This window comes from Triturus cristatus, chromosome 7, assembly GCF_964204655.1.
Source record: "Triturus cristatus chromosome 7, aTriCri1.1, whole genome shotgun sequence".
NCBI classification, from domain to species: domain Eukaryota; kingdom Metazoa; phylum Chordata; class Amphibia; order Caudata; family Salamandridae; genus Triturus; species Triturus cristatus.
Genome location: NC_140590.1, coordinates 34406505 through 34550683, shown reverse-complemented (window position 1 = coordinate 34550683; position 144179 = coordinate 34406505). Strand labels below are relative to the sequence as shown.

The 144179-nt window shown below is 49.3% G+C and overlaps 1 protein-coding gene across 1 annotated transcript; it reads right to left on the bottom strand.

The window, feature by feature from the left end:
• Window positions 1-50356: 50356 nt before the first annotated feature.
• On the bottom strand, window positions 50357-112819 carry LOC146808741 (uncharacterized). Its single transcript, XM_085615558.1, has 4 exons — window positions 112451-112819; window positions 110260-110306; window positions 102337-102423; window positions 50357-53340 (listed from the first exon to the last, which is right to left on the bottom strand). Exons 1-4 carry the CDS (start codon window positions 112515-112517, stop codon window positions 53161-53163), a joined length of 381 nt encoding a protein of 126 aa, XP_085471684.1. The 5' UTR covers window positions 112518-112819; the 3' UTR covers window positions 50357-53160.
• Between the last annotated feature and the right edge of the window lie 31360 nt (window positions 112820-144179).

Below are 144179 nucleotides of genomic sequence, written 5' to 3'. Positions count from 1 at the left end.
AATTGTTTTCCTGTGAGGCTCCAAAAATAGGAGCATGAATGAAGATAAGCGTCCCCTTGTTTCATTTTCAGACGCGGGCGGTAGAGGTCAGAGGGCTGCTCCTCGAGGAGATTTGCTGTAGCTCAAGTAGATTTGCGGCTTATCGAGTAAATTTGCTGCAGCTCGAGTAGATTTGCTGTAGCTCAAGTAGATTTGCGGCTTCTCGAGTATATTTGCTGCAGCTCGGGTAGATGTGCTGCAGCTCGAGTAGACTTTTCTACTTGAGCGGCAGCAAAATCAATTAGAATGGGGGTTTGCTTTGCCGCACCGCATGGTGCCGTTCTCAATGATTTTTCAGCGTTATTTGCGTTACAAGTGCTAAATTGCAGCGAGAGCAGTGCGAGCAGGGCAAAATGTATATTTACCACCCGATGGATGAAACTCGTTGGAATCTTGTAGGGTTTTTATGTAACTCTGTCGGATTCTGCGTGTTCCGCCCACCCCTACTTGCATACCTGACTTAGAGTTTCATGTTTAACACTGCATATATGTACATACATAATGAAACCAACAAGACACTGCTGACTAAAACCCCTGGACAGGCTGAGTGGACAGTTAGGCACCAGTAGGGAGCGGGCAGGAGGCCTTTATGGAGACTGCACTGTGACGGACCCAGTCTAACCAACAATGCTCACCTATCTTTTGAGGTATACTGTTTTTGAAGGAACATTCTATTCAACCTGCAATCCTGATATAAAGTGGATTGCGACACAAGTCAGCGCTTTCCAAATTACGTCTATAGATATCTGAAAATTGTACTGCACCTGAACTCTCTGCTCTCAGCATAGCTGCTAAATTGATCATTCTGTCTCTTGCGATAATCACAATTCAAATCCAGATATTGAAACATAAAAATACACTTTACTAGAACAGGATAGTACATTTCAATTCATTAAAAATAACATAAAAACATCCATATCACTAGTAACAATTATTTCCTGACATCCCTCCTCTCTTAAAGTTCCCCACAATGAAAATAACTCATCCTCCCCTGAAACAGCCATCGCCCTTGTTCCTTCATAGCTCTTCCATTGCCTTCCACAATCACTCGCCCACGCCCACGGCCAACCTAACTCATAACAGCTCCAATCCACTTACCATTCGCCTACTCCAAGTCCCCAGATTGTCTGTTCCCTTACTCTGTGCACCGTACCCCCGATGGGTGGATACCTTCTCACCGCCCCCCCAACAGCTGACATTCAGAAAAACCCACAAGAAACCCTCATCTTGTTACCTGTGATGTTGTTGCAGCAGAGTCATTCATTCCACACACCTGCCCAAACCTCTCATAACATAAACATATGGTAAGCATCCTTGGACAAATGTACCCCAGACCCCCAGATTAATATTATCCTTCCACCTTCATGTTAGCATGTTGTAAAATATCACTGGCCGGTACCTCACAAAAACTCTCATTGCCCTGTTCAGCTTTTTTCTTGCTTTATGAATTGCTACTTGTTTATTAGCCCCTGTTATGTGGCTCCCTGGGAGAGACTCTGTCCATAACACAGATTTCCCCGCCCTTTGCCCTTTTTTCAATGTTAGATCTCCTTTCATCATCTTCAATACATTTAAACCTGAGAGCTGCACTATGTCATTTCCCCCTAAATGTATTATTTGCAGATCTGGACAATTTCTTCTTGAAACTAATGCAGTTGGTAAAGGCAGGCCTTTGTCCATTCAGTTCCACTCTTTCCAACCCACATCACCTCGTTGCCTGTCACTGGGCAATCCCTAAGGTAGTCCATATATCTGTTCTCCACATAGGCCAAAGTACAACATAAAATATGTGAACAACATATATACAACTGCCCAATACGTTGTTAATATCTCCTAATGTGTCATTCACAACATTTTGATTTGACAATCTTTTTTTAGTCCATGCTCTTCCAAACCTAACCTGGCTGCTCCAGACGCTGCTCCCCTCTCAATGAGCGTACCCCAAGCCTGCCCGGCGGAAAACCTACTTTTTCAAGGTATGCCTCAATACCTCTAAGTTAATAGTTGGTATCCTTCTAGCTGTTTCATAAAAATAAACCTTTATCGACTCGCACGTCAGGCCACAAAAGGGTCATATCTGCACTCTAGTCAAACCTTCAATATACTAAATCAAAAGGCAACGGATGACTCAATTTTGTTTAAGCTCCTTTCACCCTACTTGTGCAAACGAGGCAAAGAGTCAGCCATATTATAATTTGTGCGAACGAGACAAAGAGTCAGCCATATTATAATTTGTGAGAACAAGACAAAGAGTCAGCCATATTATAATTTGTGCGAACGAGACAAAAAGTCAGCCATATTATAATTTGTGGGAACAGCACAAAGAGTCAACCATATTATTGTTTGTGTGAACGAGACGAAGAGTCAGCCATATAATAATTTGTGTGAACGAGGCAGAGTCAGCCATATTATAATTTGTGCGAACGAGACAAAGAGTCAGCCATATTATTGTTTGTGTGAACGAGACGAAGAGTCAGCCATATAATAATTTGTGCGAACGAGGCAGAGTCAGCCATATTATAATTTGTGCGAACGAGACAAAGAGTCAGCCATATTATAATTTGTGCGAACGAGACAAAGAGTCAGCCATATTATAATTTGTGCGAACAGCACAAAGAGTCAACCATATTATTGTTTGTGCGAACGAGACGAAGAGTCAGCCATATAATAATTTGTGCGAACGAGGCAGAGTCAGCCATATTATAATATGTGCGAACGAGACAAAGAGTCAGCCATATTATTGTTTGTGTGAACGAGACAAAGAGTAAGCCATATTATAATTTCTGCGAACAAGACAAAGAGTCAGCCATATTATAATTTGTGCGAACGAGACAAAGAGTCAGCCATATTATAATTTGTGCGAACAGCACAAAGAGTCAACCATATTATTGTTTGTGCGAACGAGACGAAGAGTCAGCCATATAATAATTTGTGCGAACGAGGCAGAGTCAGCCATATTATAATTTGTGCGAACGAGACAAAGAGTCAGCCATATTATTGTTTGTGTGAACGAGACGAAGAGTCAGCCATATAATAATTTGTGCGAACAAGACAAAGAGTCAGCCATATTATAATTTGCGCGAACGAGACAAAGAGTCAGCCATATTATAATTTGTGCGAACAGCACAAAGAGTCAACCATATTATTGTTTGTGCGAACGAGACAAATAGAGTTAGCCATATAATAATTTGTGCGAACGAGGCAGTGTCAGCCATATTATAATTTGTGCGAACAAGACAAAGAGTCAGCCATATTAATGTTTGTGTGAACGAGACGAAGAGTCAGCCATATAATAATTTGTGCGAATGAGAAAAAGAGGCAGCCATATTATAATTTGTGCGAACGAGACAAAGAGTCAGCCATATTATAATTTGTGCGAACGAGACAAAGAGTCAGCCATATTATAATTTGTGCGAACAAGACAAAGAGTCAGCCATATTATAATTTGTGCGAACGAGACAAAGAGTCAGCCATATTATAATTTGTGCGAACAGCACAAAGAGTCAACCATATTATTGTTTGTGCGAACGAGACGAAGAGTCAGCCATATAATAATTTGTGCGAACGAGGCAGTCAGCCATATTATAATTTGTGCGAACAGCACAAAGAGTCAACCATATTATTGTTTGTGCGAACGAGACGAAGAGTCAGCCATATAATAATTTGTGCGAACGAGGCAGAGTCAGCCATATTATAATTTGTGCGAACGAGACAAAGAGTCAGCCATATTGTTGTTTGTGTGAACGAGATGAAGAGTCAGCCATATAATAATTTGTGCGAACGAGGCAGAGTCAGCCATATTATAATTTGTGCGAACGAGAGAAAGAGTCAGCCATATTATAATTTGTGCGAACGAGACAAAGAGTCAGCCATATTATAATTTGTGCGAACGAGACAAAGAGTCAACCATATTATTGTTTGTGCGAACGAGACGAAGAGTCAGCCATATAATAATTTGTGCGAACGAGGCAGAGTCAGCCATATTATAATTTGTGCGAACGAGACAAAGAGTCAACCATAATATTGTTTGTGCGAACGAGACGAAGAGTCAGCCATATAATAATTTGTGCGAACGAGGCAGAGTCAGCCATATTATAATTTGTGCGAACGAGACAAAAAGTCAACCATATTATTGTTTGTGCGAACGAGACAAAGAGTCAGCCATATTATAATTTGTGCGAACAGCACAAAGAGTCAACCATATTATTGTTTGTGCGAACGAGACGAAGAGTCAGCCATATAATAATTTGTGCGAACGAGGCAGAGTCAGCCATATTATAATTTGTGCGAACGAGACAAAGAGTCAGCCATATTGTTGTTTGTGTGAACGAGACGAAGAGTCAGCCATATAATAATTTGTGCGAACGAGGCAGAGTCAGCCATATTATAATTTGTGCGAACGAGACAAAGAGTCAGCCATATTATAATTTGTGCGAACGAGACAAAGAGTCAGCCATATTATAATTTGTGCGAACGAGACAAAGAGTCAACCATATTATTGTTTGTGCGAACGAGAGGAAGAGTCAGCCATATAATAATTTGTGCGAACGAGGCAGAGTCAGCCATATTATAATTTGTGCGAACGAGACAAAGAGTCAACCATAATATTGTTTGTGCGAACGAGACGAAGAGTCAGCCATATAATAATTTGTGCGAACGAGGCAGAGTCAGCCATATTATAATTTGTGCGAACGAGACAAAAAGTCAGCCATATTATTGTTTGTGTGAACGAGACAAAGAGTCAGCCATATTATTGTTTGTACGAACAGGACTAAGAGTGAGCCATATTATCGTTTGTATGAACGAGACAAAGAGTCAGCCACATTATTGTTTGTGTGAATGAGACCAAGAGTCAGCCATATTATTGTTTGTGCGAACGAGACAAAGAGTCAGCCATATTATTTTTTGTGCAAATGAGACAAAGAATTAGCCATATTATAATTTGTGGGAACGAGACAAAAAATCAGCCATAGGATTGTTTATACGAACAAGACTAAGAGTGAGCCATATTATCATTTTTGGGAATGAGACAACGAGTCAGCCACATTATTATTTGTACGAACAAGACAAAGAATCAGCCACATTATTGTTTGTGCGAACGAGACAAAGATTCAGCCACATTATTGTTTGTGCAAACGAGACAAAGAGTCAGCCACATTATTGTTTGTGCGAACAAGACAAAGTCAGCCACATTATTGTTTGTTTGACGTAGATTGGGGTGGATTGGATTGGGGTAGATTGACTTTGATGGAGTGGGGTGGATTGGAGTGGGTGGACTGGATAAGGGTAGATTGGATTGCAGTGGGGTTGATTGAAATGGGGTGAGGTGGATTGGATTGAGTTGGAGTGAGATGGAGAGTCAGCCATATTATAATTTGTGCGAACGAGACAAAGAGTCAGCCATATTATAATTTGTGCGAACGAGACAAAGAGTCAGCCATATTATAATTTGTGCGAACAGCACAAAGAGTCAACCATATTATTGTTTGTGCGAACTAGACGAAGAGTCAGCCATATAATAATTTGTGCGAACGAGGCAGAGTCAGCCATATTATAATATGAGCGAACGAGACAAAGAGTCAGCCATATTATTGTTTGTGTGAACGAGACAAAGAGTAAGCCATATTATAATTTGTGCGAACAAGACAAAGAGTCAGCCATATTATAATTTGTGCGAACGAGACAAAGAGTCAGCCATATTATAATTTGTGCGAACAGCACAAAGAGTCAACCATATTATTGTTTGTGCGAACGAGACGAAGAGTCAGCCATATAATAATGTGTGCGAACGAGGCAGAGTCAGCCATATTATAATTTGTGCGAACGAGACAAAGAGTCAGCCATATTATTGTTTGTGTGAACGAGACGAAGAGTCAGCCATATAATAATTTGTGACAACAAGACAAAGAGTCAGCCATATTATAATTTGTGCGAACGAGACAAAGAGTCAGCCATATTATAATTTGTGCGAACAGCACAAAGAGTCAACCATATTATTGTTTGTGCGAACGAGACAAATAGAGTCAGCCATATAATAATTTGTGCGAACGAGGCAGTGTCAGCCATATTATAATTTGTGCGAACGAGACAAAGAGTCAGCCATATTATTGTTTGTGTGAACGAGACGAAGAGTCAGCCATGTAATAATTTGTGCGAACGAGAAAAAGAGGCAGCCATATTATAATTTGTGCGAACAAGACAAAGAGTCAGCCATATTATAATTTGTGCGAACGAGACAAAGAGTCAGCCATATTATAATTTGTGTGAACAAGACAAAGAGTCAGCCATATTATAATTTGTGCGAACGAGACAAAGAGTCAGCCATATTATAATTTGTACGAACAGCACAAAGAGTCAGCCATATTGTTGTTTGTGTGAACGAGACGAAGAGTCAGCCATATAATAATTTGTGCGAACGAGGCAGAGTCAGCCATATAATAATTTGTGCGAACGAGGCAGTGTCAGCCATATTATAATTTGTGCGAACTAGACAAAGAGTCAGCCATATTATAATTTGTGAGAACAAGACAAAGAGTCAGCCATATTATAATTTGTGCGAACGAGACAAAAAGTCAGCCATATTATAATTTGTGGGAACAGCACAAAGAGTCAACCATATTATTGTTTGTGTGAACAAGACGAAGAGTCAGCCATATAATAATTTGTGTGAACGAGGCAGAGTCAGCCATATTATAATTTGTGCGAACGAGACAAAGAGTCAGCCATATTATTGTTTGTGTGAACGAGACGAAGAGTCAGCCATATAATAATTTGTGCGAACGAGGCAGAGTCAGCCATATTATAATTTGTGCGAACGAGACAAAGAGTCAGCCATATTATAATTTGTGCGAACGAGACAAAGAGTCAGCCATATTATAATTTGTGCGAACGAGACAAAGAGTCAGCCATATTATAATTTGTGCGAACAAGACAAAGAGTCAGCCATATTATAATTTGTGCGAACGAGACAAAGAGTCAGCCATATTATAATTTGTGCGAACAGCACAAAGAGTCAACCATATTATTGTTTGTGCGAACGAGACGAAGAGTCAGCCATATAATAATTTGTGCGAACAAGGCAGAGTCCGCCATATTATAATATGTGCGAACGAGACAAAGAGTCAGCCATATTATTGTTTGTGTGAACGAGACAAAGAGTAAGCCATATTATAATTTCTGCGTACAAGACAAAGAGTCAGCCATATTATAATTTGTGCGAACGAGACAAAGAGTCAGCCATATTATAATTTGTGCGAACAGCACAAAGAGTCAACCATATTATTGTTTGTGCGAACGAGACGAAGAGTCAGCCATATAATAATTTGTGCGAACGAGGCAGAGTCAGCCATATTATAATTTGTGCGAACGAGACAAAGAGTCAGCCATATTATTGTTTGTGTGAACGAGACGAAGAGTCAGCCATATAATAATTTGTGCGAACAAGACAAAGAGTCAGCCATATTATAATTTGTGCGAACGAGACAAAGAGTCAGCCATATTATAATTTGTGCGAACGAGACAAAGAGTCAGCCATATTATAATTTGTGCGAACAAGACAAAGAGTCAGCCATATTATAATTTGTGCGAACAGCACAAAGAGTCAACCATATTATTGTTTGTGCGAACGAGACGAAGAGTCAGCCAAATAATAATTTGTGCGAACGAGGCAGTCAGCCATATTATAATTTGTGCGAACAGCACAAAGAGTCAACCATATTATTGTTTGTGCGAACGAGACGAAGAGTCAGCCATATAATAATTTGTGCGAACGAGGCAGAGTCAGCCATATTATAATTTGTGCGAACGAGACAAAGAGTCAGCCATATTGTTGTTTGTGTGAACGAGACGAAGAGTCAGCCATATAATAATTTGTGCGAACGAGGCAGAGTCAGCCATATTATAATTTGTGCGAACGAGACAAAGAGTCAGCCATATTATAATTTGTGCGAACGAGACAAAGAGTCAGCCATATTATAATTTGTGCGAACAGCACAAAGAGTCAACCATATTATTGTTTGTGCGAACGAGACGAAGAGTCAGCCATATAATAATTTGTGCGAACGAGGCAGAGTCAGCCATATTATAATTTGTGCGAACGAGACAAAGAGTCAACCATATTATTGTTTGTGCGAACGAGACGAAGAGTCAGCCATATAATAATTTGTGCGAACGAGGCAGAGTCAGCCATATTATAATTTGTGCGAACGAGACAAAGAGTCAGCCATATTATTGTTTGTGTGAACGAGACAAAGAGTCAGCCATATTATTGCTTGTACGAACAGGACTAAGAGTGAGCCATATTATCGTTTGTATGAACGAGACAAAGAGTCAGCCACATTATTGTTTGTGTGAATGAGACCAAGAGTCAGCCATATTATTGTTTGTGCGAACGAGACCAAGAGTCAGCCGTATTATTTTTTGTGCAAATGAGACAAAGAATTAGCCATATTATAATTTGTGGGAACGAGACAAAAAATCAGCCATAGGATTGTTTATACGAACAAGACTAAGAGTGAGCCATATTATCATTTTTGGGAATGAGACAACGAGTCAGCCACATTATTATTTGTGCGAACAAGACAAAGAATCAGCCACATTATTGTTTATGCGAACGAGACAAAGATTCAGCCACATTATTGTTTGTGCGAACAAGACAAAGTCAGCCACATTATTGTTTGTTTGACGTAGATTGGGGTGGATTGGATTGGGGTAGATTGACTTTGATGGAGTGGGGTGGATTGGAGTGGGTGGACTGGATAAGGGTAGATTGGATTGCAGTGGGGTTGATTGAAATGGGGTGAGGTGGATTGGATTGAGTTGGAGTGAGATGGAGAGTCAGCCATATTATAATTTGTGCGAACGAGACAAAGAGGCAGCCATATTATAATTTGTGCGAACGAGACAAAGAGTCAGCCATATTATAATTTGTGCGAACAGCACAAAGAGTCAACCATATTATTGTTTGTGCGAACTAGACGAAGAGTCAGCCATATAATAATTTGTGCAAACGAGGCAGAGTCAGCCATATTATAATATGTGCGAACGAGACAAAGAGTCAGCCATATTATTGTTTGTGTGAACGAGACAAAGAGTAAGCCATATTATAATTTGTGCGAACAAGACAAAGAGTCAGCCATATTATAATTTGTGCGAACGAGACAAAGAGTCAGCCATATTATAATTTGTGCGAACAGCACAAAGAGTCAACCATATTATTGTTTGTGCGAACGAGACGAAGAGTCAGCAATATAATAATGTGTGCGAACGAGGCAGAGTCAGCCATATTATAATTTGTGCGAACGAGACAAAGAGTCAGCCATATTATTGTTTGTGTGAACGAGACGAAGAGTCAGCCATATAATATTTGTGCGAACAAGACAAAGAGTCAGCCATATTATAATTAGTGCGAACGAGACAAAGAGTCAGCCATATTATAATTTGTGCGAACAGCACAAAGAGTCAACCATATTATTGTTTGTGCGAACGAGACAAATAGAGTCAGCCATATAATAATTTGTGCGAACGAGGCAGTGTCAGCCATATTATAATTTGTGCGAACGAGACAAAGAGTCAGCCATATTATTGTTTGTGTGAACGAGACGAAGAGTCAGCCATGTAATAATTTGTGCGAACGAGAAAAAGAGGCAGCCATATTATAATTTGTGCGAACAAGACAAAGAGTCAGCCATATTATAATTTGTGCGAACGAGACAAAGAGTCAGCCATATTATAATTTGTGTGAACAAGACAAAGAGTCAGCCATATTATAATTTGTGCGAACGAGACAAAGAGTCAGCCATATTATAATTTGTACGAACAGCACAAAGAGTCAGCCATATTGTTGTTTGTGTGAACGAGACGAAGAGTCAGCCATATAATAATTTGTGCGAACGAGGCAGAGTCAGCCATATTATAATTTGTGCGAACGAGACAAAGAGTCAGCCATATTGTTATTGTGTGAACGAGACGAAGAGTCAGCCATATAATAATTTGTGCGAACGAGACAAAGAGTCAGCCATATTATAATTTGTGCGAACGAGACAAAGAGTCAGCCATATTATAATTTGTGCGAACAGCACAAAGAGTCAACCATATTATTGTTTGTGCGAACGAGACGAAGAGTCAGCCATATAATAATTTGTGCGAACGAGGCAGAGTCAGCCATATTATAATTTGTGCGAACGAGACAAAGAGTCAACCATATTATTGTTTGTGCGAACGAGATGAAGAGTCAGCCATATAATAATTTGTGCGAACGAGGCAGAGTCAGCCATATTATAATTTGTGCGAATGAGACAAAGAGTCAGCCATATTATTGTTTGTGTGAACGAGACAAAGAGTCAGCCATATTATTGTTTGTACGAACAGGGCTAAGAGTGATCCATATTATCGTTTGTATGAACGAGACAAAGAGTCAGCCACATTATTGTTTGTGTGAATGAGACCAAGAGTCAGCCATATTATTGTTTGTGCGAACGAGACAAAGAGTCAGCCATATTATAATTTGTGGGAACGAGACAAAAAATCAGCCATAGGATTGTTTATACGAACAAGACTAAGAGTGAGCCATATTATCATTTTTGGGAATGAGACAACGAGTCAGCCACATTATTATTTGTGCGAACAAGACAAAGAACCAGCCACATTATTGTTTGTGCGAACGAGACAAAGATTCAGCCACATTATTGTTTGTGCAAACGAGACAAAGAGTCAGCCACATTATGGTTTGTGCGAACAAGACAAAGTCAGCCACATTATTGTTTGTTTGACGTAGATTGGGGTGGATTGGATTGGGGTAGATTGACTTTGATGGAGTGGGGTGGATTGGAGTGGGTGGACTGGATAAGGGTAGATTGGATTGCAGTGGGGTTGATTGAAATGGGGTGAGGTGGATTGGATTGAGTTGGAGTGAGATGGATTAGATTATTTTGGGTGAGGTGGATTGGATTGGGGTGGGGTGGATTGGACCAGAGTAGGATGGTTTGGAGTGGAGTGAATAAGGGTGTAGAGGAGGGGGTGGATTGAACTGGACTGGAGGGGAGCGGAGGGGTGGGGTGGATTGGACTGGAGTGGGGTGGGGTGGATTTGAGGGGGTGGAATGGAGTGAGGTGGAAAGGAGTGGGGTGAATTGGAACCTGTGGATTAGACTGGCGTGGGTTGGATTGGAGTGGAGTATATTGCATTGCAGTGGGATAGATTGATTGGATTTGGGTGGAGTGGATTACAGTGGATTGGATTATAGTGGATTCGATTGGATTGCGGTAGGTTAACTGGATAATGTGGGGGATTTGATTGAGATGGATTGAATTGGATTGGAGTGGAGTTGGGGGTAGGTTAGATTTGGCTGGGTTGAGGTGGATTGGATTGTTGTGGGGTGGATTGTTGTGGGGTGGATTGTTGTGGGGTGGATTGAAGTAGAGTGGAGTGGGGGAGTGGAGTGGATTCGATTGGCGTGGCTTGGGGTAGATTGGAGTGGGGTTGGCTGGATTGGAGTGGAATAGATTGGATTGCAATGGGGTGGATTGGATTGAGGTGGATTGGATCAACGGGGTGGATTGGATTGGGGTGGACAGAATTGAGGTGGATTTGATTGGGGTGGGGTGGGGTGAACTGGATTGAAACGGGGTGGATTGGATTGGATTGGATTGGGGTGTGGCGGGGTTGGCTGGAGTGGATTGGAGTGGGGTAGGGGTGGATTGGAGTGGGGTATATTGGATTTGGCTGGATGTGGTGGATGGATTGGTGTGGGATGGATTGGATTGGATTAGGGTGGTGTGGAGTGGAGTGGTCTGGGGTAGATTTGAGTGGGACAGATAGTTTTGGATTGGAGTGGGGCACATTGGAATGGGGCGGATCATTTTGATTGGAGCGAGGCTGATTGTTTTGGATTGAGTGGGGCAGATTGTTTGGGATTGTTGTGGGGCAGATTTTGTGGGGCAGATTGGAGTGCAGAAGATTGTTTTGGATTGAAGTGGGGTGGATTGTGGTGGATTGGATTGGAGTTAGGTAGATGGAATTGGGGCGGGGCTGGGGTGGTAGGGTGGATTGGATTGGAGTGAGGTGTATTGGATTGGAGTAGATTGGATTGGGCTGAATTGGGGTGGATTAGATTGGTGGGGTGGATTGCATTGGACTGGGGTGGCGTGTGGTGGATTACAGTGGGGTGAATTGGGATGGAGTAGATGGATTAGGGTGAAGTGGATTGGATTGGAGTGGGGTGAATTGGAGTGGGCAGATTTTTTTGGATTGGAGTGGGGCAGACTGGAATGCAGCAGATTGAGTGGGGTAGATTTGAGTGGATTGGAGTAGGGCAGGTTGGAGTGAATTGGAGTGGGGCAGATTGCTTTGGATTGGAGCAGGGCAGATTGGATTGGGGCAGATTAGAGTGGAGCAGACTGTTTTGGATTGGAGTGTGGCTGACTGGAGTGGGGCGGATTGAGGTGGGGCAGACTGGAGTGGGGCATGTTGGAGTGGGCAGATTGTTTTGGATTGAAGTGAGGCAGATTGACATGGGATGGAGTGGAGTGTGCCAAATTGTTTTAGATTGGAGTGGGATGGATTGGAATGGGGCAGATTGTTTTGGATTAGAGTGGGACCGATTGTTTTGAATTGGGGTTAGATTGTTTGGAATGGGGCAGATTGTTTTGGATTAGAGTGGGGCAAATTGTTGTGGATTGGAGAGGGGCAGATTGTTTTGGATTGGAGTGAGATTGATTGGAATGGGGCAGATTGTTTTGGGTTGGAGTGGGGCAGATTGTTTTAGATTGGAGTGGAGCAGATTGTTTTGGATTGGAGTTGGGCAGATTGTGTTGGACTAGAGTGGGGCAGATTGTTTTGGATTGGAGTGAGATTGATTGGAATGGGGCAGATTGTTTTGGATTAGAGTGGGACAAATTGTTTTGGGTTGGAGTGGGGCAGATTGTTTTAGATTGGAGTAGGGCAGATTATTTTATATTGGAGTGGAGCAGATTGTTTTGGATTGGAGTGGGGCAGATTGTTGTGGGTTGGAGTAGGGCAGATTGGAGTGGGGCAGATTATTTTGTATTGGAGTGGGGTAGGTTGTTTTTGATTGAGTGGGGCAGATTGTTTTAGACTGGAGTAGGGCTGGTTATTTAAAATTGGAGTAGGGCAGATTGTTTTGGATTGGAGGGAGGCAGATTGTTTTGGATTGGAGTGGGGCAGATTGTTTTGAATTGAAGTGGGGCAGACTGGAGTGGGGTGGGTTGGGAATATTGGAGCGTTTCGTATTGAATTGGAGTGAGTGGTTTGAAATGGAGTGGAGTGAGGTAGATTGGATTGAGTGTGAAAATTGGTGGAGGGTGAGGTGGCATGGACAGTAGTGGGGCAGATTGGAGTGGGGTGGATTGGGGTGTACTGCACGATTAGGTGTAAAAGCATCATTTCAGAAATTACACTTAAGAAAGAAACAATGTTGCTTTGCAATAAAATAATCCTCATCTTTTGAGAACAGCGCCCATGAGCAAAAACAAGAGTGAAAAGCAAGAAAAGAAAACTTGGCAAAATAAAAGAAAGTTACCTATAGAAAAGTAATCTTTGCATTTATGTCCTGCTGGGCAGGTTTTTGCTGGTTACATGCCTTCTGTTTGCTGAAAATAAAAGTTAAACAGAGCAAAATAGTACCTCAATCACGTCTGGAGCAGAGGTCGGGCACTGATTAAGTTGAATCAATCAGTGCTTGGTCCTTGCTCCACAGAAAGGAACGGAAATTATGTTAGGTCTCCCTTGATGAATTACGAGGCTGTAAAGAAGAGTGCCACCCAAGCCAGCAAATGGTAAGCAATGGGCGGCTACAAGCCATTTGTGTTAAAATTGTCTCGCGGGCTCGACCCTAAAAAGTTAGGGGCTCATTTACAAGCCCCTTGCTCCACTTTTGCATAATTTTTAACATGGGAAAAGTGACGTACAGGTGGCGTAAGGGGCTTGCTAATAAGCCCCATAATATTTTAGTTGGTCCTTCAGTTTTATTCTGGAACAACAAGCTCTTTTGCCAGAACAAAACTTGCAAACACTCTCCTGAATTGTCCTGCCCAATAAATCAAAAGTCGTCTAATTAATGTGTCATTACTTCATCTAAATAATGTGTGCCCTGTCTTTTCACCTATTGTCGATTGTAAAAACAAGCTCAATGTCTCAAATAAAGTGCATGAGAAAGCATATCCAGTTGGTAGTACCCTAGCTACATAAATTGTGCCTTCACATTACATAGGAAGTGACGACAAGCATTGGCAAAGCCAATTGGTTTCACCTATGCAAAATCTATTGGCTTTGTCAATGTATTTTTAGACATGTTGCACAGCAGCTCAGCCTGCTTACAACATGGGTTAAAATAACATTTAAAAGTTCATATGACACGGCCAACATGGACCACATTCTATTGCCTTGTTCTTTAAGCCATGCTGCACAGCATCCAGTGCTGCTCTGCAATATCTCTAAGAAAACATTAAACATAGTGAAACAGCACTGGCATCAGCGCATTCTATTTGGTTTTGTTTAATGTTTTTTTGGTGGTGGATGGGAGGGTTAGAGATGGGGATATGGAGAACCGTGGGTGGGGGGCAGCAGCACAACTTTTTGACTATACTCTCAGCCTTACTGCTATAAAATGAGTCAAAAGACAAAGAGGCAGATTTATGACGACTGGCGCATCCCTGCAGATCAGCAGGGATGCGCCAGGTAAGATGCGTCACGCAAGTTTAACCTTGCACCACCACAGATGCACCGCATTTACTATGCGGCCCATCGTGGCGCAAGGATAAACAGATGCGTGTTGCATCTCCCGTCGGAATGGTGGCGCATTGATGGAGTCGTGTCGCTAGCGCTACACAACTCCAGCAGTGCTCGTGGCCTACCCATACATAACGTGGTGCGTCACGCCTTACACCTGCTTCAAGCAGGTGCAAGGTTTTGACGCATCGGAAAAGTGACTGAGTGGTATGTTGTAGATTTCACTCAGGCACTTTATCGAGGCTTTACAGCTCCGGAACGCCCCCCCCCCCTCCGAGCCGGAACACACACATTAAACCTGACGCAGGTTTCATGTGGCGCAGGGCTTTACAACATGATGCATCGCCCTAGATGCGTCACGTTGTAAATAGGGCGCAACGTGGCGCATGGTTTACGCCGCCGCTGCATCATAGAAGTGACGCAACAGTGGTGCAAAAGTGGCTCAAGGGGCTCGTAAATCTGCCCCAAATCATTTACAGCCGCCAAAAAATGGAGCAACTTGATTTTGCGTTATATGTATTGCTTACAGAAAATAAACTGCATTATTTTCCCTCCCTTTGGGCTACAGCACCATTTTGCACATTGGAAAAGGTTCTTATTTGGGTAAGCAGCAGGACAAGGAAACATTACGAGTGCCTGACCCCATTGTTATAGGGTATTGGCAGACTGTACACTGTGAAGGGCAGTAATTAATGGCAGTTTCCGAATTATGCTTTTTGACATGGTGTGACATTACTCATGCGATATGCAGCTAATTGTTCTTTTTCATTGCACACTTTTGTGCATCAACAAATACACTGCATGAAGGAAGCAGAAAGGCCAGATGACATAGATTTCAATGGTTTCAGGAAATTTTGCACCAATGTCAGCACAGTTCTGCACCCATTTGTTTTTATAAACCGATGAGACTCAAAGTACGGCCCGGGGGCCACACGCGGCCCCTCCTGATCCTTACATGGGGCACCCTGATCAACAGCAGCACTGGGCTGCTATTTACTCGACTTAGCAGTAACATTGAGGAAGAAGTTAAATAAACAGGCAGGCGTTTATTTAAAGTTTAATTAAAGTTAAAGAAAGGAAGTATATAGGTTATCCTGCACTTCCTAACTTTAGAACACCTTTATTTTTAAAGACATCTTGCAGCAAAAGTGTAAAATTATGATAAGGTCTCTTCAAAATTCAAAAGGTGTATCTCAAAAAAATGTAGAACCTTTTCAATCTAGTACATCACATTATATCAGTGCATTGTGAAGTATTTTATTTAATCAATAGTTTTGAAACATGAATTTACAGACATTCATTCTTCCCCCCACCCTGAACTATTTGAAGTAGGATGCAAGTCTGTTGTTAGGGGACTATTTGTCCTGGGTTCCTATTATACATGAAAAACAATATAGTTTATTAAATCAAACACAGGAGAATGTTTTGTACAATGCACATCCAGAAGCCATGTATTTCAATGTCCTTTTATATATGAGAATGAAGAAAAAGGATGGAAAGTGAAATTAAAGATTTGCCTTGGATCACACAGTTTGATAAAGTGGGGAAGCCGGGATTAATCCCAGGTTTTTTGGTTTCATGTTGTGCTATTTAGCCACTGGATCTATATGCCTTGCTTCCGCTATACCCACCTTACTGGGACCACCCCGCAAACCCCTGCCCCGACCGCCCCCCTGCTGGCATCAATGTGGCTTCGGTCACATCACAGAAAAAATCTTTTGGCCACTGGGAAAATGTTTGTGATTACCTATGGTATAGACTAACACGTTTAAAAAACAGCATTTGAAGAGACATCCCAGACTTTCCGCACTGGTTAGACACATTTTCCACTGGTCTATTCGTGCAAGTAAATAAGTGAAATTGTATCACACAAATGCCATCTAAATAGTTTGTCCCCAGCTGCCTAATGTGAGTGGTGTTATCTTTTGAAGTGTCAAATGTTGCGTGACAAAAGGTGACATTCTTCATCCTGTGATGAAGAGATTTTGGCATCTTCCCAAACGTGGACACATTCAGGTGTATCATGTTTCCTCAGCCTCTCTTTAGTCAGCCCAGAAAACATGCCCACAAAGACGTCAGGGGCCTCATTCATGAGGAATTGGAGTAGGGCAGCGCTGCAAATCTTCTTGCGGCGCTGCCCCATGCCAGTGTGAAAGGATAGAATGCTCCGTATTTAGGAAATATGGTGCATTCCTGTTCTTTCCCCCTGTGCTGGGGCACAATTGGCTGCCTAGCGCCATTGTAGGCACCCTTGGACCATGGTGCAAGAGTGCCTCCTTTGCAGGCAGGAATGTTTTTGTGTAGAAAGGGGCACCTTCCTGCACAGAAACAATCTTGAGAGGCGTTTTCCTAGAATGCATCCCACATGGAAAGAGGAAAAAACGAGGAGAAATAAAAACATTTCTCCTCATTAAGGGAGGCGTAAGGTTTTGTTACTGCCCCAGCTTTACATGATTAAGTAAATCTAGGGCAGCATCAGAATCCATGGGTTCTGCATGGAAAAAAAACCACCGCAACACCCGTGGCACACCCCCTTGACGCAGAATGAGGAAGCGCAGTGACTTGTCCTGCTTTGTCTTACTCCGTAGTCATGAGGACATGAAAAACCACACAGAGTGGCTTTGCGTCGTCTCGTAGAAATGATTGAGAGGCTTGCGCCGCCGGAGTGTCAAAAAAGTGACGCTCCGATGGCGCAAGCATCTCATAAATAAACCCAGCGCTCTAGAGGCATTGATGAGCATCAGATCCGTGCATTAATGTTGAAAGAAGAACGCATTATCGAAACCACCGCTTCCCTCAGCCCAGGACAGGTTTACAAAACACTTATGAATGTGTTGCACTAAAATAAGTTCTAACAGCTGTAATTAAGTTAAGGAGGAACTACAAGACAGTTTCAAGAAATACAAAGTAGTTATTAACTATGCAGAAATAAGTTCAGTCACAGGAGCTGCTGGAGATAAAGCGCCTAGAAGCAATTTGCCAACTTCTGCAAACAAAAATAAAACTTTTCAGAGCCCTTTGTGCAATCGTGAGACGCACAAAGATGGATATCTCAGCTGCTGTGCAAAATAATTACAGAAGTGGTTTAATGAAGGGATGACATTCCTAAAGTAACGTAAAAAATAATTTAGTAACTTGCCACAGCCACAGTCCGTTTCTGACGGCCTCCAGGTTATGATCTGGTTTTATTTCATGATGTAGTTATAGAAACGCAGCTTTGTCAATGTTTTTAAAGAAAGAAACAAGCACTATGATGCCTCCAACATTGATAGTGTCGCAGAGCTTTTTTTAACTTTAAGCCATGTTTTACGTCAGGCCACACTGCTGTGCACCATGTAGAACAAGCATTGGTAATGCATCGGTTTCGCCTATGTGAAGAATGAAGAGCTGTTTTCATTAATCATCGTCCCGGAGAAGGAAAAAGCTCTCTGACAGATAACACAGGAGTGGACAGGATGTGGCACAGCGGCCAGAACTGCTGACTCGAGAGCTGGGGATCCCGAGTCTGAGCGGTGCCGCAAAACATCCTGTGATTTTATGCAATTCACTTAATCTCTCCGGTGATAAATTGTTATATGAATATGCTGCAATAGTAAAAGGCAGACCCTTATGGAAACATAGGGGCAGATTTATGTTAAGTGGCGCATCCCTGCATATCAGCAGGGATGCGCCAATTATTATGCGCCACAGCTGCGCCACCATGGATGCGCCGCATTTATAATGCGGCGCACCATGGGGCAAAAACGGCACAGATGCGTGACGCATCTGTGCCGTAAAAGTGGCGCATTGCTGGAGTTGCGTCGCAAGCGCGACGCAGCTCCAGCAATGTTCTGGGGGGCCCTATCTGTACAATGCTGCGTCAATCCTTACGCCTGCTTCAGGCAGGCGCAGGGTTTTGACGCAGCATGGGCCTAAAAGTGACTGAGTGAAATCTTGTAGATTTCACTCAGCCACTTTTAGGAGGCGTTCCTGCGCCGGAACGCCCCCACCTGCCCTGGAACGCCTACATGTGGCGCAGGGCTTTACAACGTGACGCATCTCCCAGATGCGTCACGTTGTAAATACCCCGCACCATGGCGCAGGATTTGCGCCGCTGCTGCGTCACAAAAGTGACGCAACGGCGGCGCAAAAGTGGCGCAAGTGCAACATAAATCTGCCCCATAGTTCCACCAAAGCGAATGTTAAGAGTATTTTGGCAACAGGAAACTGATAAGAGAAGCAGAAGAGGAACAAGCATTGGAAAATGCAGGAAAATATGCTACAGTTCATAGAAATAGAGGAAAGGTAAATGCCACACACAGGAACCAATGAGAAGGCAGGAAAGAGAAGAGGCAGGATGTATGTCCCTTTTAAGGTGATATTAAAAACAATGGATTTCTAAAGCACAGCACAAGTGCTGTGCAGGCAAAACGTAAAAAACTGCGCGGAGGGATCGGAGGGGTCAAGCAACACAAGGGAGGAGGGTGGGAAACTGATCGGAGAGCAGGAGGAGGGAGTTTGTTTGAAACAACGGAAAGCAGGAGCTGACAAAGGGAGGGAGGGTGACACCATGGAAAGAGGGGAAGGAGGAGGCGGGGGAGGAAGAGAGCGGGGTGAGAACAGGAGGAGGATGGGGCAGCATGTAGGGGGTGTTTGAATCAACGGCCAGCGGGAGGTGACACAGGGTAGGGTGACATCACAGAGAATGGGGGTAGGCTGACACCACACTAACAGTATCCTTAATTCAAAATTTGGCAAATTTCCAGAGGCTCTGATGATACCATATTTATTGAACCGTATTTTGAATTATGATACAGGGTTGTGTGGAATGTATTTAGTGTAACTACCAATGCCTGGAGGTGACACGGTAAAGCCTAGAGTTTAAAAAACAAGATAACGCCTGTTCTGGATCCCGCTTGAAGTTTGCGCAGAGAGATGCTCCTACAGCAGCCATCTTGCAGCACCGACTCTGCAGGGCTGGCCCTACCTGTCGCCTCCAGCTGAAGCACAGCCTGCAGTCTGGTCAGTGAGTGTTGGGGTACCAGGCATGCTCTCAGGGCTGTGGGGTGTGCAGGTTCTCCCAGGGGACTGAGACGACTTTGTCAAAACAGTGAGGGTAGTTGTCATAAATGCTGAAGGATCCATATGGCAACAGCACGCTACAAACAGAGCCCAACTGGAAGGGGTGAAAATAAGCACAGCTAGCCCACACTTCTGGGGCAGCAACAGAGAGAGAGGATGTTTTGCTGTTCTCTACGCTACCCCATAAGAAATCCCACCCCAATGTGTTGTCTCTGTCTTGCCCACTGACTAATTTACCATTTCACTGGGTACATATTACATCAAAGGGAGTTCTGCTTGGTGGGGGAAGCAGATGTGGTGGATTGCCATGTTTCCCTATGCGGCATAAAACGGTTAGCTCAGTGGGTTAATATGTCAATTGCATGGATGTACACGTGTTCCCACAAAGATCTGACAGACTAGAGTGATAACGCTCCATACAACAGAAAGAACTGCAATGCAGCCTTGGGCACCATTTTTTTGGAATAACCCCCTGGAATTGTCAGGATTTCTTTGGGCAGGCCTTAACAAGAAAGTAAAAAAGAGTACCTGCTGACCAGTGGAAGGACACTGGCTACAGGAAGCTCTACTTGGTCCATGCTACGTGGCTGGAATGACGTCTAAAAACCCAGGAGGAAGCAGGAAGTGAGGCGGAGGAACTGACTAACAGGAAGCAAGGGAAATGAGAGCGATGTGGGAGCCAAACATTGGTAAGTTAAGGTAAGGAATGGGTAGCCTCAAAGCTTTTTTTTTTACAGGAGATTTCACAGGCACAGTGCAGGCGCTGTGCAGGCGAAACCAAAAACATCAGCCAGGGGCGCTGGTGTTACTCGAAATTCAGACTGCTTCCTTACCAGCCATAGTTACTAATTTGAAGGTAATCATCAGCCGCTGCATACATCACACTTGAGTCATCAGGTGATATAAAATCATTTACAGAATACACTTTGGACATTGACAACTGATGTATTAAGCAATATTCACCTTCAGCATTTTTGGGAATTACCCCCGAACGGGATACCGTTAGGGACTGTGACAGACATTTATAAAAGAGGCCCACAAGTCTTCCTTCCCTCACTTCTTTTTCCAATCTAACTTTTGCTATCTGTTTTATTTCTTCTACTGGTATCAAGTTGTCAGCCCATCTTCTTACACTAGGTCCTTGGTAGCCAAGTCAAAAACCCTTTGAAACTCCCCAAAACAATTATTTTAAAAATGCATTAACCAGCATTGCAACTTGTCACAATTAACCAAGGTAGGAGCTCTTTCGAAAAGGCAGTGTGTTAGACCTGGCATCTTTTGGCATGAGTTCCCCTGTATTTTTATTTCTGACCTCCTGTTTTTGACTGTGTGCTGCATTATGTTTTTGCCGGTTTTTGAACTCTGGATACTTTACCTGCTGACCAGTGCTAAAGTGAAAGTGCCCCTGTGTAAATTGTATTGGTGATTGGTTTATCGATGATTGGCATTTTTTGATTTACTAGTAACTCCCTAAGTGCACCAGGGATTCCCAGGGCCTGTTAATCAAATGCTTCTAGTGGACCTGCAGCACTTATTGTGCCACCTACACAAGTAGCACTCTAAACATCTCTCAGACACTGCGGAGCCTGTGTGTGCAGTTTTAAACTGGCAGCCATGTCGACCTGGAAGAGGACCCACTTGCCACATTCAAACCTTCCCTTTTATGACATGTATGACACCCCTAAGATAGGCCCAAGGTAGCCACATGCACAGGGTGCAGTGTATTTAAAAGGTAGGACATGTACTGTTGTGTTTTACATGCCCTAGTAGTGAAATACTGCTAATTTCATTGTCAATATTGCAAGGGCTATTTCTCCCAAAGAGTAACATGGGGATTGCTTTGAAATATCTTTTAGGTGTAATTTCACATTGGGAGATTTTAAGTTTGGGGTCTCTGAACTCACAATATAAAAATACATCTTTTGATAAGGTTGGTTTTTAAATTGCGTGTTTAAAAATGCCACTTTTACAGGTGGGCATTATCTTGCTTAACCATTCTGTGCCTCTGCCTGTCTGTAGAATACACGTCTGAGTTGGCTGACAGTTGGGCTCTTGTGCTTTCACTATAGACAGTCACACAAAGGAAGCTGAGGTGTGCTTGCATATCCTGATGGCCCATCACCAGGCTGATGGACCTTCCTGAGCTAGAGTGATGGGAGGAGTTGTCACTGACTCCTGAATAGGGCTGTGCCTGTCCTAACACAAAGCTGTCTCCACCCCCTGTAGTGTGCCTGGAGCCAGGTCAGGGAAAGGCAGGGGCTTGTGCACAACAAAGAATTTCCTTTGAAGTTTTCCTACTTCAACGGTAGAAAGGGGTATACGAACAGGACCTCTGACACCCCAAAATCAGAACACTTCTGGACTGCGGACATTCTGCCCAGAAGAAAACCAGGATGCTGTAGGAGGGGCTTCAGCTCTGCCTGTTGCTTTGCTGTGCTGGCCTGCTGCTTGCTCTTTCTGTCCCGGGAGTAAAAGGACTGGGCTTTGCTGAATACATCCTGCTTCCAAGATTCTCTAGGGCTTGTGCATGCTTGCCTCTTCTTAAGAATTCTAAGGGCCATCAAAGACATTACCTACCAGTGCCTGGGCTCTTCTGCTGAGAGCCCAAACTAGCCAAGTTGTGCCAAATCCAGTTCCTGGGCCCTTGGAAGTACAATCTGGTGATCAGAAGGAGAAAATCTACGCATTGACTCCCAGCGCCTGTTTTCTCGATGCATTGCTGTAGAAGATAGATGCATCACCACTGACTGCCCTGAAGCATGGTTTCTGATCGGCGCATCAACCATGGCTTTCACCGCAGGCCCCAATTCGCTATCACAGTGCGTCAGAAAATCACTGCAGGATGAGTCCCGAGCACCGCGTCACAGACATCTGTGACATCCGCTCTAACATCGATGCAGCACCGGATTGCGGCTGTGAAATCAATGCAGCACATGCTAAACAGTTGGAAAAGTGATGCAGCGCCTGCATCGCCACTGTTGCATCAATGCAGTGCATTTGGATTTTCGCCACATCGTCCCTGGGTGCCGATTCTTAATCAAACCTGCATCGCAGTAAGGAACCGAGGCTGCGTGTCTGGAAACCGATGCAACACCTCTCCTACCAGTAAGAAACCAATGCATACCTCCCCTGTGTAGTAAGGAACCAACACATCTCTTTGCTTTTCTAGCACCTCACCTCCCCTGCGCCTCACACCGCCTTTGATTTTTGACACATCTCAGGTACGTTGTGCTAAAAGAAATGCATCCATTGGTTTCTATGCTGTGGTGTAGCAAGGTCAGGTGGTACCCGGTGCAGGAAATCTTTTGTCACCCCCGCGTCGAGTTCAGGGGCGTTTTGTTGCGTTTGTTGACTGAACTAAAAAGTTTCAATACATACATATTTTTGCCATTTTGTCACCCCCCCTCAGTGATGACACCCGAGGTGCCTGCACCCACCGCACCCCCCTTTCTACGCTGCTGTTTCTATGAACTAAACTTGAATAATCTTTTGAAAGTAATATTTTAAATTATGTATGTTGGATTTTTAGAATCAATCTTTTTTTATTAAGTGATACACCTGCCAAATACACAGCTTGACTGCCTACATCCGTGGGCCGGCAGAGCGACACAATATATGCCATACACAGCAACCAGGTCTACAGCCCGGAGGGCGACCCCGCAAACAGGGATGAAACACAGGACAGGCCTGTCAGGCATGCACTCGGAGATCAAAGGAAGAGTCCAAAACAAAACAAAACAGACAAACCCCCGCCCCCCTCCCCTCCCTCTCCGCATCAGCCTCTACCCACTACCCCGAAACCCTACGAGCCGACGGTCTCAATCAAAGGGGAATCAAACCTCCCCAGCGCCACTTGCTGGTTCTAGCGGGATAAGCTGAAGAATTTGCAAATATTTAGCTCATGTAACTTCCCGCACCTCCTTGGATAGAAGCCGCACAAAGAGGGCCCAAAGCTTCACATAATCCGATCCCTTCCCATCGACTCTGAGCGATAGGCACTCCATCGCCAGCAGATGCCAGAGCCTCCGAATCCAGTCCCGCTGATCCAGTGCAGCCGGAGAGCCCCACTGTGCCAACAGAACGTGCCGCGCCGCCAGCAGCGCCAGGGCCAGCTGCCTGCCCCGCAACGAGCACAGGGCGAAGCACTTGGGATGTGGGAGACCTAACAACGTGTGCACAGGTTTCCGCTGCAGTTTAATTTGAAACGCCTCGTCAAGGTCATCCAATATCGCCGCCCAGTACTGTACCAATTACGGGCAGGGCCACAGCAAGTGCACCAGGGTACCAAATTGCCCACACCCCCGCCAGCAAAGACCGGATTGAGTAGGGTCCCAAGAGTGAATGTGCGCCGGAGTATAGTACCAGTATGACGCCACTTTATAAGCAGATTCAGCCCCCACCGTGTCAGACGCCGTATGGTGGACACGATAGAAAACTTGCTCCCACTCCTTGCTCGTCAACGGGCGCCCCAGCTCAGTCTCCCAGTGAACCTGCGCCTTCGACCTCTGCTGCGTAGGACGAGCCATTATTAGGGCATAGAGTTCCGAGATGAGCTTCCAATCATCTTTCTTGTAAATCAACCAGCGCTCAAAAGTGGTCAAGGGACGGGACATCAAGGCGAAGTTGTGAGGAAGGGACACCCAATGTGCAAGCTGTGCATGGTGATAGGCGTCGGTGGGCGGTAGGTCAAAATAGTCTTTGCACAATTGGGCGAAATGGATCACGCCATCCGGCTCCAATAGGGAACCCACTCTCTTACAGCCTTCCTCACGCCAACACTGAAAAACAGGTGACGCGCAACCCGGCGGAAAATCGGGGTTGTCCACAATAGGCGTCATAGGGGAGGGAAACGTGGTCCACCCCCGAGCGCTCACTAGTTGATCCCACGCCTTAAGAGTCGGAGAAGTCACCGGGGAGGAGTAAAAACCCCCGGCCCTGTGCTTCCGCGGAAGCCAGAGCTCGCACCAGATATTACAGCCCGCAACCGTCTGATCCATAAAAAACCAATGCTTGCTAGAGGAAGGCCGATTCCACTCCGCGATATATCGGAGGCAAGAGGCCTGGTAATACGCCCACAACAGTGGAAAACCCAACCCACCAGCAGCCTTCGGCGCAGTAGCGATCGATAAGGCGATCCTTGGCCTCTTATTGTGCCACAAAAACTTATTAAGCAGATCTTGCAGCTTGTGGATGGTACCCGGAGGTGGCTGTGCAGGAAGCATCTGAAACAAGTAAAGGACCCTTGGCAACACCGTCATCTTGACCGCCGCGAGTTGCCCATACCAGGCCAGACCAAGGCGAGACCAGTCAGCGAGCGCTTTAGTGGTGTGTTCCACCAATAGTCTATAATTAAGATGAGCGGTTTTGACAACTGACAAGGCCAAGCGAATCCCCAGGTAGGAGATATCAGAGTGCACCCAGGCAAAGTCTCTCCGCAGATCATCGACTTCCTCTTCAGGGATAGAAAGGTTAAGCACCATCGACTTTGAAAAATTAACTTTAAATCCTGCAACCGATCCAAAGTCGCGGAGTTCTCGCATCAAGCACCGCAAAGAGGTGCGTGGGTGGGTAAGAGAGAAAATAACATCATCCCCGTAAAGACTGATTTTGTGAATGTCAGCGCCGAATTTAAGGCCCTCGACATCCGGATTCGACCGTATGTGCTGGGCAAAGGGCTCCATATAGAGCGTGAAAAACAGTGGAGACAGGGGGCACCCCTGCCTCGTCCCTCTAGTGATGGGAAAGGGCGAAGACCGGCACCCATTCACCCTCATGGACGCCCTAGGGGTGACATAGAGACAGTGCACGCAGCAAAGGAAATGTTGCTTGACATGTAGTCCCAGTCCACCCGGTCAAAGGCCTTCTCGGCGTCAATGGAAAGGAGACAAGCCGGGGTCCGAGACCGGTGGACCAAGTCAATAAGATGGAGAAGACGCTTGGTGTTGTCCCCTCCCTGACGCGTAGGAATGAACCCTGACTGATCAGGGTCTATAATGCCATCCATCAGTGGACTGAGACGCGCCGCCAGAATGCCCGCGAACCATTTAGCATCAATATTTAAGAGGGAGATTGGCCTATACGAGCCGCATTCCCGCGGGTCCTTCCCAGGTTTAAGGATAACCGTAATCGCAGCTTCCGACATAGTGGGGGTCACCTCCCCGTCTCCAGAAAAGAATTAAAAAGACGCGTTAAAAGTGGAGCCAGCTCAGCACAAAAAGTCTTAAAAAACAGGGCGGAAAAACCGTCAGGGCCAGGCGATTTGGCGACCTTGAGGCGAGCAATCACCGATATGACTTCCTCAATACGGATGGCAGACTCCAATGCATCAGCAGAGGTTGCAGACAGCGACGTGACTCGGCAGGAGGCAAGGTAGGCCTCTCGGTCCGCCGGATCGGTCGCCTCCCTGGAGCACAAGCGCTGATAAAACTGCCGGAAAGACTCCACAATAAGGGCGTCACTAGTCTGCTCCACCGTCCCGAATGGACTGGACTGCCGCCTGCTGCGTACTCGCTCGGAGCCTATGGGCCAACAATCGCCCTCCTTTATCCCAGGTAAGGTAAACTTTATGCCGCAGACGCAACAGCGCATATTCGGCCCTGTCAAGATCCAGATGCTTCAGCATACGCCTCTTCGTTTCGAGTTCTCTCCACACCGAGGCGCTCCGGTGCGCTTATGGATGGACTCTAGGGCCCCCACCTCACGCTCCAACTCCGCACGTGCAAATGCAGCCGCCAGCGCAATGAACTCCACCCGCACCACTAGCTTGAGGGCCTCCCAAACCGCCGCCACCGACGTAGTGCCCTGATCATTAACTGCCAAATAAGCAATGATCGCATCGCGAATCCGAGCAACCGTGGAGTCGGAACTGAGCAAAGAATCGCGCAGGCGCCAGCCAGACGGAGAGGGACGGGTCGCCGGAGAACTAAGCTGCACAGAGATGAGGGCATTGTCGGACAGGGAGTGGGGAGTGATGGTCGAATCCGAGAGGGATGGCAAAAGGGAGGTGGAGGCAAAGAAATGATCAAGGCGGGCATAAGTTTTGTGCGCTGCCGAGTAGAAGGTATAATCGCGCTCAGTAGGGTGCTGTATGCGCCAGACGTCGTGCAGACTGCCATCACTCAACCATTGTCTGCCCCCAGTGAGAGAGCGCCCGCCTGGTGCGATCGCTGCCCTGACCTGTCGAGACCCGCATCCATCACCACATTCAGGTCCCCCCCCCATCAGTATCAGGGAATCAGGCGAGGCCAGCACCTCAGAAAAGGCCCTCTTTAGGAAAGACTCCTTATGCTCTTTCGGGGCGTAGATGGACCCTACAGTGAAGCACATTTCCCCCCACTGCACACTAAGCGCCAAAAGCCTCCCCTTCAAGTCAGCAACCTGGGTGAGAACCTTACAATGAGCACGCGCACTAAAAATAATTGCCACCCCATTCTTCTTAGCCGCCCCAGAAGACCACACCTGCAGGGGGAACCGCCGATCTCTCATCCGCTTAACGTCCTTAGAGAGAAGATGAGTCTCCTGTAACAAACACACATCACTCTCCACGTCCTCCAGGAGGGATAGAATAGCTGAGTGCTTAACTGGATTATTTAAGCCCCGAACATTCAAACTCACCACTTTAAGACTCCTACTCATGGGAAACAAGGGAGAGATAGCCAATGATCAAGCGCAAGAACCCAGAGCCAGGAGGAAGACTCACCAACAAGGATTCGGGGACAAACAAACCCCACCCCTAAGAGGACTGATGCAGAGCCCCAACACATTCCCAAAAACACCCCTTAACTCCCACCCCCAACCCCAAAAGCAAAAAACACAGCAAACATAGAAAAGTCACTGCAAAACACAGAACCCAAATGCACCGAAAGGGGACGACAGTCTGATATATAGAACAAACGACGTGGGGAACGTGGAATCCAGGAGGACAACACCTCGGCACAAAGGGCACCAGCCATCCAACCCCACAGGGAAGTTGACGACCAGCACCCCCCGCCAAGGGCCTTCCCCCTCCGGCGCCGCAAGAGAAAAACCAGCTGATGCTAGCTCTAGAAGGTTCATGGAGCCCCGTTGCTGTCCGTCACTTGTGCCACCGAAGTGACCGCCGCTTCCCGCTCCAGAAGAGTACTGGACACATCAGGCCCCGAGGGTCGGGGGGAGCGGCCCACCCGCTGCCAGCCATCCGAGCACCTACGCCGCCACGCAGGCGCGTCAGCTACCCCAGTCGGGGAGGAGGGCCGCTTCAACCCCAGGGCCTCATAAGCTGCAGTCAACGAGCGTAGCTGATAGAGTGTGCCTTGGTGTTTAAAAATAAGACAGAAAGGATGGCCCCACGAGTAAGGAATGTTATTTTCGCGCAGGGGAGTAGTGATGGGCTTGAACTCCCTACGATTCACCAGGGTGGAGGCAGCTAAGTCCTGGAAGAGGGTTGGCTGGTGACCACGGAACTGGATCGGGTTATGCTCACGGGCCTTGCGTAGAATCTGCTCCTTAAGCTGAAAACCGTGCACGCACACCAAGATGTCCGGAGGGGGGGGCCCTCGGACCCCTCGGCAAGCCAACGCAGTGCACACAATACATCTAAATGGTCCGCTCCGTCTCCTCCCCGAGAATCTGACGGAAAAGCTGAAGCACATATTCTCGGAGATCATCCCCCTCGCCCTTCCACGGCACTGCACGGATTCTAATATTATTCCGTGGGGACCGGTTTTCAAGGTCCTCGACGTGGGCCTGCAAGTCAAGGTTTTGCTCCCTGAGATGAAGGACATCCTGCTGGAGCTGGTGCATATTGTCCTCACGCCCTAAGACATGCTCTTCCACAGTGGCGACGCGGTCCCCGAGAGCATCCACGTTGCGCCGCACCTCGCGAAGGTCAGATGAGAGCTGGGAGCGGAGCTCCAGGATGTCCTCCTTGATGGCAGAGAAGAGGTCGAGCATAAATGCCATAGTAGCCAGCTGATCGTTGTACTCAGATGTTTGCGAAGGGGGAGCCAGCTGGGAGGAGGTCTGCCCCCCGGACCGCTGCAGAACATCCTTCAGGGTCTTATCTCACCGAGCTTTAGTGGAAGACATGGCAGCTACCCGGGTTCTCCACCAACCAACGCAGGCAGTCCGGCCCCCGGAATCGAAGGAGCAGGCCACACACCAACACTACCCTGGCCCGGCTTCAAAACACCGACGGGTCACCAGCCCCTCCGCCGACCGCTGACGCGCGGCCCGAGTACCACCCCTGCTCAAGCAGCTAAGGCCCCCAAATCGTGGGGCAGCACTCGGCACACCAGCAACTGCAGCAGTAAGCGTCCACCCTCCGGGCCCAGCAGTCTTCCCACCGGCCCTCTACTGAAGAGTACCGGCCACCGAGCGCTGCCTGCCGACCTGCGGGCTGAGAAGCGGGCCCAGGAGCCAGAGTCACCGGCCCCTCGAAACCCCAGCCAGTCCCTCTGACACTCAGACGAAGCCCGTGAACCCTTAAGCGATCCCTGCGCTCCAGCACACAAGGACGTCGCTAACCCCAAGGCCACATGGAGCACGACCTCAGCAGCCGACCATAGGGGCCTCAGCCAGGACCCCGGCACACTCCGGTCCCTCCGCTCCCACCGTCCACCGAAATGCGGACCGAGCAGGCCGCACCGCCGGCCCCTCACTGAAGCATACTGGACCTAGAGCACTGCCTGCCAGACCACGGGCTGAAATTCAGGTCCCTGGCCAATGTCACCGGCCTCCAAGGTAGGGCAGGCAACACACAAGCAGGTCCCTCACTCTGTCAGCCAATTTCGTTTCGCACACAGGCCATGTGGAGCACCGCTGCCAAGGGCCGGCCACAGGACCCCAGCCAGGCCCCCGCGCACCCCAGCAGCACCCGGCCCACCGTCCATCGAGATGCGGACCGAGCAGCGCCCCCTAGTAGCCAGCACTCACCGGGGCGAAGAGAAGCAATGTCCACAAAGGGCGCGAAGCCCCGCCAGGCAGAATTCAGCCGGAACCAACAGCAGGAGGGCCCTCCAGTAGAGCCGCGCACCACTCGGCAGCAGGCCCGCCCGTGTCCCTCAGCACCTCCAGCCCTCGTGTGGGGGGCCCACACCAGCTCTCACCGCCGGCGTCCCCAGTTCCAGTGCCGGAGTCCGCTGGGCCGCCAGGTCGCAGCTATGCCGGGACCGTAAGGCCCCGCTGGAGCCACCAAGCAACGTCCCGATTCAGAAGTAGAGCCTCAAGGCATCAGGGTCCGCCAGCCGTGTCACCGCCAGCCGCAGGCCCACGAGAGCGGAAACTGCCGCATCAGCACATCCAGGCCTCAGATGGCGGCTGACGCAACCCAGACTTCACGCTTCTCAGGTCTCCACCAGCACACCTGCCTCCACCAGGGACGAGCCGCACGCGCACTGGCGCTAATTTCCAGACAGCGCTAGGCGGCCCGGAGGATCCGATCCCCCATCCAAGTCATCTCAGTCACCGCACTGCCACAGAGGACCGCCGGCCCGCAGCGAGGCCGGGGCCGGGCAGGCCCGCGCTGCACACTGGAGTGCCATTGTTCCCCGAAATGGGGGTCTCCGGGCGACAGAACAGGAGCAGATGGGCATCAGGGGACAAGATATGCAAGGCGATGGGTGGCGGCGCCGGAGAGACGGAGAAACACGTCTCACTCAGCCGCCATCTTAGCCACGCCCCCTGTATGTTGGATTTTTGTTGTTTTGATCTTGTTTTATTCAGACAAATATTGGCTATTTTTCTAAACTGGTGTGGACTCTTTTTGCAGTGTTTTCACTGTGTTACTGTGTGTGTGAGTACAAATGCTTTACACATTGCCTCTGAAACAAGTCTGACTGCTTGTGCCAAGATACCCAGGGGTTGAGAAGGGGTTATCTTAGCTGTGTGACTCCTTTATCCTCACTAGAGTGAGGGTCCCTAATTTGAAGGGGTGCAAACCGCTGCCAGTTAGAGATCCCATTTCTAACACAGTGCATGAAACCTCTGCCTCTGTTCCTTCTAAATGTTTTGCAATCTGGTGCCATGCCTATACATTGTGTAGGTGAATGCCCATCCCCCAATTTAGAACATTTACGTTTGTAGCTACACACCTGTCAAGCACAACAACCCCTGTTTAATCCCCAGCCAGCACCCGACGACCCGACCACCCCGCCATGCATAATACTACCCCTTGATGAGTGGGGCGGCCTTGAAAAGGACGATACAATTTTGGTAAGCCACTAGCTGTGGGTGTAACTGATGGAGTGTTAGTAGTTTCCATCCATTTTACCCAGAGCTCTGAGTCTACTTCTCTGCATTGATACTAAGGCATGCCCTAAACTCCTTATCATAGCAGATCAATACACACAGGTGTATTTTAAAAATGCCAAAGTTCAAGTGTCAATGTTCATCGGAACTCTTGGGCACCTTGCCGATTCCCATTCCTCTTATTTTGAACATTCCTTAGATTTCATTTCCCTCTACAGTCATTTTGATACATCGATACATTTGACTCTCCAAGGTTTCTCTGTAGTCTTTACTGTCAAACGTGCACCCAAATGCATTGTTTTTCCCATATATGGCTATTTCTTTCTATGATCAATACTGTCACTCTCACCCATTGCTTTGTCTCAAACATTTTAGTTTTTATCCTTCTCACTTTGATTTGTTTATTTACAACCTGTTTTGACCTGTTTCTGTTTAAACATCATGGTAATTAGCTTCTTTTGTAATTTGCCATGTTCTCCTTTATTACCATCCTCAGTCACCCCACCCCCACGACTTACAATTTTTAACTTGCCTTGTTTGTGTGCACAAAGACCACTATTTTTTCGTACCTTAATTTAAAGTCTTTTTTCCTTTGAAAAAGTCTTCTCTGGATGCCCCAACACTCTTCTCTTCGGATTTCTTCTTCTTGAAGCCTTTTGCTGCTCTTGACATCTGCAAAGCACCAACATTCGCCTCTCCTGGTAAACCTCTTTCAGTTATCCAATAGTCATTCGAAGGCAAAACTCCTTTTCCATTTCTTACACTCCCAAGTTCCCCCAAGTCATCTTCCTCACTGTCCTCATGATACTCTTATAATAGATCAAACCAGTCATCACATCTCCACCACTTGTACCTGGTTGTTCTCCATCTTCCACACCCGTCATACATTTTCCTTTCTTCTTTCGACAACAACATATCCTTTGCACACACCAAAGTATCCCTTAATGTCAAAGAGGCCACAATAAACACATGTGAACCTTCTGACTAATATATGACCCAACAGGTATCTTTCCATGTCTTTGTTCTGTGTCTTCATGTTCTGGGCTCTACCAACATCCTGGTCCAATCTAGTTGCCTGAACTCTGCCCCAGCAGGCATTGGAGACTCATTCATTCCTCTAACAACTGCTAAACTCTCAGAAACCTCATTAACCCACCTTTCTCTGCACTTTTCTGCAGCGGTCCTATTACTATTAGATAAATGCACTAAATCTTCCTGTGTATTGTCCACAGAAAATACATCCATTATCTACGCAATAGTATTCTCAAGCTATGACCCATATTATATATTAACTGTGCCGGCGCTTCACTTGTTTCCTCTCCCCTGTCTGCCCGAGCTGCTGCCCTCTGTAGTCAAGTTAAATCCGGCTCATCTGCAGATCCACTCAAACCAGATCTGTTTCTCAAGCTCCGCGATCCCCTCCTCCCGCCATGCTCAGAAGTAAACAGTCTTTCTCTGACTTCAGTCCATGTAGCCGGCCCTGGTAACATGCTGATGCAGCGGAGATTACCATCTCTACATATTCATACACACAACACTCAATTTGGGCCCATATACATTCATACATTCGGTGAGCTAGTAAATATCCCCTGGTCATCAATTTTGCTTTACCCTAGGAAACTCTTATACCAGTATTCTTACCATTCCTGTCTCCTTAGTATATGCACAGTCGAAAAGATCTTGTAGTCGATTAGAATAGGGAGGAAATACAATAATGCATTTAAATTCTATTCAAAAGAATCACAGACTCAGAAGGAGTTTCAAAAGTTTATCTGAATTAATAAATGTTGTGAGTCAAAGCAGAATACACATGGATAGTACCAGAATTCTCCATCAGGAAAAATAGTACTGTTAGCTTATAATCAATTTGCATTAATAAGTTCTTGCAATGACTGCACCTGAGGAGAGAAAGGACAGAGAACAAGTACGGAGCATTTACCCTAAATTATATTTACCTAGAAATGGTGTGAGGACCCCGACATCAGAGTGTCAAAGATTCAGGATCAGCTCAGGACAGGGAAGGTGACCTCTTCTAGTGTAACGCCAGCGTTACACCCCTCTCTGGTGCTACACTCTCCGGCTTGGACTCGTCCGGACCCCTTCCTAGATGTGCCTCCTCGGTTGTTCTGTGATTTCTCCCTAGTGTTGGATTCTTCAATCAGATTGCAGCAAAATCGGGCAGCATCTCAGCATAGCATCAGCATCTCAGCACCAAGAGTGTCTCACTATCTATAACTTACCTCTGTTATACCAATTCAAATGTATGATCCAACCCCCAAATGTTTCAATTCCATGTTCCCCCGCAATTTTATTGGGCCAAGCAGTGGAGTGAGGACATCACACCATACTAAGTGCAATATTTTTCTTTTGTCTATTGTCTAACTTCCCGCCCCTTAATTTTAATATCCACAAGCTTTATTCCCACAAGCATTTCATATGTGGATCGATAAGTCTATTACAATGTAACGTCCTCTTCCTCTCGTAGGGTCAAAAGTTGGGTTTCCCATGTCCTTGCTGGGCTTAGGGTTTGGCAGTCAGTCAATTACTTCACTTGTTCCAGGACAAGCAACCATTGCGCATGTGTAGAAGCCACAAGGAAACAGAGACGCGGTCACCCTCCAAGGCCCAAATACGAACTATTAATAAAGTCAGAGAAGAACATGTTAGAATACAAATATAAATGAATTCACTGTATACCACTTACTTCTACTCTAACCCCATTTACTTAATATATCTTTTGCATTAATGGCTTAGTAAAACTTACATAGGTTAGTTTCAGCACAGCATGTGTGTTAGTGCGTTACTTTGAAGCAGCCATATTAGAAGCTGTTGCGCAGCTGCAGAGTTTTTCCCCCAAGCGTCAGAAAACGTCATACTACGTAGATGTAGTAGACGCATGCGCAAAAGAGTTCCCGCGTTTTTTGCGGCCATTTTAGAACACTCGGATTATTCACTAGTGGAGCACATAGAAAAGCGTCCCCTAGATACAATATGTAGAATGTGGTGCAGAATTAATAATCGCGAACAGGTTGATTACAATGTTAAAGGTTATTTGAGAGGATTGCATACAAGCAAGTTTCTCTTTATGCAAAACCTTGCTCCATCAACCCCCTCTCTGATGTCATTTTATGCCATTACTAAATTTTATTAAATCAGATGCCAACTTTAGCATTCTACCATTTCAATGTCTTCAAATCTTTTATTCCTTCCTTTATCTTTCTTAAATTGTGATCCCTTTTATAGATATTTCCCTTCAATTCTTCAAGTCGTATTTCTTCTAATTTATTTTTCCTACCCTTCTCATTCACTTAGTACCTTTTTCTTTTCCCACTACATTTGCGGCAACACATTATCATCAAAACTAGCAAAGTTATGCCCATGATTGGCAATAATATTTGACCTAAGATTCTTTTACCTATGTTAGAAAACCAACTACTAATGGTGGAAAAACTATTTGTTATTTTCTTCCATACACTGTCAACCTCCAGTGGTTTCAGTTCCTCATCCAAATGAGTAATGTTTTTAATATATCTTCCAATCTCTACACTCTTGTCAGGTATATACGTTTAACAATGTTGCGCTTTCAGCATTTTACAGACTCCACCCTCTTTTGCCAATAAGATATCAAGGACAAGTTGATTTTGGAAAACCATAGATCTAACAGCAACTAACTCTGTAATGATCAGTAAAAATCCTCCAGCAGCGTCAGTAGATAACCGATCAACTACTGTTGACAATTGACAGATTTTTCGAGAATTCAGCAGAACCCCCACTGAAGGTATCAATGCACCAAATATGTTACCTACTATTTCAGAAAAAAACTAGCTCTTTTATATCTGGTTAGTCCACTACTGTCATTATTGCTTCCAGTGATTCCTTTAACATGATAGACTTTAGGGAATAATATTCTGAAATAGCAACTCCCATACCAGTGACCAGGCAACCTACAATAGGCGTTGCTTCCACAAATATAATAATTCCAGGAAATACTGGATCAGATCCTCCTTTTAGTCCCCAACCACCAATTACTAGGAAGTTATGTTCACATTCACTGGAACCAATAAATACATTGTTATATTCTGTTTTAAGTCTATGGAGACATATTTTTACTTTCTTTTCAAAATCCAAAGACATAGCAGCATGAGTCTTACCAGTTGCCAAATGATCTTCCCCTTCAGGCCATTTAGGTATCTAGGGTTTCGGTTCAGAGGCTCTTCTTTGGAAATCCTGTCTCCTGTGTTCAACTAAATTTGAAAATATATTTTCTTCTTCATGTAATTTACAGGTTAAGTTACGCTTATGTGCATCAGCTATATCTATTGTCTTCATTGTTAGGAAATATTAACCCATGAATTGTGAGTCTAAGGACAGGGTTCATGCTCTTTCGCATGGGAACTTCTGAAAATATTACATCTACATTTGAATAATAATACTGAAGTTTTCCAGTTCTATAGAATAAGCTAGCCAGTACACTACATGATACCATATGTCAAGGGTAAATGATGATAAGTTACCCCTTCAGCTACTGAATTTGGCAATTTCATGCAAACATAACAATCACTAACTTCCATAGTTTCTACAAAATGGACTAAGAGATTTGCAAATACATTTAAATCAGTTTCATTCTTAGCTACTGTGTGGTGTAAATCTAACTTATCTGGTGTTTCTAAGTCTACTCTATCTCTTTTAATATTTGCTACTTCTGTGTGTGCATTAGTACTATTCTGTTTGTCAGTAACCATCAAATACAGAATGGCTATTGCTAATATTATCCATATTACAAGGACTAATATTAAACTAAATATACAGATTCTACAACACTTCTTTATACAGCTTTGTTTTGGGTTTCCAGTAACTTTATCATCAGACATTTTTGGCCAAGAAGATTTGGCTCTTCTTTAATATAGAACCTGATATACGATAACACCTTAAGCGCCTTTTCTCTTTCAAGTCGTTCTCACTTCTTCCTCAATTTGTTCATCATTCAGCTCTTCATCACTTTCTTCATTTAAATCGAGGTTTTCAAAGTCTTCAAGAATAACATATGTCCACTCAGGACCCTTGAACTTGTTATTAAAAGCCTTCAATCTTTGACTCCTCCGCTTTGGTATAACCTTGGAAGGTCCAGATTGACTAGTTACTTCATTTACTTGATCGGGTTTTTCACTGATTGTCTTAAGACGGTATCTCAGTCTCTTGATAATTCTTGGCCAATTATCACCTTTTGGACTTTTCTTAAACTTCACTGCACTGCCAGGTTCTTCAAGACTCCTTTTGTTTTCTTTAGATTTTGGCACAACTTGATCATGTTCGTCCTCAGATTTCCTCTCTATCTGACCTTGACCAGGGCTTATTAATTTTGCCTGTTCTGCCTGGATGGGTTCATCTACCTCAATCTGACCCTGTTCAGGATTAGTGATGTCTGGTTTTTCTTCTGCATCCTGAACTTGCGTTTCTATGCCAATCTGGTCCTGTTCAGGTCTTTTTACCTCTTTATTTTTTTCTGCTTGAACGTTTTCTCAGAGTCCTAACTGTCCCTCCTCAGACTCCGAAATGGGGCTTTGAGTTTCTTCTGTCTGAGTATATTGTTCTCTCCTTAGCTGTTCCTGCTCAGGCTTCCTAACAGTCGTTTCACTACTTTCCTGAGCGAGTTCTTCTACACCTGTTGTCTGTTTAACTGTGTTTGACTCCTAGTTCTTATAAGTACTTCAGGTATGTCCACCACTGGGATCCAGTCGTCCTGATAAGTGCTCGGTTGTTCTTGGGCAGCTACTTCAGCATCTTCTATAGGAAGTTCTTCAGCTGCACAACCTTCAGCACCATCAATTTCTCGTCTCAATTGAAACTCTTCTTCTTCAGGAGCTGGTACCCTTTTGGAATGACTTGCATGGATCCAATTAGGCAATCCTGCACACTTAACAGGCGTTGAGGTAGTCAATATTAATTGATGCAGTTTATCCCACCTTGGTGCTAGGCACGATTTTCGTGTGTGATTCTTCACAACTACCCAGCCACCGGGATTCAGATCATGCACTTGGTTCAGCTGTCTGTTGAAAGCGTCTTCCCCAACCTGATGAGAGATAGAATGCACTCTGTCAGCCAACTCTTTGCAATACTCCAAAACCAAGTCATCAGTTATATTCAACAGCTTGTGTCCTGGTGCACATGCCTGTCTCATTGCTCTTTCCATGAGTATTTCATGGGGACTCAGTCCAGTATTTCTGTCTGGAATACTTCTGAGTCCCATCAGAACAAGAGGCAAAGCATCAGGCCATTCCAGTGGGGTGGATTCACACACCTTTCAGAGTCTTGATTTGATTGTGCCATTCAATTGTTCTACCGCTCTAGAAGCCTCTGGGTGGTAAGCGCAGTGCAATTTTTGTTCGACTTTGAACGCTTCACAGATTAGTTGAATTATTTCATTATTAAAATGAGATCCTCTATCTGATTCATTCGTTACTGGAAAACCAAATATGGGAATGAGTTCTCTTAATAAAAGTTTGGCCACTGTCAAGCTGTCAATTTCTTCGAGTCGGGTATGCCTCCACCCACTTTGAAAATAAACAAATTATGACAAGCACATATTTCAGCCCTCGACAAGCAGGCAGTTGAATGAAATCTAATTGGAATCTCACAAAAGCACCTTATGCCTTTCCAATCTTTCCCATGCAGACCACAGTTTTCCTGCCAGGGTTCATTTGTTGACATATTAAACATCTCTGGCAAAGGCTCTCTGCTACATTCCTGAACCTTGCGTTAAACCAATCTTGTCTGAAAAGTCGAATCATTGCATCCCTACCCATATGTGTGTCTCCATGGTACATTCTAGCCATTGGTGCAAGCATACGGTCTGGCATGACTGGTCTGCCATCATAACAAACCCACACCCCATCTTCTGCCCTTCTTTGACATCCTATTTCACCCACTCTTCCTTTTCTCTCATGTCTACTGCATTCTGCAGATCTTTCACTTCTTCCCAGTTTCCCACTCCTGCAAGTAGCATAAGTTGGCAGCTGATTCCACAAGTTTCGATTTTCTTGTTTAAGGCAATCTTATGCCTTGCACAGTGTTGGGCAACCTGGTCAGCATATCGGTTACCGGCTGTCACATAGTCATTTCTTGATTGGTGAGCGGCACACTTAACCATGGCCACCTCTTTTGGTAATTGAATTGCCTCAAGTAATTCTTTCATAAAAATTCCATTTTTCATACGAGTCCCTGAAGAAGTCAGGAAATCCCTCTGCATCCACAGTTGGCCAAAATCATGCACAACCCCATAACCATATTGACTGTCAGTAAATATGGTTACTCTCCAACTTTTCCCAATTTTGCATGCCTTAATTAAGGCGATCAATTCAGCAATTTGTGCAGATTTGACTTCTGGCAAATAGGATGCTTCGACTATTCCAGTTAAGCAGCACTCAATCCTCCCTCCTCATGTCTCATGCATGAGCCGTCTACAAACAGCTCATGTTCTGCATTTTTCAAAGGTTCTTCTTGAATGTCAGGGCATGGTTTGGAGTTCAGCCACATCAAGACATTCATGCTCAACCTCCCTCACTTCTTCCTGGTAAGGATCAGGTAGTAAGGTGGCTGGATTTAGAACGGTACACCTCACTATTATCACATTTTCAGCTCCCAATATTATTCTTTCATATTTTGTCAGTCTACTGGGAGTAAGGTACTGTGTTCGTGTCCTGGTCAGTAAAATCACCACTGCATGAGGAACGTACACCGAGACAGGGTGTCCCATCGCAATTGACTCACTCTGCTCTATGCTTACGCAAGTTGCAGCAACAGCTTTCAGGCAACCCGGTAATGCGCAGGCCACAGGATCCAAGGTAGCAGAAAAATAGGCCGCTGGACTTCTCATCAATCCGTGTCTTTGAGTCAGTACTGAAAGTGCACAATTACCCCGCTCATAGCAGCATAAAGCAAATTCTTTTGAATAGTCGGGCATGCCCAAAGCGGGTGCTTCACACAAATACTCCCGCAATTTCTTAAAAGCTTCTATACTTTCATCGTCCCATTCTATAGGATCCTTTGCTCTTTTTCTGGTCATTTGTATCAGGGGTTTGCCAGTAAAGCAAACCGTACAATCCACTGTCTACAATACCCTACAACTCCCAGGAACATTCTTACTTGTTTTGGGTTCGTGGCAGCTGCATTTGTCTTATTATTCTGCTTCTTTCAGAGATCACTCTTCTAATTCCTCTTTCTATTTGATGTCCCTGGTATTTGACTGAATTTTAACAAAACTGAAGTTTCTCAGGGCACACTTTATGTCCACCCTTCGCCAAATGATTTAGCAATGCACTTGAATCATTAACACAGTCTTCTCGTGTATTTGACGCCACCAGTAGGTCGTCAATATATAGTACCAGGACTGACTCTCTGGGCAATACAAGAGATTCAAGGCTTTTTTTGAGAATCTGATTAAAGATTGAAGGGCTTTCTGTGTACCCTTGAGGCACACGATTCCAAACATCAACATGCTCGTCAATTTTGAACGAAAATAAAAACTTGCTATCTGGATGCAATGGAATAGAAAAGAATGCATGACATAAATCGATTACTGTGAACCATCCTGCTTTCCATGGTATCTGATAAAGAATCACAGCTGGATTAGGCACTACTGGGCAGCATGGTACAACAATTTTATTAATTTTCCTGAGGTCTTGGACCACCCTATATTTCCCGTTAGGTTTCTTAATGCCAATTATAGGTGAGTTACAAGGGCTACTCATTATTTCTTTCAGGATACCTCGTTCAACCAATCGCTCAATCTCTGCTGTGACACCTGATTTTACTTCTGGACTCATTTTGTATTGTCGGGTATTCGGGTAAACAGCACCTTCTTTCACAGTCACTTTTAAGGGATTTACATTTGCCATTAATCCTATTTCTTTTCCATTCAAATCCGATATATTTGCATTTACAGTCAGTTTGGCTTCTGCAGGTAATTCATTTTGTGTCATCATTGAATATAATTCATTTACTTCTGTTCCCTGTTTAGCTAACATGAACTTGTAAACTCCATCTTCATCTGGGGTTTGTATTGCAACATCATCCGGTGTGCAAAATATGGTGCAATTCATTTTGCACAACAGGTCTCTTCCAAGGAAGTTTACAGGGCTTGAGTCGCAGACCACAAACTTATGCATTTCTTTAAAATTACCAATGCGCACCTCCATGGGTTCTGTGATTGGAGTGCTAATCCGTTTGTTTGAAACACCTACATCTTGAATGTTCTCTCCCAAGAGGGGCTTGTTAGGGTTGTCTGCTGTTCTCACAGTAGACCTGGTAGCACCAGTATCCAGCAAGAAGGTAATATCATTTCCCTTTATTTTACCCTCTATATAAGGACCTGACTGATCTACCGGTAGGGATGCGCCAAGTACGCATTCCCCTTCCTCCCCCCTCGCGCACCGTCATTCTTGATCATAATCAATCAGTGGGTCCTGCAAAAAAAACGGTGATGTTACGAACATTTTCTTACCACTTCCTTCTGGAAAATTTCATCGATGGACTTTGATTGCCAGCACGGCATGTGCTGCTTAATCATTTGAGATATATCCAATCTCAGCTCTGTCACAAATCTATCCACAAAATGAGTCATGTCTTTATTTTCTAAACTTTCAAGGGGAATTTCACTCTTCAGAAAGGTGATTACCTGATGATACTTTTACATAACATCCCTTGACGGGGCACCTGTTTTTGCGTCTCTTGGTTATTCCTCACTAGGCCAATCCACAGTAATCTTACATTCTGTCCACAAATCTGCAGGTACTACTATGTCAAACAGACCATCCAGATCCTTCATTAAAACCTTTGAAACTTTCACAAACCTCTCAACTTGTTGGTACCATTCCACTGGTTTCTCACTCAATTTTGGGAAATCATTTGTAAAAGAAAAAATATCCTGTCTGTTCCATGGTACATATACGTACCCCCCTCCGGGTACTTCTCTCATCGGAGACAACATTTCAGCTTTTTCTGTTTCCCTCACAACATATTCAGATGTCGTTCGATTTACTTGTACCTCTTCCTTTTTCTTTGCCCATCTAACTTTCCATCTTTTAAGATATCCCCACTTTTGCAACAGAAATAACTATTCCCTGATCTGCAACTTTCTTCCAGACACATTCATATTTTCCAAATCCTTATCAAAAAATTCTGCTCTTTATTGTTTCTGCAACACCTTTGATTTTCCATTGTCAATTCCCATTTCAGACCTCAAATTAGTCAGCTTTTCATGAAATGTTTTTGTATTTCGTGTAATGCTTCTACAGATAAACAGTAATTCTTCTTCACTGTATGTGTTTAACCTGTCTAGGCCCACATTTCCAGCAACCATTTCTTCCAATTCTACTCTCAATTTAAAAATGTCTAATAGTTTTGGCTGTGACTTTGGTTTCTCTATTTCTTGAGACCATCTCTCTATATCTTCTGGGGTTACTATTGTGGCACTTCTAGTTCCTGATGACGTGCCTAGTCTAACTTCCTTTGAACAACTGGGCAAATTTATTTTCGTGGTTTCCGTTATTGGCTCTCTTATGAGTAAATCCATTAATGATATTACTGATTAACATTCACTTTCTTGATCGTCTATTAATATCTTTTCTTTTCTAGGTTCTATGCTTGGGGTAGGCATTACAGGAATTTTAGGACAGTTTGATTTTTCTCCATACAATGGAACTACCGGACCTATTTTCACTGGTATGGTCAATGCCTCGGGATACGCATTTATCTGAGCTATTTTCTGAATTAACTCATCTCTATTCTTATTTATTGCCTCCTTTTTCTTTTCTTGAAGTACTCTATCTGTGGTGTCATGTACTATCAGTGGAACCAATTGTGTTCCTATCATGGGGGCACTAGGGGTCATTCTGTTAAATCCATCATTATAAGGTGGAGGACTTTTCATCAATATGTCTTCTAGGTATCCCTCTTCTGCTTCTCCGCTACCTAACATGGTTAAATGCTTGGTTTTCTCTGTACATTTACCTCCCATCTGCTCTTCTGATAAAATAGGACATAACCCTTCTGCCACCATGGCCTGTCTCCATTGTTTCATTTGGCTATCTCTAGTTTCTCGGGGAAATTTGGGGTAATATTTGCTTAAGGTCCTGTTACTTCGGGGTCTGTCCCGTTCAAAGGCTTCCATTTCCCATTCTTCTAAAGCTTCATATTGAGTCAATCTAGGTCTGGGTTCTAATTCATTCATTCGTGTTCTCAAGTTGTGCAATATTCTCCCATTAAAGCTTCCGTATTCGGGAAATGCTAATATACCACCATCCTTTGTGTATTCTACCCAGTTGTCTAACCATATACAGGTATGATAGCCTCTCTCCACAGTCATGTCAGATGCAGGCGTATTTGGAGGAGGAATGAGAATCCCCTCTCTACTCTTGATGGGTTTGTCCTTTTTTAAATAATTCTTAACTTTTTGTTGAAATGTCATTTTTCCCTTTTCTCCGTACATTGCGTGCTTGTGCTTATTAAGGTACTGCTCGTAAGCAAACCCTACAAACCTTCTATCTGGTCTAGTCCCTGTTAATGTTGGATCGTACATGCAATCTCCTCTATCTATTAATATTCTCGGGATTTCTATTTTGTCAACCAATCAGACGCTTGCTTTAATTCTAAAAATTCTCCAATACCAGCGCGTTTTCTATTCTGACGACCAATCAATTTCTACTCTGCTCGCCCACTCAGCCAATTCTTGCGCGGATTTTCTGTGACGTCAGTATCACTCCTTTCTACTGACCCCTCCTTTACAATTTTGCATCAACTACACACCCGCTATTTCAACCAATCCCAGATCGGCTCCAGTGACGTCAGTGTAGCACCCGCAACTGACCCCTCCTTTACAAGGTAATGCGAAAACTTATTTTCTCACAATTCTTCACACAAATTTCATTCATTAACAGCGTATAAACATTTGCTATTGTGTCTGAACCACTAATTCAAAGAACATTAAGATTTATTTCACTAAGAGTAAAACTCTTCCGCTTCCTCTTCACACACTGCGAGTAAATCCCTTCCGCTTACTCTTCACACAAGCATCAGAGAACCTGCTACTCTTTCAGTATTACCCTTTCTAGATGATATAATACCAAAACTTCACCAGAGCACTCCTTGCTAACAATTATTACAAGAACTAACATACAAGAAAAAATGTCCCTAACTTAGTGCTTCTAGTCCTGTGTAACTTTCAGCACCTTCTCGATCCAGACCAATAACCTCACTGCAGTGTGGCTTCCACTTGCCACCCGCTATTCAATATTCCCGGGAACTTCCAGACAGCATGAAACAATACATAACGGGTTTTGGTTAAAACATAAATCAATAATTCAATTTCAAATACAATCCTCACCTAACTAACTATACTAACCATGCCTCTGCTACCAAGAAAAACTGATGCAGCGGAGTTTACCAGCTCTACACATTCATACACACAACGCTCATTTGGGCCCATATACATTCATACAATCAATGAGCTAGTAAATATCCACTGATCATCAATTTTGTTTTACCCTAGGAAACCTTTACACCAGTATTCTTACCATGCCTGTCTCCTGATTAAATGCACTGTCGAAAAGATCTAGTAGTAGATTAGAATAGGGAGGAAAATACAATAATGCATTTAACTTCTATTAAAGAACCACAGACTCAGAAGGAGTTTTAAAAGTTTATCTGAATTAATAATTTTGTGAGTCAACTCAATATACACATAAATATACCAGAAATCTCCATCAGGAAAATAGTACAATTAGCTTATAATCAGTTTGCATTAATAAATTCTTGCAATGACAGCACCTGAGGAGAGAAAGGACAGAGAGCAAGTACAGAGCATTTACCCTACCATTATATTTACCTTGAAATGGTGTGAGGACCCCGACATCAGGGTGTCGGAGATTCAGGATCAGCTCAGGACAGGGAAGGTGAGCTCTTCTAGTGTAACGCCAGCGTTACACCCCTCTTTGGTGCTACTCTCTCCGGCTCGGGCTCGTCCGGACCCTTCACTAGATGTGCCTGCTCGGTTTTTCCGCGAATTTCCCTAGTGTTGGATTCTACAGTCAGATTGCAGCAAAATCGGGCGGCATCTCAGCATAGCATCAGCATCTCCGCATCAAGTGTGTCTAACTATATATAACTTACCTCTGTTATACCAAATTCAAGTGTATGATCCACCCCCAAATTTTTCAATTCCATGTTCACCCGTAATTTGATTGGGCCAAGCAGTGGGGTGTGGACATCACACCATCCTAAGTGCAATATTTTACTTTAGGCTATTGTCTAATTCTCCTCCCCTTAATTTTAATACCCACAAGCTTTATTCCCACATGCATTTCATTCGTGGATCGGTAAGTCTTTATACATTGTTGCTCCATCTTCCTCTAGTAGGGTCAAGAGTTTGGTTTCTCATGTCCTTGTCGGCTTAGGGTTTGTCAGTCAGTCAATTTGCATCACTTGTTCCACGGCAAGCAGTCGTTTTGCGCATGTGTAGAAATCACAAGGGAATAGAGACGTGGTCACCCTTCAAGGCCCAAATACGAACTATTAATAAAGTCAGAAAAGAACATGTTAGAATACGAAAATAAATGAATTCACTGATGTTAGATCTGGCACCTTGGCGTGAGTCTCCCTTCTACTTTTTTGTCGCTGTGCCTTATGTGTTTTTATGGTGTTGGCTGCTCAGAGCACAGTGCCACTGCCAACCTGTGCCACCATGCAAGTGCTCCCTAGGTAAAATGTATATGTTGGTTGGATTCCATGATTGGCTTATTTGGTTTACTATCAGACCCCAGTAAAGTGCACCAGGAGTGCCAGGGCGTGTAAATACAAATGCCGCTGGTGGGCTGCAGCACTGGTAGTGCCACCCACAGAAGCGGCCTGGTAAAATGTGTCTAGGTCTGCCAATGCAGAACCTGCGTGCAGTCTGGTACTGACATGCTGACTGGCAAGTGCACCCATTTGCCAGTCCCTAAACCTTCCCTTAACTTTATGTTAGTCACCCCTATGGTAGGCCCAAGGGCAGGGTGCATTGTAGCATAAGGTAGGACAAGCCCTGATGTGTGTGGCATGTCCTAATAGCGAATTACAGCCGTTTTCGTTTTTCACTATTGTATGGCTACCCTGTTCTCATAGGCTAGAATGGGCTGTTAAGATTGTTACATCCTATGATCCTAACAGACCCAGGGAACGTGGTAGAAAATCGAGTTTAGTATGCCTGAACTCAGAATAATAAGGCACATCTTTTAGTAAGGTTTATTTTAATATTCTGCGTTTTCAAATGCCACTTTTAGAAAGTTGGCCTTTGCTTGCCTAACCATTTCAGCCCGCCTCTGCGTGATGTGTATCTGCTGTCTGGCTTGTGTGAGTGACAGGGCTGGGGAAACCCAGATGTGCAGGGCTAGGTAGCCTGGTGGTGAATAGGAAGATTGGCAGGTAGATGGGTGGGAGGAGTACACCTGGACTCTGAATAGTGCTGTGCTCTGCCACCACAATGCTGGCTCCGCCCCCTGTGGAGCATCTGATGGCTCTGCCCTGCACCCTGAAAGAAGAAGCCTGCATCGCATCAACAAAGTGCTCCAGAACTGGACTGAACTAGGCAAGGGCCCCCCTGGCCTGGGAGAACAAAGGATTTATGGTATAAATGTAGGAGCCCTGCTCCTAAGAATCTAGATCCTGACCTGCCAAGAAGAAACCTCTGTCCGACCTGAAGGAACTGGAAAAGCTGCATGGAGGAGTACTGTCCCTGACCTGGGGGATTGGCCTGCGGTGGTTGCCTTGCTGCTGAAGAAGAGGAAGAAAATACTCAAGAAACTTTTATTTGGCTTGTGCTGAGAGATCTCCAAGGGCTTGTGAGTGAGCTTGCCCCCTGAACGAAGTCCCAGGACCAGTGGACTTCACCGCCGTGAGATCGCCTTGGACAACGGACCGTTTTCCCCGCATCTTCGACTCGAACTGCTGCGCACGTCTCGCTGATCGCAGCGTACCCCCTGCAAGCTGGTATCCCGCTGTCCTGCCCGAACAAAGCGTCTGAGGCCCCTCTACGAGCCGTAGCTCGCACCGCAAAGGAAGGTATCGTCCGGCCTGAGCAATGCGACTAACAGGCCCCTATGAGCTGTAGCTCACACCGTAACGGAAGGACTGCGAACCGTACTTCTATCCCCTACGAACCGTACTGTCCAGCGTACGCTCCTTTCCCCTGCTTTGGGAAGGCTGCGGTGCGTACGGAAGTCACGTACGTCTCCCCTGAGTGGAGCGTATTGTTCGCTTGTGTCCAGCACTTTAACTCAAGATTGCCGATCTCACTGTACGGCGTGAACGCCGCGACGAACATTGAAATCACCGTACCTACGCACCGTCCCCTGAAGCCCTGCACACCCAAGGTCCAACGTACCGTAGTACGCACCGCACCAGGAGGACAACGCACCGTACATTGCGCTTGATGTCAGCGCAGCCTCCGTGACGAACTCACCAAAAGGTAAAGGTACTGTGCCTGTTCGCACCGTAGGGTGTACGCTTCATCCCGAAGCGCCTACAGTGCATGTGAGACCCGTTCCCAAGAAGTCTTTACCACGTACGAAGCGTACGGAAGGGAACGAAGAGCACAGAACTTTAAAACAAGCCTAATCTATATATATAAAGTGCTGTTTTTTATATATCCCAGTGTGGAGTCCATTTGTGGGGTTGTCACTGAGTTACTGTGTCTGTGTTCACAAATGCTTTACCTAAACGCTCTGAGATAGGCCTTGTCTGGTCGCGCCAAGCTACCTAGAGGGTGAGCAGGGGTTATTGTTGGAGTGTACCCCCTTACCCTGACTAGAGGAAAGGTTCCCTGCTTGACACAAGTACCTACCTGTGCCAACCAGAGAACCCGGATTCTAACATTGGTGGCAGCGGTGAGGATTTCGAATTTGCGTTTGTGATACATACACAGTGATTGGTGAACGCCACATAGTGAAGGCTGACCAATAGCGCGACCACTTACTTTTAATTCGCATTTTTGCTGGAAATCGCCAGTTGTTAAAAAAAGAAATCCCCTGAGCGGAGCGTATTGTTCACTTGTGTCCAGCACTTCAACTCAAGATTGCCGATCTCACGGTACGGTGTGAACGCCGCGACGAACATTGAAAGCACTGTACCTATGCACCGTCCCCTGAAGCTCTGCACACCCATGGTCCAATGTACCGTAGTACGCACCGCACCAGGAGGACAACGCACCGTACATCGCGCTTGATGTCAGCGCAGCCTCCGTGACGAACTCACCAAAAGATAAAGGTACTATGCCTGTTCGCACCGTAGGGTGTACGCTTCATCCCGAAGCGCCTACAGTGCGTGTGAGACCCGTTCCCAAGCAGTTTTTACCACGTATGCAGCGTATGGAAAGGAACGAAGCGCACAGAACTTTAAAACTACGCTAAACCCAAGAACACTTTGTCTAATAAGTATTGTGGGCCGCCAAACGTTATCTGGTCTTGTGCTAAGCCTAATCTATATATATAAAGTGCTATTTTTATATATCCCAGTGTGGAGTCCATTTGTGGGGTTGTCACTGAGTTACTGTGTGTGTGTTCACAAATGCTTAACCTAAACTCTCTGAGATAGGCCTTGTCTGCTCACGCCAAGCTACCTAGAGGGTGAGCAGGGGTTATTGTTGGAGTGTACCCCCTTACCCTGACTAAAGGAAAGGTTCCCTGCTTGACACAAGTACCTACCTGTGCCAACCAGAGAACCCGGATTCTAACAACTGTATACCACTTACTTCTACTTTAACCCCATATACTTAATACATCTTTTGCATTAATAGCTTAGTAGTACATGCATGAGTTAGTTTCAGCATAGCATGTGCATTAGTGCATTACTGTAAAGCGGCCATTTTAAAAGCTATTGCGCAGCTCCAAAGATTTCCCACCAAGCGACAGAAAACGTCATACTACGTAGATGTAGTAGACGCATGCGCAGAAGAATTCCCGCGTTTTAGAGGCCATTTTAGGACAATCGGATTACTCATTAGTGAGGCACATAGGAAAGCATCCCCTAGATACAGTAAGTTGAAGTGGTGCACTGTTAGTACTCACGGATAGGTTGATTATAGTGTTACAGGTTATTCGAGAGGATTGCATACGACCAAGTTTCCTTTTACGTGAAACCTTGCTCCATCACCGGCAGATGGAGCGCGTGATCACTATGTGTGCTAAGTTCTTATTGGCAATGTGTACCTAAGTCATGTGGCATCTGACTTTTAGGGTGTTTTTAGGAATGCGTGTACCTCCTCCAGCCATGTGCGCTTTATTTGGGGAATCTACCCTGACCATTGTAGTGACACTGCACCAATCTGTGGGATTGGTCAAGAGTTTCCTGCCCGGGCATTTGCCTGCCAGCTACACCCCCTCCCACCTGTGACCTATCAATCAGCAATCTCGGGCCGAGGTCTCAGGACCTGCTTGACTACATATTTGCGAGTTGAGGTTGATGTAGAGTTTACAATGCGTGATTCTATTAATAAGGACGAGATACTTATACATCAACAAATGCATCCACTTCCATATTAACACGTTCGTGCACCACATTGTCACGTTACTGCACTTGGCCAGGTCAGCATTCGAGAATGGAGTCACAATGTAGAAATGATTGAAGGACGGTTAGTTCTCTTCAGTTCAAGAACCTCTGTGAATCCATTCTGGAACATTTCTACTGGAAAGATGTCTCATCCATGGTGGGTCCCGATTGCATGATGCGGGCATCCACCATACTGACCACAGGAGAGAGCGTAGGTAACTCTGAAGTTTAAAGATCTAAGGAGGACCTAGGGTAACCTTTCCAGCAGATGAACTGAAGAGACCTCCGGTGACTTTGAGCTTTTGACTTGGCTGCAGATGAGATTTTTTCCAAATTTAGTATTCAGCTGTTATTCTTCAAAATAGATCAAACTTTCAGAGCATCCTGAGCCATTGTGCAATAGTTTGGAGCCTATTTCAGCCAGATGTCCAGGTACAGGTGAGGTCAGATGCCATGTGTGTGTGTGGAATCACAGCCTGTAGAACAAGCACCTTTATGAATACGCAGTGAGCTGACTTCAGAGCGAATAGGAGGACCTGGAACTGAAAATGACCCTCAGGAGTTTGAAACCTAAGGAAGCATTGGGAAGATGTTAGAAAGAGTAGGCGGAACATCATTTCAAGGATACCGCAGGTATTGCAGACTGGTGGGCCCACATTCCCAATGGAAGAGTCTTTCTGAATGGTTTTAATTCCTTCAGGTCTATGATTGGATGAAAATCTCCTGAAGGCTTTGGCGCCAGAAACAGAATAGAACAAATGCTTTCTTTCTCCTCAGATGATGCCTCTGGCCCTGACTGCTGTTTATGAATTCCAGTGGCCCTGCTGGTGGTTTTATGGGAATGTTGAAATGATGTCCCTGCACGCCCAATGGCCGCACAGCGAACCATCCTCGACCGCACCCCTTCCACATTCTTTCCTTCGCGTGCCAAGGAAGTGCACAACCAACTCCAGCAGAAGGAAAAAATAAAGCGACCACTACACTTACCAAGCAGTGAGAAAATGCCATTTTCTATTTTGAGCAATAAATAAAAAATGGCCAGTATTTGAAAGTTGTCACGCAGGAGGCTTTGTTTGAAGCCTCAGCTACTTAAAGAAGGATTGTGAACCCCAGGCAGAAAAAAAGGAAATGCCACAATAGGTGCAAGTGTAGTGACAAGGAGACATACCCTGGGGTTTGCTCTGTTAATGATCTCTGGTATGCTGAGATTAATATGGAAGTGGTGTTGTGGTGTAAATAGGAGGACCTATGAAACTTCCTGGCACCATCTGGTGTGCTTGTTACACTAGGGGCTTCCTGCAGTCTCAACAGCGACATCTAGTAACAAACTGTGGTACTGCACTTCCGTCAGAAAATGCTCATCTGTTTAACAAATGGATTCTTAGCTTGTTTCAAAAAATGATACAAGTGATGCAACAATTTGCCCCCAAGCACACACGTAATTCCAATTTTCAATAACTGTTATTATTTGCAACCTGAAAACAAAATCCCCAATGCTGCCTTCCCCAGCAATATGATCCTTAAACGGAGATTTTTTTATAGCAAAAAATTATCTTTGATGTAAAAGTGAAAAAAATATCCAATTCAAAAGTCTCACATGTAGCTCTAACTAGCATAGCCAGTGCAGCTGCTCTGATGGTTTACATAAAAATCACCTAATACGCACCCCGGTAATGACCTGTAAAAGAGAAAACAAAGTATAACTTACAGGTTTTTTGGGTAAAAATAGTCTTTATTTTGATAACAGAATGTAGGACATTTTCAATAAGAACAGACCCAAAAGGCTGGCACATGTACTATGCCAATGTGATAACCTGTACACACCTGTATAATGGCCTGTATATGTCATTTTAATAACCTGCAATAAGGGAACCAAATGAAGTGAACAAATGTAACAAGCATTGACAAAGCCAATAAGTCACGCCTTTGGGAGACACAGAGGACGATGTGCAGCATGGCTATAATAAAAAAAAAGTCTGGGCCACTTCATAACACTTTTTAGGTCTCGCCTACGCAGCGCGCATTCGCTGAATAGGGGGGACCTCTTGGAATCCATCCTCTTTTTTCCCCAAAAACGTGCATGCGTTGCATTGCTGTCAATGGCAATGCGTGCACGTTTGGCGATTCCCTTGTGGGAGCGAGCTTTGGCGACACCTGTTAGCAATTATCGCGCTCGCTCCCGCAAGGTAAATGCTGCGCGTCCCAGCTCTCGGCCACACTCCCTCCCACTTATTTTACTTGCGGATGCTCGGAGCATCGTGACAGGCCGGGCTTCCTGCGCGTTCCTTGTATACATGGCACCCTCCATACACTCTCCTGCCGAAGCTTTGAACTGCAGCATGCAGACTCGGTGGTTTTGCGGGTCTCAAATCTTATACAGTTAACGTCACGGAGTCATCCTTCCCCCTCATTAAAGGCATCGAGCCCTGTCTGGCTTTATCTTCATGTTTGAGCGGTGGCGGTAGCACGGGGTCGCTCAGTACGGACTGCCAGGTCCCCGGAGGCAGAAATGGGGCTGGCCGAACGCAACGTCTGCCGGGAGACCTTTTTGGGGGTTTTTTGTGGCCAAAATGCAAAATATTTCAGTCATTGCGCTCCTAAGCTGATTTTGCAAATCGCGAAATGCTGGAGAGCTGTATAATGAAGTTTCAAGAATATTTATTGAAATACATAGGCATTCACTTTCCCAGTGTGTCTAATTCCTTTTAGAGATGGTTTATATTGTTCTGGGAATGGTCTGCACAATCCATATTGTGTCTTTCTCTTTATGTGCACTGGCATCTGCACCTTGCACTGTAATTGATGCCACTTTCGCATAATCATGCACTATGCATTGTGTTCTTTTACATGTTATGCTGTTTTAGCCTTTTGGCATATGTACGATGTTTTATTGTGGTTTCAAGGAGATTGATGAGGAGTATTATTTTATTTTAAGAACACATTTTTAATGAGCTATTGCAGAATAATGATTTATAAAAAAGAGAAATTAGTGAATATGATATATCAAATACATAGTAATAAGATGGGAGGGTTATCAAACATAAGTCGGTCTTCATCCTTAATACAGCTCTAAATATCCTGTTTAAAACTATACAAATGGAAACAAAGAATTCTTCAAGTAAACACATCAGTTTTAGCCCATACTTTTGCACCTATTTTCCTCCCCCACCTGCCTTTAATTTTTAAAAATGCAGATTCAGTCTCAAACACAGGGTACATCGGCTGCTAACAATATGTGTATTCGGGAGGCGCGTGATCCAGCAGGGCTTGAAGTGAAGCTTTTTCAATATTATATACAAGCCATAGTTGCTGCTTATTTATCTTATGCAACTAGCAACCATTGACAAAGCCAATAATTCTGACTTCTAGATATGCTGTTACTTGTTGTATGATATATCTGGATGCAATGACAGAAACAGCAAAATACGAGTTGGGCAGCACACTGTGCTAAGCACAGATTTTTACCTCAGGTGTGTTCAGCTACGCCCTTAATTACATTGGCAACGCCTCTTTGAGAGAACCCCAGTTTTTTCATCCCACTTAAACCCCTGACTAACCCTGTAAGAGAACCTGAGGCGTTCCAGACAACAAATCAATCGTCAAGTGGCCACATATCATGGGCAACATTTTCAGCATGCTATGGCTATTTAACCATGAGCTCTCAGTTCACTGGAGTTTTTCATTTAGTCTATAAAATGTTGACATGGGATTATGGTGAGTTACTCTTTTCTGTTAAACTTGGCTTAGCAAAAGTGGGATCATGTTGTACTCCAGTTTCAACTTGTGCAATGTGTCCAACGTATATGGAGAGGGTAGAAATGCAATCTTATGGTACGCTACAAAACACGAAAATTGTAAAGAAACTAGGCTCCCACCACAGTGTACTTTTTATTTTGGTGGCATCTGTGTATAAGAAGCTGCTTCTTGGAGAGCAAGGCAAGAAATGTTGTTGTGTTCATGGAAACTATAGCTCTACTTCTACTTCCAAAGGCTGGTGTTGAGAGCACGTTATAAAAAAAAAGTATTGGCATAGCCAATAGCTCTCGCCTTTGGGACCTTATAAGTGTTTAGTTATCCAGCACAATATCCTTTGTGCGACAACATCAACTGTTGCATGGCTAAACACTTCTAAGGTCCCAAAGGCGAGACCTATTGGCTATGCCTATGCTTGTTTTTCTTATGGTGAGTTGAACTGTGGCAGCAATGCAGCCAGTGGGGGCGGGGGAGCAACATTGACAAAGGAGGTGTGAGGGTTAGAAGTAACACAAACAGCTTAGAAATAAGGACAACGGGGTGGGAGACTTACAAGCAACATGGAAAACAGGAAGGTGGGAGGTAAAGAAGGGACAGGACAACGGGGGGGGCTGCGGGTGAAGAAGCAACACAGACAAGGGGGACGGAAGATGCAAGGCACACAATGGGCGTTGTCTGTGATGCCATGCGCAGTCTGTAAGTGAGACATCAAAATAGAAAAGAGACTAAGGGCCAGATTTAGAGTTTGACGTGGGAGAGCCGCTAACTCAGGCCCCAGGTCTCATTGGGCGCATTCTTCCACGTCTTACGACAAGGGCATTGCCACTTCCATCTTGCACGGCTCTTGTTGGCAGCCACTTTTCTTCCATTCCTTCCAGCACTGCTTCTTGCATTTCCGGGAGATATGTTTATTTCGAGACAATTTGCTGTGCCGACGTTTTCCTGTGGGGCAGAAGAAAGGTCTGTAGGTTTGGGGAACACGACAATTCAAATTTTTTTGCTATTTTGGGGAATTGTATACATTTATTGCATAAGCCCATTTGTCCAGAGTTAAGAAACATGGTTGATGGAAGGGCCCAGCACCCCACTATCTGTTCACATCTGACAGAAGTGCACAGCACCCCAATATCTACTCATGTCTGATGGAAGTGTCTAGAACCCCAATGTATTGTCACACCCAACTTGAAGTCCATGTACCTCAGTGTTTATGGATATCTGCTTGAAAGGCTAACACCGTGGGTTCTAGAGAGGTTTTATTGAGGTGCCCAGCACCCATGAGTAAGCCTGCCCACTGTTCTGCAGCTCGTAGTCCTTAGCGGTGCCCTTACACACCTGGATTGTCAGAGAGGGCTGAGACTGACATGAGTGTGTCAAACTATGTGACAAAGAGTCCCTCCGGGTCTCTGCTTCCATCACTGCTAGTGTGGCGGTAATGCACTCGCCATCAGTCCGCTCCACTACCCACCGATCCACCATTCTTCACCCTATGCATGTCTAGAGAATGAGAGTTCAGACATGGAGAGAGAGGCTCTCCACAGAAGGACCTCTAAACACCCTCTGCAGGTCTCTCGTAGCATCATCTGCCCAGACATCCTCACACCTACTATCCAAGCCACAAAACAACCAATCAGAGCCTGGTCATTATCAGGGGCGGGGAATGAGCGCGTTGAGTGGAACAAGAAAGGTGTCCCAGTAGGAATGAAGTATTTCAGGAGAGTAAGAAAAGCAGAGACTTCTGGTCTTTCCTCCACTCCCCGCGCCTCAATAACAATGACGAAACCTAGGACTATATGTCAGTGAATGTTTAGAGCCCCAAAACGCACGTGACCTGCGACCTTTAGTTGTCACCCACAAGTTGTGACTGTAAACATGTGACAGTTCCCAGTCACTCGAGCTGGCATCGGGAGGCGCCCAGTGCTTAATTTGTAAAATATTAAGTCCAGGTGCTCAAATTTTTGTAGGATGCCACACCCACTTTCCCCTGCTCCACGCACTGACTCCACCCACTTACTCTATTGGCTCCACCTGCATCCTCAACTGGCACCACTGAAATCCCGATGTAATACCCGATCTGAATTTCAGCAAGGGAGCTTTCCTCAAGTAAGATATTGATGCGAGGTCCCACCACCCCTGAGGAAATGTATTTAAAAATGAAATCAAAGGTGCATTTAAAGCACAATTTTGGAGTAAATTGGCTAAAATGATTAACAGGGAACAAGTTCGAACATGTACACCAGGGTGTATGTCTTTATGCCATATAAAACATGGCCACACCATCACCTTTCGCACAAACCACTTAAAACCTTGGTGCGTAGCACTTCTATATGATAGAGTGAGCATGCTTGCAAACGTGAAGAATACAAATAAAATCTCTAGTGCTGCAAAATATTACACACCAGAAAAAACCTGCTGGATGTGTGTTGCATACAGATATTAGAAACACTTCAATATAAGTCAGTTTAAAAAAAGCTGGAGTAGTTTGGAACTTGTAAAAAGTGGAAACATGCAGAAAGAGATTCTAGCTTTTCTCTATCTATGGAGTGCAAAAATATATATTTTCTCTGCTTGTTTATGTAAACTATTAAAATAAAGCAGAAGAAAGAGATAGCAAATGCTGTAATATGCTGCTCTAGATGGAATTGTTGCAGCTAAGCAACAAAATGTTCATGTCACAACTTAATTTGTGCCTGGGAGAGGTGTGAAGAGGTATGAATGGAAATAGAGGCCCTCATCTTTAGCCCTCTCCTTGTTTACACCAATGAATAAAAGGGAGAGTAAATGAAAGAAAATAGCAGCCTAGGATCACTCAAATTGGCTAAGTAGGGAAGCCAGCAGTGATCCTAGGTTTTCAATTTTCACTGCAACTCAGACACCAAGTGGGCATGTTTTTCTGACATCAAAGGGTAACATTTTGTCCTGTAATACGATAATATAGCAAAGGTGACAAGCAGAATTAATTTTCTTTTTAACGGGCATACAAGTTCTTCAAGAAAGGGAGATCCTGAATACTCTGTGGCTGTCTTGCAGCATATGGTATAACTAGGTTGGTAAGCTGTCCTGAATAACGGCCAATTGGCCCCATAACATGTGCCACTGCTTCCTTTAGCCAGTACAAGGTTTTTAAGAGCAGAGCACACTACGTTGTGGGTCTTCTAGTTTCACTTTATAAGATTTCAAGAATGTGTGCTGATGGCAGAAAAACAAGACTACCTGAACATGCTACTCAGGGGTAGCTCCTCCTGTGTCCCCCTCCCACATAACCTACCCTGGCCAGTACCCTCAGTATGACCAATGCCCCCACGACCACCTCACATTATGATCAGGCCCTTTCCCCACGTATGCCTTAGATTTGCATGTGGCTCCCTTACACTCCAGTCTGGCATGCAACCCCCTCGCACAGCTGTCTGGCTTCTGCCCCATCACACTACAGTCTTGCTTGTAAAACCCCCTTCAGTCAGAGTGTGTTTGTACCTCCTTGGGTCCCAGTCTAGTTTGTGGCCCCTGACGCTCCAGCCTGGCATGTGCAACATCCCCGTCCTTATGGCCCAGTCTGGCTTGTAGCCTTTAGATACTTCAGTGGGATTCATGAGATAAAGGGGTAGGAGTGGCTGGTGGTGGATGAAAAAGGCTCGAGGCGGAATCAAAAGTAGACAGCCTTTGGATTCATGAGATAAAGGGGAAGCAGTGTCTGGGGGAGTGAAGGAAGAATGAGGTAATATCAAGGGTAGACATCCTTCAGATTCATGAGATAAAAGGGCAGTAGGAGTGCCTGGGAATTGATGAATGAGGCACGAGATAGAGTCAAGGGTAGATATCCTTGGAATTCATGAGATAAAGTGGCAGGGAGCGTCTGGTGATGGATAAAAGAGGCACGAGGTGGACTCAAGAGGCGACGTCCTTGGGATTCATGGGATAAAGGAGTGGAAGTGCTTGGTGGTGGATGAAAGCGGCTCGAGGTGGAATCAAAAGTAGACAGCCTTCGGATTCATGAGATAAAGGGAAAGGAGTGTCTGGGGGGGTGAAGGAGGGGTGAGGTGGAATCAGGGGTAGACATCCTTGAGATTCATGAAATAAAGTGGCAGCAGGAGTGCCTGGGGATGGATGAAAGAGGCACAAGGTGGACTGAAGAGTAGACATTGTTGGAATTCATAAGATAAAGTGGCAGGGAGTGTCTGGGGGTTGAAAGAGCACGAGGTGGACTCAAGAGTAGAAATCCTTGGGATTCATGAAATAAAGGGGCAGTAGTGTCTGGTGGTGGATGAAAGAGGCTCAAGGTGGACTCAAGAGCAGACATCCTTGGGATTTATGAGATAAAGGAGCAGGACTGCCTGGTAGTGGATGAAAGAGGCACGAGGTGGACTCGAGAGCAGACATCCTTTGGATTCATGAGATAAAGGGGCAGGAGCGTCTGGTGGTGGATGAAAGAGGCACGAGGTGGATTCGAGAGCAGACATCCTTTGGATTCATGAGATAAAGGGGCAGGAGCGAGTGGTGGTGGATGAAAGAGGCACGAGGTGGACTCGAGGGCAGACATCCTTTGGATTCATGAGATAAAGGGGCAGGAGCGTCTGGTGGTGGATGAAAGAGGCACGAGGTGGACTCGAGAGCAGACATCCTTTGGATTCATGAGATAAAGGGGCAGGAGCGTCTGGTGGTGGATGAAAAAGGCACGAGGTGGACTTGAGAGCAGACATCCTTTGGATTCATGAGATAAAGGGGCAGGAGCGTCTGGTGGTGGATGAAAGAGGCACGAGGTGGACTCGAGAGTAGACATCCTTGGGATTCATGAGATAAAGGGGCAGGAGCGTCTGGTGTTGGATAAGAGAGGGGCGAGGTGGACTCGAGAGCAGACATCCTTTGGATTCATGAGATAAAGGGGCTGGAGCGTCTGGTGGTGGATGAAAGAGGCACGAGGTGGACTCAAGAGTAGACATCCTCGGGATTCATGAGATAAAGGGGCAGGAGCGTCTGGTGGTGGATGAAAGAGGCGCGAGGTGGACTCGAGAGCAGACATCCTTGGGATTCATGAGATAAAGGGGCAGGAGCGTCTGGTGGTGGATGAAAGAGGCACGAGGTGGACTCGAGAGCAGACATCCTTGGGATTCATGAGATAAAGGGGCAGGAGCGTCTGGTGGTGGATGAACAAGGCACGAGGTGGACTGGAGAGCAGACATCCTTTGGATTCATGAGTTAAAGGGGCAGGAGCGTCTGGTGGTGGATGAAAGAAGCACGAGGTGGACTCGAGAGAAGACATCCTTTGGATTCATGAGATAAAGGGGCAGGAGCGTCTGGTGGTGGATGAAAGAGGCACGAGGTGGACTCGAGAGCAGACATCCTTTGGATTCATGAGATAAAGGGGCAGGAGCGTCTGGTGGTGGATGAAAGAGGCACGAGGTGGACTCGAGAGTAGACATCCTTGGGATTCATTAGATAAAGGGGCAGGAGCGTCTGGTGGTGGATGAAAGAGGCGCGAGGTGGACTCGAGAGCAGACATCCTTGGGATTTATGAGATAAAGGGGCAGGAGCGTCTGGTGGTGGATGAAAGAGGCACGAGGTGGACTCGAGAGCAGACATCCTTGGGATTCATGAGATAAAGGGGCAGGAGCGTCTGGTGGTGGATGAACGAGGCACAAGGTGGACTAGAGAGCAGACATCCTTTGGATTCATGAGATAAAGGGGCAGGAGCGTCTGGTGGTGGATGAAAGAGGCACGAGGTGGACTCGAGAGCAGACATCCTTTGGATTCATGAGTTAAAGGGGCAGGAGCGTCTGGTGGTGGATGAAAGAGGCACGAGGTGGACTCGAGAGCAGACATCCTTTGGATTCATGAGATAAAGGGGCAGGAGCGTCTGGTGGTGGATGAAAGAGGCACGAGGTGGACTCGAGAGCAGACATCCTTTTGATTCATGAGATAAAGTGGCTGGAGCGTGTGGTGGGGGATGAAAGAGGCACAAGGTGGACTCGAGAGCAGACATCCTTGGGATTCATGAGATAAAGGGGCAGGAGCGTCTGGTGGTGGATGAAAGAGGCACGAGGTGGACTCGAGAGCAGACATCCTTTGGATTCATGAGATAAAGGGGCAGGAGCGTGTGGTGGTAGATGAAAGAGGCATGAGGTGGACTCGAGAGCAGACATCCTTTGGATTCATGAGATAAAGGGGCAGGAGCGTCTGGTGGTGGATGAAAGAGGCACGAGGTGGACTTGAGAGCAGACATCCTTGGGATTCATGAGATAAAGGGGCAGGAGCATCTGGTGGTGGATGAAAGAGGCACGAGGTGGACTCGAGAGCAGACATCCTTTGGATTCATGAGATAAAGGGGCAGGATCATCTGGTGGTGGATGAAAGAGGCACGAGGTGGACTCGAGAGCAGACATCCTTTGGATTCATGAGTTAAAGGGGCAGGAGCGTCTGGTGGTGGATGGAAAAAGCACGAGGTGGACTCGAGAGCAGACATCCTTTGGATTCATGAGATAAAGGGGCAGGAGCGTCTGGTGGTGGATGAAAGAGGCACGAGGTGGACTGGAGAGCAGACATCCTTTGGATTCATGAGTTAAAGGGGCAGGAGCGTCTGGTGGTGGAGGAAAGAAGCACGAGGTGGACTCGAGAGAAGACATCCTTTGGATTCATGAGATAAAGGGGCAGGAGCGTCTGGTGGTGGATGAAAGAGGCACGAGGTGGACTCGAGAGCAGACATCCTTTGGATTTATGAGATGAAGGGGCAGGAGCGTCTGGTGGTGGATGAAAGAGGCACGAGGTGGACTCGAGAGCAGACATCCTTTGGATTTATGAGATAAAGGGGCAGAAGCGTCTGGTGGTGGATGAAAGAGGCACGAGGTGGACTCGAGAGCAGACATCCTTTGGATTCATGAGATAAAGGGGCAGGAGCGTCTGGTGGTGGATGAAAGAGGCACGAGGTGGACTCGAGAGCAGACATCCTTTGGATTCATGAGATAAAGGGGCAGGAGCGTCTGGTGGTGGATGAAAGAGGCACGAGGTGGACTCGAGAGCAGACATCCTTTGGATTCATGAGATAAAGGGGCTGGTGCGTCTGGTGGTGGATGAAAGAGGCACGAGGTGGACTCGAGAGCAGACATCCTTGGAATTCATGAGATAAAGAGGCAGGAGCATCTGGTGGTGGATGAAAGAGGCACGAGGTGGACTGGAGAGCAGACATCCTTTGGATTCATGAGATAAAGGGGCAGGAGCGTCTGGTGGTGGATGAAAGAGGCACGAGGTGGACTCGAGAGTAGACATCCTTGGGATTCATGAGATAAAGGGGCAGGAGCGTCTGGTGGTGGATGAAAGAGGCGCGAGGTGGACTCGAGAGCAGACATCCTTGGGATTCATGAGATAAAGGGGCAGGAGCATCTGGTGGTGGATGAAAGAGGCACGAGGTGGACTCGAGAGCAGACATCCTTGGGATTCATGAGATAAAGGGGCAGGAGCGTCTGGTGGTGGATGAAAGAGGCACGAGGTGGACTGGAGAGCAGACATCCTTTGGATTCATGAGTTAAAGGGGCAGGAGCGTCTGGTGGTGGATGAAAGAAGCACGAGGTGGACTCGAGAGAAGACATACTTTGGATTCATGAGATAAAGGGGCAGGAGTGTCTGGTGGTGGATGAAAGAGGCACGAGGTGGACTCGAGAGCAGACATCCTTTGGATTCATGAGTTAAAGGGGCAGGAGCGTCTGGTGGTGGATGGAAGAGGCACGAGGTGGACTCGAGAGCAGACATCCTTTGGATTCATGAGATAAAGAGGCAGGAGCATCTGGTGGTGGATGAAAGAGGCACGAGGTGGACCGGAGAGCAGACATCCTTTGGATTCATGAGTTAAAGGGGCAGGAGCTTCTGGTGGTGGAGGAAAGAAGCACGAGGTGGACTCGAGAGAAGACATCCTTTGGATTCATGAGATAAAGGGGCAGGAGCGTCTGGTGGTGGATGAAAGAGGCACGAGGTGGACTCGAGAGCAGACATCCTTTGGATTCATGAGATAAAGGGGCAGGAGCGTCTGGTGGTGGATGAAAGAGGCACGAGGTGGACTCGAGAGCAGACATCCTTTGGATTCATGAGATAAAGGGGCTGGTGCGTCTGGTGGTGGATGAAAGAGGCACGAGGTGGACTCGAGAGCAGACATCCTTTGGATTCATGAGATAAAGTGGCTGGAGCGTGTGGTGGGGGATGAAAGAGGCACAAGGTGGACTCGAGAGCAGACATCCTTGGGATTCATGAGATAAAGGGGCAGGAGCGTCTGGTGGTGGATGAAAGAGGCACGAGGTGGACTCGAGAGCAGACATCCTTTGGATTCATGAGATAAAGGGGCAGGAGCGTGTGGTGGTAGATGAAAGAGGCACGAGGTGGACTCGAGAGCAGACATCCTTTGGATTCATGAGATAAAGGGGCAGGAGCGTCTGGTGGTGGATGAAAGAGGCACGAGGTGGACTCGAGAGCAGACATCCTTGGGATTCATGAGATAAAGGGGCAGGAGCATCTGGTGGTGGATGAAAGAGGCACGAGGTGGACTCGAGAGCAGACATCCTTTGGATTCATGGGATAAAGGGGCAGGAGCGTCTGGTGGTGGATGGAAGAGGCACGAGGTGGACTCGAGAGCAGACATCCTTGGGATTCATGAGTTAAAGGGGCAGGAGCGTCTGGTGGTGGATGGAAGAGGCATGAGGTGGACTCGAGAGCAGACATCCTTTGGTTTCATGAGATAAAGGGGCAGGAGCGTCTGGTGGTGGATGAAAGAGGCACGAGGTGGACTGGAGAGCAGACATCCTTTGGATTCATGAGTTAAAGGGGCAGGAGCGTCTGGTGGTGGAGGAAAGAAGCACAAGGTGGACTCGAGAGAAGACATCCTTTGGATTCATGAGATAAAGGGGCAGGAGCGTCTGGTGGTGGATGAAAGAGGCACGAGGTGGACTCGAGAGCAGACATCCTTTGGATTTATGAGATGAAGGGGCAGGAGCGTCTGGTGGTGGATGAAAGAGGCACGAGGTGGACTCGAGAGAAGACATCCTTTGGATTTATGAGATAAAGGGGCAGAAGCGTCTGGTGGTGGATGAAAGAGGCACGAGGTGGACTCGAGAGCAGACATCCTTTGGATTCATGAGATAAAGGGGCAGGAGCGTCTGGTTGTGGATGAAAGAGGCACGAGGTGGACTCGAGAGCAGACATCCTTTGGATTCATGAGATAAAGGGGCTGGTGCGTCTGGTGGTGGATGAAAGAGGCACGAGGTGGACTCGAGAGCAGACATCCTTGGAATTCATGAGATAAAGGGGCAGGAGCGTCTGGTGGTGAATGAAAGAGGCACGAGGTGGACTGGAGAGCAGACATCCTTTGGATTCATGAGTTAAAGGGGCAGGAGCGTCTGGTGGTGGATGGAAGAGGCACAAGGTAGACTGGAGAGCAGACATCCTTTGGATTCATGAGATAAAGGGGCAGGAGCGTCTGGTGGTGGATGAAAGAGGCACGAGGTGGACTCGAGAGCAGACATCCTTTGGATTCATGAGATAAAGGGACAGGAGCGTCGGGTGGTGGATGAAAGAGGCACGAGGTGGACTGGAGAGCAGACATCCTTTGGATTCATGAGTTAAAGGGGCAGGAGCGTCTGGTGGTGGAGGAAAGAAGCACGAGGTGGACTCGAGAGAAGACATACTTTGGATTCATGAGATAAAGGGGCAGGAGTGCCTGGTGGTGGATGAAAGAGGCACGAGATGGACTCGAGAGCAGACATCCTTTGGATTCATGAGTTAAAGGGGCAGGAGTGTCTGGTGGTGGATGGAAGAGGCACGAGGTGGACTCGAGAGCAGACATCCTTTGGATTCATGAGATAAAGGGGCAGGAGCATCTGGTGGTGGATGAAAGAGGCACGAGGTGGACCGGAGAGCAGACATCCTTTGGATTCATGAGTTAAAGGGGCAGGAGCGTCTGGTGGTGGAGGAAAGAAGCACGAGGTGGACTCGAGAGAAGACATCCTTTGGAATCATGAGATAAAGGGGCAGGAGCGTCTGGTGGTAGATGAAAGAGGCACGAGGTGGACTCGAGAGCAGACATCCTTTGGATTCATGAGATAAAGGGGCAGGAGCGTCTGGTGGTGGATGAAAGAGGCACGAGGTGGACTCGAGAGCAGACATCCTTTGGATTCATGAGATAAAGGGGCTGGTGCGTCTGGTGGTGGATGAAAGAGGCACGAGGTGGACTCGAGAGCAGACATCCTTGGAATTCATGAGATAAAGAGGCAGGAGCGTCTGGTGGTGGATGAAAGAGGCACGAGGTGGACTGGAGAGCAGACATCCTTTGGATTCATGAGATAAAGGGGCAGGAGCGTCTGGTGGTGGATGAAAGAGGCACGAGGTGGAGTCAAGAGTATACATCCTTGGGATTCATGAGATAAAGGGGCAGGAGCGTCTGGTGGTGGATGAAAGAGGCGCGAGGTGGACTCGAGAGCAGACATCCTTGGGATTCATGAGATAAAGGGGCAGGAGCGTCTGGTGGTGGATGAAAGAGGCACGAGGTGGACTCGAGAGCAGACATCCTTGGGATTCATGAGATAAAGGGGCAGGAGCGTCTGGTGGTAGATGAAAGAGGCACGAGGTGGACTCGAGAGCAGACATCCTTTGGATTCATGAGATAAAGGGGCAGGAGCGTCTGGTGGTGGATGAAAGAGGCACGAGGTGGACTCGAGAGCAGACATCCTTGGGATTCATGAGATAAAGGGGCAGGAGCATCTGGTGGTGGATGAAAGAGGCACGAGGTGGACTCGAGAGCAGACATCCTTTGGATTCATGAGATAAAGGGGCAGGAGCGTCTGGTGGTGGATGGAAGAGGCACGAGGTGGACTCGAGAGCAGACATCCTTTGGATTCATGAGTTAAAGGGGCAGGAGCGTCTGGTGGTGGATGGAAGAGGCATGAGGTGGACTCGAGAGCAGACATCCTTTGGATTCATGAGATAAAGGGGCAGGAGCGTCTGGTGGTGGATGAAAGAGGCACGAGGTGGACTGGAGAGCAGACATCCTTTGGATTCATGAGTTAAAGGGGCAGGAGCGTCTGGTGGTGGAGGAAAGAAGCACGAGGTGGACTCGAGAGAAGACATCCTTTGGATTCATGAGATAAAGGGGCAGGAGCGTCTGGTGGTGGATGAAAGAGGCACGAGGTGGACTCGAGAGCAGACATCCTTTGGATTTATGAGATGAAGGGGCAGGAGTGTCTGGTGGTGGATGAAAGAGGCACGAGGTGGACTCGAGAGCAGACATCCTTTGGATTTATGAGATAAAGGGGCAGAATCGTCTGGTGGTGGATGAAAGAGGCACGAGGTGGACTCGAGAGCAGACATCCTTTGGATTCATGAGATAAAGGGGCAGGAGCGTCTGGTGGTGGATGAAAGAGGCACGAGGTGGACTCGAGAGCAGACATCCTTTGGATTCATGAGATAAAGGGGCTGTTGCGTCTGGTGGTGGATGAAAGAGGCACGAGGTGGACTCGAGAGCAGACATCCTTGGAATTCATGAGATAAAGGGGCAGGAGCGTCTGGTGGTGAATGAGAGAGGCACGAGGTGGACTGGAGAGCAGACATCCTTTGGATTCATGAGTTAAAGGGGCAGGAGCGTCTGGTGGTGGATGGAAGAGGCACAAGGTAGACTGGAGAGCAGACATCCTTTGGATTCATGAGATAAAGGGGCAGGAGCGTCTGGTGGTGGATGAAAGAGGCACGAGGTGGACTCGAGAGCAGACATCCTTTGGATTCATGAGATAAAGGGACAGGAGCATCGGGTGGTGGATGAAAGAGGCACGAGGTGGACTGGAGAGCAGACATCCTTTGGATTCATGAGTTAAAGGGGCAGGTGCGTCTGGTGGTGGAGGAAAGAAGCACGAGGTGGACTCGAGAGAAGACATACTTTGGATTCATGAGATAAAGGGGCAGGAGTGTCTGGTGGTGGATGAAAGAGGCACGAGATGGACTCGAGAGCAGACATCCTTTGGATTCATGAGTTAAAGGGGCAGGAGCGTCTGGTGGTGGATGGAAGAGGCACGAGGTGGACTCGAGAGCAGACATCCTTTGGATTCATGAGATAAAGGGGCAGGAGCATCTGGTGGTGGATGAAAGAGGCACGAGGTGGACCGGAGAGCAGACATCCTTTGGATTCATGAGTTAAAGGGGCAGGAGCGTCTTGTGGTGGAGGAAAGAAGCACGAGGTGGACTCGAGAGAAGACATCCTTTGGAATCATGAGATAAAGGGGCAGGAGCGTCTGGTGGTGGATGAAAGAGGCACGAGGTGGACTCGAGAGCAGACATCCTTTGGATTCATGAGATAAAGGGGCAGGAGCGTCTGGTGGTGGATGAAAGAGGCACGAGGTGGACTCGAGAGCAGACATCCTTTGGATTCATGAGATAAAGGGGCTGGTGCGTCTGGTGGTGGATGAAAGAGGCACGAGGTGGACTCGAGAGCAGACATCCTTGGAATTCATGAGATAAAGAGGCAGGAGCGTCTGGTGGTGGATGAAAGAGGCACGAGGTGGACTGGAGAGCAGACATCCTTTGGATTCATGAGATAAAGGGGCAGGAGCGTCTGGTGGTGGATGAAAGAGGCACGAGGTTGAGTCGAGAGTAGACATCCTTGGGATTCATGAGATAAAGGGGCAGGAGCGTCTGGTGGTGGATGAAAGAGGCGCGAGGTGGACTCGAGAGCAGACATCCTTGGGATTCATGAGATAAAGGGGCAGGAGCGTCTGGTGGTGGATGAAAGAGGCACGAGGTGGACTCGAGAGCAGACATCCTTGAGATTCATGAGATAAAGGGGCAGGAGCGTCTGGTGGTGGATGAAAGAGGCACTAGGTGGACTGGAGAGCAGACATCCTTTGGATTCATGAGTTAAAGGGGCAGGAGCGTCTGGTGGTGGATGAAAGAAGCACGAGGTGGACTCGAGAGAAGACATACTTTGGATTCATGAGATAAAGGGGCAGGAGTGTCTGGTGGTGGATGAAAGAGGCACGAGGTGGACTCGAGAGCAGACATCCTTTGGATTCATGAGTTAAAGGGGCAGGAGCGTCTGGTGGTGGATGGAAGAGGCACGAGGTGGACTCGAGAGCAGACATCCTTTGGATTCATGAGATAAAGAGGCAGGAGCATCTGGTGGTGGATGAAAGAGGCACGAGGTGGACCGGAGAGCACACATCCTTTGGATTCATGAGTTAAAGGGGCAGGAGCGTCTGGTGGTGGAGGAAAGAAGCACGAGGTGGACTCGAGAGAAGACATCCTTTGGATTCATGAGATAAAGGGGCAGGAGCGTCTGGTGGTGGATGAAAGAGGCACGAGGTGGACTCGAGAGCAGACATCCTTTGGATTCATGAGATAAAGGGGCAGGAGCGTCTGGTGGTGGATGAAAGAGGCACGAGGTGGACTCGAGAGCAGACATCCTTTGGATTCATGAGATAAAGGGGCTGGTGCGTCTGGTGGTGGATGAAAGAGGCACGAGGTGGACTCGAGAGCAGACATCCTTGGAATTCATGAGATAAAGGGGCAGGAGCGTCTGGTGGTGGATGAAAGAGGCACGAGGTGGACTGGAGAGCAGACATCCTTTGGATTCATGAGATAAAGGGGCAGGAGCGTCTGGTGGTGGATGAAAGAGGCACGAGGTGGACTCGAGAGTAGACATCCTTGGGATTCATGAGATAAAGGGGCAGGAGCGTCTGGTGGTGGATGAAAGAGGCGCGAGGTGGACTCGAGAGCAGACATCCTTGGGATTCATGAGATAAAGGGGCAGGAGCGTCTGGTGGTGGATGAAAGAGGCACGAGGTGGACTCGAGAGCAGACATCCTTGGGATTCATGAGATAAAGGGGCAGGAGCATCTGGTGGTGGATGAATGAGGCACGAGGTGGACTGGAGAGCAGACATCCTTTGGATTCATGAGATAAAGGGGCAGAAGCGTCTGGTGGTGGATGAAAGAGGCACGAGGTGGACTCGAGAGCAGACATCCTTGGATTCATGAGATAAAGGGGCAGGAGTGTGTGGTGGTAGATGAAAGAGGCACGAGGTGGACTCGAGAGCAGACATCCTTTGGATTCACGAGATAAAGGGGCAGGAGCATCTGGTGGTGGATGAAAGAGGCACGAGGTGGACTCGAGAGCAGACATCCTTGGGATTCATGAGATAAAGGAGCAGGAGCGTCTGGTGGTGGATGAAAGAGGCACGAGGTGGACTCAAGAGCAGACATCCTTTGGATTCATGAGATAAAGGGGCAGGAGCGTCTGGTGGTGGATGAAAGAGGCACGAGGTGGACTCGAGAGCAGACATCCTTTGGATTCATGAGATAAAGGGGCTGGTGCGTCTGGTGGTGGATGAAAGAGGCACGAGGTGAACTCGAGAGCAGACATCCTTGGAATTCTTGAGATAAAGGGGCAGGAGCATCTGGTGGTGGATGAAAGAGGCACGAGGTGGACTCGAGAGCAGACATCCTTTGGATTCATGAGATAAAGGGGCAGGAGCGTCTGGTGGTGGATGAAAGAGGCACGAGGTGGACTCGAGAGTAGACATCCTTGGGATTCATGAGATAAAGGGGCAGGAGCGTCTGGTGGTAGATGAAAGAGGCGCGAGGTGGACTCGAGAGCAGACATCCTTGGGATTCATGAGATAAAGGGGCAGGAGCGTCTGGTGGTGGATGAAAGAGGCACGAGGTGGACTCGAGAGCAGACATCCCTTGGATTCATGAGTTAAAGGGGCAGGAGCGTCTGGTGGTGGATGAAAGAGGCACGAGGTGGACTCGAGAGCAGACATCCTTTGGATTCATGAGATAAGTGGGCAGGAGCGTCTGGTGGTGGATGAAAGAGGCACGAGGTGGACTCGAGAGCAGACATCCTTTGGATTCATGAGATAAAGGGGCTGGAGCGTGTGGTGGTGGATGAAAGAGGCACAAGGTGGACTCGAGAGCAGACATCCTTGGGATTCATGAGATAAAGGGGCAGGAGCGTCTGGTGGTGGATGAAAGAGGCATGAGGTGGACTCGAGAGCAGACATCCTTTGGATTCATGAGATAAAGGGGCAGGAGCGTGTGGTGGTAGATGAAAGAGGCACGAGGTGGACTCGAGAGCAGACATCTTTTGGATTCATGAGATAAAGGGGCAGGAGCGTCTGGTGGTGGATGAAAGAGGCACGAGGTGGACTCGAGAGCAGACATCCTTGGGATTCATGAGATAAAGGGGCAGGAGCGTCTGGTGGTGGATGAAAGAGGCACGAGGTGGACTCGAGAGCAGACATCCTTTGGATTTATGAGATAAAGGGGCAGGAGCGTCTGGTGGTGGATGAAAGAGGCACGAGGTGGACTCGAGAGCAGACATCCTTTGGATTTATGAGATAAAGGGGCAGGAGCGTCTGGTGGTGGATGAAAGAGGCACGAGGTGGACTCGAGAGCAGACATCCTTTGGATTCATGAGATAAAGGGGCAGGAGCGTCTGGTGGTGGATGAAAGAGGCACGAGGTGGACTGGAGAGCAGACGTCCTTTGGATTCATTAGTTAAAGGGGCAGGAGCGTCTGGTGGTGGATGAAAGAGGCACGAGGTGGACTCGAGAGCAGACATCCTTTGGATTCATGAGTTAAAGGGGCAGGAGCGTCTGGTGGTGGATGAAAGAGGCACGAGGTGGACTCGAGAGCAGACATCCTTTGGATTCATGAGATAAATGGGCAGGAGCGTCTGGTGGTGGATGAAAGAGGCACGAGGTGGACTCGAGAGCAGACATCCTTTGGATTCATGAGATAAAGGGCCTGGAGCGTGTGGTGGTGGATGAAAGAGGCACAAGGTGGACTCGAGAGCAGATATCCTTGGGATTCATGAGATAAAGGGGCAGGAGCGTCTGGTGGTGGAGGAAAGAGGCACGAGGTGGACTCGAGAGCAGACATCCTTTAGATTCATGAGATAAAGAGGCAGGAGCGTGTGGTGGTAGATGAAAGAGGCACGAGGTGGACTCGAGAGCAGACATCCTTTGGATTTATGAGATAAAGGGGCAGGAGCGTCTGGTGGTGGATGAAAGAGGCACGTGGTGGACTCGAGAGCAGACATCCTTGGGATTCATGAGATAAAGGGGCAGGAGCGTCTGGTGGTGGATGAAAGAGGCACGAGGTGGACTCGAGAGCAGACATCCTTTGGATTTATGAGATAAAGGGGCAGGAGCGTCTGGTGGTGGATGAAAGAGGCACGAGGTGGACTCGAGAGCAGACATCCTTTGGATTTATGAGATAAAGGGGCAGGAGCGTCTGGTGGCGGATGAAAGAGGCACGAGGTGGACTCGAGAGCAGACATCCTTTGGATTTATGAGATAAAGGGGCAGAAGCGTCTGGTGGTGGATGAAAGAGGCACGAGGTGGACTCGAGAGCAGACATCCTTTGGATTCATGAGATAAAGGGGCAGGAGCGTCTGGTGGTGGATGAAAGAGGCACGAGGTGGACTCGAGAGCAGTGTTGGACAGGCCTCACAGACGGCTTGCTCCCTCCCCGCTCGACAGGGCCCGAACCCCGGCCCACCTGGCATATCCCCGCGACAAGCACCTGTACTCCGTCTCCCGACGGACCCTCTGCCCTCGGACCTCTACTCATCACGGGGTCCAGCCCCCCCGGCTTCCCCGGCCGGGTCAAGCCGCCATCTTGGGCCCTGCACCACGCGGCCGCATGGCCTTCCCTCGACCCTAACCCCGGGCCTGGCCGGCCCCGACATCCCGGCACCACCATCCACCCAGGAGGTGAGCGGACCACTTGGCAGGTCAATGGGAGAACGAAGTGTCAAGGGCTCTCCCCCGCCAGGTGCCGATCGCCCCCAGCTCCCCCAGGCACTGGCTCCACCCCCTGCTGGGTGTCTGGACACCTTCATCCCGGACCCTCCGACCTCCAAGTGCGAGGGTCCGGACATCAAAGGGCACCAGCCCTATAACTGCGGCAGCTCCGGAGCAGGAAGGCAGTTGTATCCTGGAGTCGAGAGACACCGAGTGAACTCAACCTTGACGGTCTACTGGCGCTGCCGTAGCCCGCTCTTGTGAACCATCGTCCTGCCTGCTGGCGCTGCCGCGGCCTTCTGCAACATTCATCTTCCTGGGACCTGCTGGCGCTGCCGCGGCCCGTTGTAACGACCATCATCACCGGGACCTGCTGGCGCTGCCGCGGCCTGCTGCAACAGTCATTTTCCTGGGACCTGCTGGCGCTGCCGCGGCCCGTTGTAACGACCATCCTCACCGGGACCTGCTGGCGCTGCCGCGGACCGTATATCTTCCGGGGACCTGCTGGCGCTGCCGCGGCCCGTTGTATCGACCATCCACACCGGGACCTGCTGGCGCTGCCGCGGCCCGTACCACCTAACCACCAAGCTCGAGGATTGTGAGCTCATCATCATCTCATCCGAACTACCTGATTGGTAAATAGACTGTCCCGCTACCCCCTTCCCTACCTTGCGAGACTCTAATCGAGGGGACCCCTGAGTCCAGACCTCCTTGTACCATTCAACCGTACCTTAAATAAGTGCTTATAAAGAACACTGAACCTTATCCGTGTGTGATATCTGTCTGTGGGGGGGAAGTTACTTGTCTGTACGATCGCTGGAGACGGCTCTCCCCGGAGACCTCTCCTCCTGACCCCGGCCGACCCTCCCGGTCCGTCTACCTTTTCTAACATTGGTGGCCAGCGGCGCGATCCGAATCAACGCGTAATCGTACAGAGAGTAGCTCACCCCACGACAAAGCACGATGTCGACCAAAGATAGCAGCTCCACCGAGAAGTTCCAAATGGAGAAATTAGAAGAATACAACCACCGCGAACTGAGACAATTTTGCATAGAACTTGGCATTGCTACCACCGGCCTGAGTACCAAGGATGATCTACAGCGCGCTCTTGAGTCATGGACAGAAACTGGGGTCGCAGGACCCTCCGACCAAAGCAGCATCACACCAGACCAAAACAGCATCACACCAGAGGGGAACGCCACGGCTCCCGAGGAGCGGGGAACGGGCCTCTCGCAGGAGGAGATACGAGAAAGAGACAGAGTCAGATTACACGAATTAGAGATGGCACGACTCAAGATGGATGGGGAACTCAAGTTAGCTGAACAGAAACTCAACCTCGAGCATATGCGACTTCGAGAGGAACGAGAAGAAAAGCAGAGACAGAGAGAGCTGGAAGAGAAAAAAATAACGCTCGAGCACGAGCGCCGACTGGCGGAAATAGAACTGCGCAAACAGAATAAGGAACTGGGGGTGCCTGAGCGACCACACACCCCGGGGCCAATTGAGAAAAAAGTTCACATCCCCAAGCATGTGGTCCGCGAGTATGTCCGAGAAGACGACATACAACAGTGGTTTAAAGCCTATGAGATCGCAATGACCTCCCACCGGATCGACCGGAGTGATTGGGGAGCCGGACTTTGGGGGAGATTTATCAACGAGGGTCGCGATGCCCTGCTGCAGCTCCCCGATCACCAAATGTCGTCCTACGACCACATGAAGGCTGCCCTCCTCACCCGCTACGGCCTCACGCCCGAGATGTACCGCCAGAGGTTCAGAGATTGCACCCGGATCCCAGGTACAACTTGGGTAGAATACGTGAACTATTTCAGCCGGGCCTTCGAGGGTTGGATCAAGGGAAGTCAGGTCACCACCTACGAACAACTCTTCAACCTTATGGTATGGGAGCACCTGTCAAACAACTGTTTCGTCGAGCTCAGGCAGCACCTACTCGACAGTAAGCTGACTGACCCCCGGCAGCTCGCCGCCGAAGCTGACCGGTGGGAAAGCACCCGAGTGGGCCGGAAAGGGCCACACGACCAGAACAGAAGCAACCAAGGCCAGCACCGTCCTCGGGGAGGAGGAGGGGGCCAGGGGCGAGGGAGAGACGCCTTACCAGCAACACCCGTGGCCAGCACCCCGCCCCCGGCCGGCCGGGGCAACCCCCCGTTGCGGCCTGGGTACCGAGCCAACGTCACGTGCCACCGGTGCCAGCGACTAGGCCACTACGCCAATGATCCGAACTGCCCGCTAAACCAAACGCCCAAGCCCCGCCAGGTAGCTGCCGCTGCCCTAGGGGAAGAGCAATCATCGGAGGGACCCGAAGAGTATGAGCCGGCCCAGCAAGGGTGGGAACCGGCCGCCATGGTCCTGGCATGCTTAGGGGGAAGAGACATGGTTCCGCGGGCTCCCCTACCCGCCAACACCAGAAAATACGGTCAGTGGGTGACCATTAATGGACAGAGAGCCGAGGCCTTGCGTGACACCGGCGCCAGCGTGACGGCCGTCCGCTGTCACCTGGTGAAGCCCGAGCAGATCCTACCGAACATTCTCTGCCCCGTCCGCTCGGCAGACAACTCTGAGAGCATGTGTAAGATGGCCTGCGTCCCGTTTGAATGGGGAGGGGTCTCCGGCCTACTGAAGGTGACGGTCCGGGACGATGCCCCCGTGGACTGCCTCCTGGGGAATGACCTCGAGAGTTCCCCGTGGGCCACCGTCGAGAGAAGAGAGCACTTGGGGATGCTGGGCCTCCCAGACTGGGCCTGCATAACCACCCGATCCATGGCCGCCCGTGCCGCCCCCCGATCAGAAGAAACCGAATGGCCAGCACCTCCGCCCCCGGTTGCCCCCGTAGAGGACAACGGCGAGTCCGACCTCCCGGACCCGACTACCGAAGAAGACGCGCAACACCAGGACCTTCCGGATCTGGCTCAGTGGCGGCAAGAAGGGGGGCCCACACAAGAACAGTTCCGCCAGGAACAAAAGACCTGTCCCTCCCTCGAGGGACTCCGCCAACAAGCTAGCACCCAAAACGCCGGGGACACCACCGGAACCCACTGGGTCTACTGGGATAACGACCTACTCTAAAGCGACCAAAGAATCGCCGAGCTGGGGGCCGGTCGAGTTCTGGTGGTACCGCTCCGCTTCCGAGACTTTCTGCTCAACCTGGCCCACGATGTCCCCCTGGCTGGACACCTGGGCCAGGACAAAACGTACAGTCGCCTGGTGACCCACTTTTTCTGGCCGAAAATGAGGAATGACGTCCTGAACCACTGCCGATCTTGCCCCACATGCCAAGCCAGCGGGAAGAGTGGCCGGAAGCTGAAGGCCCCTCTACAACCCTTCCCTGTGGTCACCACCCCGTTCGAGAGGGTGGGGATAGACATTGTGGGACCTCTGGACCCCCGCACGGCACAAGGACACAGGTTCATCTTGGTACTAGTGGACCATGCCACCCGCTACCCCGAGGCGGTGCCCCTACGGACAGTGACCGCTCCGGTGGTTGGCCGGGCCCTGATGGGGATCTTCTCCCGGGTAGGCTTCCCCCGAGAAGTCGTCAGCGACCGAGGCACGAATTTCATATCTAAATACATGAAGTCCCTCTGGCAACAATGCGGGGTCACCTACAGATTCACGACCCCCTATCACCCCCAAGGGAACGGACTAGTGGAGCGTTTTAACCGCACTCTCAAAGGGATGATTGGGGGATTGGAAGAGCCTCTCCGTCGCCAGTGGGATGTACTGCTCCTGTGCCTCCTCTTCGCCTACCGGGAAGTTCCCCAGAAGTCCCTCGGTTTTAGCCCCTTCGAACTCCTATATGGGCACCCTGTGCGAGGGCCCCTCAGCCTAGTCAAGGAAGGTTGGGAGATGGCCCCCCTAACGACCCCTCCAGACGTCTTCAAATACATCCTGGCCTTGCGAAACCAGACCCGGCGCTTCAGGGAGATGGCCAAGGCGAACCTCGAGGCCAGCCAGGAGGACATGAAGAGGTGGTATGACCACAATGCCTCCTCCGTTGAATTCGAGCCTGGGCAGCAAGTATGGGTGATGTCCCCCACCGAACCATGTGCCCTGCAAGATAAGTGGACAGGGCCCTTCAAGGTGGTCGAGCGCAAAAGCCCCGTCACTTACCTCATCGACATGGGGTCCTCCCGGAACCCCCTTCGGGTCCTCCACACCAACCGGCTCAAACCACACTTTGTGCGCTCCGAACTAAGCCTCTTGATGGCTACAGACAGTGGCACAGAAGAAGACTCCGAGCCCCTCCCGGATCTCCTGAAGACTCAGGAGAAGGACGGCTCCGTGGACGGGGTCCGGCTCTCTGACGCCCTCACTTCGGAGCAACGCCAGGACTGCCGGGACCTCCTGCTGCAGTTCGCTGCCCTGTTCTCCCTCACCCCCGGGGTCACCCCCTGGTGTTTGCACGACGTAGACACCGGGGACAGTCCCCCTGTCCGGCACCGGGCCTACCGCGTACCAGATCGGGTACGGGCCTGCATACAGGAGGAAGTGGCCAAGATGCTCACGATCGGGGTCATCGAGCCCTCGGACAGTCCCTGGGCCAGCCCGGTCGTATTAGTTCCCAAGGCCGCTGCCCCCGGCGCCGCCCCTGAACTGAGATTCTGCGTCGACTACCGGGGCTTGAACGCTGTCACCCGGACCGACGCTCATCCCATCCCCCGAGCAGACGAGCTGATCGACCGGCTGGGGGCCGCCCGCTACCTTAGTATCTTCGACCTAACGGCGGGCTACTGGCAGATCGGCCTCACACCCAGGGCTCAGGAACGGTCAGCCTTCTCTACCCCCGATGGCCACTATCAGTTTAAGGTCATGCCCTTTGGCATGAAGAATGCCCCCGCCACGTTCCAACGCCTTGTGAACAAGGTCTTGGCGGGGCTTGAGGAATTCAGCGCTGCCTACCTGGACGATATCGCTGCATACAGCCGCCACTGGTCCGACCACCTCCGACACCTCCAAGAGGTCCTACAAGCCCTCCAGCGGGCCGGCCTCACCATTAAGGCCGGCAAGTGCCAGATTGGCCAAGGGTCTGTGACCTACCTTGGGCACCAAGTGGGGAGCGGGCTGGTGGCCCCACTACAACTTAAGATTGCTGCCATCCAGTCCTGGCAGCCCCCCGTCACCCAGACCGAGGTCCGAGCCTTCTTGGGGCTCACCGGCTACTACCGGCGGTTCGTGAAGGACTACGGCAGCATCGTGGGGCCCCTCACGGGTCTCACATCCAAGAATCAACCGAAGCGGGTCAACTGGACTCCTGATTGTCAAGCGGCCTTCGAGGAGCTGAAGGCCGCCCTGTGCACCGCCCCGGTACTCCAGGCCCCCGATTACAGTCGGGAATTTGTGGTGCAGACCGACGCCTCCGACCACGGCATCGGAGCCGTCCTCTCTCAGTTGAACCCCGAAGGTCATGACCAGCCGGTGGCCTTCATCAGTCGACGTCTCCTGGCCCGAGAACAGCGTTGGAGCACCATCGAGAGGGAGGCATTTGCAGTAGTGTGGGCCCTCAAAAAGCTCCGACCCTATCTCTTCGGTACCCACTTCCGGGTACAAACCGACCATCGACCCCTGCAATGGCTGATGCAGATGCGGGGGGAGAACCCAAAACTCTTGCGCTGGTCCATTTCCCTGCAGGGAATGGACTTCACTGTGGAGCACCGCCCAGGCCAAGACCACGCCAACGCGGATGGCCTGTCCCGCTTTTTCCGCCTCGACGAAGAGAGTCCCCAAGGAGATGGGTGACTCTCCCCGCCTTCAGCTGGGGGGGACGCATGTTGGACAGGCCTCACAGACGGCTTGCTCCCTCCCCGCTCGACAGGGCCCGAACCCCGGCCCACCTGGCATATCCCCGCGACAAGCACCTGTACTCCGTCTCCCGACGGACCCTCTGCCCTCGGACCTCTACTCATCACGGGGTCCAGCCCCCCCGGCTTCCCCGGCCGGGTCAAGCCGCCATCTTGGGCCCTGCACCACGCGGCCGCATGGCCTTCCCTCGACCCTAACCCCGGGCCTGGCCGGCCCCGACATCCCGGCACCACCATCCACCCAGGAGGTGAGCGGACCACTTGGCAGGTCAATGGGAGAACGAAGTGTCAAGGGCTCTCCCCCGCCAGGTGCCGATCGCCCCCAGCTCCCCCAGGCACTGGCTCCACCCCCTGCTGGGTGTCTGGACACCTTCATCCCGGACCCTCCGACCTCCAAGTGCGAGGGTCCGGACATCAAAGGGCACCAGCCCTATAACTGCGGCAGCTCCGGAGCAGGAAGGCAGTTGTATCCTGGAGTCGAGAGACACCGAGTGAACTCAACCTTGACGGTCTACTGGCGCTGCCGTAGCCCGCTCTTGTGAACCATCGTCCTGCCTGCTGGCGCTGCCGCGGCCTTCTGCAACATTCATCTTCCTGGGACCTGCTGGCGCTGCCGCGGCCCGTTGTAACGACCATCATCACCGGGACCTGCTGGCGCTGCCGCGACCTGCTGCAATAGTCATTTTCCTGGGACCTGCTGGCGCTGCCGCGGCCCGTTGTAACGACCATCCTCACCGGGACCTGCTGGCGCTGCCGCGGACCGTATATCTTCCGGGGACCTGCTGGCGCTGCCGCGGCCCGTTGTATCGACCATCCACACCGGGACCTGCTGGCGCTGCCGCGGCCCGTACCACCTAACCACCAAGCTCGAGGATTGTGAGCTCATCATCATCTCATCCGAACTACCTGATTGGTAAATAGACTGTCCCGCTACCCCCTTCCCTACCTTGCGAGACTCTAATCGAGGGGACCCCTGAGTCCAGACCTCCTTGTACCATTCAACCGTACCTTAAATAAGTGCTTATAAAGAACACTGAACCTTATCCGTGTGTGATATCTGTCTGTGGGGGGGAAGTTACTTGTCTGTACGATCGCTGGAGACGGCTCTCCCCAGAGACCTCTCCTCCTGACCCCGGCCGACCCTCCCGGTCCGTCTACCTTTTCTAACAAGCAGACATCCTTTGGATTCATGAGATAAAGGGGCTGGTGCGTCTGGTGGTGGATGAAAGAGGCACGAGGTGGACTCGAGAGCAGACATCCTTGGAATTCATGAGATAAAGGGGCAGGAGCGTCTGGTGGTGGATGAAAGAGGCACGAGGTGGACTGGAGAGCAGACATCCTTTGGATTCATGAGATAAAGGGGCAGGAGCGTCTGGTGGTGGATGAAAGAGGCACGAGGTGGACTCGAGAGGAGACATCCTTGGGATTCATGAGATAAAGGGGCAGGAGCGTCTGGTGGTGGATGAAAGAGGCGCGAGGTGGACTCGAGAGCAGACATCCTTGGGATTCATGAGATAAAGGGGCAGGAGCGTCTGGTGGTGGATGAAAGAGGCACGAGGTGGAGTCGAGAGCAGACATCCTTGGGATTCATGAGATAAAGGGGCAGGAGCGTCTGGTGGTGGATGAACGAGGCACGAGGTGGACTGGAGAGCAGACATCCTTTGGATTCATGAGATAAAGGGGCAGGAGCGTCTGGTGGTGGATGAAAGAGGCACGAGGTGGACTCGAGAGCAGACATCCTTTGGATTCATGAATTAAAGGGGCAGGAGCGTCTGGTGGTGGATGAAAGAGGCACGAGGTGGACTCGAGAGCAGACATCCTTTGGATTCATGAGATAAATGGGCAGGAGAGTCTGGTGGTGGATGAAAGAGGCACGAGGTGGACTCGAGAGCAGACATCCTTTGGATTCATGAGATAAAGGGGCTGGAGCGTGTGGTGGTGGATGAAAGAGGCACAAGGTGGACTCGAGAGCAGACATCCTTGGGATTCATGAGATAAAGGGGCAGGAGCGTCTGGTGGTGGATGAAAGAGGCATGAGGTGGACTCGAGAGCAGACATCCTTTGGATTCATGAGATAAAGGGGCAGGAGCGTGTGGTGGTAGATGAAAGAGGCACGAGGTGGACTGGAGAGCAGACATCCTTTGGATTCATGAGATAAAGGGGCAGAAGCGTCTGGTGGTGGATGAAAGAGGCACGAGGTGGACTCGAGAGCAGACATCCTTTGGATTCATGAGATAAAGGGGCAGGAGTGTGTGGTGGTAGATGAAAGAGGCACGAGGTGGACTCGAGAGCAGACATCCTTTGGATTCACGAGATAAAGGGGCAGGAGCATCTGGTGGTGGATGAAAGAGGCACGAGGTGGACTCGAGAGCAGACATCCTTGGGATTCATGAGATAAAGGGGCAGGAGCGTCTGGTGGTGGATGAAAGAGGCACGAGGTGGACTCAAGAGCAGACATCCTTTGGATTCATGAGATAAAGGGGCAGGAGCGTCTGGTGGTGGATGAAAGAGGCACAAGGTGGACTCGAGAGCAGACATCCTTTGGATTCATGAGATAAAGGGGCTGGTGCGTCTGGTGGTGGATGAAAGAGGCACGAGGTGGACTCGAGAGCAGACATCCTTGGAATTCTTGAGATAAAGGGGCAGGAGCGTCTGGTGGTGGATGAAAGAGGCACGAGGTGGACTGGAGAGCAGACATCCTTTGGATTCATGAGATAAAGGGGCAGGAGCGTCTGGTGGTGGATGAAAGAGGCACGAGGTGGACTCGAGAGTAGACATCCTTGGGATTCATGAGATAAAGGGGCAGGAGCGTCTGGTGGTAGATGAAAGAGGCGCGAGGTGGACTCGAGAGCAGACATCCTTGGGATTCATGAGATAAAGGGGCAGGAGCGTCTGGTGGTGGATGAAAGAGGCACGAGGTGGACTCGAGAGCAGACATCCTTTGGATTCATGAGTTAAAGGGGCAGGAGCGTCTGGTGGTGGATGAAAGAGGCACGAGGTGGACTCGAGAGCAGACATTCTTTGGATTCATGAGATAAAGGGGCTGGAGCGTGTGGTGGTGGATGAAAGAGGCACAAGGTGGACTCGAGAGCAGACATCCTTGGGATTCATGAGATAAAGGGGCAGGAGCGTCTGGTGGTGGATGAAAGAGGCACGAGGTGGACTCGAGAGCAGACATCCTTTGGATTCATGAGATAAAGGGGCAGGAGCGTGTGGTGGTAGATGAAAGAGGCACGAGGTGGACTCGAGAGCAGACATCCTTTGGATTCATGAGATAAAGGGGCAGGAGCATCTGGTGGTGGATGAAAGAGGCACGAGGTGGACTCGAGAGCAGACATCCTTGGGATTCATGAGATAAAGGGGCAGGAGCGTCTGGTGGTGGATGAAAGAGGCACGAGGTGGACTCGAGAGCAGACATCCTTTGGATTTATGAGACCAAGGGGCAGGAGCGTCTGGTGGTGGATGAAAGAGGCACGAGGTGGACTCGAGAGCAGACATCCTTGGCATTCATGAGATAAAGGGGCAGGAGCGTCTGGTGGTGGATGAAAGAGGCACGAGGTGGACTCGAGAGCAGACATCCTTTGGATTCATGAGATAAAGGGGCAGGAGCGTCTGGTGGTGGATGAAAGAGGCACGAGGTGGACTGGAGAGCAGACATCCTTTGGATTCATTAGTTAAAGGGGCAGGAGCGTCTGGTGGTGGATGAAAGAGGCACGAGGTGGACTCGAGAGCAGACATCCTTTGGATTCATGAGTTAAAGGGGCAGGAGCGTCTGGTGGTGGATGAAAGAGGCACGAGGTGGACTCGAGAGCAGACATCCTTTGGATTCATGAGATAAATGGGCAGGAGCGTCTGGTGGTGGATGAAAGAGGCACGAGGTGGACTCGAGAGCAGACATCCTTTGGATTCATGAGATAAAGGGCCTGGAGCGTGTGGTGGTGGATGAAAGAGGCACAAGGTGGACTCGAGAGCAGATATCCTTGGGATTCATGAGATAAAGGGGCAGGAGCGTCTGGTGGTGGAGGAAAGAGGCACGAGGTGGACTCGAGAGCAGACATCCTTTAGATTCATGAGATAAAGAGGCAGGAGCGTGTGGTGGTAGATGAAAGAGGCACGAGGTGGACTCGAGAGCAGACATCCTTTGGATTCATGAGATAAAGGGGCAGGAGCGTCTGGTGGTGGATGAAAGAGGCATGAGGTGGACTCGAGAGCAGACATCCTTGGGATTCATGAGATAAGGGGGCAGGAGCGTCTGGTGGTGGATGAAAGAGGCACGAGGTGGACTCGAGAGCAGACATCCTTTGGATTTATGAGATAAAGGGGCAGGAGCGTCTGGTGGTGGATGAAAGAGGCACGAGGTGGACTCGAGAGCAGACATCCTTTGGATTTATGAGATAAAGGGGCAGGAGCGTCTGGTGGTGGATGAAAGAGGCACGAGGTGGACTCGAGAGCAGACATCCTTTGGATTTATGAGATAAAGGGGCAGAAGCGTCTGGTGGTGGATGAAAGAGGCACGAGGTGGACTCGAGAGCAGACATCCTTTGGATTCATGAGATAAATGGGCAGGAGAGTCTGGTGGTGGATGAAAGAGGGACAAGGTGGACTCGAGAGCAGACATCCTTTGGATTCATGAGATAAAGGGGCTGGAGCGTGTGGTGGTGGATGAAAGAGGCACAAGGTGGACTCGAGAGCAGACATCCTTGGGATTCATGAGATAAAGGGACAGGAGCGTCTGGTAGTGGATGAAAGAGGCACGAGGTGGACTCGAGAGCAGACATCCTTTGGATTCATGAGATAAAGGGGCAGGAGCGTGTGGTGGTAGATGAAAGAGGCACGAGGTGGACTCGAGAGCAGACATCCTTTGGATTCATGAGATAAAGGGGCAGGAGCGTCTGGTGGTGGATGGAAGAGGCACGAGGTGGACTCGAGAGCAGACATCCTTTGGATTCATGAGATAAAGGGGCAGGAGCGTCTGGTGGTGGATGAAAGAGGCACGAGGTGGACTCGAGAGCAGACATTCTTTGGATTCATGAGATAAAGGGGCAGGAGCGTCTGGTGGTGGATGAAAGAGGCACGAGGTGGGCTCGAGAGCAGACATCCTTTGGATTCATGAGTTAAAGGGGCAGGAGCGTCTGGTGGTGGATGGAAGAGGCACGAGGTGGACTCGAGAGCAGACATCCTTTGGATTCATGAGATAAAGGGGCAGGAGCGTCTGGTGGTGGATGAAAGAGGCACGAGGTGGACTGGAGAGCAGACATCCTTTGGATTCATGAGTTAAAGGGGCAGGAGCGTCTGGTGGTGAAGGAAAGAAGCACGAGGTGGACTCGAGAGAAGACATCCTTTGGATTCATGAGATAAAGGGGCAGGAGCGTCTGGTGGTGGATGAAAGAGGCACGAGGTGGACTCGAGAGCAGACATCCTTTGGATTTATGAGATAAAGGGGCAGGAGCGTCTAGTGGTGGATGAAAGAGGCACGAGGTGGACTCGAGAGCAGACATCCTTTGGATTTATGAGATAAAGGGGCAGAAGCGTCTGGTGGTGGATGAAAGAGGCATGAGGTGGACTTGAGAGCAGACATCCTTTGGATTCATGAGATAAAGGGGCAGGAGCGTCTGGTGGTGGATGAAAGAGGCACGAGGTGGACTCGAGAGCAGACATCCTTTGGATTTATGAGATAAAGGGGCTGGTGCGTCTGGTGGTGGATGAAAGAGGCACGAGGTCGACTCGAGAGCAGACATCCTTGGCATTCATGAGATAAAGGGGCAGGAGCGTCTGGTGGTGGATGAAAGAGGCACGAGGTGGACTGGAGAGCAGACATCCTTTGGATTCATGAGTTAAAGGGGCAGGAGCGTCTGGTGGTGGATGGAAGAGGCACAAGGTGGACTGGAGAGCAGACATCCTTTGGATTCATGAGATAAAGGGGCAGGAGCGTCTGGTGGTGGATGAAAGAGGCACGAGGTGGACTCGAGAGCAGACATCCTTGGGATTCATGAGATAAAGGGGCAGGAGCGTCTGGTGGTGGATGAAAGAGGCACGAGGTGGACTCGAGAGCAGACATCCTTTGGATTCATGAGATAAAGGGGCAGGAGCGTCTGGTGGTGGATGAAAGAGGCACGAGGTGGACTGGAGAGCAGACATCCTTTGGATTCATGAGTTAAAGGGGTAGGGGCGTCTGGTGGTGGATGAGAGAAGCACGAGGTGGACTCGAGAGGACATCCTTTGGATTCATGAGATAAAGGGGCAGGAGCGTCTGGTGGTGGATGAAAGAGGCACGAGGTGGACTCGAGAGCAGACATCCTTTGGATTCATGAGATAAAGGGGCAGGAGCGTCTGGCGGTGGATGAAAGAGGCACAAGGTGGACTCGAGAGCAGACATCCTTTGGATTCATGAGATAAAGGGGCAGGAGCGTCTGGTGGTGGATGAAAGAGGCACGAGGTGGACTCGAGAGCAGACATCCTTTGGATTCATGAGATAAAGGGGCAGGAGCGTCTGGTGGTGGATGAAAGAGGCACGAGGTGGACTCGAGAGTAGACATCCTTGGGATTCATGAGATAAAGGGGCAGGAGCGTCTGGTGGTGGATGAAAGAGGCGCGAGGTGGACTCGAGAGCAGACATCCTTGGGATTCATGAGATAAAGGGGCAGGAGCGTCTGGTGGTGGATGAAAGAGGCACGAGGTGGACTTGAGAGCAGACATCCTTGGGATTCATGAGATAAAGGGGCAGGAGCGTCTGGTGGTGGATGAACGAGGCACGAGGTGGACTGGAGAGCAGACATCCTTTGGATTCATGAGATAAAGGGGCAGGAGCGTCTGGTGGTGGATGAAAGAGGCACGAGGTGGACTCGAGAGCAGACGTCCTTTGGATTCATGAGTTAAAGGGGCAGGAGCATCTGGTGGTGGATGAAAGAGGCACGAGGTGGACTCGAGAGCAGACATCCTTTGGATTCATGAGATAAAGGGGCAGGAGCATCTGGTGGTGGATGAAAGAGGCACGAGGTGGACTCGAGAGCAGACATCCTTTGGATTCATGAGATAAAGGGGCTGGAGCGTGTGGTGGTGGATGAAAGAGGCACTAGGTGGACTCGAGAGCAGACATCCTTGGGATTCATGAGATAAAGGGGCAGGAGCATCTGGTGGTGGATGAACGAGGCACGAGGTGGACTGGAGAGCAGACATCCTTTGGATTCATGAGATAAAGGGGCAGAAGCGTCTGGTGGTGGATGAAAGAGGCACGAGGTGGACTCGAGAGCAGACATCCTTTGGATTCATGAGATAAAGGGGCAGGAGTGTGTGGTGGTAGATGAAAGAGGCACGAGGTGGACTCGAGAGCAGACATCCTTTGGATTCACGAGATAAAGGGGCAGGAGCATCTGGTGGTGGATGAAAGAGGCACGAGGTGGACTCGAGAGCAGACATCCTTGGGATTCATGAGATAAAGGGGCAGGAGCGTCTGGTGGTGGATGAAAGAGGCACGAGGTGGACTCAAGAGCAGACATCCTTTGGATTCATGAGATAAAGGGGCAGGAGCGTCTGGTGGTGGATGAAAGAGGCACGAGGTGGACTCGAGAGCAGACATCCTTTGGATTCATGAGATAAAGGGGCTGGTGCGTCTGGTGGTGGATGAAAGAGGCACGAGGTGGACTCGAGAGCAGACATCCTTGGAATTCTTGAGATAAAGGGGCAGGAGCGTCTGGTGGTGGATGAAAGAGGCACAAGGTGGACTGGAGAGCAGACATCCTTTGGATTCATGAGATAAAGGGGCAGGAGCGTCTGGTGGTGGATGAAAGAGGCACGAGGTGGACTCGAGAGTAGACATCCTTGGGATTCATGAGATAAAGGGGCAGGAGCGTCTGGTGGTAGATGAAAGAGGCGCGAGGTGGACTCGAGAGCAGACATCCTTGGGATTCATGAGATAAAGGGGCAGGAGCGTCTGGTGGTGGATGAAAGAGGCACGAGGTGGACTCGAGAGCAGACATCCTTTGGATTCATGAGTTAAAGGGGCAGGAGCGTCTGGTGGTGGATGAAAGAGGCACGAGGTGGACTCGAGAGCAGACATCCTTTGGATTCATGAGATAAGTGGGCAGGAGCGTCTGGTGGTGGATGAAAGAGGCACGAGGTAGACTCGAGAGCAGACATCCTTTGGATTCATGAGATAAAGGGGCTGGAGCGTGTGGTGGTGGATGAAAGAGGCACAAGGTGGACTCGAGAGCAGACATCCTTGGGATTCATGAGATAAAGGGGCAGGAGCGTCTGGTGGTGGATGAAAGAGGCACGAGGTGGACTCGAGAGCAGACATCCTTTGGATTCATGAGATAAAGGGGCAGGAGCGTGTGGTGGTAGATGAAAGAGGCACGAGGTGGACTCGAGAGCAGACATCCTTTGGATTCATGAGATAAAGGGGCAGGAGCGTCTGGTGGTGGATGAAAGAGGCACGAGGTGGACTCGAGAGCAGACATCCTTGGGATTCATGAGATAAAGGGGCAGGAGCGTCTGGTGGTGGATGAAAGAGGCACGAGGTGGACTCGAGAGCAGACATCCTTTGGATTTATGAGATAAAGGGGCAGGAGCGTCTGGTGGTGGATGAAAGAGGCACGAGGTGGACTCGAGAGCAGACATCCTTTGGATTTATGAGATAAAGGGGCAGGAGCGTCTGGTGGTGGATGAAAGAGGCACGAGGTGGACTCGAGAGCAGACATCCTTTGGATTCATGAGATAAAGGGGCAGGAGCATCTGGTGGTGGATGAAAGAGGCACGAGGTGGACTGGAGAGCAGACATCCTTTGGATTCATTAGTTAAAGGGGCAGGAGCGTCTGGTGGTGGATGAAAGAGGCACGAGGTGGACTCGAGAGCAGACATCCTTTGGATTCATGAGTTAAAGGGGCAGGAGCGTCTGGTGGTGGATGAAAGAGGCACGAGGTGGACTCGAGAGCAGACATCCTTTGAATTCATGAGATAAATGGGCAGGAGCGTCTGGTGGTGGATGAAAGAGGCACGAGGTGGACTCGAGAGCAGACATCCTTTGGATTCATGAGATAAAGGGCCTGGAGCGTGTGGTGGTGGATGAAAGAGGCCCAAGGTGGGCTCGAGAGCAGATATCCTTGGGATTCATGAGATAAAGGGGCAGGAGCGTCTGGTGGTGGAGGAAAGAGGCACGAGGTGGACTCGAGAGCAGACATCCTTTAGATTCATGAGATAAAGAGGCAGGAGCGTGTGGTGGTAGATGAAAGAGGCACGAGGTGGACTCGAGAGCAGACATCCTTTGGATTCATGAGATAAAGGGGCAGGAGCGTCTGGTGGTGGATGAAAGAGGCACGAGGTGGACTCGAGAGCAGACATCCTTGGGATTCATGAGATAAAGGGGCAGGAGCGTCTGGTGGTGGATGAAAGAGGCACGAGGTGGACTCGAGAGCAGACATCCTTTGGATTTATGAGATAAAGGGGCAGGAGCGTCTGGTGGTGGATGAAAGAGGCACGAGGTGGACTCGAGAGCAGACATCCTTTGGATTTATGAGATAAAGGGGCAGGAGCGTCTGGTGGTGGATGAAAGAGGCACGAGGTGGACTCGAGAGCAGACATCCTTTGGATTTATGAGATAAAGGGGCAGAAGCGTCTGGTGGTGGATGAAAGAGGCACGAGGTGGACTCGAGAGCAGACATCCTTTGGATTCATGAGATAAAGGGGCAGGAGCGTCTGGTGGTGGATGAAAGAGGCACGAGGTGGACTCGAGAGCAGACATCCTTTGGATTCATGAGATAAAGGGGCTGGTGCGTCTGGTGGTGGATGAAAGAGGCACGAGGTGGACTCGAGAGCAGACATCCTTGGAATTCATGAGATAAAGGGGCAGGAGCGTCTGGTGGTGGATGAAAGAGGCACGAGGTGGACTGGAGAGCAGACATCCTTTGGATTCATGAGATAAAGGGGCAGAAGCGTCTGGTGGTGGATGAAAGAGGCACGAGGTGGACTCGAGAGTAGACATCCTTGGGATTCATGAGATAAAGGGGCAGGAGCGTCTGGTGGTGGATGAAAGAGGCGCGAGGTGGACTCGAGAGCAGACATCCTTGGGATTCATGAGATAAAGGGGCAGGAGCGTCTGGTGGTGGATGAAAGAGGCACGAGGTGGAGTCGAGAGCAGACATCCTTGGGATTCATGAGATAAAGGGGCAGGAGCGTCTGGTGGTGGATGAACGAGGCACGAGGTGGACTGGAGAGCAGACATCCTTTGGATTCATGAGATAAAGGGGCAGGAGCGTCTGGTGGTGGATGAAAGAGGCACGAGGTGGACTCGAGAGCAGACATCCTTTGGATTCATGAGTTAAAGGGGCAGGAGCATCTGGTGGTGGATGAAAGAGGCACGAGGTGGACTCGAGAGCAGACATCCTTTGGATTCATGAGATAAATGGGCAGGAGAGTCTGGTGGTGGATGAAAGAGGCACGAGGTGGACTCGAGAGCAGACATCCTTTGGATTCATGAGATAAAGGGGCTGGAGCGTGTGGTGGTGGATGAAAGAGGCACAAGGTGGACTCGAGAGCAGACATCCTTGGGATTCATGAGATAAAGGGGCAGGAGCGTCTGGTGGTGGATGAAAGAGGCACGAGGTGGACTCGAGAGCAGACATCCTTTGGATTCATGAGATAAAGGGGCAGGAGCGTGTGGTGGTAGATGAAAGAGGCACGAGGTGGACTCGAGAGCAGACATCCTTTGGATTCATGAGATAAAGGGGCAGGAGCGTCTGGTGGTGGATGAAAGAGGCACGAGGTGGACTCGAGAGCAGACATCCTTAGGATTCATGAGATAAAGGGGCAGGAGCGTCTGGTGGTGGATGAAAGAGGCACGAGGTGGACTCGAGAGCAGACATTCTTTGGATTCATGAGATAAAGGGGCAGGAGCGTCTGGTGGTGGATGAAAGAGGCACGAGGTGGACTCGAGAGCAGACATCCTTTGGATTCATGAGTTAAAGGGGCAGGAGCGTCTGGTGGTGGATGGAAGAGGCACGAGGTGGACTCGAGAGCAGACATCCTTTGGATTCATGAGATAAAGGGGCAGGAGCGTCTGGTGGTGGATGAAAGAGGCACGAGGTGGACTGGAGAGCAGACATCCTTTGGATTAATGAGTTAAAGGGGCAGGAGCGTCTGGTGGTGAAGGAAAGAAGCACGAGGTGGACTCGAGAGAAGACATCCTTTGGATTCATGAGATAAAGGGGCAGGAGCGTCTGGTGGTGGATGAAAAAGGCACGAGGTGGACTTGAGAGCAGACATCCTTTGGATTTATGAGATAAAGGGGCAGGAGCGTCTGGTGGTGGATGAAAGAGGCACGAGGTGGACTCGAGAGCAGACATCCTTTGGATTTATGAGATAAAGGGGCAGAAGCGTCTGGTGGTGGATGAAAGAGGCATGAGGTGGACTTGAGAGCAGACATCCTTTGGATTCATGAGATAAAGGGGCAGGAGCGTCTGGTGGTGGATGAAAGAGGCACGAGGTGGACTCGAGAGCAGACATCTTTTGGATTCATGAGATAAAGGGGCTGGTGCGTCTGGTGGTGGCTGAAAGAGGCACGAGGTGGACTCGAGAGCAGACATCCTTGGCATTCATGAGATAAAGGGGCAGGAGCGTCTGGTGGTGGATGAAAGAGGCACGAGGTGGACTGGAGAGCAGACATCCTTTGGATTCATGAGTTAAAGGGGCAGGAGCGTCTGGTGGTGGATGGAAGAGGCACAAGGTGGACTGGAGAGCAGACATCCTTTGGATTCATGAGATAAAGGGGCAGGAGCGTCTGGTGGTGGATGAAAGAGGCACGAGGTGGACTCGAGAGCAGACATCCTTGGGATTCATGAGATAAAGGGGCAGGAGCGTCTGGTGGTGGATGAAAGAGGCACGAGGTGGACTCGAGAGCAGACATCCTTTGGATTCATGAGATAAAGGGGCAGGAGCGTCTGGTGGTGGATGAAAGAGGCACGAGGTGGACTGGAGAGCAGACATCCTTTGGATTCATGAGTTAAAGGGGTAGGAGCGTCTGGTGGTGGATGAGAGAAGCACGAGGTGGACTCGAGAGGACATCCTTTGGATTCATGAGATAAAGGGGCAGGAGCGTCTGGTGGTGGATGAAAGAGGCACGAGGTGGACTCGAGAGCAGACATCCTTTGGATTCATGAGATAAAGTGGCAGGAGCGTCTGGCGGTGGATGAAAGAGGCACGAGGTGGACTCGAGAGCAGACATCCTTTGGATTCATGAGATAAAGGGGCAGGAGCGTCTGGTGGTGGATGAAAGAGGCACGAGGTGGACTCGAGAGCAGACATCCTTTGGATTCATGAGATAAAGGGGCAGGAGCATCTGGTGGTGGATGAAAGAGGCACGAGGTGGACTCGAGAGTAGACATCCTTGGGATTCATGAGATAAAGGGGCAGGAGCGTCTGGTGGTGGATGAAAGAGGCGCGAGGTGGACTCGAGAGCAGACATCCTTGGGATTCATGAGATAAAGGGGCAGGAGCGTCTGGTGGTGGATGAAAGAGGCACGAGGTGGACTTGAGAGCAGACATCCTTGGGATTCATGAGATAAAGGGGCAGGAGCGTCTGGTGGTGGATGAACGAGGCACGAGGTGGACTGGAGAGCAGACATCCTTTGGATTCATGAGATAAAGGGGCAGGAGCGTCTGGTGGTGGATGAAAGAGGCAAGAGGTGGACTCGAGAGCAGACGTCCTTTGGATTCATGAGTTAAAGGGGCAGGAGCATCTGGTGGTGGATGAAAGAGGCACGAGGTGGACTCGAGAGCAGACATCCTTTGGATTCATGAGATAAAGGGGCAGGAGCGTCTGGTGGTGGATGAAAGAGGCACGAGGTGGACTCGAGAGCAGACATCCTTTGGATTCATGAGATAAAGGGGCTGGAGCGTGTGGTGGTGGATGAAAGAGGCACTAGGTGGACTCGAGAGCAGACATCCTTGGGATTCATGAGATAAAGGGGCAGGAGCGTCTGGTGGTGGATGAAAGAGGCACGAGGTGGACTCGAGAGCAGATATCCTTTGGATTCATGAGAGAAAGGGGCAGGAGTGTGTGGTGGTGGATGAAAGAGGCACGAGGTGGACTCGAGAGCAGACATCCTTTGGATTCATGAAATAAAGGGGCAGGAGCATCTGGTGGTGGATGAAAGAGGCACGAGGTGGACTCGCGAGCAGACATCCTTGGGATTCATGAGATAAAGGGGCAGGAGCGTCTTGTGTTGGATGAAAGAGGCACGAGGTGGACTCGAGAGCAGACATCCTTGGGATTCATGAGATAAAGGGGCAGGAGCGTCTGGTGGTGGATGAAAGAGGCACGAGGTGGATTCGAGAGCAGACCTCCCTGGGGATTCATGAGATAAAGGGGCAGGAGCATCTGGTAGTGGATGAAAGAGGCACGAGGTGGACTCGAGAGCAGACATCCTTTGGATTTATGAGATAAAGGGGCAGGAGCGTCTGGTGGTGGATGAAAGAGGCACGAGGTGGACTCGAGAGCAGACATCCTTTGGATTTATGAGATAAAGGGGCAGAAGCGTCTGGTGGTGGATGAAAGAGGCACGAGGTGGACTCGAGAGCAGACATCCTTTGGATTCATGAGATAAAGGGGCAGGAGCGTCTGGTGGTGGATGAAAGAGGCACGAGGTGGACTCGAGAGCAGACATCCTTTGGATTCATGAGATAAAGGGGCTGGTGCGTCTGGTGGTGGATGAAAGAGGCACGAGGTAGACTCGAGAGCAGACATCCTTGGCATTCATGAGATAAAGGGGCAGGAGCGTCTGGTGGTGGATGAAAGAGGCACGAGGTGGACTGGAGAGCAGACATCCTTTGGATTCATGAGTTAAAGGGGCAGGAGCGTCTGGTGGTGGGTGGAAGAGGCACAAGGTGGACTGGAGAGCAGACATCCTTTGGATTCATGAGATAAAGGGGCAGGAGCGTCTGGTGGTGGATGAAAGAGGCACGAGGTGGACTCGAGAGCAGACATCCTTGGGATTCATGAGATAAAGGGGCAGGAGCGTCTGGTGGTGGATGAAAGAGGCACGAGGTGGACTTGAGAGCAGACATCCTTTGGATTCATTAGATAAAGGGGCAGGAGCGTCTGGTGGTGGATGAAAGAGGCACGAGGTGGACTCGAGAGCAGACATCCTTGGGATTCATGAGATAAAGGGGCAGGAGCGTCTGGTGGTGGATGAACGAGGCACGAGGTGGACTGGAGAGCAGACATCCTTTGGATTCATGAGATAAAGGGGCAGGAGCGTCTGGTGGTGGATGAAAGAGGCACGAGGTGGACTCGAGAGTAGACGTCCTTTGGATTCATGAGTTAAAGGGGCAGGAGCGTCTGGTGGTGGATGAAAGAGGCACGAGGTGGACTCGAGAGCAGACATCCTTTGGATTCATGAGATAAAGGGGCAGGAGCGTCTGGTGGTGGATGAAAGAGGCACGAGGTGGACTCGAGAGCAGACATCCTTGGCATTCATGAGATAAAGGGGCAGGAGCGTCTGGTGGTGGATGAAAGAGGCACGAGGTGGACTGGAGAGCAGACATCCTTTGGATATATGAGTTAAAGGGGCAGGAGCGTCTGGTGGTGGATGGAAGAGGCACAAGGTGGACTGGAGAGCAGACATCCTTTGGATTCATGAGATAAAGGGGCAGGAGCGTCTGGTGGTGGATGAAAGAGGCGCGAGGTGGACTCGAGAGCAGACATCCTTGGGATTCATGAGATAAAGGGGCAGGAGCGTCTGGTGGTGGATGAAAGAGGCACAAGGTGGACTCGAGAGCAGACATCCTTTGGATTCATGAGATAAAGGGGCAGGAGCGTCTGGTGGTGGATGAAAGAGGCACGAGGTGGACTGGAGAGCAGACATCCTTTGGATTCATGAGTTAAAGGGGCAGGAGCGTCTGGTGGTGGATTAGAGAAGCACGAGGTGGACTCGAGAGAAGACATCCTTTGGATTCATGAGATAAAGGGGCAGGAGCGTCTGGTGGTGGATGAAAGAGGCACGAGGTGGACTCGAGGGCAGACATCCTTTGGATTCATGAGATAAAGGGGCAGGAGCGTCTGGTGGTGGATGAAAGAGGCACGAGGTGGACTCGAGAGCAGACATCCTTTGGATTCATGAGATAAAGGGGCAGGAGCGTCTGGTGGTGGATGAAAGAGGCACGAGGTGGACTCGAGAGCAGACATCCTTTGGATTCATGAGATAAAGGGGCAGGAGCGTCTGGTGGTGGATGAAAGAGGCACGAGGTGGACTCGAGAGTAGACATCCTTGGGATTCATGAGATAAAGGGGCAGGAGCGTCTGGTGGTGGATGAAAGAGGCGCGAGGTGGACTCGAGAGCAGACATCCTTGGGATTCATGAGATAAAGGGGCAGGAGCGTCTGGTGGTGGATGAAAGAGGCACGAGGTGGACTCGAGAGCAGACATCCTTGGGATTCATGAGATAAAGGGGCAGGAGCGTCTGGTGGTGGATGAACGAGGCACGAGGTAGACTGGAGAGCAGACATCCTTTGGATTCATGAGATAAAGGGGCAGGAGCGTCTGGTGGTGGATGAAAGAGGCACGAGGTGGACTCGAGAGCAGACGTCCTTTGGATTCATGAGTTAAAGGGGCAGGAGCGTCTGGTGGTGGATGAAAGAGGCACGAGGTGGACTCGAGAGCAGACATCCTTTGGATTCATGAGATAAAGGGGCAGGAGCGTCTGGTCGTGGATGAAAGAGGCACGAGGTGGACTCGAGAGCAGACATCCTTTGGATTCATGAGATAAAGGGGCTGGAGCGTGTGGTGGTGGATGAAAGAGGCACTAGGTGGACTCGAGAGCAGACATCCTTGGGATTCATGAGATAAAGGGGCAGGAGCGTCTGGTGGTGGATGAAAGAGGCACGAGGTGGACTCGAGAGCAGATATCCTTTGGATTCATGAGATAAAGGGGCAGGAGTGTGTGGTGGTGGATGAAAGAGGCACGAGGTGGACTCGAGAGCAGACATCCTTTGGATTCATGAGATAAAGGGGCAGGAGCGTCTGGTGGTGGATGAAAGAGGCACGAGGTGGACTCGCGAGCAGACATCCTTGGGATTCATGAGATAAAGGGGCAGGAGCGTCTGGTGTTGGATGAAAGAGGCGCGAGGTGGACTCGAGAGCAGACATCCTTGGGATTCATGAGATAAAGGGGCAGGAGCGTCTGGTGGTGGATGAACGAGGCACGAGGTGGACTGGAGAGCAGACATCCTTTGGATTCATGAGATAAAGGGGCAGGAGCGTCTGGTGGTGGATGAAAGAGGCAAGAGGTGGACTCGAGAGCAGACGTCCTTTGGATTCATGAGTTAAAGGGGCAGGAGCATCTGGTGGTGGATGAAAGAGGCACGAGGTGGACTCGAGAGCAGACATCCTTTGGATTCATGAGATAAAGGGGCAGGAGCGTCTGGTGGTGGATGAGAGAAGCACGAGGTGGACTCGAGAGGACATCCTTTGGATTCATGAGATAAAGGGGCAGGAGCGTCTGGTGGTGGATGAAAGAGGCACGAGGTGGACTCGAGAGCAGACATCCTTTGGATTCATGAGATAAAGTGGCAGGAGCGTCTGGCGGTGGATGAAAGAGGCACGAGGTGGACTCGAGAGCAGACATCCTTTGGATTCATGAGATAAAGGGGCAGGAGCGTCTGGTGGTGGATGAAAGAGGCACGAGGTGGACTCGAGAGCAGACATCCTTTGGATTCATGAGATAAAGGGGCAGGAGCGTCTGGTGGTGGATGAAAGAGGCACGAGGTGGACTCGAGAGTAGACATCCTTGGGATTCATGAGATAAAGGGGCAGGAGCGTCTGGTGGTGGATGAAAGAGGCGCGAGGTGGACTCGAGAGCAGACATCCTTGGGATTCATGAGATAAAGGGGCAGGAGCGTCTGGTGGTGGATGAAAGAGGCACGAGGTGGACTTGAGAGCAGACATCCTTGGGATTCATGAGATAAAGGGGCAGGAGCGTCTGGTGGTGGATGAACGAGGCACGAGGTGGACTGGAGAGCAGACATCCTTTGGATTCATGAGATAAAGGGGCAGGAGCGTCTGGTGGTGGATGAAAGAGGCAAGAGGTGGACTCGAGAGCAGACGTCCTTTGGATTCATGAGTTAAAGGGGCAGGAGCATCTGGTGGTGGATGAAAGAGGCACGAGGTGGACTCGAGAGCAGACATCCTTTGGATTCATGAGATAAAGGGGCAGGAGCGTCTGGTGGTGGATGAAAGAGGCACGAGGTGGACTCGAGAGCAGACATCCTTTGGATTCATGAGATAAAGGGGCTGGAGCGTGTGGTGGTGGATGAAAGAGGCACTAGGTGGACTCGAGAGCAGACATCCTTGGGATTCATGAGATAAAGGGGCAGGAGCGTCTGGTGGTGGATGAAAGAGGCACGAGGTGGACTCGAGAGCAGATATCCTTTGGATTCATGAGAGAAAGGGGCAGGAGTGTGTGGTGGTGGATGAAAGAGGCACGAGGTGGACTCGAGAGCAGACATCCTTTGGATTCATGAAATAAAGGGGCAGGAGCATCTGGTGGTGGATGAAAGAGGCACGAGGTGGACTCGCGAGCAGACATCCTTGGGATTCATGAGATAAAGGGGCAGGAGCGTCTTGTGTTGGATGAAAGAGGCACGAGGTGGACTCGAGAGCAGACATCCTTGGGATTCATGAGATAAAGGGGCAGGAGCGTCTGGTGGTGGATGAAAGAGGCACGAGGTGGACTCGAGAGCAGACCTCCCTGGGGATTCATGAGATAAAGGGGCAGGAGCATCTGGTAGTGGATGAAAGAGGCACGAGGTGGACTCGAGAGCAGACATCCTTTGGATTTATGAGATAAAGGGGCAGGAGCGTCTGGTGGTGGATGAAAGAGGCACGAGGTGGACTCGAGAGCAGACATCCTTTGGATTTATGAGATAAAGGGGCAGAAGCGTCTGGTGGTGGATGAAAGAGGCACGAGGTGGACTCGAGAGCAGACATCCTTTGGATTCATGAGATAAAGGGGCAGGAGCGTCTGGTGGTGGATGAAAGAGGCACGAGGTGGACTCGAGAGCAGACATCCTTTGGATTCATGAGATAAAGGGGCTGGTGCGTCTGGTGGTGGATGAAAGAGGCACGAGGTAGACTCGAGAGCAGACATCCTTGGCATTCATGAGATAAAGGGGCAGGAGCGTCTGGTGGTGGATGAAAGAGGCACGAGGTGGACTGGAGAGCAGACATCCTTTGGATTCATGAGTTAAAGGGGCAGGAGCGTCTGGTGGTGGGTGGAAGAGGCACAAGGTGGACTGGAGAGCAGACATCCTTTGGATTCATGAGATAAAGGGGCAGGAGCGTCTGGTGGTGGATGAAAGAGGCACGAGGTGGACTTGAGAGCCGACATCCTTTGGATTCATTAGATAAAGGGGCAGGAGCGTCTGGTGGTGGATGAAAGAGGCACGAGGTGGACTCGAGAGCAGACATCCTTGGGATTCATGAGATAAAGGGGCAGGAGCGTCTGGTGGTGGATGAACGAGGCACGAGGTGGACTGGAGAGCAGACATCCTTTGGATTCATGAGATAAAGGGGCAGGAGCGTCTGGTGGTGGATGAAAGAGGCACGAGGTGGACTCGAGAGTAGACGTCCTTTGGATTCATGAGTTAAAGGGGCAGGAGCGTCTGGTGGTGGATGAAAGAGGCACGAGGTGGACTCGAGAGCAGACATCCTTTGGATTCATGAGATAAAGGGGCAGGAGCGTCTGGTGGTGGATGAAAGAGGCACGAGGTGGACTCGAGAGCAGACATCCTTGGCATTCATGAGATAAAGGGGCAGGAGCGTCTGGTGGTGGATGAAAGAGGCACGAGGTGGACTGGAGAGCAGACATCCTTTGGATATATGAGTTAAAGGGGCAGGAGCGTCTGGTGGTGGATGGAAGAGGCACAAGGTGGACTGGAGAGCAGACATCCTTTGGATTCATGAGATAAAGGGGCAGGAGCGTCTGGTGGTGGATGAAAGAGGCGCGAGGTGGACTCGAGAGCAGACATCCTTGGGATTCATGAGATAAAGGGTCAGGAGCGTCTGGTGGTGGATGAAAGAGGCACAAGGTGGACTCGAGAGCAGACATCCTTTGGATTCATGAGATAAAGGGGCAGGAGCGTCTGGTGGTGGATGAAAGAGGCACGAGGTGGACTGGAGAGCAGACATCCTTTGGATTCATGAGTTAAAGGGGCAGGAGCGTCTGGTGGTGGATTAGAGAAGCACGAGGTGGACTCGAGAGAAGACATCCTTTGGATTCATGAGATAAAGGGGCAGGAGCGTCTGGTGGTGGATGAAAGAGGCACGAGGTGGACTCGAGGGCAGACATCCTTTGGATTCATGAGATAAAGGGGCAGGAGCGTCTGGTGGTGGATGAAAGAGGCACGAGGTGGACTCGAGAGCAGACATCCTTTGGATTCATGAGATAAAGGGGCAGGAGCGTCTGGTGGTGGATGAAAGAGGCACGAGGTGGACTCGAGAGCAGACATCCTTTGGATTCATGAGATAAAGGGGCAGGAGCGTCTGGTGGTGGATGAAAGAGGCACGAGGTGGACTCGAGAGTAGACATCCTTGGGATTCATGAGATAAAGGGGCAGGAGCGTCTGGTGGTGGATGAAAGAGGCGCGAGGTGGACTCGAGAGCAGACATCCTTGGGATTCATGAGATAAAGGGGCAGGAGCGTCTGGTGGTGGATGAAAGAGGCACGAGGTGGACTCGAGAGCAGACATCCTTGGGATTCATGAGATAAAGGGGCAGGAGCGTCTGGTGGTGGATGAACGAGGCACGAGGTAGACTGGAGAGCAGACATCCTTTGGATTCATGAGATAAAGGGGCAGGAGCGTCTGGTGGTGGATGAAAGAGGCACGAGGTGGACTCGAGAGCAGACGTCCTTTGGATTCATGAGTTAAAGGGGCAGGAGCGTCTGGTGGTGGATGAAAGAGGCACGAGGTGGACTCGAGAGCAGACATCCATTGGATTCATGAGATAAAGGGGCAGGAGCGTCTGGTCGTGGATGAAAGAGGCACGAGGTGGACTCGAGAGCAGACATCCTTTGGATTCATGAGATAAAGGGGCTGGAGCGTGTGGTGGTGGATGAAAGAGGCACTAGGTGGACTCGAGAGCAGACATCCTTGGGATTCATGAGATAAAGGGGCAGGAGCGTCTGGTGGTGGATGAAAGAGGCACGAGGTGGACTCGAGAGCAGATATCCTTTGGATTCATGAGATAAAGGGGCAGGAGTGTGTGGTGGTGGATGAAAGAGGCACGAGGTGGACTCGAGAGCAGACATCCTTTGGATTCATGAGATAAAGGGGCAGGAGCGTCTGGTGGTGGATGAAAGAGGCACGAGGTGGACTCGCGAGCAGACATCCTTGGGATTCATGAGATAAAGGGGCAGGAGCGTCTGGTGTTGGATGAAAGAGGCGCGAGGTGGACTCGAGAGCAGACATCCTTGGGATTCATGAGATAAAGGGGCAGGAGCGTCTGGTGGTGGATGAAAGAGGCACGAGGTGGACTCGAGAGCAGACATCCTTGGGATTCATGAGATAAAGGGGAAGGAGCGTCTGGTGGTGGATGAAAGAGGCACGAGGTGGACTGGAGAGCAGACATCCTTTGGATTAATGAGTTAAAGGGGCAGGAGCGTCTGGTGGTGAAGGAAAGAAGCACGAGGTGGACTCGAGAGAAGACATCCTTTGGATTCATGAGATAAAGGGGCAGGAGCGTCTGGTGGTGGATGAAAGAGGCACGAGGTGGACTTGAGAGCAGACATCCTTTGGATTTATGAGATAAAGGGGCAGGAGCGTCTGGTGGTGGATGAAAGAGGCACGAGGTGGACTCGAGAGCAGACATCCTTTGGATTTATGAGATAAAGGGGCAGAAGCGTCTGGTGGTGGATGAAAGAGGCATGAGGTGGACTTGAGAGCAGACATCCTTTGGATTCATGAGATAAAGGGGCAGGAGCGTCTGGTGGTGGATGAAAGAGGCACGAGGTGGACTCGAGAGCAGACATCTTTTGGATTCATGAGATAAAGGGGCTGGTGCGTCTGGTGGTGGCTGAAAGAGGCACGAGGTGGACTCGAGAGCAGACATCCTTGGCATTCATGAGATAAAGGGGCAGGAGCGTCTGGTGGTGGATGAAAGAGGCACGAGGTGGACTGGAGAGCAGACATCCTTTGGATTCATGAGTTAAAGGGGAAGGAGCGTCTGGTGGTGGATGGAAGAGGCACAAGGTGGACTGGAGACCAGACATCCTTTGGATTCATGAGATAAAGGGGCAGGAGCGTCTGGTGGTGGATGAAAGAGGCACGAGGTGGACTCGAGAGCAGACATCCTTGGGATTCATGAGATAAAGGGGCAGGAGCGTCTGGTGGTGGATGAAAGAGGCACGAGGTGGACTCGAGAGCAGACATCCTTTGGATTCATGAGATAAAGGGGCAGGAGCGTCTGGTGGTGGATGAAAGAGGCACGAGGTGGACTGGAGAGCAGACATCCTTTGGATTCATGAGTTAAAGGGGTAGGAGCGTCTGGTGGTGGATGAGAGAAGCACGAGGTGGACTCGAGAGGACATCCTTTGGATTCATGAGATAAAGGGGCAGGAGCGTCTGGTGGTGGATGAAAGAGGCACGAGGTGGACTCGAGAGCAGACATCCTTTGGATTCATGAGATAAAGTGGCAGGAGCGTCTGGCGGTGGATGAAAGAGGCACGAGGTGGACTCGAGAGCAGACATCCTTTGGATTCATGAGATAAAGGGGCAGGAGCGTCTGGTGGTGGATGAAAGAGGCACGAGGTGGACTCGAGAGCAGACATCCTTTGGATTCATGAGATAAAGGGGCAGGAGCGTCTGGTGGTGGATGAAAGAGGCACGAGGTGGACTCGAGAGTAGACATCCTTGGGATTCATGAGATAAAGGGGCAGGAGCGTCTGGTGGTGGATGAAAGAGGCGCGAGGTGGACTCGGGAGCAGACATCCTTGGGATTCATGAGATAAAGGGGCAGGAGCGTCTGGTGGTGGATGAAAGAGGCACGAGGTGGACTTGAGAGCAGACATCCTTGGGATTCATGAGATAAAGGGGCAGGAGCGTCTGGTGGTGGATGAACGAGGCACGAGGTGGACTGGAGAGCAGACATCCTTTGGATTCATGAGATAAAGGGGCAGGAGCGTCTGGTGGTGGATGAAAGAGGCAAGAGGTGGACTCGAGAGCAGACGTCCTTTGGATTCATGAGTTAAAGGGGCAGGAGCATCTGGTGGTGGATGAAAGAGGCACGAGGTGGACTCGAGAGCAGACATCCTTTGGATTCATGAGATAAAGGGGCAGGAGCGTCTGGTGGTGGATGAAAGAGGCACGAGGTGGACTCGAGAGCAGACATCCTTTGGATTCATGAGATAAAGGGGCTGGAGCGTGTGGTGGTGGATGAAAGAGGCACTAGGTGGACTCGAGAGCAGACATCCTTGGGATTCATGAGATAAAGGGGCAGGAGCGTCTGGTGGTGGATGAAAGAGGCACGAGGTGGACTCGAGAGCAGATATCCTTTGGATTCATGAGAGAAAGGGGCAGGAGTGTGTGGTGGTGGATGAAAGAGGCACGAGGTGGACTCGAGAGCAGACATCCTTTGGATTCATGAAATAAAGGGGCAGGAGCATCTGGTGGTGGATGAAAGAGGCACGAGGTGGACTCGCGAGCAGACATCCTTGGGATTCATGAGATAAAGGGGCAGGAGCGTCTTGTGTTGGATGAAAGAGGCACGAGGTGGACTCGAGAGCAGACATCCTTGGGATTCATGAGATAAAGGGGCAGGAGCGTCTGGTGGTGGATGAAAGAGGCACGAGGTGGACTCGAGAGCAGACCTCCCTGGGGATTCATGAGATAAAGGGGCAGGAGCATCTGGTAGTGGATGAAAGAGGCACGAGGTGGACTCGAGAGCAGACATCCTTTGGATTTATGAGATAAAGGGGCAGGAGCGTCTGGTGGTGGATGAAAGAGGCACGAGGTGGACTCGAGAGCAGACATCCTTTGGATTTATGAGATAAAGGGGCAGAAGCGTCTGGTGGTGGATGAAAGAGGCACGAGGTGGACTCGAGAGCAGACATCCTTTGGATTCATGAGATAAAGGGGCAGGAGCGTCTGGTGGTGGATGAAAGAGGCACGAGGTGGACTCGAGAGCAGACATCCTTTGGATTCATGAGATAAAGGGGCTGGTGCGTCTGGTGGTGGATGAAAGAGGCACGAGGTGGACTCGAGAGCAGACATCCTTGGCATTCATGAGATAAAGGGGCAGGAGCGTCTGGTGGTGGATGAAAGAGGCACGAGGTGGACTGGAGAGCAGACATCCTTTGGATTCATGAGTTAAAGGGGCAGGAGCGTCTGGTGGTGGATGGAAGAGGCACAAGGTGGACTGGAGAGCAGACATCCTTTGGATTCATGAGATAAAGGGGCAGGAGCGTCTGGTGGTGGATGAAAGAGGCACGAGGTGGACTCGAGAGCAGACATCCTTGGGATTCATGAGATAAAGGGGCAGGAGCGTCTGGTGGTGGATGAAAGAGGCACGAGGTGGACCTGAGAGCAGACATCCTTTGGATTCATTAGATAAAGGGGCAGGAGCGTCTGGTGGTGGATGAAAGAGGCACGAGGTGGACTCGAGAGCAGACATCCTTGGGATTCATGAGATAAAGGGGCAGGAGCGTCTGGTGGTGGATGAACGAGGCACGAGGTGGACTGGAGAGCAGACATCCTTTGGATTCATGAGATAAAGGGGCAGGAGCGTCTGGTGGTGGATGAAAGAGGCACGAGGTGGACTCGAGAGTAGACGTCCTTTGGATTCATGAGTTAAAGGGGCAGGAGCGTCTGGTGGTGGATGAAAGAGGCATGAGGTGGACTCGAGAGCAGACATCCTTTGGATTCATGAGATAAAGGGGCAGGAGCGTCTGGTGGTGGATGAAAGAGGCACGAGGTGGACTCGAGAGCAGACATCCTTGGCATTCATGAGATAAAGGGGCAGGAGCGTCTGGTGGTGGATGAAAGAGGCACGAGGTGGACTGGAGAGCAGACATCCTTTGGATATATGAGTTAAAGGGGCAGGAGCGTCTGGTGGTGGATGGAAGAGGCACAAGGTGGACTGGAGAGCAGACATCCTTTGGATTCATGAGATAAAGGGGCAGGAGCGTCTGGTGGTGGATGAAAGAGGCGCGAGGTGGACTCGAGAGCAGACATCCTTGGGATTCATGAGATAAAGGGGCAGGAGCGTCTGGTGGTGGATGAAAGAGGCACAAGGTGGACTCGAGAGCAGACATCCTTTGGATTCACGAGATAAAGGGGCAGGAGCGTCTGGTGGTGGATGAAAGAGGCACGAGGTGGACTGGAGAGCAGACATCCTTTGGATTCATGAGTTAAAGGGGCAGGAGCGTCTGGTGGTGGATTAGAGAAGCACGAGGTGGACTCGAGAGAAGACATCCTTTGGATTCATGAGATAAAGGGGCAGGAGCGTCTGGTGGTGGATGAAAGAGGCACGAGGTGGACTCGAGGGCAGACATCCTTTGGATTCATGAGATAAAGGGGCAGGAGCGTCTGGTGGTGGATGAAAGAGGCACGAGGTGGACTCGAGAGCAGACATCCTTTGGATTCATGAGATAAAGGGGCAGGAGCGTCTGGTGGTGGATGAAAGAGGCACGAGGTGGACTCGAGAGCAGACATCCTTTGGATTCATGAGATAAAGGGGCAGGAGCGTCTGGTGGTGGATGAAAGAGGCACGAGGTGGACTCGAGAGTAGACATCCTTGGGATTCATGAGATAAAGGGGCAGGAGCGTCTGGTGGTGGATGAAAGAGGCGCGAGGTGGACTCGAGAGCAGACATCCTTGGGATTCATGAGATAAAGGGGCAGGAGCGTCTGGTGGTGGATGAAAGAGGCACGAGGTGGACTCGAGAGCAGACATCCTTGGGATTCATGAGATAAAGGGGCAGGAGCGTCTGGTGGTGGATGAACGAGGCACGAGGTAGACTGGAGAGCAGACATCCTTTGGATTCATGAGATAAAGGGGCAGGAGCGTCTGGTGGTGGATGAAAGAGGCACGAGGTGGACTCGAGAGCAGACGTCCTTTGGATTCATGAGTTAAAGGGGCAGGAGCGTCTGGTGGTGGATGAAAGAGGCACGAGGTGGACTCGAGAGCAGACATCCTTTGGATTCATGAGATAAAGGGGCAGGAGCGTCTGGTCGTGGATGAAAGAGGCACGAGGTGGACTCGAGAGCAGACATCCTTTGGATTCATGAGATAAAGGGGCTGGAGCGTGTGGTGGTGGATGAAAGAGGCACTAGGTGGACTCGAGAGCAGACATCCTTGGGATTCATGAGATAAAGGGGCAGGAGCGTCTGGTGGTGGATGAAAGAGGCACGAGGTGGACTCGAGAGCAGATATCCTTTGGATTCATGAGATAAAGGGGCAGGAGTGTGTGGTGGTGGATGAAAGAGGCACGAGGTGGACTCGAGAGCAGACATCCTTTGGATTCATGAGATAAAGGGGCAGGAGCGTCTGGTGGTGGATGAAAGAGGCACGAGGTGGACTCGCGAGCAGACATCCTTGGGATTCATGAGATAAAGGGGCAGGAGCGTCTGGTGTTGGATGAAAGAGGCGCGAGGTGGACTCGAGAGCAGACATCCTTGGGATTCATGAGATAAAGGGGCAGGAGCGTCTGGTGGTGGATGAAAGAGGCACGAGGTGGACTCGAGAGCAGACATCCTTGGGATTCATGAGATAAAGGGGCAGGAGCATCTGGTAGTGGATGAAAGAGGCACGAGGTGGACTCGAGAGCAGACATCCTTTGGATTCATGAGTTAAAGGGGCAGGAGCGTCTGGTGTTTGATGAAAGAGGCGCGAGGTGGACTCGAGAGGAGACATCCTTTGGATTCATGAGATAAAGGGGCAGGAGCGTCTGGTGGTGGATGAAAGAGGCGCGAGGTGGACTCGAGAGCAGACATCCTTTGGATTCATGAGATAAAGGGGCAGGAGCGTCTGGTGGTGGATGAAAGAGGCACGAGGTGGACTCGAGAGCAGACATCCTTGGGATTCATGAGATAAAGGGGCAGGAGCGTCTGGTGGTGGATGAAAGAGGCGCGAGGTGGACTCGAGAGCAGACATCCTTTGGATTCATGAGATAAAGGGGCAGGAGCGTCTGGCGGTGGATGAAAGAGGCACGAGGTGGACTCCAGACTACAAACCCTCCGTTTTTGGCACGCCAACATCGAATAGAGCTGGCAGCGACTTCCGAGCAGAGGTTTGGCCCCAGCACATATTCTTTTACAGAGTAAGGTGCGCCTCCCTACCGAAGAGCCTCAAACCAAGAACCTTTCCAAAGGTTTTACACATGGCCTGAACCTGTGCGCCTTGCACATGTTTCCCTTTGGAATGGTACCTTGTTCATCGTCATAAGTAGCATCTATCAACTGTCTTTTGTGCGCCTGGTCGTGAACGGCGGAGGAGACCGCCCCTGCACTCGTGGCTTGAAGCTCAGATCTTGGCAAAGACACCAATAACCTCGTGTCCTCTGCTCCCACTTCAAGGTGCTGGCGTTTCTAGGCGCACTTCGCTGCGCTCGGGCCTCTCTTTGTCCTCTCAAGCACCACGCTAGAGCAGGGGTTCTGTATCTTGAGGTTTCCATAGTAACCGGTCCTGTCGCGTGAGACTGAGGTTAATATAGAGAGCCCTGGTGCCAGCTAATCCTTTTACTCACATGTATGTGCGTGCGTGAGTATGTGTGTGTGTGCGTGTGTGTGTGTGTGTGTATGTGCGTGAGTGTGTGAGGCAGAGAGTCTAACGATGCAGTACGTTTGCTCCTAGACTCCCAATAACACCTCAGCACATGGACCGATAGGAAATAAAGCGCCCAGAAGCACTCGACTCAGCGCTTGCCATAGCGCAATGCTACACCCACAAGGTGAAAAAAAACTTACCTTACTCTGAACCCCCTCTGGGTGACAGGAAGAAGAAGTAGGTGGGAGAGGGGAAGAGGTCACCAACGCAAGGAAGAGGGGTGTAGTGTAGGAACAGGAAATACTGGTGAAACGTGTTTTGATGAAGGGCCGGGTAAAAATAAGCTGCCCCGATGTGTGGGCCCCCTCATGATGTAAGGACTGGGACAGGGAGGACGGACAGGGGGTAATGTTCACCCCTTAAACTAGTTAATTACACAAGTGACGTCAGTGCTCTTTGCCCCCCAGTGCTCACTTCGGGCGTGCAGGTACTTCCGGGGTGCAGGGGCAGTAACACAAGCCCGTTGGTTCTCAAGGAGTTCCCTGGACGCACATTACAGCAGTTCTCGGGGTGCGCTGTTTCAGGGTGCGCACATATGAACGGATAGATTTTACTCACGCAGTAATATGTCGCAGGAGCAACTCTCTGCCCCCTTTGATCCCAGGGAGCCTCCCACGGTCCTGGAACTTGCGTCTTCAAGGGCAGCTGAAGGACAGAGAATCATGGGTTAGAATCAGAACCGATGGAGAAACAGGGTCAGAATATTAAGTATATTATGAGGCTCCCCCCCCCCACCCCCCCCCTGGCACGGATAGGTCAGGGTACCACAGGAGTATTGACAGCGCCTCACTGGGAGAACTGCGAGCCTTCTAGGAGTGAGGGCACTATCATCTCCTCTCAACAGAAGCACCATATTTATTATCATGGCTCTCCTCAACAGAAGCGCTATATTTATATCTTGGCACTTCTCTAGAAGCGCTATATTTATTATGGGTCTTCCCAACAGAGGCGTTATATTACTATCATGACTCTTCTTAACAGAGGCGCTATATTTACTATCATGGCTCTTCTCAACAGAGGCGCTATATTTACTATCATGGTTCTTCCCAAAAGAGGCGCTATATGTACTATCATGATTCTTCTTAACATAGGCGCTATATTTACCATCATGGCTCATCTCAACAGACGCGCTATATTTACTATCATGGCTCTTCCCAACAGAGGCGCTATATTTACTATCATGACTTTTCCTAACAGAGGCGCTATATTTACTATCATAGCTCTTCTCAACAGAGGCGCTATATTTACTATCATGGCTCTGCTCAACAGAGGCGCTATATTTACTATCATGACTCTTCCTAACAGAGGCGCTATATTTACTATCATGGCTCTTCCCAACAGAGGCGCTATATGTACTGTCATGACTCTTCTTAACATAGGCGCTATATTTACTATCGTGGCTCATCTCAACAGAGGCGCTATATTTACTATCATGGCTCTTCCCAACAGAGGCGCTATATTTACTATCATGACTTTTCCCAACAGAGCCGCTATATTTACTATCATAGCTCTTCTCAACAGAGGCTCTATATTTACTATCAAGGCTCTTCTCAACAGAGGCGCTATATTTACTATCATGACTCTTCCTAACAGAAGCGCTATATTTACTATCATAGCTCTTCTCAAAAGAGGCGCTATATTTACCATCATGACTTTTCCCAACAGAAGCGCTATATTAACTATCATGGCTCTGCTCAACAGAGGCGCTATATTTACTATCATGACTCTTCCTAACAGAGGCGCTATATTTACTATCATGGCTCTTCCCAACAGAGGCGCTATATGTACTGTCATGACTCTTCTTAACATAGGCGCTATATTTACTATCGTGGCTCATCTCAACAGAGGCGCTATATTTACTATCATGGCTCTTCCCAACAGAGGAGCTATATTTACTATCATGACTTTTCCCAACAGAGCCGCTATATTTACTATCATAGCTCTTCTCAACAGAGGCTCTATATTTACTATCAAGGCTCTTCTCAACAGAGGCGCTATATTTACTATCATGACTCTTCCTAACAGAAGCGCTATATTTACTATCATAGCTCTTCTCAAAAGAGGCGCTATATTTACCATCATGGCTCTTCCCAACAGAAGCGCTATATTAACTATCATGGCTCTTCTCAACAGAGGCGCTATATTTACTATCATGACTCTTCCCAACAGAAGCGCTATATTAACTATCATGGCTCTGCTCAACAGAAGCACTATGTTTACAATAAAGGCACTTTTCAATTAAAACACTATTTATTGGTAGTAGGTAACGCCCCTTTGGGTAGAACTGCTGTGACAATAATACTGCGACAGTCCAGTGCCTTGAAGGCTTGTCCTACTTTTATGATGCACTCCAAGCCCTTGCCAGCATGACTCGCGTGCTGGTTAGAGCAGGGTGGGGTGGTTAGGGATTGACTAAAGCGCTTCAAGACTGAACAAAGAGACATCAGCACACACTCAATGTAACATTCCATGTGTGTGAGCTGCAGATATGTCACCCCCATCCCTTTTAAACCTAAACTATATTCTTCATGAGACATCGGAATACGGTAACCAAGCGCACTCTCCCACCCTCCAGTTTCGGTGCTGGTCGAGACCCCCACGCACCCTACAGCCACTCTCTTAAGGGCCAACACTCTGGACTTACAATCAACCTTAAAAAAGAGCGGTCAGCAGGCGGGGTCCGTGAAGGGCTACAACCTGCCCGCCAATCCCTGAGTTGGAAGCATAAACTACAGCTGAGCTGACGTGTTATGCGTGCACATGTGTGTGAGCGTGCGTGTGTGTTCTCCATCATGTGATGGGACCGTACACTACGGCTGCCGTGCTCTGCTTATGAGTGTGTGGGATGCTTGCAGTATTGTTATTCTACCTGCTCCATGTGATGGGACCGTACACTACTGCTGTAGAGCTATGCCCATGTGTGTCTGTGTGCGTGTGCTCCATGTGATGGAACTGTACACAACTGCTTCAGAGCTCCACCTGTGTGTGTGGGAAGCTTGCAGTGTTGGTGTTCTACCTCTTGCATGTGATGGGACTGTACACTACTTCTGCTCAGCTATGCCTGTGTGTGTCTGTGTGTGATGTAAAGGAAGCTTGCAAAGTTACTGCCTTCCAATGGATTACTTCTGCTATAAAGGAAGCTTGCACTGCTACTGCCCTTCCAGAACCTGATTGTGCTGTACAGGAAGTTTGTCCTCCCAGGGCTTGCTGGTGCTGTAAAGGAAGCTTGCACTGCTACTGCCCTCCCAGGGCTTGCTGGTTCTGTAAAGGAAGCTTGCACTGCTACTGCCCTCCCAGGGCTTGATTGTGATGTGAAGGAAGTTTGCACTGCCCTCCCAGGGCTTGATTGTACCCTGAAGGAAGCTTGCACTGCTACTGCCCTCCCAGGGCTTGATTGTGATGAGAAGGAAGCTTGCACTGCCCTCCCAGGGCTTGATTGTACCCTGAAGGAAGCTTGGACTGCCACTGCCCTCCCAGGGCTTAATTGTGCCATGGAGGAAGCTTGCACTTTCACTGCCGTCCCAGAACTTGATTGTGCTGTGAAGGAAGCTTGCACTGCCCTCCCAGGGCTTGATTGTACCGTGAAGGAAGCTTGCACTGCCACTGCCCTCCCAGGGCTTGATTGCGCCATAAAGGAAACTTGCACTGCTAATGCCCTCCCAGGGCTTGATTGTGCTGTGAAGAAAACTTGCACTGCCACTGCCCTCCCAGAACTTGATTGTGCAGTGAAGGAAGCTAGCACTGCTACTGCCCTCCCGGGGCCCTCCCAGGGCTTGATTGTGCCATGAAGGAAGCTTGCACTGCACTCCCAGGGCTTGATTGTACTGTGAAGGAAGCTTGCACTGCTACTGCCCTCCCAGGGCTTGATTGTGCCGTGGAGGAAGCTTGGACTGCTACTGCCCTCTCTGGGCCCTCCAATGGCTTGATTGTGCCATGAAGGAAGCTTGCACTGCCCTCTCAGGGCTTGATTGTACCCTGAAGAAAGCTTGCACTGCTACTGCCCTCCCAGGGCTTGATTGTGACGTGAAGGAAGCTTGCACTGTAACTGCCCTCCCAGAACTTGATTGTGCTGTGAAGGAAGCTTGCACTGCCCTCCCAGGGCTTGCTTGTGCTGTGAGGGAAGCTTAGACAGCCACTGCCCTCCCAGGGCTTGAATGTACCATGAAGGAAGCTTGGACTGCCACTGTCCTGCCAGGGCTTGATTGTGCCGTGGAGGAAGCTTGCACTTTCACTGTCCTCCCAGGGCTTGATTGGACCGTGAAGGAAGCTTGCACTGCTACTGCCCTCCCAGAACTTGATTGTGCTGTGAAGGAAGCTTGCACTGCCCTGCCAGGGCTTGCTTGTGCTGTGAGGGAAGCTTAGACTGCCACTGCCCTCCCAGGGCTTGATTGTACCGTGAAGGAAGCTTGGACTGCCACTGCCCTCCCAGGGCTTGATTGTGCCATGGAGGAAGCTTGCACTTTCACTGCCGTCCCAGAACTTGATTGTGCTGTGAAGGAAGCTTGCACTGCCCTCCCAGGGCTTGCTTGTGCTGTGAGGGAAGCTTAGACTGCCACTGCCCTCCCAGGGCTTGATTGTACCGTGAAGGAAGCTTGCACTGCTAATGCCCCCCCAGGGCTTGATTGTGCTGTGAAGGAAGCTTGCACTGCCACTGCCCTCCCAGAACTTGATTGTGCTGTGAAGGAAGCTTGCACTGCCCTGCCTGGGCTTGACTGTGCTGTGAAGGAAGCTTGCATTGCTACTGCCCTCCCAGGGCTTGATTGTACCGTGAAGGAAGTTTGCACTGCTACTGCCCTCCCGGGGCTTGATTGTGCTGTGAAGGAAGCTTGCACTGCCCTCCCAGAGCTTGATTGTGCCGTGAAGGAAGCTTGCACTGCTACTGCCCTCCCTGGCTTGATTGTGCTGTGAAGGAAGCTTGCACTGCCCTCCCAGGGCTTGATTGTACCGTGAAGGAAGCTTGCACTGCTACTGCCCTCCCCGGGCCCTCCCAGGGCTTGATTGTGCTGTGAAGGAAGGTTGCAATGCCCTCCCAGGGCTTGATTGGACAGTGAAGGAAGCTTGCACTGCCACTGCTCTCCCAGAGCTTGATTGCACCATAAAGGAAACTTGCACTGCTACTGCCCTCCCAGGGCTTGATTGTGTTGTGAAGGAAGCTTGCACTGCCACTGCCCTCCCAGAACTTGATTGTGCGATGAACGAAGCTTGCATGGCTACTGCCCTCCCAGGGCTTAATTGTGCTGTGAAAGAATCTTGCACTGCCCTGCCAGGGCTTGACTGTGCTGTGAAGGAAGCTTGCATTGCTACTGCCCTCCCAGGGCTTGATTGTACCGTGAAGGAAGCTTGCACTGCTACTGCCCTCCCGGGGCTTGATTGTGCTGTGAAGGAAGCTTGCACTGCCCTCCCAGGGCTTGCTTGTGCTGTGAGGGAAGCTTAGACAGCCACTGCCCTCCCAGGGCTTGAATGTACCATGAAGGAAGCTTGGACTGCCACTGTCCTGCCAGGGCTTGATTGTGCCGTGGAGGAAGCTTGCACTTTCACTGTCCTCCCAGGGCTTGATTGGACCGTGAAGGAAGCTTGCACTGCTACTGCCCTCCCAGGGCTTGATTGTACCGTGAAGGAAGCTTGCACTGTAACTGCCCTCCCAGAACTTGATTGTGCTGTGAAGGAAGCTTGCACTGCCCTCCCAGGGCTTGCTTGTGCTGTGAGGGAAGCTTAGACAGCCACTGCCCTCCCAGGGCTTGAATGTACCATGAAGGAAGCTTGGACTGCCACTGTCCTGCCAGGGCTTGATTGTGCCGTGGAGGAAGCTTGCACTTTCACTGTCCTCCCAGGGCTTGATTGGACCGTGAAGGAAGCTTGCACTGCTACTGCCCTCCCAGAACTTGATTGTGCTGTGAAGGAAGCTTGCACTGCCCTGCCAGGGCTTGCTTGTGCTGTGAGGGAAGCTTAGACTGCCACTGCCCTCCCAGGGCTTGATTGTACCGTGAAGGAAGCTTGGACTGCCACTGCCCTCCCAGGGCTTGATTGTGCCATGGAGGAAGCTTGCACTTTCACTGCCGTCCCAGAACTTGATTGTGCTGTGAAGGAAGCTTGCACTGCCCTCCCAGGGCTTGCTTGTGCTGTGAGGGAAGCTTAGACTGCCACTGCCCTCCCAGGGCTTGATTGTACCGTGAAGGAAGCTTGCACTGCTAATGCCCCCCCAGGGCTTGATTGTGCTGTGAAGGAAGCTTGCACTGCCACTGCCCTCCCAGAACTTGATGGTGCTGTGAAGAAAGCTTGCACTGCCCTGCCTGGGCTTGACTGTGCTGTGAAGGAAGCTTGCATTGCTACTGCCCTCCCAGGGCTTGATTGTACCGTGAAGGAAGTTTGCACTGCTACTGCCCTCCCGGGGCTTGATTGTGCTGTGAAGGAAGCTTGCACTGCCCTCCCAGAGCTTGATTGTGCCGTGAAGGAAGCTTGCACTGCTACTGCCCTCCCTGGCTTGATTGTGCTGTGAAGGAAGCTTGCACTGCCCTCCCAGGGCTTGATTGTACCGTGAAGGAAGCTTGCACTGCTACTGCCCTCCCCGGGCCCTCCCAGGGCTTGATTGTGCTGTGAAGGAAGGTTGCAATGCCCTCCCAGGGCTTGATTGGACAGTGAAGGAAGCTTGCACTGCCACTGCTCTCCCAGAGCTTGATTGCACCATAAAGGAAACTTGCACTGCTACTGCCCTCCCAGGGCTTGATTGTGTTGTGAAGGAAGCTTGCACTGCCACTGCCCTCCCAGAACTTGATTGTGCGATGAACGAAGCTTGCATGGCTACTGCCCTCCCAGGGCTTAATTGTGCTGTGAAAGAATCTTGCACTGCCCTGCCAGGGCTTGACTGTGCTGTGAAGGAAGCTTGCATTGCTACTGCCCTCCCAGGGCTTGATTGTACCGTGAAGGAAGCTTGCACTGCTACTGCCCTCCCGGGGCTTGATTGTGCTGTGAAGGAAGCTTGCACTGCCCTCCCAGGGCTTGATTGTACCGTGAAGGAAGCTTGCACTGCTACTGCCCTCCCGGGGCCCTCCCAGGGCTTGATTGTGCCGTGAAGAAAGCTTGCACTGCCCTCCCAGGGCTTGATTATACCATGAAGGAAGCTTGCACTGCTACTGCCCTCCCAGGGTTTAATTGTGCTGTGAAGGACGCTTGCACTGTCACTGCCCTCCCATAACTTGATTGTGCCGTGAAGGAAGCTTGCACTGCTACCTCCCTCCCAGGGCTTGATTGTACTGTGAAGGAAGTTTGCACTGCCCTCCCAGGGCTTGATTGTACCATGAAGGAAGCTTGCACTGCTACTGCCCTCCCAGGGTTTAATTGTGCTGTGAAGGACGCTTGCACTGTCACTGCCCTCCCATAACTTGATTGTGCCGTGAAGGAAGCTTGCACTGCTACCTCCCTCCCAGGGCTTGATTGTACTGTGAAAGAAATTTGCACTGCCACTGCCTTCCCTGGGCTTGATTGTACCCTGAAGAAAGCTTGAATAGATTGTGTCAGCTTCTGAGTGAGAAAAGTGTGCCCAGCGTCGAGCACATGGTGTGGATGTGAAGGAAGCTTGTCAACTTTTTTCTGTGAATAAAGCAGGGCCTCTGCCCCGGCCCTCGCGCAACCTCTGCCCCTCGGGGCTCTCCCAAGTGTGAGTCGTGACCCCTTCCCTGGCTACAGGTGTCCGTGGTGATCACAACAGCTCAAAAAGCGGCCACTGGGAGGCCAGATGCATGCCAAGCCTCGGCATCAGCCCACCTCTTCTCCACTCGGCCCCGGGCATGTGGTGGCTCCGCTGAAACCCGAAGCTGTGACAACTGAGGGGGTGGTGGGCCGGCTGCGGGTGTTGGTGCGCCTGCTGCGGGTGTGAAGGGTTGCTGCGCCTGCTACGGGTGTGAAGGGTTGGTGCCTGCTGCGCCTACTACGGGTGTTGGGGGTTGGCGCCTGCTGCGGGCATGAAGAGTTGCTGCGGGTGTTGCTGCGCCTGCTGCGGGTGTGGAGGTTGCTTCGCCTGCTGCGGGTGTTGGGGAGTGCTGCGCCTGCTGGGTGTTGCTTCCAGCTGCGGGACTAAAGGGTTGCTGCGGGTTGGAGGTTGGTGCGCCTGCTGAAGATTTGGCGCCTTCTGCGGGTGTTGCTGCACCTGCTGCAGTTGTGAAGGTTGCTGTGCCTGCCGCGGGTGTTTCTGCCTGCTGCCGGTGTTGGGGGTTGGTGCGCCTGGTGTGGGTGTTGTGTCTGCTGCGGGTGTGGGTGGTTGGTGCGCCAGCTGCGGGTGTGGAGGGTTGGTGCCTGCTGCGGGTGTTGAGGGTTGCTGCGCCTGCTGCGGGTGTTTGTGCGCCTGACATTTAGAGCTTGGGTTTGGAAATGGCACAAACTACACTGCTGTGCGCATAGGGATGCGTCGGCACTGGCAGGGGGTGGTTTACAGTGCGGGGCACACACGGGTACACCATGCCCCCCCTCCCCACCCCCACCGCTCACCGTGTCCGGGGCGCCGCCTCCAGTGAGGCGCTTCTCGTTCTTGGACCCTGAGGAACAAAGACACACCTGTGAGAACAACACACACAACCTACTACTTACCGGGAAGAAGACACCCCGAAGCCACACCACACACAACAGTGCCCCACCACGTAACACTGCTCCCTGCCACATATCAGCACAAACCCCAACCTCAGCCTACCCCAAACCAGCACAACACGTCCCAACCACGCACCTCACACAAGTTTCCTCTACACATTACCACAAGCTAATAAAATGCATGAGCACAACACACGTGTGCTACACGCCACCAGCCCCTGCCACGTATCACCTCAACATCCACAAGTCAACACAACACGTCTGCTACACACCACCAGTACCAGCCCTCATCACACCAGCACCAGCATTCCCGCATCAACCCAACACACGTGTGCTACACGCCACCAGCCCCTGCCACGTATCACCTCAACATCCACAAGTCAACACAACACGTCTGCTACACACCACCAGTACCAGCCCTCATCACACCAGCACCAGCATTCCCGCATCAACCCAACACACGTGTGCTACACGCCACCAGCCCCTGCCACGTATCACCACAACATCCACAAGTCAACTACACACCACCAGCACCAGCCCTAAACACAACACGTCTAATACACACCACCAGTACCAGACCCACCCCAACATACGTCTGCTACACACCAGCATTCCCGCAGCAACCCAACACACGTATGCATACAACACCAGCCTCTTCACGCATCGCCACAACACCCACGCATCACCACAACACAGGTGTGCTACACGCCACCAGCCCCTGCCACGTATCACCTCAACATCCACAAGTCAACACAACACGTCTGCTACACACCACCAGTACCAGCCCCTCCCCAAAATACGTCTGCTACACACCAGCATTCCCGCATCAACCCAACACACGTGTGCTACACAACACCAGCCCCGTCACGCATCGCCACAACACCCACGCATACCACGACACAGGTGTGCTACGCAGCACCGGCCTCACCGCGCATCACACAAGTTCACACAGACACAACCCTAACAAGTTATGACCACAACAAACCTCGGATGTACGTCGGCATAACTCAACGACTCATCGAAGCAACACCGCGGACCCCCAAAACACAATTCAAACGCATAAATCTGAAGACTCCATTCGACAGCGCAACCCCCCTCTCAAAATACCACAGGTGCCCCCTCCGATTACTACACATATCCCCCACGCACCACAGCACGGCCGTGCACGCAGCACCTCGAAGTACCAGCGCCTCACAACATGTCCCAGGGGTGCCGCAGGTGCAGTGGCACCGGGGCTCTGAGGGGCACACTTCACCTATATTGTATTTGTGTTTTACTGTGAAACTGAGGAGAGGCGGCAGATGGGCATGGTTTCCTCACTTGTTTTAGAACTCGTTGCCACACAGTCCCACGTGACCGGTTTCCACAACAGACTCTGCGACACACCAACCAATGCCCAGAACATCTTCACACCTCACAAGACATAATAAGAACCAACCACACGTAAGCACACACCACTAAACAACCACACCAGACAGCACCAACCACAAGCTCTGACAAACCCAGAACGAATCACAAACTACCCCACACCGCGCAACCAACCTCAACAACCCCGAGGCACAGGTCTGCAACCCAAGATCTCGGAAAGATAGCACAGCGAGTTCAGCTCATGCTGCTGTCCCACCCGCTGCAGCTGCCAGCGGCATGGGGGTGGGCGTGTGCTTGGGGTGGGGGAAGAACTGCCCTATCGATCAGATACCCCCCAGGGCCCTGCTCATATCCACCCCTGGGGTGGATGGCCACTCTGGGCAGCGACCCGATGGGGATCTGGGCAGTTTGAGGGAACTGATAAATATAAGATTTGGAGGAGGAGGGGGGAGGGGGTCACAGAACCGGGTCTTCGGGGACCAGATCCCACCCCAAACACAGAGCGCTTCCCCCCATCACAGCGTTTCCATGCGATCAGTGTACGGCGCTGTGACTCCGTACACGGGCATGCAGCGCTACCAATCTGGGGCAGATTTACAAGCCCCTTGCGCCACTTTTTCGTCACTTTTTCCATGTTAAAAGTGACGCAAAAGTGTCGTAAGGGACTTGTAAATCTGCCCCTTTACCTCTTCACAGCAGTCTGAGGGGGGGGGGGGGGGGGGCTTACCTCGGTGCGCCCAGCTAAGGGATATACAAGCCAACAGCAGCACCGCCAGGGCTAACGAGAGCTTCATCGTAGTCAGGTCGATATCAGCCACAGACCCCGGAGAACTGTGTGTCCGAGTCCGTCCGAGCACACAGAATGTCCAAGCCCAGGGAGGGACCGTCGGAGCCCAGCCACCGTCCAAGCCCAGAGTCCGTGAGAGCCCAGAGACCGTCCGAGCCCACGGAGGGACCGTCAGAGCCCAGGCACCGTCCCCAAAGAAACCTCGTGGCGTGCTAAGAAGACTTTTACTGAGCCCTGCTCGCCAGCCCCTGTTGGCTATCGGCCCTGCCCGTGATGAGCTTGGACTGATAAGAGAGCTCGTCTCCCAAACACAAGCATCTACCAAACAGGATTAGGCTGGTTTTCGGCATAGAGGAACTCCCCCCACACACGCACCCCCGCGTCTCACCTGAAGTGTCCCTCCCAGGAAGGCCTGCATACCTGCCCCCAGCAGGGAGGGGGGGGGGGGGGAGAGTTGCACTTTCGCTTACATTCATGAGAAAGAAAACCAGTTTGGGAGCTTGGGGCAGATTCAATTGTCTTAAGTGTGTGTGTGTGTGTGGGAGGGGGGGGGGGTCATAGAAGAAGCAACAAGTGAAACTGCAGGTGTCAAGGTGCCTCAGGGCCAGTAAACTTCCATAGGAAACAGCCATCAGGGTGGCGAGGCTGCCTGCTTCGAGCTCAGCCGCTCTCAGCTCGTTTGGGTTCCCATTCCCGTCCATCATTTTTTTGTCCACCGTGGCAGTCTAGGCGAGGCCCGGCTCATGCACACTAGTACTTGGGATCCGGTGGCTTCCAAACTTGTATCGAACCTAACACAGTCCTGTACTGCACGTGTTCAAGCACTGACTGAGCGACCACACACGAGTGTGAAAAGCACACAACAAAGTGTGTGGTGCACACTTGTCACACGGTAACAAGTGTGATACGTAGGCAGATTGCCACACAAAGTTTCTTGAGAACGTTCAGGCGAGTAAAGTTCTAGTTGTAACCAAAGTTAGAATAAACATTTGTGGCCCATGAGGAGAAAATCTCATCAGCGTTTCGGCTCGATAGGACGATAGTGTCTTCATCAGGGCTCATTACTAAAAAGGCCAGAGGATAGGATGGTGACCAAGAGGTTCCGCATCCTGGAAGGGACGTCTCCTGAAGGTCCCGGATGGACAGCTCCCATGAGGAGCACCGCCAGTGATCAGGTTATTGCAATAACCGCCCCCAATCACCTTTGTGTGCTTGAAGCTTCTGGACTCGGTACCCTTGACTTACTGGCAACCACAGTGTCCAGTTGTGTAACTACAAACCTTTTTCTCGATGGTTTTTAAATGCTGTTTTATTTATTTAATTGTGAATAAGAAATCTTTTATTGTAATGTGTATGCAAAGATTTTAATCAATCGAGCATAATAAAATGGACTAGGCTGTGCCACCAGTATTCGTGTGTTTGCATCACTTCTGGAAGGCGTGGGGGTGGAAGGGCTGTACCACCTGTGTCTGTGGGTTTGCATCACTTCTGGAAGGCATGGGGGTGGAAGGGCTATACCACCTGTGTCTGTGGGTTTGCATCACTTCTGGAAGGCGTGGGGTGGAAGGGCTGTACCACCTGTGTCTGTGGGTTTGCATCACTTCTGGAAGGCATGGGGGTGGAAGGGCTGTTGTCGTACTTTAGAATTTGGGACCGCGTAGGAGGCAGGGCCCTACCCCTGTCCATCCCTGTATTAGTGAACCGCGAATGGTTAATGCGGTATGTACAAGTGCTTTGTATAACGTTTTAGCTATGAATGCACTGTGTATACGTTATTATACATCACTACGTGGGTTCCATCTTGGAGCGGTGGCCATCTTATGGTTGCCCTCACATAGGCTACATAGCATGAAGCAAATACGGGCCTTTTAGAGCACATGTGCTTTCCTTTGACTTCTCTGTGACCTGGACAGCTTGGCTCCGCTGCCCCAGATCAGTCCGGTCTCACGAGCTCCCCGTCCTCTGGCCACCTGTGATTAGCATCAGGTCTTGACACACCATAAAGCCTTTTCATCCTACACGAGCCTCCAGCTAATCTCTTTCACACCTGACTGTTCCTGCTTTATGGCTTGTTTCCCAAAACAGGAGATGCTCATGTTTATTGGGGCCTATCAATATCTGATGTGGGATCTGAGCTTTGCTGTGTAAATAATTGTGGGCTGGCTTAACTGGAATGTGGGATGGTCATCATGACTCTGCCTTTCGTTTGTAATGTATACCTCTATATGACCATATCGTAAAACCAAGGAATGTGTGCCTGAAGCATGATATTTTGTATTTAAGGAGAAGCCTGTTTCTGTGATTTTTAGCAGTCTCCTAAGAACATACACGCTGTTGTACTTCTTGGATACCTGTAATTGGTCTGCAGCCAATAAACTGATCTTTGACTTCACCCAGAAGACTTTGTGTTTCTGTAGGTCTGAAACAGGAAGAACCCGAAGTCATAGGGTGTGTTCCCCTGCACCGCTGGGCTTAAAATTCCCAGTACTTCACTGTACCACCTGTGTTCGTGGGTTTGCATAACTTCTGGAAGGCATGGGAGTGGCAGGACTGTGCCACCTGTGTTCGTGGGTTGACATCACTTCTGGAAGGCATGGGGGTGGCAGGGCTGTACCACCTGTGTTCATGGGTTTGCATAACTTCTGGAAGGCATGGGAGTGGCAGGGCTGTGCCACCTGTGTTCGTGGGTTGACATCACTTCTGGAAGGCATGGGGGTGGCAGGGCTGTACCACCTGTGTTCATGGGTTTGCATCACTTCTGGAAGGCATGGGAGTGGCAGGGCTGTGCCACCTGTGTTCGTGGGTTGACATCACTTCTGGAAGGCATGGGGGTGGCAGGGCTGTACCACCTGTGTTCATGGGTTTGCATCACTTCTGGAAGGCATGGGAGTAGCAGGGCTGTGCCACCTATGTTTGTGGGTTTGTATCATTTCTGGAAGGCGTGGCGATGCCAAGGCTGTGCCACCTGTGTTGGAATCTAATGAAATGTTTTTGCTGTATTGATATGTGTTTGTTCAGCTTAACTTAGCATTCGCGGCACCATTTTACGTTTAGCCGCCATGTTGTGTTATGATCGTGATTTATTCTCTACTCAGCTCTGCTAGAAGCAGCCGTGATGCATTCTTTTTCTCTCTCTCAAGGTTGGGCCTCGCTGTATTAATGAATATATTATTATTGTTAGCGCATATCTTTCTCACAAGATAGATGCCTGCTCCCCCTAGCTAGGCTATGGGCGCAGGTGGAGTGACCTTGGCACACAGATAGTGTGTGCCCAGTCTCAGGATCAAAACGTCTTCTATTGTACCTTCATTGTGTAGCTGGTCCCAACAGTTTGGGCGTGTTTTACTGATTCTAAATCCTACATAATGTAATACCATGAGTTCTGATGTCAGTTCCCTCTGCAGCACCCCAAGCGACTGGGCAGACGGGGCTCCACTATAGTGTACTGAATACATTTATACTTGGTTTGTATTCTCTACTGTCTGACCGACTCTTCATTTGTGTGGAAGGCTGGAGGTGGTCCCGAGTGACCCTAGTGACCCGCAGTGGGTCACTTCCTTCAATTGGTGCCCGAATAGTGACCCCATCGGGGGACCCATCCTTGCCCGCATAGGGGTGAGGAGGTCGGGCCATGTGGGGTCGGACGGGACGGACCAGGGATCCCTGCCCGAGAGAGTCCTGAAGTCGCAGCTGCCCCGTCTGTCTGACCAGTCAGTGCCTCACCCAGCGATCATCCCGGCTGGGGTTCTGAACGGCGAAAACCCTTGGATCTGACCATTTGGTTAGAAGAATTGGCAGTGAAGAAAATTCATTTGCTTGGCGAGTTTGCTTCGGCTTGTATTTGGAGATGGTAACATTTTGGTCTGTATTTGGTGTGATTTGAGGACCGCTTTTGGATTTGGTGCAGTTTTGAAAACCGCTTTTAGTGCATAGTGTCTGTGAGCACTTTGCCGGGCAACTTAGTGAATTTGGCCTACTTTTGAAAATACCCAGTTGTATTAAGTTTTGGGTTTCTTGCTATCATTGTTGTTCTGCTGATGCTCGATTGGAACAAAGTCAGCCAGCGCCTCTGGAAGGCACCCCGAATTTAGACATGTATGTGAAGCCTGACGTGGCCCTATTACGTTTAGTACGCTGTGGCACAAATATACAATGCCGAGTTGCAGTGGCCCTTGACTGGCACCTTTGATGAACAAAAAATTAATTTTCTGCAGGAAAATAGTTTGCCAAACGAAAAAGTCAGACTATGTTTGATTCTCTATGAACTTGGCAGAAAGAGGCTAAACAGAGACGATTGAAAGTAGAGAAAGAGGCTCGAAGGAGAGAACGAAGACATTGACTCAAGAAGCTGTTGCGCATGATAAAGAGAAGCAGGAGATAGGAATTGAGTATGCAGATAGAAAGTTCCGACTGCAGGCTGACGAGTCCTATGTGGCCCGAGAGGAAAAGGATGTTTTTGTAAAGGAATTGTTGGATACTAGACCCCCACCCCCATAAGCCCCACAGAGGATATATCCTGCTCTTCCCCTACAGGCCTCGATGCCTGGTTCTTTTGTCCCTGCTGTTTCTGCTCCTGCTACTACTGATCAGACTACTTTGGCTTCGGCACCCCGTGTCCTATCGCTGTCTCTGCCGTCTGTGGCGACTATAAATGTTATTACCCCTGCCACACCTATTGCTTCAGCGTTTCTTTCGCCAGCCCTTACAACTACGACACAGCCACCAGCAACGTTAATGCCTGGTGCTTCTGTCACTACTCCCACTGTATTCTTACACTCCCCGACGTTAGGGATTAGTGAGATACCAGTAAGTGGACTGACAGATAGAGACTGGAAGAGCATTAAGGAACGTACAGGAGGTGTTGGTTCGGTCAGATGTGGGGGAGGAACAGAAAAGGATGATAGCTAATCAGGCTTCCCAGTGGGCTCAGAATCCCATTTATGGTTTGGATGATGTGTGGAATGTGATGTAAGATTAAGAACCATTTGTGCAACAGCATGCCCTTAAGCATATGTCGGCCAAGTTGATCGGTCCTTTGGAGCAGTGTTTCAAGGATGCGGCACCTCAGATTTTATTTGATATTAAGGATCATGTATATATTTCTGGCATGGCGCATTCTCTGGTTTATGGTAATGTTGCGACGATGATTGCTTATCGACTAAGGCTCCTCGAGAAGAGCCCCATTTCAGTATCTCAGTTCCCGATGCTGGAGGTCCACCCAATTACCACCCTGAAATACCGGAGTTACTAGACCAACATGACGTAGTTATTAGACCAGGGTTATCTGCTTGTTTCCAAGAACAATGGGCCCGATTCACAGAATTAACTTAAGACAAAATCCTAAACTTACTACTTCTGGTATTCACAGAATGCACTTACTACTTTTGGTATTCACAGAATGCACTTACTACTTTTGGTATTCACAGAATGGATTTACGACTACTAACTTTACGTCCGTACTCGGGCCGGAAATTACGGCCCGGAGGTGGAGCTTCCGGCCCGGAGGTGGGGATTCCGGCCGGTGGCAGAGATTTAGCCATGGCTGAAATCTCCACCTCCGGGCGGGAAAAAAACTTCTGCATCTTCGCGATATTTCCGCGTGTTTGCGGAGATTTTTAACATTTTCGCGATAATTTGTGAAAGTGAATTTCGCAAGTTCCGCCCACCCCTACTATTGACCCCTCTGAGCCTGACCCACTTTTTAGGTCTCGCCTGACCCAGCGCATGTGCTGGTCTGGCAAGTCTTTTTAGTGAGGGCTCAAAAAATGCTACCATGGCCAGTCTAGAGCTACAGTGCAGTTGCGCGGGCGAGCGCTTAGGAGCAGAGGCACCATATGGCAAACCTCATCATGCTCATTAAGCGCCCGCGATCACTTTCACTTTTACCCGCGATCACTTTCACGGCGCCCCTTTGATGTTCTCGTTCAAAGTACATCAAACAACATGTTGTTGTGTTAATGCTTTGCTGCGCCCGTTTGACTTACAATGTGCTTTCTCTTTCCACAAACTCGATGTTTGTTTTCCCTTATTTTGATATGCTTTTAGTATTACTGTCACAGACACAACAACAACCACACACACAACCACAACCAAACACACAACCACAACCACACATACAACCAGACGCACAACAACACACACAACCACACAACCACACACACACACACAACCACACACACAACCACGCATACAACCACACACACACACACAACCACACACACACAACCACACACACACAACCACACAGCCACACACACAACCCCACACACAACCCCACACACAACCCCACACACAACCACACAGCCACACACACAACCACACACACAACCCCACACACAACCCCACACACAACCACACACAATCACAACCACAACCCACACACACAACCACAACCACACACACAACCACACCCACAACCACACACACAACCACACACACACAGACAACCACACACAACCACACAACCACACACACACCCACACACACAACCACACACAACCATACCCAATCACACACACAAGCACACACAACCACACCCACACACACAACCACACACACAACCACACACACACAACCACACAAACCACACACACACAACCACTCCCACAACCACACCCACAACCACACACACACAACCACAACCACACCCAACCACACCCACAACCACACACATACAACCACAACCACACACACTCACACACAACCACACACCCACACACAACCAGAGACACAACCACACACACAACCACAACCACACACAACCACACACAACCACACACACAACCACAACCACACACAACTACACACATACGCAACCACACAACCACACCCACAACCACACACACAACGACAACCACACCCAACCACACAACCACACCCACAACCACACCCACAACCACACACAACCACAACCATACACACAACCACACACACACACACCCAACCACAACCAACCGCACACACACAACCACACACACAACACACACAACCACAACCACACACACACAACCACAACCACACACACACACAACCACACACACAACACAACCCCACACACAACCACACACACAACCACAACCACACACACAACCACACTCACAACCACACACACACAACAACACACACAACCACACCCACACACACAACCACACACAACCACACACACAACCACAACCACACACACAACCACACAAACCACACACACACAACCACTCCCACAACCACACCCACATACACACACAACCACAACCACACCCAACCACACCCACAACCACACACACACACAACCACAACCACACACACTCACGCACAACCACACACCCACACAGCCAAACAGAACCAGAGACACAACCACACACACAACCACAACCACACACAACCACACACACACCCACACACACACAACCGCACACAACCACACACACAACCACAACCACACACACAACCACACACACAACCACACACACACACAACCACATACAACCACACACAACCACACCCACACAACCACACACACAACCACAACCAGACCCAACCACACAACCACACCCACAACCACACCCACAACCACACACAACCACATACAACCACAACCATACACACAAACACACACCCAAACACACCCAACCACACCCAACTGCACACACACAACCACACACATAACACATACAACCACAACCACACACACACAGAGCCACAACCACACACACACAACCACACACACAAGACAACCCCACACACAACCACACACACAACCACAACCACACACACAACCACACACAACCACAACCACACACACAACCACACACAGACACAACCACACACACAACCACACATAATCACACACACAACCACACACAACCACACATACAACCACACACAGCCACACACAAACCACGCACACAACCACCCACAACCACCCACACAACTACACACACAACCACACACACAACCACACACACAACCACACACACACAACCACACACACAACCACACACAATCACACACAAACCACACACACTACCACCCACAACCACCCACACAACTATACACACAACCACACACTCAACCACACACACAACCACACACACAACCACATGCACAACCACACACAACCACACACACAACCACAACCACACACAACTACACAAACCACGCACAATCACACACAACACACACACAACCACACACACAACCACACACACAACCACACACACACACAATCACAAACACACACACAAAAACACACCCAACTACACCCAACCACACCCAACCACACATCCACACACACACCCACAACCACACCCATACCCACAACCGCACCCACACACAACCACAACCACAGACACAACCACACTCACAACCACACACAAGCACACACACACAACCACACAACCACACACAACCACACACACAACCACACACACAACCACAACCACACACACAACCACACATACAACCACACACAACCACACATACAACCACACACACATACAACCACACACACAACCACACACACAACCACACACACACACACACAACCACACACACACACTCACAACCACACACACAACCACACACACAACCACACAACAACACATACAACCACACACACAACCACGCACAAACAACCACACACACAACTACACACACAACACACACAACCACACACACACAACCACACACACACACACAACCACACACACAACCACACACACACACACAACTACACACACATCCACACACACAACCACACATACCCACAACCACACACACACACAACTACACACACACACAACCATGCACACACAACACACACACCCACACACACCACACACACCACACACACACACACACAACCACACACACACCCAACCACACACACACACACAACCACACACACATAACCACACACACACAACCACAACCACACACAACCACACACACATACAACCACACACACACAACCACACACACACAACCACCCATACAACCACACATCCACACACACACCCACAACCACACCCGCAACCACACCCACAACCCCACACAACCACACATACAACTACACACACAACCAAACAACAACACACAGCCACACAGCCACACACACACAACCACACACACAACCACACAACCACACACACAACCACCCACACAACCACACAACCACATACACACCACCCACATACACAACCACACACACAACCACACACACACATAACCACACACACACAACCACAACCACACACACACACACAACCACACACACAATCACACCCAACCACACATCCACACCCACACACACAACCACACACACAACCACACACACAACCACACACACACAATCATACACAACTACACACACACAAGCACACACACACAACCACACACACCCACACAGCCACACACACAACCACACACACAACCACACCAAGCATTGGCATTGCCAATAGGTCTTGCCTTTGGGACCTTATAAGTGTTTAGCCATGCAACAGTTGATGTGGTTGCACCAAAGATATTGTGCTGCATAACTAAATACTTAGAAGGTCCCAAAAGCGAGACCTATTGGCTATGCGAATGCTTGTTAATGATCCTTCTGTGCCTGGAGTAGCTAGGTACAATTTGCGCCCTCAACGGGGGAATAGTGCACCAAAGGAAAACTCAGATTAGTTAGGGATGGACTGTGCAAGTTAGGGCATACACTGCTGTAGTACCAACGGTGTTAGTTTAGACAGTGACGAGACTGGTGCACTGTTCCAGACATTGTACAGGGTAAGTTGAGCATGCTCTCCAGGAGGGGAGTACATTACCCTGCAATGTGGGATACGGATCCAAGCTAGGACTGAGCAGCTCCACCACTAGTGCTCAAGATGATGAACAATAGGAGCCTGCCAGTGAGGCTCTAACAGACACTGGGAACATTCACTCCATTATCAGTTTCATTATATACCTTGTTTCACAATGTACCCGTTTGGTCGACCTATTGAGGAGGAGGAACAGCCATATGCAGCACAGCGTTTAGAGCGGGATTGGTCTAGATGGTCTGCTTGGTCCAAAAAGAGTAAGATAGTTTTTGTAGTGATCATAGTGATTTTTTTAATAATGACACTTGGGATAATATGGTTCCTAGAGGAGAAATATCCAGTGCATTCTTTGGTTGGTACAACAACTAGGCCTGGGTGAAAATTTAGTTCCGTTTGCGGAAATTGCGATAATTTGACATTTTCGCATTGCGCGGAGAGCGTGAAAATGTCAAAATTTCCGCATTCCGCAGCTTGGCGATAATTTGTTTCTTGCTCGCGCTGTAAAATAATACATTCTCGCGTGTGCGCGATCGCCTTACCTGAATCCCTGCGTTCGCCGACAAGTTTTCTTTATCCAGTCGCGTTCTCCATGAGATGTTGTATTGTTTTTAGCCATTTGCGCTGTCTCGCGACAGTTCGCGCCCGCAGTGACGTCATGCGTCGCGCGATCACGTCTTTCTTCTCGCGATCATGCACTGCGAGACAACTGAAAACAAGATGGCCGCACCCGCGAGCAACCACATGGGTAAGTTGGCGAGCCACAACCATGCAGAAAATCTCGCGAACATGCGGGAAAAAAACTTCTGCAACTTCGCGATATTTCCGCGTGTTTGCGATAATTTTTAACATTTTTGCGATAATTTGCCAAAGTGGATTTCGCAAATTCCGCCCACCCCTAACAACAACTCCTCTCCCTGAGCATGTTTTTGTTACTCTGGCTCCACACAAGGCAATGCATAGATTGTCTCATACTGAAAATGTTTTTGTGCAAATGTTGCATCAAGTTCACAATGTGTCCAACAAAACAAATTGCTGGGTTCGCGGATTGTTTCCCTCAGTGACTCACAATGTTGAACATTTGTAGTCCATGCCACTGTCATACATTAGTAGTTGTGAGGGCTGGTTCGAATTGCTCAGCATGGTACAGCAACATCCCCCACTCTCTACTCTGAACAAGGCACCTGCTCATTCTCACACTATGGTACAGAATATACAATCTCGTCATAGGGTTCCACTTGGAGGACAGGCAGGACAGGAGGTGTTTGGTACAATGTTTTTAAAGTCTTGTAAATGCATATAAAACTGTAAAGAACGAGACATGCTCCAAATGGAAATGGCTGATTTTCAGGGATTTAACACGTCTGAGTATTTCCAGTCTTTCCTAGCTCGTAATGTTACAGAAGACAAGCCAATGCCAGTGTCAGTGATCAACACAACAGCTATTTTTTGTGTCCAGGGGACAGGGAAGGCAGTGGTAGGGGAGAGCAGATGCAATTCCACATATGAATTGAGAATGACCGATAGTCCACCCTTAATTCCACCCTCCAATGAGTACTTTTTCTGCGGCTCCCACGCTTATGTATAGCTCCCAAGGGGTTGGTTGGGTAGGTGTTATCTCTCTTTCCTTCTTCCCCCTGTGATTGTTACCCCGTCCGATTATCACAGAGCTCATCAGTTGCAGCGTAGGAGTAAGCAGCCTGTCCCGGAGAAAAAGGGTTCTTGATTTGAAGGATGTAGATCAGACAGATACAGCCACACAGCAATTTGAGAATGTTGCAAAGGGCCTTTTCCCCTTTTGGGGCCCTATAGCCAATAGTCTAGAAATTTGTCGGCTCACTAGAGTCGTGGAGGCAGTTATTAATACCACAGCGGACATAGCGACAAATATTACGGCAGAGCTCCAAGCTACGAGATTAGTTACCATGCAAAACCGGATGGTGTTAGATGTCATCCTTGCAGACCCAGGAGAGGACTGTTGTGTAATTGGCAGTTGCTGTTGTATATACATACCTGATTACGCACCGAATGTCTATTCAGCTGTACAGAAATTACATAGATTATCAGCCACAATTAACCAAGAGACAGGTACCTGGACACTATAGGGGTGGTTCTAGAGTTTACTGACGACATGGGGTCGGAAAATACTTATCTTCTTGGTAATAGTGGCAGGCATTATCTTGTCATGTTTTCTGTGTATACACTGCCTCCCAGCAAGTTGTGCCTGCTGTGTCAATGTTCTGATGCCCAAAAGAGAAATACCCATACGTGATAATAATACTGATAATAATACGATGATCATGCTGCAGAAAAGTGTTGAGGAAATGATGAACATACATGAGGGCATATTTGTGTCTAAGTCCTCCCTTGCAATGTCTATTCCTGACTATGAGTATATAGACTTCCTTGAGTGTTGATGTCTTTTTCCAACATGAAAAAGTAATGTCTCCTTCCCTTAGGGTAAAATTAGTTTAGCAAAATACTAAAACGAGGGTCTGTTGGAATCTTATGAAATGTCTTTGCTGTTTTGCTCTGTGTTTGTTCAGCTTAAGTTAGCATTTGCGGCACCATTTTACGTTTAGCCGCCATGTTGTGTTATGATCGTGATTTATTCTCTACTCAGCTCTGCTAGAAGCAGCCGTGATGTGTTCTTTTTCTCTCTCTCAAGGTTAGGCCTTGCTTTACTTAAGAATATATTGTTATTGTTAGCGCATACCTTTCTCACAAGATAGAATCCTGCTCCCACTAGCTAGGCTATGGGCACAGGTGGAGTGACCATGACACACAGATAGTGTGTGTCCAGTCGCAGGATCGAAACTTCTTCTACTGTGTCTTCATTGTGTAGCTGGTTCCAATTGGAAATGTCCAGCTTGCACGTGGTCTACTGATTCTAAACCCTACACAATGTAATACCATGATTTCTGATGTCAGTTCCCTCTGCAGCAGCCCAATTGATTGGGCAGACTGGACTCCACTATAGTGTACTGAATAAACGTATACTTGGTTTGTATTCTCTACTGTCTGACGGACTCTTCATTTGTGTGGAAGGGTGAGAGGTGGTGCGAGTGACCCGAGTGATTCAAAACGGGTCACTTCCTTCACCTGTGTCAGTTGGCTTGCACCATTTCTGGAAGGCATGTGGGATGGCAGGGCGGTGCCACCTCTGTCAGTAGTCTTGCATCACTTGTGGAAGGCATGGGGATGCCAGGGCCGTGCCACCTGTGTCTGTGGGTTTGCATCACTTCTGGAAGACATGGGGTGGCAGTGCTTTGCCACCTTTGTACATGGGTTTGCATCACTTCCGGAAGGCGTGGGGGTGGCAGGACCAAGCCGCCTGTGTCCATGGCGGAGCATCACTTCCTGAAGGCATGGGGATGGTCAGGCAGCATCACCTGTGTACTTGGTTTTGCATCACCTCTGGAAGGCATGGGGACGCCAGGGCCCTGCCACCTGTGTCCGTGGGTTTGCATCACTTCTGGAAGGTGTGGGGATGGCAGGACCGAGCCACCTGTGTCTGTGGTTTTGCATCACTTCTGGAAGGTGGTGGGTTGGCAGGGCTGTGCCACCCGTGTCCAGGGGTTTGCGTCACTTCTGTAAGGCATGGGGATGGCAGGTCTGTGCCTCATGTGTCTGTGGGTTTGTATCATTTCTGGAAGGCATGGGGGTGGCAGGGCTGTGCCACCTGTGTCTGTGGGTTTGCATCACATCTGGAAGACGTGGGTGTGGCAGTGCTGTGCCACCCGTGTGCATGGGTTTGCATCACTTCTGGAAGGCGTGGGCATGGCAGGACCAAGCCACCTGTGTCCATGGGTTTGCATCACTTCTGGAAGGTGTGGAAGGGCCATGCCTCCCATGTCCATGGGTTTGCATTACTTCAGGAAGTTGTGGTGATGTTAGCGCTGAACCGCCCGTGTCTGTGGGCTTGCATCACTTCTGGAATGTGATGGGTTGGTAGGGCTGTTCCACCTGTGTCCGTGGGTTTGCATCACTCTCAGATGGCATGGTAATGGCAGCGCTGTGCCACCTTTGTCCATGGGTTGGCATCACTTTTGGAAGGCGTGGGAATGGAAGGGCCATGCCATCCATGTCCATGGGTTTGCATTACTTCTGTAAGTTGTGGTGATGTTAGGCCTGAACCGCCTGTGTCTGTGGGTTTGCAGCACTTGTTGAAGGCATGGGGGTGGCAGGGCTGTACCACCTGTGTTCGTGGGTGTGCATCACTTCTGGAAGGCATGGTAGTGGCAGGGCTGTGCCACCTGAGTTTGTGGGTTTACATCACTTCTGGAAGGCGTGGCGATGTCAGGGCTGTGCCACCTGTGTTGGAATCTAATTAAATGTTTTTGCTGTATTGATATGTGTTTGTTCAGCTTAACTAAGCATTCGCGGCACCATTGTACGTTTAGCCACCATGTTGTGTTATGATTGTGATTTATTCTCTACTGAGCTCCGCTAGAAGTAGCTGTGATGTGTTCTTTTTCTCTCTCTCAAGGTTGGGCCTTGCTTTACTTAAGAATATATTGTTATTGTTAGCGCATACCTTTCTCACAAGATAGAATCCTGCTTCCACTAGCTAGGCTATGGGCACAGGTGGAGTAACCATGACACACAGATAGTGTGTGCCCAGTCGCAGGATCAAAACTTCTTCTACTGTGTCTTCCTTGTGTAGCTGGTTCCAACTGGAAATGTCCAGTTTGTGCGTGGTTTACTGATTCGAAACCCAACACAATGTAATACCATGAGCTCTGATGTCAGTTCCCTCTGCAGCACGCCAATTGATTGGGCAGACTGGACTCCACTATAGTGTACTGAATAAACGTATTCTTGGTTTGTATTCTCTACTGTCTGACGGACTCTTCATTTGTGTGGAAGTGTGAGAAGTGGTGCGAGTGACCCGAGTGATCTGAAACGATCACTTCCTTCACCTGTGTCAGTTGGCTTGCACCATTTCTGGAAGGCATGTGGGACGGCAGGGCGGTGTCACCTCGGTCCGTAGTCTTGCATCACTTGTGGAAGGCATGGGGATGCCAGGGCTGTGCCACATGTGTCTGTGGGTTTGCATCACTTCTAGAAGGCATGGGGTGGCAGAACCAAGCCGCCTGAGTCCATGGAGGTGCATCACTTCCTAAAGGCGTGGGGGTGATCAGGTCCTGTGTTCTTGGTTTTGCATCACCTCTGGAAGACATGGGGATGCCAGGGCCCGTGTCACCTGTGCCTGAGGGTTTGCATCACTTATGGCAGGCGTGGGGATGGCAGGACCGAGCCACCTGTGTCTGTGGGTTTGCATCACTTCTGGAAGGTGATGTGTTGGTAGGGCTGTGCCACCCGTGTCCAGAGGTTTGCATCACTTCTGTAAGGCATGGGGATGGCAGGTCTGTGCCTCCTGTGTCTGTGGGTTTGCATCATTTCTGGAAGGCATGGTGTGGCAGGGCTGTGCCACCTGTGTCTGGGGGTTTACATCACATCTGGAAGGCGTGGGTGTGGCAGGGCTGTGCCACCCATGTGCATGGGTTTCCATCACTTCTGGAAGGCTGTTGCGGGGATTCTGCTTATGCACAGAACTATGCGCAGGAAACCAGGACCTCAGAGAATTGTGGTGTACCAGAAACTCCCCTCAGAACCAAGAACCCCTTATCCGACTAGCTTAGTGTCCCATTCGTTATCCGAGATTTAGCTTGGCGGTCCCAATGTATAGACAACCCAGAACAAGCGACTTAGATATTCTCAGGATTGGTGGGAATCCGAAATACCTGTTTGTATCTATATATCAGTCCACAACAGAATAACAAAGACACGGTAAAGTTTAAAGAGTTTATTTTATAAACCTCGCATCCTAAGATGCAGTACTTTGGCTAACACAAGCAGACAAATGGTCAAGATCAGAACCATCAGCATTGTTACAATACCATAGAAAATGAAAGGAGCAATCATAATACAAATGACAGTGGAGAGCAACCACCCTCCTTTCTCTAGCAACTAATAGGTTATTATTAGACTAATAGAAGGTCTCTTGGGCATGCACGGGGGACCCCATACCTTATGGATCAGCTTAGTGGAATCACATCACAGGATCAGCTAGGCTCTCTCCTGCAACAGCTCTTCGTTTCGAATGAATCTAAAAACATGCTGCTCTGTAATATTAAAGGATTCGTCTTTCAAATATTGGCAGCTGCATGCATGTTATGGCTAAGAAGTGGTACGATCAACCTGAACACAACAACCTGCACCGTCTAGTGACCCAGACTCGTTCCTTACGCGGTGTACAGACCAAGGTCACTGCTCACTGTTAAGGATGTTAAACAACAGACGGTTCTCATGTGAACCAAAGTCGAGTCAGCAGTTCTCAAATGAATAACATGTAACAACAGTGTCGCGTGCAAAGGCAGCAGAAGCGGCAAGCTGGCTTTCTAACAGCTGACGCGGTTGTGCTAACTTAGCGTTGTTCATAGGGAGTGGCTAACCCATACTACACCCCCCCTTGATCAGACTACTAACCACTAGGGGCGCACTTATCAAGAACGCAGAGTTCAAGTTAGAGAGAACGAACCAACGGCATGAACTATAAGTCCATATAAGGTAAGTGTAAAGTTCGAAAAAAAAATTTCAAGAAGAAAAACTATGTCTGTAGGAAAAAAAACATGAAAGAATGGGGAAAAAGAATGACATCGTTGGATGCACCATGAGTTGATCAGGACAAAGAGTCAATCCATCAAGGTATAGGCACAATAAGTTGCAACAGCCTCCAAGAGGAAATCATTGGAGCGTTCCGCAAAATTATCTGCCATCCAATTTAGCAAGGGAAAGGAACACACGTGTTCATTTACAATTGGAGCTTCCAGCACCACACGAGGACAACAGGCAGGTTCTTCGACATAACTTCGTTCCAGGAAGTCATTAGCGGCCTCTCCGATGTCCCAATTCCCAAGGACTCCATGTGCAGCACCCTAGGCCATAAACCAGACACCAGAACAGGCAAACTCATGAGCCACTAAGGGGCCCATTAGGTGATCAAAATCCGGGGCAGGTGACACCAAGTTTGACAGGCACAAATCCAGAGCCCACTGGAATGGACAATCCAGGCAGTGAAAGACAGGTTGCACACAAGTAAAGAATGGAAACCGGAAGGACAATCCATATGCGACGCTTAAAGTCGCCAGGGGTAAGGTGCCATAGTATTCAAGCATCCGGTTACGCAGATGGAGCAGCCGGGGCATGTTGTCTCGGTATGCAAGTTGCGCAGCCATTGCGTATTACGCAAATCAATAGAAGTATCCCAGCTATAAGGGCAAGAAGCAAAGGGAGACCTCCGAAGACGCTGGAAAAAATAGAATGAAAAAATGCGGGGATCACACCAAAAATAGTTTGAAAGGAGGTCACGAGGCCGGAGCCCACAACTTTAAAAAAATGAACTATGCCAGTCGTAGACGAGGCATTAAAGATAGTCTGTATCAATGTCCCAAAATGCGAGGGGAGGTCAGTATTCAAAAGTGCCTGCACCTCCGTGCGGGTGTTTGCTACTTGAAGAAGAAATGTTTCACGGGACGAAGTCAAAGCGACCTCTTTTTGAGACAAAAGAGCCCTTATTCTGCTCATCTTGTTGAACTCTGCTTTCAAGGTTGGAATCGAAGGCCAGATGGAAACATCGAGCCGGCCATGCGGGGCTGGGAAAAGGACATTATTACAGCAAGCTACACGCTGTGAAACAGTTACTATGTAAGGTATTCCTTCAAGCATCCCACAGCAAGCTTCATTATTTAAAAGCAAATAACTACCGTTAGCAAGCAGCGTAAATGAAGGGGTTATAACTGGCACTGGAATACCTTTCAGGACGCAAGCCAAATTAGGAGCGTGTACATTGCAAGCACCATGTAATTGTATGTGTCTACACACTACAGAATGATCAGGGGCAGAAGTGCACTCCTCACCCTTTAAATAAACCTCCTTGCCCTCCCGCATGCATCTATATGTGAACGGGAGCGACCAAACTTCATGCAGGAAGGCAGTACCAAGTTGTTCATATCAGCCAAGTGCATAATGTTTCATGCATGAACTAAACTTAAACAGTGGAAAAGGTAACGTGATCAACCCGTGGATAAGCCACACGGCAGAATTCAATTCAGCAACAGAGAAAGGTAACGGTTCTAATTTCTCAATGTGCAGTAGTGAATAAGTAGCATCTTTCATGGACATAAACTGTTGTTTTGCAGTCAAATTAAAAGGGAGGAACAAAGAGGACACATTCATGTAATCCCATGGGACTTTCCCTGCCTTTAACGTTTGCAAAGTCCACGCAAACTGCATAATAGAACGCAACTGATTCTGGCCATGATACAATACAGACAAATCATTCTGCACAATGTCTACGACAGATGAAACAATATTATCTAAAGTATAAATTCTGGAAGATAAGGTGTTAATACTATTATCTATCACAGCCAATACTTTTTCCATATTGGCTTGGTCAATAGCACGTAATCTGGACGCAGCTTCAATTTGCGACAATTTCCAAACTTCGTTGTAAATAGCATATACCCATCTTTTGGACCTGCCTGTCGCAGGACCCTTAACAAAATCATTCAAATCTATTTTGTCGTTTAAACGTGATAAATGAAGTTTAACAGATGCTAATGTGGAATGTTGCAGCCATGACTGGCATAACTTACCCACAGAGTAGGTAGTTACAGTGTGTGATGATTCAAAACGAGGATCTACTCTAACTCGAGTATACCCAGGTGCTAAAGCTAGAAACCGACGTTGACAGGAATCTGAGCCAGTTTGCCATACCAACCACCCCTCAGGATCTAGTGCCGAAACATTGAAGGTGGTGTTGGGAACAAGGGACTGCAACATAGTTAGGGACAGATCTGTGTGATTTTCCCAATTGGGATAAGCACCCAGATCCGGGATCGAGGGGGAATTCAATTTTTTAGATGTAGCCAATCCAAAACAGGTGGTCTGAAAAATAGATGAATTAAAAAATAACATGTGGTTTGGGATAAGACAGGCACGATGCAAAGCTTCTGTTCCCTGTACCTGCAACGGTTTAGTTCCCCAAACCGATTTAAGATCGATAGTAGCTTTCCATAGGTCATAACCTCCGATAGCCAATTAGTCCATAAAGGACTTAGAATATAACAATTTGGTATGTGTTAATCTAACCTTAGAGGCCGTTTCAGCCGCCACTTTAAAATAAAAGGAGGTCGGATTAGACACACTAAAATCCGAAAAATATGTGAACTTGTTCACTAACGTGGCAGAGCTGCCAGACAAAGGGGCCGGACAATGTTCCCATTGTGTGTAATTAACAAAATTACGAAAAGTATTTGCTCTGTGTAGGAAATGTGTGCCATAATGTTGATAGCAAAATTGTTCACCATAATTTGCAGTATTTAAATACAAATCCTCAGCATCAAATGCAGCATAATATTTCAAATCAGAAAACAGTGCTTCAATTGCTTGTACATCCCAATCATCCGATCGGATGTTCTGTTTAACTACATCACCCATAGAAACACGAAAGACATTAGGCACATTAATCACTTCAGTAGGTCCATGAATTTGAAATTTAACAGCATCCTAAGCGATCCCATCACGCACAGGCCAGGCAGTAATGTTCACAAAAGTCTGGTCCCTCTTCATAATGTGTGATGAGGAATGGGGGGCCAAAGTTCCATCAATCAATCGAATTGCAGATCGTTCATCCAGGTAGTGTCCATTGATAAGTTTAAAAAACACTACCACAAAGCCAATTGTCATGAACAAAAAAATACATATTAGCACCAGCCAGATGTAAGTCCATGGTGCCACCAAAAAATGTCTCTTGAACCAGGCAAAAAATATAGAAATTTTGGAAGGGGCAGTCGAAGTCATTGAATCAGTGTCAAAGGAAGAATGTGACTGGTTAATCGCTGTTGAATGTAATAGAGGCAACGGGACACCTTCAGGATAAGCATACTCAGGATCATCAGGTATATCACCAGCAGTAGGCGGCATAGAAGGTGCAGTAACTGCATGCATCTCAATGGCAATCTCAGGCATGATGTTAGAGGGCGGCACCACAACAGAATTTCGCAGTATAGAAGGGCAAGAAACTGAAGGTGTCATACTATGGAGAATCGGCCACCCGCTGTAGCTTGACATTGTCAATCGAGATGTACCTGTTATCCTTGCGACCAGGAGGTAAAATAACTGTACATGTACCCAGGACTCCAAGCACCGGGACCGGTGCACGATAAGAGGGGCCAAACTCCTTCTTGTTCTCCACCTTCTCACGGACCAGGTCACCAACTCGAGGTAGCCAGCCGACTACCGGAATATGGAGCTCAGCATCGGATGTAGAGGGTACGTGTTCCTTTGCTAGAGTGTCTCTGGCGTCTTGAAGATTCTGCAATACAGCACAGTGATCATCTAGGTCAAAAGGCGCGGCTGCCGCCGCCATGTCTAGACCCTCAAGGTCCGGGACAAACATTCGTACTCCAAAGAGCATCATGTATAGGGTCCGCCCACCCACCCAGAGACCTTCTAGGGAGATTATTAAGTGCGCGTTGCACGTCATACAAGTGGGTGAGCCAGCCTCGGCCTGTACCTAAAACCCTTGCTGTCAAAGATTGCTTTAGGTCACGGTTCATTCGCTCCACAACACTATTGCCCTCAGGCCGGTATGGAGACGAAAATTTGACTTGGACCCCCAAACTTCTCATGGCTTCCTTGTACGCCCTAGAGGCAAACGTAGGGCCCTGGTCAGAATGAAGGGTACCACATGCAAAACTCCCGACAAAGACACGCAAATCCTTGATGACAGTGCAGGCATCAGCACTCCTTTGCGGCCACACCCACAGAAAACGTGTGCACGAATCCACTGCAACCAAGATGTACTTGTACGCAGTATCAGAGGTAAAAGGACCGCAGTGATCTAAATAAACACACGCAAGTGGTTGATTAGATATATACAGCTGCGTTTGTGGTGGACGCGCGGCAGAAGAAGGTTTAATCTGCTGGCAAATGTCACACAAAAGGACATAAGTCCGCGCTTGTTTGTACAAACCGTACCACCAGTAACGTTGCTGCAAAAGAGATACAGTAGCCGAAACTCCGGCATGCGCAGACGCAACACCTTCGTTGGCAGCTGAAATCAGAGATGGTCTGCAGTCCGCGTTGGGAATCAATCTGTCACCAACGTCGTTAATCCTCACTAACGGGACGTTATCAGGACTTAAGCGATAATGGTAGCGAGAAGGGAAACCTTTTGGAAAGCCTTTCCCTGTCTCGGACGCAGCAATAGCTGCCAAGATGTCATCATCAATCTTAGTTTTGGATCTTGTAACTGCTGCTACTAAATATGTCTCCACTGCGGTTTTTGCTGCCTCGTCAACCAGACTGTTACCGACAGCATGGACACCAATTCGTTGGTGACCAAGAGTGTGAATTACATTCACGAGGGGCAGACGTTCCTGCAGTTCTGCCACTCGAACCCAAAGCGTTTTATGCTTTACTGTGCTACCCTTGGAATCACGAAAGTCATTTTGAATCCAAAAGTGTAGATTTTCGTTGTAAGATTGAACACAATAGTACGAGTCACTCACTATAAGAGTAGTGACCCGAGGATCAGCAAACTCCAGTGCAAGCACCAGAGCCTTAAGCTCTGCTAACTGCGCGGTACAATCACCCAATGACTGCGTATGCACGACATCAGATTGGAACTCTCCGTTCACGAAAGTACCCACGACAATTGCGCAGGCTGCTGAATAGGCGTGCTTTGATCCAGTAGCGGGTTGCGCAGACCCATCAGTGTAAATGACACAATGGTACTCCTCGAGCGGGCGCAAAGTCAGAGGAGCCGGATGAACGAATTCATACTCCAAGAACTCTTGTGTCTGTAATGCAGCATCAAAGATATATGTGACGTCAGGCAAGGTCAAGGAGGTAACCCATTGTATCCACCTTGGATGCAAAGCCTTAGAATTTGGTACACTGGCTTTAGTGACTGCCTCAAGGGCAGGGTACGGTGTTACCACCAGCATGTGTTTCCCTTGTAATAGCGCTCGCTCTTTCAGGATCGCCATCTGAACTGCTGTCAGTACTTTTTCGACAGCGGAAAATCGCAGCTCAGCCGAAGTGTACAGATGAGATTTGTAAGCAATGGGGACGGTGTCGCCCTCATTGAACGTCAAGTAGGTGAAACCCACTGCACCCGGTACGATTCTAATGACCAGGTTAGTGTGGTTATCACGAGTTTGTACGAATTTTGAAGCAAGAAGATCAGACTGCAAAGATTGCAATGCAGCAGAGTGCTCAGGCAGCCAGCAAGATTTGGTAAAAGTAGGTTGTACCAAGGCATAAAGTGACTTGCTACGCTGGGCATAATCAGGAATGTAGGTACGACCGAAATTCAGAAAACCCAGCAAAGATTGTAATTTCTTCAGTGTCGTAGGAGCAGTAAGGCGTGCAAACTTCTCAAGGAACTGCGGAGCCAAGCCTCGGCCCTCATTATTGAGTTCGTACCCCAAGAACAACACTGTGAACTCGGCAATGTGGGACTTCGCAAAGTTGAACTTATAACCGAAGTCAGCAAACATAGTTATTATGTTATCCACGCGAGCAAGGTGTGGAAGTAACTCGTCGTCTGTTAGGTAGATGTCATCTACATACGAGTATGCCTCCGGGTCAACCATCTCTAAGAGAGAGACCACACGAGCAGCAAAGACCCCGGGGCTATTCTTATATCCCATCGGGAGCATTTTGAACTTCTTTTGTTTGCCACCCACGGTAAACGCTGTCCACTCATAGCTATGAGGGGACAGATTATGGCTATAAAAGCTATTGGAGATGTCAAGTGTGGTTTTAAACCGTTTTCTCACAAGACTATCGACGAGAGCCGAACTGTGAGTATTCTGTACCGCGCATGTCCGGCAGTGCGAATTTAAGTGCCGGTAATCCAAAACTAGGCGGTACGATCCGTCAGGCTTCGTCACAGTGAATAAAGGATTATTCATGGGTGACACACATGTTTCAATTACTCCCTGATATTCCAATTGTTCAAGGATAGACGCGACATGAGATCTAGCCTCGCGACGCATGGGATATTGGGGTTGTGGCTGGGGTTCTGACCGCAACGGAATCGTATGGTTGGGAGAAAATTTATCCCAGCCCACCTGAGTACGATACAACGCAGGCGCGAGCACCTGCGCCCACTCCCCGGCTAACCTGTTAGAATGTTCCGTTGGCACTGTGTGCCCAAAGGACGGGAGGATCACTGCCTCCCCTCTAGGAGCATCTAAAACGAAAGCCGGGGGCCAATCCGCCTTTGCCAAAAGTATATCATAGGTGGAGGTTAGATTATCCCAAAAGACTACTTTAATTTTACGTTGTATGTCACCCTCAATTACAAGGACAATTTCAAACATTCGTTCAGGGGGAGCTACGCGAGTATCAGCAGTTTCAACACTTACAAATGTATCAGTTGCTGTCGCCGCCAGATACGGACGCAGCGCTTGTCGCACTACTGTAACGTCCGCCGCGCTGTCTAGCAGCGTTAGCGCCCATGTCTGGTTCTGAAGCTGTGTCCGTACCATCTGAGGCATATCTCGCAGTTAGAGCAGCAACTTTTTTCTTCTGAAACGGGGGTCTCTGACGTGCAGATTCGTCCTGCTTGCCTTTACCGTCAGTCTGACGGGGCTGCTCACGACCTTGAGCACCCCTTCCCTTCCCACGATCTCCGCCACCGGATTGAAAAGCCGATGTTTCCTGTGAAGAACGAGGAGAGCGTTGTTCAGGAACCTGAAATCTATCAGGTGACTTAATATTAGAACGATCGCGCAAATCATAAGTGCGTTCAGTTTTTGCCTGTACCGGCGATGCAGAACGAGACCTCAGCTTCTCCTGCTGCTTCCCCTGTTTCTTGTTTCGGGAAGTTGGGCTTTTCGTCTTTAGTAGACGAACTCACTTTAGTCTGCTGTACTACATCAGGAATGATTACGGTGGGTTTAACACCCAAGGCGCTACGACCCACCATTCTGTAGGCTTTCTCAATAATCTTAGCGAATTCCTTCGGCCTGTCGGCCGGATCCACAAGGGCCAACATATTGCCCACTTGGAACTGCATGGCATCCCCTTTGAGGTTGCCCATCACCATGGAACAAACCACATCGAAGCTGTCGACAAGCCTCATTCCCAATTCAATGGCCGCCTCCGCACCATGATTGTCCTGGACTTTCTTGATGACGGAAGGTAGTACGGACATAGACGGAGTGCCATAGCACTTCGCATAGGACGCAGCAAAGACCTTGCCCCAATTGTCACAATCGACAATATCAGGGACCAGGTCCTTCGGTAAAGTAATAGTGAGTATCCTGTGTTTATCCACAGGAGAAGTATGCGGAAACACTGCTTCTAGTTGATCGAACGTTTCAGCAAGCCAGTAAGGAAATTCATCCTTATTCTGGGGGCGCTTGCCGACAACCGCATTAACCATAACTGGACTAATGACCACCGTGTGGTGGTCAGTCGTGTGGCCCGCAACAGCAGGTGCCCCCACCTGTACATTGCGAGACACGTACTGCACTAACACCCTATGGACCGTAATCAGGGCAGTGTGTAGTACACGCAACTCCGCCACCCCCGCAGTTAAGTAGCGGGGATGAGGCGTATAACCGGCCAGCACCGGCCATGTGGCCCCTGCAATAGACAACGGGCCCATTCTCACCGGTACTACCGCATGGGGAAGGGCGCCATTAAACCAAATGGTATGCTGCCAGGCAGTGAGAGGAATTTCAAGTGTCCTATAAGGGGCATAGGCTGCAGGCATCGCTGTGGCAGTATAGGCGTGGAACAAATTATCGTTCGCATCCACTGCATCGAACGTCACCCAAGAGTAAAACAACTCATACGGGAACGCTGCATCAGCCCCCACCACAAAGATAACAGCCAACCCGTCATCAGGAACCCCGTAAACCCGTAGATGTGCGGTCAGGGGAACCCGACTATGTGCGGCTACATCGACCGCCATTAGGATACACTGAAGAGCAACAACAAGTTCGACAGTAGCACTGGGGTTCAGAAAAAAGAAACCTTTTTAATTATCAAGCTTGAAAGAACCTTTAGTCGAAACCTAGGTAGGTTAAGCCGCCACTCCCGTTATCCGGAAATTAGAGTGAGGGCGTTGTGGACTAATAAAAGCACTACTAAGGCGTTTCAGATCAAAAGACCAAACGTTAGGTGCGCCATGTTGCGGGGATTCTGCTTATGCACAGAACTATGCGCAGGAAACCAGGACCTCAGAGAACTGTGGTGTACCAGAAACTCCCCTCAGAACCAAGAACCCCTTATCCGACTTGCTTAGTGTCCCATTCGTTATCCGAGATTTAGCTCGGCGGTCCCAATGTATAGACAACCCAGAACAAGCGACTTAGATATTCTCAGGAATGGTGGGAATCCGAAATACCTGTTTGTATCTATATATCAGTCTACAACAGAATAACAAAGACACAGTAAAGTTTAAAGAGTTTATTTTATAAACCTCGCGTCCTAAGATGCAGTACTTTGGCTAATACAAGCAGACAAATGGTCAAGATCAGAACCATCAGCATTGTTACAATACCATAGAAAATGAAAGGAGCAATCATAATACAAATGTCAGTGGAGAGCAACCACCCTCCTTTCTCTAGCAACTAATAGGTTATTATTAGACTAATAGAAGGTCTCTTAGGCTTGCACGGGGGACCCCATACCTTATGGATCAGCTTAGTGGAATCACATCACAGGATCAGCTAGGCTCTCTCCTGCAACAGCTCTTCGTTTCGAATGAATCTAAAAACATGCTGCTCTGTAATATTAAAGGACTCGTCTTTCAAGTATTGGCAGCTGCATGCATGTTATGGCTAAGAAGTGGTACGATCAACCTGAACACAACAACCTGCACTGTCTAGTGACCCAGACTCGTTCCTTACGCGGTGTACAGACCAAGGTCACTGCTCACTGTTAAGGATGTTAAACAACAGACGGTTCTCATGTGAAGCAAAGTCGAGTCAGCAGTTCTCAAATGAATAACATGTAACAACAGTGTCGCGTGCAAAGGAAGCAGAAGCGGCAAGCTGGCTTTCTAACAGCTGACGCGGTTGTGCTAACTTAGCGTTGTACATAGGGAGTGGCTAACCCATACTACAAGGCACCTGTGTCCATGGGTTTGCATCACTTTTGGAAGGCGTGGAAGGGCCATGCCTCGCATGTCCATGGGTTTGCATTACTTCAGGAAGTTGTGGTGATGTTAGCGCTGGATCGCCCGTGTCTGTGGGTTTGCATCACTTCTGGAAGTTGATGTGTTTGTAGAGCTGTTCCACCTGTGTTGGTGGGTTTGCATCACTCCCAGATGGCGTGGTAATGGCAGCGCTGTGCCATCTTTGTCCATGGGATGGGATCACTCCTGGAAGGTGTGGGCATGGAAGGGCCATGACACCCTTGTCCATGGGTTTGCATTACTTCTGTAAGTTGTGGTGATGCTAGGGCTGAACCGCCTGTGTCTGTGGGCTTGCAGCACTTGTGGAAGGCATGGGGGGTGGCAGGGCTGTGCCACCTGTGTCCGTGGGTTTGCTTCACTGGAAGGCATGGGAATAGTAGTGCTGTGCCATCTTTATCCATGAGTTTGCATCTCTTATTGAAGTTGTGGTTATGGTAAGGCCGAACCTGCTGTGTTACTATGTTTTCATCACTTCTGGAAGGCCTGGAGGTTGCAGGTCAGAGCCACCTGTGTCCTGGGTTTGCATCACTCCCGGATGGCGTGCCGATGGCAGGGCTGTGCCACCCATGTCCAGGGGTTTGCATCACTTCTAGAATGCATGGGGATGGCAGAACCGAGCCTCCTGTGTCCTGGGTTTGCATCACTTCTGGAAGTTGTGGTGATGTTAGGGCTGAACCGCCTGTGTCTGTGGGTTTGCACCACTGGAAGGCATGGGAGTGGCAGGGCTGTGCCACCTTTATCCATGAGTTTGCATCACTTCCAGAAGGTGTGGGACAGGGGGCAGGACAGGCACTTCCATTGTGTTTATGGGTTTGCATCACTTCTGGAAGGCGTGGGGATGGCAGGACTGTGCCATCTGTGTCCATGGATATTGGTCACTTCCGGATGGCGTGGTAATGGCAAGACTGTGCCACCTGTGTCCATGGATATTCATCACTCCCGGATGGCACGGCGATGGCAGCGCTGTGCCACCTTTATCCATGAGTTTGCATCTCTTATTGAAGCTGTGATTATGGTTAGGCCGAACCTGCTGTGTTAACATGTTTTCATCACTTCTGGACGGCGTGGGGGTTGAAGGTCCGAGCCCCTGTGTCTGTAGGTTTACATCACTGCTGGAAGGCATGAGGATGGCAGGACCGAGCCACATGTTTCAATGGGTTTGCATCACTTCTAGAAGGCCTGGGGATGGCAGGACTGAGCCACCTGTGCGTTTGCATCACTTCTTGAAGGTTTGAGGATGGCAGGGCTTTGCCACCTGTGTCTATGGGTTTGCATCACTTCTTGAAGGTGTAGGGATGGCAGGGCTGTGCCACCTGTGTCTATGGGATTGCATCACTTCCGGATGGCATGGTAATGGCAGGGCTGTGCCACCTGTGTCTATGGGTTTGCATCACTTCCGGATGGCATGGTAATGGCAGGGCTGTGCCACCTGTGTCTATGGGTTTGCATCACGTCTTGAAGGTGTAGTGATGGCAGACATTTTGAGAGGAGTGACATTTCACAGTGTAGCAAAGAACATGTCACGAATTTTTGGTAGCAATGCTATTATATTCAGGAATCAATATTGTGCAATAGTCATAGTACTGTGTGTCGATGACGTTTCGATCCCATTACACGATATAGGGATCATCATCAGGACTTAGACTGTGCCTGAGAGTATCTATTGTCTAATCCAGGGATGCCACAGGGATTTCCTGGTAGGGAGAAAGCTCCATGGGATAGAGATGGCAGCAATGAAAGCCAGCTGACGACTAAGGTCCAGTGCGAAGCGAAACGTTCGAGTCAGTGCGGAGATGAAGACGCGTCCATTGCGAAGGGGCAACCACACAATGAGTGGTGCCCAGTGGTGCTCAAAAAAGTGGTCCCATTTTAGTATGGGTGGCGATGGCGATAAAATCGCCAAGGTGTGCCGAGATGTAGCGGCAGCTTCACAGAATTGGTGTGGTCGGAGCACACCGAGGGGCATATTATCTAGATAATGATCGCCAGCGAAAGTCATCGGCATTTTATTTATCGCTTCCTTTCCTGGACACATTTCGCATTTTTATCGACGTATTATTAGGACGTCGATAACATGCGATGGTGTACGGGAAAGGAAGCGAAAACTCCCACTAACACGCGATAGACAAACATGCGATAGCATGTAGTCAGCACGTTAGCGGGAATAATATTTCAGCTAACGGGCCATGCAGCATGAAAAGCCCCTGTTTGACAGGCACCTCGCACTCTGCAGCATGAAAGTAGACAAACTATGAATTGGGTAACAGTGAATGCTAACATCAAAGGTATTAACACAGAACTAATCATTGATATTTTATAATCAATATTCTTAATGTTAGGTGACAGGCTGGATGATGATGTGATGAACTGCAATGTACCCCTTTACAAGACAACGGCACCTCTGTACATGGTAAGGGCTAATAATGCAGCATGAGGTCCACCTCTGTGCTGTCTGTGGCGGAGATCAGGGCTAGCCTCCCTTGTATGACCATGTTTAGTCAGGTTTTATTCAGGTGTTAAAAACCTGCGTACATCGGGGGTTAGCGCTTTTTTTTTAATCGCGGGTCATCTTTGATAATACAGCGAAGTGCTGTTAGCGATTTTTACCGTGAAATTTATGTAAGTAACGCCTACCCTGCATGCAAGGCGATAAAATAACCGCCAGCTAACGCCGGAAAGCTTGCTAATAGGGCGATAAAAATATCGCCGGTGTCATTGTATGTGTCCTGGTGTCAGCATACCATGCCAGGCGCAGGCAGTAGGATTAGTTAGGTTCAGCCCAGTACCCAGCTTGGCACATGCATACCTTCCTGAGCTGTCTCACTCCTTGCCTGCAGTGACCTGAAGCCATACTCAATACACTCCATGTGTGCTCTCTCACAGAGCACTCACTGAAGCACTCACTCGCCCACCACATTCACTCACTCTCATATTGACTCTCTCCCTCTACCATAACACCCTTTTCAAGCCAGTTGCTGTCACCTCTGGCAGGGAGGGCCTTGGCATAGACAAACTAGGAGCACATTCAGATGCCATTCTTCAGAGGGCAGCGCCTGTGTTAATTCTGTATGTTATATAAATGACACTTAATATGGAGATCAGTAGAAAGGATTTTAGAAAATAATACAAGGAGATGGAATTGTTTAATTGGAATCCAAACTTGGATTCTCTAACCTAAAACAGTCCTAGCAAGGTAACATACATATTCAAACATTTATTGAACGGTGTAAAAAGCACACAATAAAGTATGCGGTGCACGTTTTTCACACAATAACAACTGTGATATGAAAGCAGATTGCCACATAAAGTTTCTTGAGTATGTTCAAGCAAGTAAAGGTCTAGTTGTAAATAAAATTAGAATGAATATTTGTGGTCTATAACGCAAAAATATATACAGCGTTTCGGCCCAATAGGGAAAAAGGGTCCTCATCAGGACATAATACTTTAAAGGCCAGAGGATAGGATGATTATCAAGAGGTTCCTAATTCTAGGTTTAGGAATCCAAAACAACTAAGAGATGGATGCACAATGTTTCCTGGGTGAAGGCCAGGATAGTCACAATGGAAACCAGCCAACATTCTTTATTGAAAAGATGGCAACAGAAGGAAAAGTGGTTCCTCAAGGTTAGAGATAAATGGAAGCGGCCCATTGGGAGAACAGTACCAGTGGCTAAGCTTGTCTTTTGCTTTCCTTGCTCCTCTCCATCCAACTCGTTTTTAGGTCCTGTCTTCAAAGGGCATGCACTGCAAGACATATTGTGTACTATTGAATGGGCTTACAAACTGCCCACAGCATATCATTAGTTGTTTTTATTGTCTCTCTCATTTGCAATTTTACATTGCTTAGCTCATGTAGGCTTCCCTTCCGTGTTTGTTTTAGCTCTGCCTTGGAGCATGGATCAAGTACATGTGCTCTTCCTCTTCTTTGGTCCTACTCATCTTTTTGCAACGCACTGTTTTCAAATATATATACATATATATTAGCATTTCACTATTATTCCTAGCTGTGCAATGTACTTTTCAAACTTCTTTTGTCACAGGCCTATGACTTCTTATTTACGTTGCTTCCCCCAATTTACTGTCTGTAACGAGGCTTAAGTTACTTACACTCACAACCAAACTACTGTACATGACTTTACTCTAAGCTACTCCACTCTACATCATTCTACACCACTCCACTCTACTCTATGCCATTTTACTCTATGCCAATTTACTCTATGCCACTCCACTCTATGCCACTCCACTCTATGTCACTCCACAACTCTACTCTACGCTACTTCACTCTACACCACTCCACTCTATGCCATTTAACTTTACTGTACACTATTTTACTCTATGGCACTTTACTATACACCACTATGCGCTATATGTCTCCTCTATTCACCTTTCAAATCCATGCCACTCTACTCCACTCCACTGTTGGCAGTCTGTGACGTTCCATGCAACTCTGTTCTATGCCACTATACGGCACTCCACTTGGCTCCACTCTATACCACTCTAATCTATGCCACTCTACACCACTTTACTCTATGCCACTACACTCTAGTCCACTCTGCTGTGTGCCACTCCATTCCACTCTACAACACTCTACTTCAATCCACTCCACTCAGCGCCACTCTACAGTGCTCTATGCCTCTTTTCTCTACACTACTCTATGCCACCCTACTCTCTGCCACTCTACACCACTCCACTCTACACCACTCTAAGCCACTCCATTCCACTCACTACCACAAAACTCCAGTCTATGCTACTCTACTCCCCTCTGCACCCCTCCACGTCATTCCACTGAACTCTACTCTATGGCACTCCACTCCACATAACTTCACTCCACATCACTCCACTCTACTATACACCACCCCACACCACTCTACACCACTCATCTCTAATCCACACCACTCTACGCCACTCCACCCCACTCTATGCCACTCTGCTATATGCTACTCTGTGCCACTCCATTCTACGCCAGTCTACTCTATGCCACTCCATTCTACTCTACACCACTCTACTCTATGCCACCCCACAATCCACCACTCTACTCTACGACTCTCTTCTATACACCACTCAAATCCACACCACTCTACTTCACTCCACTGCTGGCAGTTTATGACTTTATATGCCAATGTGCTCTATGCCACTCTACACCACTCAACTCGACTCGACTCTATATCACTCTAATCTATCCCACTCTACACCACTCTACTCCATTTTACACCAGTCTGCACTACACTACTCCACTCTATACCACTCCACTCCAGTCCACTCGACTCTACGCCACTCCACTCTTCTCTTTGCCACTCCACTCCACTCTAAACCACTCTACTCTATGCCACTCCTCTCTACACCCCTCTACAATCAAGCTAATGGTAAAGTGAAACTACTCACCCGTAAGGGTCTCAAGGAGCTTGGGGGAGGGGGTGATTGCTGATCCTTCGATGGCACTGTGGTTCAGTCGGAGAGCCAGGTCTTGAGGTCCTTCCTGAATTGAGGCAGTGACGGTGATTGCCTGAGGTGGAGAGGCAGGTTGTTTCAGGTCCTTGCTGTGAGGTAGGAGAAAGATCTTCCCCTGTCCGTGGTCTTGCGGATCCATGGGACAACAGCCAGGGCCAGATTGGGCTGAGTGGATGTCTCTGGTGGGTGGG

Coding starts and splice junctions, on each gene's coding strand:
- LOC146808741 (XM_085615558.1), bottom strand. CDS start 112,517: ATGAAGCTCTCGTTAGCCCTGGCGGTGCTGCTGTTGGCTTGTATATCC. Junction 110,307..112,450: donor CCTTAGCTGGGCGCACCGAG/GTAAGCCCCCCC, acceptor TTTGTTCCTCAG/GGTCCAAGAACGAGAAGCGC. Junction 53,341..102,336: donor CTCCTGCGACATATTACTGC/GTGAGTAAAATC, acceptor TCTGCCCCACAG/GAAAACGTCGGCACAGCAAA.